The sequence below is a fragment of the Pelophylax lessonae genome, assembly GCF_965119305.1.
Source record: "Pelophylax lessonae genome assembly, chromosome: 3".
Taxonomy (NCBI): Eukaryota; Metazoa; Chordata; class Amphibia; order Anura; family Ranidae; genus Pelophylax; species Pelophylax lessonae.
Genome location: NC_138770.1, coordinates 515,876,848 through 516,021,026, shown reverse-complemented (window position 1 = coordinate 516,021,026; position 144,179 = coordinate 515,876,848). Strand labels below are relative to the sequence as shown.

Below are 144,179 nucleotides of genomic sequence, written 5' to 3'. Positions count from 1 at the left end.
ATATATTTTTTAAATTGCAGTTGCCTGGGTGCCAGTGACTGCTGTCAGGTCCACAGAGAGTGTACTGTGCCACTGCCCACCCACCACTGATATATAAAGTGGCACAGCAGCTTGCAAAGTAAAAAAAATATATATATATTTTTTAAATTGCAGTTGCCTGGGTGCCAGTGACTGCTGTCAGGTCCACAGAGAGTGTACTGTGCCACTGCCCACCCACCACTGATATATAAAGTGGCACAGCAGCTTGCAAAGTAAAAAAAATATATATATATTTTTTAAATTGCAGTTGCCTGGGTGCCAGTGACTGCTGTCAGGTCCACAGAGAGTGTACTGTGCCACTGCCCACCCACCACTGATATATATGCCTGCAAGAGAAAAAGCCAGCCGCAGAGAAGCCGTATTCCTGAAAATATAAGACAAATGCTGTTTTTTAGGGGTTCTGGACATGCTACAGAGCTGAAACTTGACGGGTACACTTTTTAGACCCCCCCAGACACTAAATACAAAAAATGACATGCCTGCCTAAAAAAATGCCCGCTAAATGCCTGCAAGAGAAAAAGCCAGCCGCAGAGAAGCCGTATTCCTGAAAATATAAGAAAAATGCTGTTTTTTAGGGGTTCTGGACATGCTACAGAGCTGAAACTTGACAGGTACACTTTTTAGACCCCCCAGACACTAAATACAAAAAATGACATGCCTGCCTAAAAAAATGCCCGCTAAATGCCTGCAAGAGAAAAAGCCAGCCGCAGAGAAGCCGTATTCCTGAAAATATAAGAAAAATGCTGTTTTTTAGGGGTTCTGGACATGCTACAGAGCTGAAACTTGACAGGTACACTTTTTAGACCCCCCAGACACTAAATACAAAAAATGACATGCCTGCCTAAAAAAATGCCCGCTAAATGCCTGCAAGAGAAAAAGCCAGCCGCAGAGAAGCCGTATTCCTGAAAATATAAGAAAAATGCTGTTTTTTAGGGGTTCTGGACATGCTACAGAGCTGAAACTTGACAGGTACACTTTTTAGACCCCCCAGACACTAAATACAAAAAATGACATGCCTGCCTAAAAAAATGCCCGCTAAATGCCTGCAAGAGAAAAAGCCAGCCGCAGAGAAGCCATATTCCTGAAAATATAAGAAAAATGCTGTTTTTTAGGGGTTCTGGACATGCTACAGAGCTGAAACTTGACAGGTACACTTTTTAGACCCCCCAGACACTAAATACAAAAAATGACATGCCTGCCTAAAAAAATGCCCGCTAAATGCCTGCAAGAGAAAAAGCCAGCCGCAGAGAAGCCATATTCCTGAAAATATAAGACAAATGCTGTTTTTTAGGGGTTCTGGACATGCTACAGAGCTGAAACTTCACAGGTACACTTTTTAGACCCCCCAGATGCTAAATCCAAAGAAATTTTTTATTTTTATTTTTTTTTAATTTTTCCAATAATTGGCTCTCTATCAAAAAATTATAATTTTTAAGAACTTTTTTTTGCGTGATCCCTCTCCGGCATGCCACAGTCCAGGTGTTAGTCCCCTTGAAACAACTTTTCCATCACTATTGTGGCCAGAAAGAGTCCCTGTGTGTTTTAAAATTCGCCTGCCTATTGAAGTCTATGGCGGTTCGCCCGGTTCGCCGGTTCGCAAACATTTGCCGATGTTCGCGTTCGCCGTTCGCGAACGGCGAATTTTAGGTTCGCGACATCACTAGGTAATGGCCGCCTGGCTGGAGAAGGTGCTGGAGGGATCACAATAACCCACGAGAAAAAAAATGCAAATTATCTATAAGGCGATATTTATTGGTACAACGAGAGAGAGAGAGAGAGAGAGAGAGAGAGAAGCACACAGAGGATGTACATGGCAGGTATTGGATGGCAGAGATACCGGATGTACATGACAGGTATAGGATGGCACACAGAGGATGCACATGACAGGTATAGAGGATGTACATATTAGATATAGGATGGCACAGTGAGATGACTTACAGGACATGTACAGGAGGGCACATGGCACAGAATGTACATGGGAGGTTGTAACGTTCATGCGTTTTTGTTAATGGATGGATTTACAGCTGCAGAATTATTACACTCAGTATCCTTGTAGAGATCTGTTGAACAACATATCCAACTCTAAGGACTTCATCATAGTGCACAGCCTGTATACAATTTACATATACTCAATCAGATGTATAGATGGAGGGATAGAATATATGAGAAGTATAGATGAGAGACAGGCAATTGTATAGTGGGCACTTAGGAGAGTTGCAGGTGGTAATAATAGGCAGATAGGTTCTGATGTCAAGTATAATGCAGATGGTAAGAGGACACAGATGGAGTATACTTCAGACAGAGTAACCTAGTGCAAGGATAGTGTAGGTAGTCCCAAGAGCTAACAGTCTTATGCAGATGATAGGAGATAGATAGATATAGATAGTCCTGGTAGTTGCAGTAGATGACAGTAGGAGTGCACTTAGTAAGGAATCCTCTGTGGGGTACTTATCACATAGATAGGTTAGTAAGGATAGAGTCCAATGGTGAGAGGTGATCCCGTAGCGAGGTACGGATCAGCAGCGAGGTTCCGGCTTCAGTTCAGCAAAGGGAAATGCCAGCAGCTCTGACTTCACAGGAGAAGGTGTGGTGAACATGTGGTTTGAACGAGCGATGAGTGAGAGAAAGCCGGCGATTGAAATAGCCGCTCATAGCGGCGCTCGGCAATGATGTCATCCGGCTTAAAGGTATATGCGTCTCTTGTGTAACAAGATGAGACGCAATTTAGAAAAGGAGAAATATATGGAACAAGGGTACCAGTGGTACCAGAACATTACAGTACCCCCCCCTTAAAGCCGGCTCCGGAAGGCCTCTAGAACTGGTTTTTCTGGATATTTCGAGTGGAAATTGTGAATCAGTCTAGGGGCATGTATATCTGAGGTATCCAGCCAGGTGTCATCTTGGGGCCCATAGTTCTTCCATCGTACAAGATACTGGAGTCTTCTTCTATGAAAACGGGAATCCAAAATTTCTTTTATCTCAAATTCTTCTCCACCTTCCACTTGTACGGGTGGTGGAGGTGAGATAGTAGGCCTTATTCCTTGGTTAGGAACATGGGGCTTCAGTAGGGACACATGGAAGATGGGGTGTATCTTAAGGTCTGTTGGTAATGTGAGTTGTACAGCCGCTTTTCCAATAAGCTTCTGTATTGGGAATGGTCCCAGAAATAGAGGCCCAAGTTTCTTACTAGGGATCTTTAATCTTAGATTTTTTGTAGAAAGCCAAACGAGATCCCCAATGGCATATTGGGGAGAGGGTTTCCTACGGAGGTCGTAGTACCTCTTTTGTTGGCTATGAGCATGTGATATGGTATTGTTGAGTAGTCCCAGAGAATCCTTTATCTGGGCAAGATAATCAGATGCCACTGGATTACTTGATGGCAAGATACGTGGTGGAAGGAGTGTGGGATGAAACCCATAATTTAAGTAGAATGGACTTTGTTTAGTAGTGTTATGAGTCGCGTTGTTATAGGCGAATTCTGCCAGCGGGAGGAGATCCGCCCAATCGTCCTGTAGGTACGAAGTATAGCAATGCAGGTACTGCTCAATGCACTGGTTAACTCTCTCTGTCTGTCCGTTGGTCTGAGGGTGGTAGGGAGAAGTAAGTTTACGCTCTATTCGTAGTATCTGACATAGAGCTAGCCAAAACTTTGAGATGAATTGTGAACCACGGTCAGACAGCAGTGTTTTTGGAATACCATGTAACTTAAAGACATGTTTCACGAGTAATTCCGCTGTTTGTTTAGATGAAGGTAGTTTTCGGATAGGAGTGAAATGTGCCATCTTGCTCAGATGGTCCACTGACACCAAGATGGTGTTGAATCCTTTGGAAGGTGGTAGTTCCACTATGAAGTCTAAGGATACCACTTCCCACGGGACCTGGGGTATCGGTAAACTACAAAGTAACCCCGATGGTTTCGTATTGTCAATTTTAGACCTTGCACATATATCACAAGATGAAACAAACTTTTTTACGGTTGTCTTCATGTCTGGCCACCAAAACTGCCTCGTAAGTAGATTGAAAGTTTTACTCATACCCATATGTCCTGCCAGAGGTACATCATGCGACAATTGCAAAATCTTGGTTCGCATAGTAGGGGGTATGTATAATTTATCATTGTAGTAGAGGAAGCCTTCTGCGTCAGTAGTTAGTTGTGGTGGAGGTGAATCCAGTCCTATGCTGTGCAAAATTTCCTCCTTCAGGGAACGAATGACACCGATAATACGCTCAAGTGGTATTATAGGAACTGAGGGAACCTCGGTGCAATCCCTTTCGGCTAGTCGTGAAAGCGCATCCGCTTTTTTATTTTTTTCTGCAGGCGTGTAAGTCACTAAGAAATTAAACCTCAGAAAGAATAACGACCACCGTACCTGCCGGTGGGAAAGAGTTCTATTAGTCTGAAGGTATTGAAGGTTTTTGTGATCGGTATATATCAAGATTGGCAATTGAGTACCCTCAAGTAGATGTCTCCAATTTTCTAACGCCAGTTTTATGGCTAGTAACTCCTTTTCACCTACTGGGTAGTTCACCTCGGGGCTGCTTAACGACTTCGAGAAGAAAGCAACTGGGTGAAGCGGTGAGGTGTTTGTTGGTCGTTGTGAGAGAACTGCTCCTACTGCCATATTTGACGCATCTACCTCCAAGATGTATTGAAGGGATGGGTCTGGATGGCATAGTATGGGGACAGTAGTGAAGCTTGATTTCAGCAGACAGAATGCTCCATTTGCTTCTTTTGACCAATTGAATGGTTTTTTCGTGCTTGTGAGTTGTGTGAGAGGTTTCACAATCGCAGAGAAATTTTTTATGAATTTCCTATAGTAGTTAGAGAATCCTAGGAACCTTTGTAATGCTTTGCGAGTTGTTGGCACAGGCCAATCCAGAATGCAGGATATCTTGCTCATGTCCATTTTGATTCCGTCTTTAGATATAATATATCCTAGAAATAGTACTTCCTCTTTATGAAATAAACATTTTTTTGATTTAACATATAGGTTATGTGCAAGTAGTCTTGACAACACAAGTCTCACATGTTTTATGTGCTCAGGTAAGGAATGAGAATAGATGAGTATATCGTCCAAATATACTACAACACAAACGTCAAGCAAATCTCTGAATATCTCATTTATAAAACGTTGGAAGGCTGCGGGAGCATTACATAGCCCGAAAGGCATCACAAGGTACTCAAACAGTCCGTATCTGGTTCTGAATGCCGTCTTCCATTCATCCCCCTTACGGATTCGAATTAAATTATATGCTCCCTTTAAGTCCAACTTTGTAAAGAAAGAAGCTCCACGCACCTGTTCGATAAGTTCAGGAATAAGAGGCAAAGGATAACGATCCTTTATAGTAATGGCATTTAATTGTCTGAAATCAATGATAGGCCTAAGACTCGAATCCTTATTGCGGACAAAAAAGAGTCCAGCAGCAGTGGAGGAAGTAGAAGGTCGAATGAATCCTTTTGCCAAGTTCACATCCAGGTACTCCTTTAGATGAGAGAGTTCATCCTGTGAAAGAGGATAAACATGACCAAAAGGCAGCTTGCTATTAGGGAGTAGGTCGATACAACAATCATAGTCCCTATGGGGAGGTAGTATTTGAGTGTTTTTTTCAAGGAAAACCTCCGATAAATCCTGATAACACTTGGGTATAATGTTATCCGGCACTACAGACAGGATCCTATCATATGTGGGGAGATTACATGTCGTTTCACAATAGGGAGAAGAGAAGGCTAGCGTTCTCGTTTTCCAATCGATGATTGGTTGATGTATGTGTAACCAGGGAAGTCCCAAAATGATTGGGAAATGTGGTGAAGTTAATACATCAAAGGTGGTGGTCTCCACATGAGACCCGTCAGCAGTTACAAGGAGTGCCTGTGTTTGACTGGTGATAGGACCAGAGGATAAAGGGGTACCGTTAATAAAACGGAAACAGGTTTGGGTTTTGAAACAATAGGTATTTTATTAAGGGAGACGAAACAAATGTCAATGTAGTTTCCACAAGATCCTGTGTCGATCATAGCCTTGGTGGTGATCCTAGTTTGGTCCCACTGCAATGTTAAATGAACAAAAAGATAAGGATTAGAAAAGGAAGTTGTAAGTCCCCCAAGTAAGACATTTGCACACTCACCCTCTTTTCTGCGGACAAGGGGACAGCCGCTTATCAAATGATCCGGGGATGCGCAGTACATGCAGAGATGTTCGGTTTTCCTCCTGGCACGTTCAGAAAAGGACAGAGGTGGGCGTATCATTCCTACTAGAGTGCCAGGTAAATCCGCTCGGGCGAGCTTGTCTTTTACGGCCTCAGATAGGCCGAGTCTGAACTGCGTTCGTAAAGATGTGTCGTTCCACCCTGAATCAGGGGACCATCTTTTAAAATTTGCCACGAAATCTTCAACAGGTCTCCTCCCTTGTTTTAAGGCCCTTAATTGGGTATCAGCAGTACTCAGCTTATTGGGGTCTTCATACAAAGTAGCAAGTTGTGCTAGGAACAAAGGGTAGGAATTGAGGAGTGGGTCATCCTTCTCAAAGAGAGCGTCTGCCCAGGCCCGGGGTTCACCCGTCAAATAGGAGATAGTGGTGCAAACCTTAATTTGGTCAGTGGTGTAGGTTAGAGGTTTTAATAGAAAAAGCAATCGGCATGCGTTTTTAAATTCACGTAATTTGCTCCGATCACCCGAAAACACTAAAGGAGGGTTTATCTTAGGTTCACGGGGCTAAGCAGTAGGAAGCTGTGCAAGACGGCCAACCTGCTGTCTCAAGGCCTGATTTTCGTTTTGTACCTCTGTAAGCGCAAGGATCAATGCATCTACTTGCTGTTTTAATTGTAATACATGAGTGGGTAATTCTGCTGAATCCATATTTTTTTTAAGGCTCGACCAATCTGTAACATTCATGCGTTTTTGTTAATGGATGGATTTACAGCTGCAGAATTATTACACTCAGTATCCTTGTAGAGATCTGTTGAACAACATATCCAACTCTCAGGACTTCATCATAGTGCACAGCCTGTATACAATTTACATATACTCAATCAGATGTATAGATGGAGGGATAGAATATATGAGAAGTATAGATGAGAGACAGGCAATTGTATAGTGGGCACTTAGGAGAGTTGCAGGTGGTAATAATAGGCAGATAGGTTCTGATGTCAAGTATAATGCAGATGGTAAGAGGACACAGATGGAGTATACTTCAGACAGAGTAACCTAGTGCAAGGATAGTGTAGGTAGTCCCAAGAGCTAACAGTCTTATGCAGATGATAGGAGATAGATAGATATAGATAGTCCTGGTAGTTGCAGTAGATGACAGTAGGAGTGCAGTTAGTAAGGAATCCCCTGTGGGGTACTTATCACATAGATAGGTTAGTAAGGATAGAGTCCAATGGTGAGAGGTGATCCCGTAGCGAGGTACGGATCAGCAGCGAGGTTCCGGCTTCAGTTCAGCAAAGGGAAATGCCAGCAGCTCTGACTTCACAGGAGAAGGTGCGGTGAACATGTGGTTTGAACGAGCGATGAGTGAGAGAAAGCCGGCGATTGAAATAGCCGCTCATAGCGGCGCTCGGCAATGATGTCATCCGGCTTAAAGGTATATGCGTCTCTTGTGTAACAAGATGAGACGCAATTTAGAAAAGGAGAAATATATGGAACAAGGGTACCAGTGGTACCAGAACATTACAGAGGTATAGGATGGCACACAAGAGGATGTACATGACAGGTATAGGATGGCACACAGAGGATGGCACACAGAGGATGTACAGGACAGATATAGGATAGCACACATAGGATGTACATGGCAGGTATGGGATGACACAGAGGAGGTACATGGCAGGTATGGGATGACACAGATGATGTACATGGCAGGTATGTGATGGCATAGACAGAGGATGTACATGGCAAGTATAGGATGGCACACAGAGGATGTACATGGCAAGTATAGGGTGGCACACAGAGGATGTACATGGTACACAGAGGATGGCACACACACACACAGGATGGCATGCAGAGGATGGCACACACAGAGGATGTACATGACACACAAAGGATGGCACACAGAGGATGGCACACACACAGATGATGGCACACACAGAGGATGGCACACACACAGAGGATGGCACATTAGGCATTACATTTGGCATGGATGAGGGTAAAAATTCTAATGGTGCTATAGTGGTGGCACTGCAATACCATGGCCAATATTTTCTCTTAGTTTTGCATATCTTATGTGCCTTAGTGGTTAGTACTTCTGCTCTGTGATACTGGGGTCCTTGGTTTGTATCCTTGCCAGGACACTATATGTGATATGTTTGTACAGATTTGTGCAACTGTATTGCATTAAAATACCAAAGTCTTGGTTAATGAATTGGGGGGGGTTACCAGCATACTGCCCAAACCTCACAGTGTATACAGCATTAGGCTAATGCTGTATACACTGTGAGGTTTGGGCAGTATGCTGGTAACCCCCCCCCCCCCCCCAATTCATTAACCAAGACTTTGGTATTTTAATGCAATGCAGTTGCACAAATCTCTGTGCGAACATATCACAACCAATCAATTTTCATAAATTCTTTCACAAGCATCAGGTACTATTGCACACACACGGCTCATGTGTTCACTTCTTGATGTTACCCAGGGACTGTGTTTTTCTAAGAGAAGAATACTTCTAACGAGAAACTGCAGGCAAAGTTCAATTTTTTACAAGTGCTTTGTTGAGTGATCACTGATCAGATATTAGAGACATGCTGTAGTGTCCATAAACAAAAAAAAAAAAAGAAAGAAGAAGAAGTTTGCACATGAATAGTAGCAGTCTGAGTGATTAGACTAGTTACACCTGAGCTGTAACCAGTGATCAATTGGCATAGCCCCAGTGAGTGAGGGCATTCTGCATGCATTTCACTGTGGAAAAGAAAACTGTTAAAATCTGAATATTTTTTTTTATCAGCTGTATTTTTATGTTGTGTTTATTTTAATAATAGCCTTCTATGTCTATCAAGTTTTTATGCAGGGTTCTCTATGTACATAGCTAGCACATAATAGCACAGGTAATGTTAATTTCCCTCAGCCTAAAGTAAACCTTTCTATTCCCCGAACATGTAAACGTAATGGTACCTTCATAATTTAATCCATAATCTGTTTCTTGTCCCAAAAATATGCTGATTACCGTAATCATATTTAATACTGCTGTTGCCAATATACAAATAATTAATTGTTTGCAAGCGTAAACATTTAATCCCTTATTTGCTTTCTAATAGGGATGAGCCATATGGGAGGGGTTCAGTTTTTAGGAGGTTCAGCCAACCCAGCATGAAGTCCCCAAACCCCAAAGTGAGTGATGAACGCTAATGGAGTCCATGGAAAGTGAAGCTAGCTATTTTTGTTGTCTTTTTCCAGGCTGCTTGACGATACATTGAAAAAGGGCATGAGGATCTGGGGGGCATGAGGGAAAAAGGGCATGAGGAAGGAATGAATCTGGGCAGTGCCATGGGGGAAATCAATGTATCAACACAAATAATTTTTAAAAAACACCATTCAGTGGGAAGAGGGTATTTTTATAGGGCTTAAAGGACAACATTGAAAATACACAAATCAAGCCTTAAAGCTGCACATCAGGTTACAGAACAGTACGCTCTAGTTACCTTCTTCCACAGCCTGCCGCACAGCACATGAGGGAGGAGGTGGGTGGAGCCAGTCTTCTTGGCGCGGAGGAGAGGAGGACGAGCCGAAGAGGAGGATCCTCCTCCACTGTGCATGATGGGTCCTGAACGTCACTGGTTGCTAGATGCCAATCGGGCTGGCCTTCCCTAGCAACCAGTGCAGCGGAGAGCCGGAGACAGTCGAGGCACACCAAAGCAGCGGGGATCAAGTCAGTGCAAGTCATAGGTCGCAAGTCAAAGTCAAGTCGCAAGTCATAGGTCGCAAGTCAAAGTCAAGTCAAGTCATTTAATGAATTCTGTCAAGCAAGTCGCAAGTCCTCAAAAAGGTGACTCGAGTCTGACTCGAGTCAAGTCATGTAGCTCGAGTCCCCCACCTCTGCCCTTTATTAACCAAATTAAATCAGCTGCAATCAAGAATATTGGAAATACTTTTGCTTACCTGCTTGTAATGCAGGAGAGGTATTACCCAAAGCAGCTACTACAGACTGCTTGCCTACATTCAGAAGCCTGATGTATCAAAGTGTAAGTAGTAAGCATTTTCGTCACAAACCCACTAACCATGGCGGTGCTCAGCTTGAAGTCCTCCTTCTTGGAAAAAAGTAAGAATGTGACAGCCAGAACTTCTTTCAAGATTTTTGGTATTAATGAACTATCCTTCATGCATAGAAGTAACAAACGCTGTAAGCAGTTACACAATATAAATCTGAACTTGTATTCCTCTTTTGGACCTCCCAACAACTATTTAGTGCAAAGGCCTTTCTGGTTAAATGCAAATTGAGCAGATAGTTTGGGGTGGTCCCTGTACATAGATTTGGTCAACCTAAAGTTGATTGTATGTGTATAGGGGCTTTATAAAAATGCATGGAGATGCAAAATTTTCACTGCAAGGTAGCTATACATGGACAGATTAATCACTAAGAATGGGTACATGGGGGCATGGAGGCATCTCTCCATCATTAAATACCAGTCAATGTTTATTTTCCTGAAGGTGACAATGGAACATTGTGTAGCAATATTTCCAGGCATTGGGCCTGATATGGTGCTGCCATTTTTACCGGTAACACTTCCAACACATTTAAGTTGAAAACCCGAATGTGAGAACTGAGACAATGACCATACTGGCATCTTTGGTTTGTTTTGTTTATTTTGTAACAGGGATGGGAGAAGGAATGAATGGGATACTCCTCTGGTTCAACTGGGACACTGTACAGAAAAATACCCGTTAGCGCTGTCTTGACATCAGCTGAACGCCGGCCAATGCTCCCTGGCGATTGAAGATACTGTTCTGCTGAATTGTGCTGAAATTTCGACTTTAATACTCAGATTAACTCAGAAGATCCAGGACTGTATGACATTTGACTCCTGACACTCTGTTTAGCTCAAAAGTCCGATGAACAGCTCCCTCCAGCCCTTCACAGACTGAGGTAGCTCCTTGTAACTGCTTGTGCTGCTGCAACTCTTAACACGGTACACTGCACAGTGTACACTTAACTCTTCAGGGCCCAACCGCTGGCGCCCCCTCTACACTTCAGGGTCCTCTCGCTAGGCACCCCCTCTAACACTTCAGGGTCCTCGCACTAGGCACCACCTTGACACTAGCTGGCTCCTGGATCCTTGGGACTTTCACCGGAGTGGTCCCCTCTACCCTTCAGGCAGACCCCCAGGGGCAATTCACAGAACTCACAAACTTGGCATGCTTTCTTGGAACTGAACCCCTCTATCTCCACTGGTCCTCGGCACACCGGATCTTCTCTGCAGCTCAGCTCAGCTCAGCTCTCTCTCTGGACTCTCAGGCAGCCACCCGATCCTTCTGACAGGAGGAGAGACAGCCGTACCCTCCCTCCTGGGACTGCTGCGTCATGCGTTCCCCTCAAACTTATATGCACTCCCAGAATCCTCTGCGGCAGAATCTGCCTTCTGGGGTAGATACAGGCCTGAATGAGCCACTGATTGGGTTTTCTCCACTGCCCAATGAGAATCCTGTCTTGGAGCCAGTGGGGAGACTCCCCTCTCAGCAGTTACACCTGGGAGACATGACAGCCCAGCTGAAAATCATGGCCCTGCTGTTAGGCAGCCAAGGCCCACTATGCTTTTATCTAGCACCTACCTTGTAGGGTGCTACAATTGCATGAGTTATATTTAGTCCTTTTCTCTTCATAGGTGAACGAGAATCTGAGTTAAAAAGTCATCTTTAGGTAAAACAAATGCAGTCTTGAGGTTACGTTGCTCCCACTGCAGGCAGTGTAATGTGCCATCTACAAAGGGGTACCACACAGAAAATAAAGAAAACTAACCTCTGTATTTCTCTATACACACTGCCCACTGCCTGTAAGATTCTGGTACCTTCGGTACCCTTCCAGCCCATTTCTTCTGCATATAGCTACCTGTACCTTTAATTCTTATGACGTCATCACTAGGCGCCGCTCTGAGCGGCTATTTCAATCGCCGGCTTTCACTCACAAGGTGTTCGTGCAAACCGCTTGTTACACGGCCTTGTCTGACGCTGCCAAAGCCTCCAGCTATTTCCTGTATCTCGCTACTGATCCTGTATCTCGCTACCTGATCCTATCTCATTACCGGACCCCTCATCTCTCTAAACCAACTAGTGATAAGTACCCCACAGGGGATTCCTTCCTATCAACTTACACTATCTACTCTTGCATACTAAAGACTGTTGCTATCTATGCATTACTATTTCTATCATCTGCACTGTTACATAGATTGCTAGCTCTTGAGTCTACTGTACTACCATCTATATCCTTGCACTAAGTTAGCAATTCCTGTACACTTCATCTGCTGTCCCCTACCACCTGTTATTTGTACATGATTGCTAACCTATCTGCATACTATCTATCACCATCTGCTAACACTCCTGAACATTACTATTGAGTGCCTATCATTTCTATCACTACTCACGCCTGTCCTTTCAGCACATCACCTCTATACTATAGTATACAACCTATCACTCCAGGAACATCTTATCTGAGTGCCTGTATATTTGCATGCTGAGGCAGGCTGGGCCACAATGATGAGTCTGGAGAGTTGGATATGGTGATACAACACATCTCTACATGACTACTGAGTGGTAATTCTGCAGCTGCAAATCCAGTTCACTAAACAAACGCCGGAGCGTTACAGATTGCACGAACCAGAAAAAAAAAATGGATTCAGCAGAATTAGCCACTCATGTGTTACAACTAACACAAAAGGTAGATGCATTAATCCTTTCCCTTGCCGAAGTAAAAAATGAAAATCAGACTTTGAGACAGCAGATAGCTCGTATTTCACAGCTCACTGCTGCTCAACCTCGTGAGCCCAAAATAAACCCTCCTCTAGTGTTTACAGGTGATCGGAAAAAATTTAGTGAATTTAAAAACGCATGTCAATTGCTTTTTAATTTAAAACCCGTACTTACACTACAGACCAAATTAAAGTCTGCACCACTATCTCATATTTGTCGCGTGATCCACGGGCTTGGCCAGACTCTCTCTTTGAGAAAAATGACCCTCTTCTTAACTCCTATCCTTTATTCTTAGCAGAACTCGCTAGCTTATATGAAGACCCAAATAGGCAGAGTACTGCTGACAGCCAATTGAGGGCTTTAAAACAAGGAAGGAGACCTGTTGAAGACTTCATAGCAGAGTTCAAAAGATGGACCCTTGATTCAGGGTGGAATGATGCATCTTTGCGAACCCAGTTCAGAATCGGGTTATCAGAAGCCGTTAAAGACGAGCTCGCCCGAGCGGATTTACCTGGCACTTTGGATGCCTTAATACAACTCAGCATCAATATTGACAGGCGACTGCGAGAAAGAAAGGCTGAGAAAATGGGAGTACCATTATCCAATCCTTCTCGGGTTTCGCCCGTTGACCCTACTCCTATGGAGGTAGGAACCATACGCCCACCATTATCGTCTACTGAACGAGCCAGGAGAAGATCTGAAAATCTCTGCATGTACTGCGCCTCCCTGGATCATTTGATAAGCGTCTGTCCCCTTGTCCGCAAAAAAGAGGGTGAGTGTTCACATGTAGGGTTGAGCGAACACCTAGATGTCCGTGTTCGACGGGTTCGGCCGAACTTTAAAAAAAAGTCCGGGTCCGTGTCCCGGACTTTTACCGAACTTTTCCCGGACACCGAACCCCATTGAAGTCAATGGGGACCCGAACTTTAAGGCACTAAAATGGCTCTAAAACACCAAAGGAACGGGCTAGAGTGCTGCAAATGGCAGCAAAACGTAATTAAGAGCATGGCAAGTGCTCTGCAAACAAATGTGGATAGGGAAATAACTTAAAACAACAAAAAAAAAACAGAAAAATAAAACAATGTTCTTCTTCATCTCTGAAGGACGAGGCCCATATGGAGTAGGAGGGAGGTTGAGGTGGTGGTGGATGTGGCGGTGACATAGGCGTGCGCACAGGGTGTGCTGGGTGTGCCTGGGCACACCCTAATCACCTAGGGCACATAGCATTGCCAGTGAGGAGATGGGAAAGATCTCCCTGGGACCTGCTCTGCTCTATTTCTCCTTGCCTACAGGTACATGGCCCCGATACATTACTCTCCCTGCTGGCAAACACATGCATGTGTATTTCAACTTTGGGGTGCACACCTTAATGCAATAGGCTGCGCACACCTATGGGCGGTGTAGGTGGAAGCGGCGGTGGAGGAGGACCAGGGCCGGATTAACAGCATCATGGGCTTGGTGCTGAGGATTTTGAAGGGCCTTAAGGGCCGTGCCTTGCCATGCACCCAGAGGAGGAAGGGTGCAGCCATGCATGCCTAATTCAACATGGGATGCTGTCTCTGAAGCCCATAAACACATCCATGCACCGCCAACTGTCCCTCCTTGTCCGGCCTTCACGCTGTGTGGGGAGGTTCTGAGGGTGCTGCCTGGGGAAGCGAGCATAGAAGCCAGACTTCTGTGTTTACAAGTGACAGAAGAGCGGTAACAGTGAATATGGCCAACCCGGGGCCTATATAAAAGGTAGGGGCCTGGAGCTGCAGCTCCAATAGCCCCTACATTAATCTGGCCCTGAGGAGGAGGACGAGGTAGCCAACACTGCTTCTTTTCAAAAATTTTAAATGAGGGTACACCCCAAAAGAGTGAGAAAGAGCAAAAATGGAACAATGGGTGGGTAAGGTCGGTATCCATTGCTATTCTGCATAAGGTACGGAAAAGTCCCGTGGGATCCATGCCTGGTTCATTTTAATGAACGTGAGCTTGTCCACATTGTCTCTGGACAGGCGGCTGCGCTTGTCTGTTATAACGCCCCCAGCCGTGCTAAATACCCGTTCAGATAATACACTGGCTGCAGGGCACGCCAGCACCTCCAAGGCGTAAAGGGCAAGCTCAGGCCATGTGCCCAATTTGGAGACCCAGAAGTTGAAGGGGGCAGACCCGTCATTCACTACATGTAGGCGTGTGCACACATACTGCTCCACCATGTTGGTAAAATGCTGCCTCCTGCTAAGACGTTCCATCTGAGCTGCTGGTGCTGCTGTTTGTTGTGGCGTGCTGACAAAGCTTTTCCACATTTCGGCCATGCTAACCCTGCCTTCTGAGGTGCTGGCGGTGCCCTGGTTGCGTTGGCGACCTCCTCCTCCTCCTCCTCTGCCTTGTGCTTCCACTGTGGCCCCGCTGTCAGATGGGAATGCCAGCAGCATGGCGTCTACCAGCGTGCGCTTGTACTCGCGCATCTTGCGATCGCGCTCCAGTGAGTGAATTAAGGACGGTACGTTGTCCTTGTAACGGGGATCCAGCAGCGTGGCCACCCAGTAATCAGCACAAGTTAGAATGTGGGCAACTCGGCGGTCGTTGTGGAGACACTGCAGCATGTAATCGCTCATGTGTGCCAGGCTGCCCAGAGGCGACGAAAGGCTGTCCTCTGTGGGAGGTGTATCGTCCGTGTCCTCTGTATCCCCCCAGCCACGCACCAGTGATGGCCATGAGCTGGCCTGGGTGCCACCCTGCTGTGAACATGGTTCCATCTCCTCCTCCAGCTCCTCCTCCTCCTCATCCTCCTCATCCTCCAGAACTGTGCCCCTGCTGGACAATTGCGTCCCTGGCGTTTGCGTGTGCAGGAACCCACCCTCGGAGCCCCTTGCGAATGACTGCCCTGAAAGCCTTGGAAATGTTACCTCTTCATCCTCCTCCTCCTCCTCATCCTGTGCCACATCCTCTTCCATCATCGCCCGAATTGTTTTTTCAAGGAGGCATAGAAGTGGGATAGTTAAGCTGAGAACGGCGTCATTGCCACTGGCCATGTTGGTGGAGTACTCAAAACAGCGCAACAAGGCACACAGGTCTCGCATGGAGGCCCAGTTATTGGTGGTGAAGTGGTGCTGTTCCGCAGAGCGACTCACGCGTGCGTGCTGCAGCTGAAACTCCACTATGGCCTGCTGCTGCTCGCACAGTCTTTCCAGCATGTGCAAGGTGGAGTTCCACCTTGTGGGCACGTCACATATGAGGCGGTGAGCGGGAAGGCCGAAGTTACGCTGCAGCGCTGCCAGGCGAGCAGCAGCAGGGTGAGAACGCCGAAAGTGCGCACAAACGGCCCGCACTTTCTGCAGCAGCTCTGACATATCGGGGTAGTTTTTAAGGAACCTCTGCACCACCAAATTCAGCACATGCGCCAGGCAAGGGATGTGCGTCAAACCGGCTAGGCCCAGAGCTGCTATGAGATTTCGCCCGTTATCACACACCACCAGGCCGGGCTTGAGGCTCGCTGGCAGCAACCACTCATTTGTCTGCTGTTCCATGCTCCTCCACAACTCCTGCGCGGTGTGTGGTTTGTCCCCCAAACAGGCAAGTTGTAAAACTGCCTGCTGTCGTTTACCCCTGGCCGTGCTGAAGTTGGTGGTGAAGGTGTTACGCTGTCCGGATGAGGAGGCGGTAGAGGATGAGGAAGCGGAGTAGGAGGAGTTACGAACAGGAGGCAAACTGAAGCGCCCTGCAATCCTCGGTGGTGGAAGGACATGCGCCAAATTGCTATCCGCCTCAGGCCCATCCGCCACTGCATTTACCCAGTGTGCCGTTAGGGAGATATAACGCCCCTGACCGTGCTTACTGGTCCACGTATCCGTAGTTAGGTGGACCTTGGCACAGATGGCGTTGCGCAGTGCACACCTGATATTTTCCCCCACTTGGTTGTGCAGGGAAGGGATGGCTTGCCTGGAAAAGTAGTGGCGGCTGGGCACGACGTACTGTGGGACAGCCACCGACATAAGGTTTTTAAAACTGTGCGTCTCCACCAGACGGAATGACAGCATTTCAAAGGCCAATAATTTTGAAATGCTGGCATTCAGGGCCAGGGATCGCGGGTGGGTAGGGGGGTACTTCCTCTTCCTCTCAAGTGTTTGGGAGATGGAAAGCTGAACGCTTCCACGGGACATTGTGGAGATGGTTGTTGGTGACCCAGGTGGTGGTGTTGCTGACAGATCGTCTGTTTGCGGGGTGGCAGGTGCCGGTATCACTACAGATGTGGCTGGAGCGGCCGAGACTGCAGCAGAAGAGGAAGCAGGATGAGCCAGAGACGTTTCTTGGTTTTGAAGGTGTGTACTCCACTGCAGCTCGTGCTTTGCACTTAGATGCCTGATCATGCAGGTTGTGCTCAGGTTGAGAAGGTTCATGCCTCGCTTCAAGCTCTGATTGCACAGGGTGCAAACCACTCGTGTCCTGTCATCAGCACATTTTCTAAAGAACTTCCACGCTAGAGAACTCCTTTGAGCTGACTTTGGTGCGCTCGTTCCCTTGCTGCGTTGGGCAGTAGCGGGCGTAGTGTCTAGGGCACGGCCGCTCCGCTTCTGCACCCTGCTCCCTCTTCTGCTGTGCTGGTGGCTCTGTGCGACCACCGCCTCTTCCTCCAAACTACTCAGGTCACCTGCATGACGTTCTTTCCATGTGGGGTCGAGGACCTCATCGTCCTCCACATCATCTTCCACCCAGTCTTCACCCCTGCCCTCCTTGTCGGTCTCCACAATGCTGAACGCCGCAGCAGTTGGCACCTGCGTTTCGTCATCATCGGAGACGTGCTGCGATGATCCTTGCATGTACTCATCTTGAGAAATAAGTGGTTGGGCATCGCTGCACTCAATCTCTTCCACTTCTGGGGCAGGGCTAGGTGGATGGCCCTGGGAAACCCTGCTGACAGAGTCCTCAAAAAGAATAAGAGACTGCTGTATGGCTTGGGGCTCAGACTGCTGGCCTGATTTGCAAGGGGGTGAGGTGAAAGACGGTTGGACATTGGCTGCAGGTGCCAACTCTGACCTTTCTGCAGTAGACTGGGTGGGAGACAATGTGAAGGAACTGGAGGCACTGTCAGCAGCAAACCAATCTACTATCGCCTCAACTTGTTCTGGCCTCATCACTTCTAGGGGCGTTTGATGCCCTACCAAATACTGATGCAGGTTCTGTCGCCTACTCACACTTGAGGAAGGTGTTTCACTTGTGCGTGTAGCTGGCACAGATCGACCATGTCCTCTCCTTGCAACAGGAGCTCTACCAGCAGCACCACGACCCAGGCCACGGCCCTTATTTGACGGTCTCCTCATATTTCTGTAATTTAAGATCTTGCCCTAGAAAGGTTTTTATTGAATAGCGGAATAGAAAATATGATCCAAAAAAAGTGTATGTATATCACACGTACACAACCACACTAGGCCCCAATTACTATTGTTTGTACCCCTAAAAGGCTAGATGAGGAGTAGGGGGAGTATGGAACAGGCAGCACCCTCAAACCTTCAGAAGTATGAGATGAACCCCAACAACTTGGAAAGGTGGATCTCTCTCACACGTACCGACACAGACTATCCCGCAATTCAATTGATCCTCAAAGGTTTTTATTGAATAGCGGAATAGAAAATATGATCCAAAAAAAGTGTATGTATATCACACGTACACAACCACACTAGGCCCCAATTACTATTGTTTGTACCCCTAAAAGGCTAGGAGTAGGGGGAGTATGGAACAGGCAGCACCCTCAAACCTTCAGAAGTATGAGATGAACCCCAACAACTTGGAAAGGTGGATCTCTCTCACACGTACCAACACAGACTATCCCCCAATTTAACTGATCCCCAAAGGTTTTTGATTAAATAGCGGAATAGAAAATATGATCCCAAAAAAGTGTATGTATATCACACGTACACAACCACACTAGGCCCCAATTACTATTGTTTGTACCCCTAAAAGGCTAGGAGTAGGGGGAGTATGGAACAGGCAGCACCCTCAAACCTTCAGAAGTATGAGATGAACCCCAACAACTTGGAAAGGTGGATCTCTCTCACACGTACCAACACAGACTATCCCCCAATTTAACTGATCCCCAAAGGTTTTTGATTAAATAGCGGAATAGAAAATATGATCCCAAAAAAGTGTATGTATATCACACGTACACAACCACACTAGGCCCCAATTACTATTGTTTGTACCCCTAAAAGGCTAGGAGTAGGGGGAGTATGGAACAGGCAGCACCCTCAAACCTTCAGAAGTATGAGATGAACCCCAACAACTTGGAAAGGTGGATCTCTCTCACACGTACCAACACAGACTATCCCCCAATTTAACTGATCCCCAAAGGTTTTTGATTAAATAGCGGAATAGAAAATATGATCCCAAAAAAGTGTATGTATATCACACGTACACAACCACACTAGGCCCCAATTACTATTGTTTGTACCCCTAAAAGGCTAGGAGTAGGGAGAGTATGGAACAGGCAGCACCCTCAAACCTTCAGAAGTATGAGATGAACCCCAACAACTTGGAAAGGTGGATCTCTCTCACACGTACCAACACAGACTATCCCCCAATTTAACTGATCCCCAAAGGTTTTTGATTAAATAGCGGAATAGAAAATATGATCCCAAAAAAGTGTATGTATATCACACGTACACAACCACACTAGGCCCCAATTACTATTGTTTGTACCCCTAAAAGGCTAGGAGTAGGGGGAGTATGGAACAGGCAGCACCCTCAAACCTTCAGAAGTATGAGATGAACCCCAACAACTTGGAAAGGTGGATCTCTCTCACACGTACCAACACAGACTATCCCCCAATTTAACTGATCCCCAAAGGTTTTTGATTAAATAGCGGAATAGAAAATATGATCCCAAAAAAGTGTATGTATATCACACGTACACAACCACACTAGGCCCCAATTACTATTGTTTGTACCCCTAAAAGGCTAGGAGTAGGGGGAGTATGGAACAGGCAGCACCCTCAAACCTTCAGAAGTATGAGATGAACCCCAACAACTTGGAAAGGTGGATCTCTCTCACACGTACCAACACAGACTATCCCCCAATTTAACTCATCCCCAAAGGTTTTTGATTAAATAGCGGAATAGAAAATATGATCCCAAAAAAGTGTATGTATATCACACGTACACAACCACACTAGGCCCCAATTACTATTGTTTGTACCCCTAAAAGGCTAGGAGTAGGGGGAGTATGGAACAGGCAGCACCCTCAAACCTTCAGAAGTATGAGATGAACCCCAACAACTTGGAAAGGTGGATCTCTCTCACACGTACCAACACAGACTATCCCCCAATTTAACTGATCCCCAAAGGTTTTTGATTAAATAGCGGAATAGAAAATATGATCCCAAAAAAGTGTATGTATATCACACGTACACAACCACACTAGGCCCCAATTACTATTGTTTGTACCCCTAAAAGGCTAGGAGTAGGGGGAGTATGGAACAGGCAGCACCCTCAAACCTTCAGAAGTATGAGATGAACCCCAACAACTTGGAAAGGTGGATCTCTCTCACACGTACCAACACAGACTATCCCCCAATTTAACTGATCCCCAAAGGTTTTTGATTAAATAGCGGAATAGAAAATATGATCCCAAAAAAGTGTATGTATATCACACGTACACAACCACACTAGGCCCCAATTACTATTGTTTGTACCCCTAAAAGGCTAGGAGTAGGGGGAGTATGGAACAGGCAGCACCCTCAAACCTTCAGAAGTATGAGATGAACCCCAACAACTTGGAAAGGTGGATCTCTCTCACACGTACCAACACAGACTATCCCCCAATTTAACTGATCCCCAAAGGTTTTTGATTAAATAGCGGAATAGAAAATATGATCCCAAAAAAGTGTATGTATATCACACGTACACAACCACACTAGGCCCCAATTACTATTGTTTGTACCCCTAAAAGGCTAGGAGTAGGGGGAGTATGGAACAGGCAGCACCCTCAAACCTTCAGAAGTATGAGATGAACCCCAACAACTTGGAAAGGTGGATCTCTCTCACACGTACCAACACAGACTATCCCCCAATTTAACTGATCCCCAAAGGTTTTTGATTAAATAGCGGAATAGAAAATATGATCCCAAAAAAGTGTATGTATATCACACGTACACAACCACACTAGGCCCCAATTACTATTGTTTGTACCCCTAAAAGGCTAGGAGTAGGGGGAGTATGGAACAGGCAGCACCCTCAAACCTTCAGAAGTATGAGATGAACCCCAACAACTTGGAAAGGTGGATCTCTCTCACACGTACCAACACAGACTATCCCCCAATTTAACTGATCCCCAAAGGTTTTTGATTAAATAGCGGAATAGAAAATATGATCCCAAAAAAGTGTATGTATATCACACGTACACAACCACACTAGGCCCCAATTACTATTGTTTGTACCCCTAAAAGGCTAGGAGTAGGGGGAGTATGGAACAGGCAGCACCCTCAAACCTTCACAAGTATGAGATGAACCCCAACAACTTGGAAAGGTGGATCTCTCTCACACGTACCAACACAGACTATCCCCCAATTTAACTGATCCCCAAAGGTTTTTGATTAAATAGCGGAATAGAAAATATGATCCCAAAAAAGTGTATGTATATCACACGTACACAACCACACTAGGCCCCAATTACTATTGTTTGTACCCCTAAAAGGCTAGGAGTAGGGGGAGTATGGAACAGGCAGCACCCTCAAACCTTCAGAAGTATGAGATGAACCCCAACAACTTGGAAAGGTGGATCTCTCTCACACGTACCAACACAGACTATCCCCCAATTTAACTGATCCCCAAAGGTTTTTGATTAAATAGCGGAATAGAAAATATGATCCCAAAAAAGTGTATGTATATCACACGTACACAACCACACTAGGCCCCAATTACTATTGTTTGTACCCCTAAAAGTCTAGGAGTAGGGGGAGTATGGAACAGGCAGCACCCTCAAACCTTCAGAAGTATGAGATGAACCCCAACAACTTGGAAAGGTGGATCTCTCTCACACGTACCAACACAGACTATCCCCCAATTTAACTGATCCCCAAAGGTTTTTGATTAAATAGCGGAATAGAAAATATGATCCCAAAAAAGTGTATGTATATCACACGTACACAACCACACTAGGCCCCAATTACTATTGTTTGTACCCCTAAAAGGCTAGGAGTAGGGGGAGTATGGAACAGGCAGCACCCTCAAACCTTCAGAAGTATGAGATGAACCCCAACAACTTGGAAAGGTGGATCTCTCTCACACGTACCAACACAGACTATCCCCCAATTTAACTGATCCCCAAAGGTTTTTGATTAAATAGCGGAATAGAAAATATGATCCCAAAAAAGTGTATGTATATCACACGTACACAACCACACTAGGCCCCAATTACTATTGTTTGTACCCCTAAAAGGCTAGGAGTAGGGGGAGTATGGAACAGGCAGCACCCTCAAACCTTCAGAAGTATGAGATGAACCCCAACAACTTGGAAAGGTGGATCTCTCTCACACGTACCAACACAGACTATCCCCCAATTTAACTGATCCCCAAAGGTTTTTGATTAAATAGCGGAATAGAAAATATGATCCCAAAAAAGTGTATGTATATCACACGTACACAACCACACTAGGCCCCAATTACTATTGTTTGTACCCCTAAAAGGCTAGGAGTAGGGGGAGTATGGAACAGGCAGCACCCTCAAACCTTCAGAAGTATGAGATGAACCCCAACAACTTGGAAAGGTGGATCTCTCTCACACGTACCAACACAGACTATCCCCCAATTTAACTGATCCCCAAAGGTTTTTGATTAAATAGCGGAATAGAAAATATGATCCCAAAAAAGTGTATGTATATCACACGTACACAACCACACTAGGCCCCAATTACTATTGTTTGTACCCCTAAAAGGCTAGGAGTAGGGGGAGTATGGAACAGGCAGCACCCTCAAACCTTCAGAAGTATGAGATGAACCCCAACAACTTGGAAAGGTGGATCTCTCTCACACGTACCAACACAGACTATCCCCCAATTTAACTGATCCCCAAAGGTTTTTGATTAAATAGCGGAATAGAAAATATGATCCCAAAAAAGTGTATGTATATCACACGTACACAACCACACTAGGCCCCAATTACTATTGTTTGTACCCCTAAAAAGCTAGGAGTAGGGGGAGTATGGAACAGGCAGCACCCTCAAACCTTCAGAAGTATGAGATGAACCCCAACAACTTGGAAAGGTGGATCTCTCTCACACGTACCAACACAGACTATCCCCCAATTTAACTGATCCCCAAAGGTTTTTGATTAAATAGCGGAATAGAAAATATGATCCCAAAAAAGTGTATGTATATCACACGTACACAACCACACTAGGCCCCAATTACTATTGTTTGTACCCCTAAAAGGCTAGATGAGGAGTAGGGGGAGTATGGAACAGGCAGCACCCTCAAACCTTCAGAAGTATGAGATTGTGTTCACTGTACCCCACAAAGATTGAGTTCACTGCACCCCACAATGATTGTGTTCACTGCACCCCACAAAGATTGTGTTCACTGCACCTCACAAAGATTGTGTTCACTGTACCCCCCAAAGATTGTGTTCACTGCACCCCACAAAGATTCTGTTCACTGTACCCCACAAAGATTGTGTTCACTGCACCCCAAAAAGATTGTGTTCACTGCACCCCAAAAAGGATGTTGTTCACTGCACCCCAAAAAGGATGTTGTTCACTCCACCCCAAAAAGATTGTGTTCACTGCACCCCACAAAGATTGTGTTCACTGCACCCCAAAAAGATTGTGTTCACTGCACCCCAAAAATGATTTTGTTCACTGCACCCCAAAAAGGATTTTGTTCACTGCACCCCAAAAAGGATGTTGTTCACTCCACCCCAAAAAGATTGTGTTCACTGCACCCCAAAAAGATTGTGTTCACTGCACCCCACAAAGGATTTTGTTCACTGCACCCCAAAAAGATTGTGTTCACTGCACCCCAAAAAGGATGTTGTTCACTGCACCCCAAAAAGGATTTTGTTCACTGCACCCCAAAAAGATTGTGTTCACTGCACCCCACAAAGGATTTTGTTCACTGCACCCCACAAAGATTGTGTTCACTGCACACCAAAAAGGATTGTGTTCACTGCACCCCAAAAAGATTTTGTTCACTGCACCCCAAAAAGATTGTGTTCACTGCAGCCCAAAAAGATTGTGTTCACTGCAGCCCAAAAAGATTGTGTTCACTGCAGCCCAAAAAGATTGTGTTCACTGCAGCCCAAAAAGATTGTGTTCACTGCAGCCCAAAAAGATTGTGTTCACTGCAGCTCACACACAGAAAAATGGATGTGGATCACTGACACCTGCCTATCTCCAATCCCACACCACACAGCAATATCGATTGTAGTTTGTAGAACACAGTTTCCCTAAAATTCAGCAGACTCTGTCCCTAACAGGATTGAGAAGAGATCGTAGATCAGGATTGAGTGCAGACCCCACCCCCCACACAGCAATATCGATTGTAGTTTGTAGAAGACACTGACCCTATAATTCAGCAGACTCTATCCCTAAAATGCCTACAACTCGCCCTGCCTAAACACTCCGACCTGTCCCTCAATTCTATCCGGACACAAATGGTTTTTTCCTGCCTATCTTTCCCTAATCAGCAGCCAGCACGTTGATGTGTGCTCTGTCCCTGAATCTAAGCAGCATAATGACGCCGCTGCGGCTGCCTCGAACTTATAAAGACTTGGTCACATGCTTCAGACGGCCAATCACAGCTACTGAGACATTTGCAGGCATGGCTGGGATGGCTTAAGGCACACCAGTTAAACGATTGTTGATTGGCTGTTGAAAGCCCGCCATGAAAAGAGCGCCAAAGCATGCAAAACCCGGAAATAAAACGACCGAACACGGATTTTTACCCGAACATACAGTAAAGTGTCCGTGTCCGTGTTCGGGTACAAAAAATCCAATTATTCGGTACGAACACGAATAATACAGTCCGTGTTCGCTCAACACTATTCACATGTCTTGCTGGGCGGATTAACGACTTATTTTTCTAATCCCTATCTTTTTATTCATTTGACCTTACAGTGGGACCACAATAGGATCACCACCAAGGCTATGATCGACACAGGATCTTGTGGGAACTACATTGACACTAGTTTTGTTGCTTTAAATAAAATACCTATTATTTCAAAATCTAAACCTGTCTCTGTTAGTTTTATTAACGGTATTCCGTTATCTTCTGGTCCAATTACCAATCAGACACAAGCACTCCTTGCTACTGCTAACGAGTCTCATGCTGAGACCACCACTTTTGATGTATTACCTTCACCACATTTTCCCATTATTTTGGGACTTCCCTGGTTACACATACATCAACCAATCATTGATTGGAAAACACGGACTTTAGCCTTCCCCTCTCACTACTGCGAGACCACGTGTAACCTTCAATCATATAAAAAAATCCTGTCCATGGTGTCAGATGAAATTTCACCACCACCATGTTATCAGGATCTATCAGAAGTCTTCCTTGAGAAAAATGCTCAAGTATTGCCTCCCCATAGGGACTACGATTGTTCTATTGATCTACTCCCTAATAGGGATGATCAAACGGTTCGGGTCCACCATCGGTTCGGCCCGAACATTGGGTGTTCGAGGTTTGGCCGAATTTAGAACTTTTTGCCCAAAAAGTTCGGAATTCGGCAACCAGAACCGCCCAAAATGCAATGCTTCAGGAAATGGGCTTTAAAAGCCCGTGATTGGACCAGAACCATTAGCAAAAGCCAATTGAGGGGGCAGGAGAATGCTAGGAATGTGATTGGAGTGACTAGGGGGTCCCTAGACCAATCATTAGTGAATACGCCCCCCAGTATATAAGATCGCCCCCGCCATATTCCCAGCATTGTTATACTGGACATGGAAGAGAGTGGAAGCAGTTCTGTTAATTTTACTTTAAAAGTGTCATTTAGCTATTTTTAGTGTGAGGAAAGGGATATCTAGTGTAGTTAGAGTGCTCCTTTACACTTAAGTTAGCTTCAAAAATTTAGTTTCTGTAGGGAAAGTGTTAAGTGTCAGGGGACCGTAGTGTAGTGTAGGGTTAACTGACAGTGACTGCTATGGCAGGGCGACAAAACCCTTCCATAGCAGGGTGACCGCTATAGAGAAATGATCATTTCTCTGTGTTGCTTCGGGACAGGCATGTGGCTTCTCACCAGCAAGCATTTTTTATGCTGCAGGGGCTGCCACTGCCAGTGCTTTTTTGAGGACATGTTTGATGTCAGACATGACATCTGAATATGTGTATAGGGGGAATATATAGACATATATGTCTGAATATATACCCCTAGACATATATAGGTGTGATAGTAGCAGAAATAAATGCTTGCGCTAATGAAATCATTTACAGTAATATATTTCTGCTACTATCACACCTATATATGTCTAGGGGTATATATTCAGACATATATGCCTATATATACCCCCTATACACATGTTCAGATGTTTTGCCTGCCTCAAAAGAACCCCAAAAAATGCCAAAAAAACGCTAGCGTCAAAAAAAAAAAAAGCCCAGGTGTGTTTTTGCTGGTATTTTTTGGAGGGTTTTGGAGGCAGGCAAAACATCAGAACTTGTGCACAGTACCACTATACACAAGTTCAGATGTTTTTCCTGACTGCAAAGAACCCAAAAAAATGCCTGCTATTAAACCGGCAAGGTGTTACAGCAGAGAAGCCATATTCCCGTGCTTAAAGTTTTCTAATACAAACAATCTTTTTTTTTCTGGTTCTGGACATGCTACAGACCTGAAACTTCACATGTACACTTTTTAGACCCCCCAGATACTAAAAATCAAAAAATCTCTTTTTTTTTTTTAATTTTTCAATAATTGGCTTTTTTATCAAAAATGACAATTTTTAAGAACTTTTTTTTGTGTGATTTTGTGTCTGGGGGGTCTAAAAGGTGTACCTGTGAAGTTTCAGCTCTGTAGCATGTCCAGAACCAGAAAAAAAGATCATATAGGTGTTAAAGGAGGGTCCCGACCCACATCCCTGTTCTACTGAAAAATTATCTTTTTTTTTTTTCATGGTTCTGGACATGCTACAGAGCTGAAACTTCACATGCACACCTTTTAGACCCCCCAGATACTAAATCCAAAGTAAAAATCAAAAAATCTCTTTTTTTTTTTTTTTTTTTTTTTTTAATTTTTCAATAATTGGCTTTTTTATCAAAAATGACAATTTTTAAGAACTTTTTTTTTGTGATTAATAGTTAATGGGGCATGACCCAGAACCCTAGGCACTTTTTAGGGGCATTTATTGGGTTTTAGGGCTTAAAAATGGTGTTTTTTGATTACAGAAGTTCGGGTCCCATTGATTTCAATGGGGTTCTGAAATCCGGGCCGAACTTTCGTGAAGTTCGGGTGTTCTGGTCGAACCGAACTTTTCAAAAGTTCGATCATCCCTACTCCCTAATAGTAAACTACCTTTCGGTCATGTTTATCCTCTTTCTCAGGATGAACTTTCTCATCTCAAGGAATACTTGGATGAGAATTTAGCGAAAGGGTTTATTAGACCCTCTACTTCTTCCACAGCTGCAGGACTTTTCTTTGTCCGCAATAAGGATTTAAGTCTCAGGCCTATTATTGACTATAGGCAATTAAATACCATTACGATAAAGGATCGCTATCCTTTACCTCTCATTCCTGAACTCATTGAACAAGTGCCCGGAGCTACCTACTTCTCAAAGTTGGACCTAAAAGGGGCATACAACCTCATCCGAATCCGTAATGGGGATGAGTGGAAGACGGCATTCAGAACCAGATACGGATTATTCGAATATCTAGTGATGCCTTTTGGGTTGTGTAATGCTCCCGCAGCATTTCAGCGATTCATAAATGACATCTTCAGAGACTTACTTGATGTTTGTGTTGTGGTATATCTGGATGATATACTCATTTATTCTCAGTCCTTGTCCGAACATGTAAGACATGTAAGACTTGTGCTATCCAGATTACTCGCACACAATTTATACGTAAAATTGAAAAAATGCCTATTTCACAAGGAAGAAGTACTATTCCTAGGATACATCATATCTAAGAACGGTATCAAGATGGATATGAGCAAGATATCGTGTATACTGGATTGGCCTGTACCAACAACTCGTAAGGCATTACAACGATTCCTTGGATTTTCAAACTTCTATAGGAAGTTCATCAAGAACTTCCCTTCTATTGTGAGACCACTCACACAACTTACAAGCATAAAGAAACCATTCAAATGGTCTGAAGAAGCAAATAAAGCTTTCAGCTTGTTAAAATCAAGCTTCACTTCTGCTCCCATACTACGCCATCCAGACCCATCCCTCCAATACATCCTGGAGGTAGATGCGTCAAATATGGCTGTAGGAGCAGTTCTTTCCCAACGACCAACGAATACTTCACCACTCCACCCAGTTGCTTTTTTCTCTAAATCACTAAGTAGCCCAGAGGTGAATTACCCAGTGGGTGAAAAAGAGTTGCTTGCCATAAAACTGGCACTAGAAAATTGGCGACATTTACTTGAAGGTACTCGATTGCCAATACTCATATATACAGATCATAAGAATCTCCAATACCTTCAGACCAACAAGACTCTTTCCCACCGGCAGGTACGTTGGTCATTATTCTTCCTAAGATTCAACTTCCTAGTGACCTACACGCCTGCAGACAAAAACAAAAAAGCGGATGCGCTATCACGGCTAACCGAAGATAACTGCGCCGAAATCCCTTCACTTCCTATAATACCCCATGACCGTATTATTGGTGTTGTTTGTTCCTTGAAGGAAGAGATTCTGCACAGTATAGGACTGGATTCACCACCACCACAACTAAGTGCTGATGCAGAAGGCTTCCTCTACTTTAACGACAAACTCTACATACCTCCTGGTATGCGTACCAAGATCTTGGAATTATCACATGACGTACCTATGGCAGGACATATGGGTATGACTAAAACATTCAATTTGCTCACCAGGCAATTTTGGTGGCCTGATATGAAGTCGTCTGTACAAAAATTTGTTTCCTCATGTGACATCTGTGCAAGGTCCAAAATTGACACTACAAAACCATCTGGTCTACTTTGCAGTCTACCAATACCCAAAGTTCCATGGGAAGTTGTGTCTTTAGACTTTATAGTAGAATTACCACCTTCCAAAGGATTTACTACCATTCTAGTGTCAGTGGACCATCTGACAAAGATGGCACATTTCATTTCTATTCGCAGACTACCTTCATCTAAGGAAACAGTGGAATTACTAGTGAAACATGTGTTCAAGCTACATGGAATTCCAAAGACTCTTTTATCTGACCGAGGTTCACAGTTCATCTCCAAGTTTTGGCAAGCTCTATGTCATATACTACGAATTGAGCGAAAACTTACTTCTCCCTACCACCCTCAGACCAATGGACAAACTGAAAGAGTCAACCAGTGCATTGAACAATATTTGCGTTGCTACACCTCATACCTACAGGATGATTGGGTGGACCTCCTCCCTCTGGCAGAATTTGCTTACAATAACGCAACCCACAGTACTACTAAGCAAAGTCCATTCTACCTAAACTATGGGTTTCATCCCACACTTCTTCCACCACGCATTCTGCCATCAAGTAACCCAGTAGCCTCTGACTATCTTACCCAAATAAAAGACTCTCTGGGTTTACTTAACACCACCATCTCACATGCTCATAGCCAACAAAAAAGGTACTACGACCTCCGTAGAAGACCTTCTCCTCAATATGCTATTGGGGATCTCGTTTGGCTATCTACGAAAAACTTAAGGTTAAAGATCCCCAGTAAAAAGCTTGGGCCTTTGTTTCTAGGACCTTTCCCAATTGAGAAGCTCATTGGGAGAGCTGCAGTTCAACTCACCTTACCGGCAGATCTTAAAATACACCCCATCTTTCACGTGTCGCTACTGAAACCACATGTTCCCAACCAAGGAATAAGACCTACCATCTCGCCTCCACCTCCAGTACAAGTTGAGGGCGGAGAAGAATTTGAGATTAAGGAGATTTTGGATTCTCGTATCCACAGAGGGAAACTCCAATATCTCATAAGATGGAAAAACTATGGACCCCAAGACGACACCTGGTTGGATACTTCTGACGTTCACGCTCCCAGGCTTATACGAAGGTTCCACTCCAAATACCCGGAGAGACCAGTGCTATAGGCCTTCCGGAGCCGGCCTTAAGGGGGGGTACTGTAAGATTCTGGTACCTTCGGTACCCTTCCAGCCCATTTCTTCCGCATATAGCTACCTGTACCTTTAATTCTTATGACGTCATCACTAGGCGCCGCTCTGAGCGGCTATTTCAATCGCCGGCTTTCACTCACAAGGTGTTCGTGCAAACCGCTTGTTACACGGCCTTGTCTGACGCTGCCGAAGCCTCCAGCTATTTCCTGTATCTCGCTACTGATCCTGTATCTCGCTACCTGATCCTATCTCATTACCGGACCCCTCATCTCTCTAAACCAACTAGTGATAAGTACCCCACAGGGGATTCCTTCCTATCAACTTACACTATCTACTCTTGCATACTAAAGACTGTTGCTATCTATGCATTACTATTTCTATCATCTGCACTGTTACATAGATTGCTAGCTCTTGAGTCTACTACCATCTATATCCTTGCACTGAGTTAGCAATTCCTGTACACTTCATCTGCTGTCCCCTACCACCTGTTATTTGTACATGATTGCTAACCTATCTGCATACTATCTATCACCATCTGCTAACACTCCTGAACATTACTATTGAGTGCCTATCATTGCTATCACTACTCACGCCTGTCCTTTCAGCACATCACCTCTATACTATAGTATACAACCTATCACTCCAGGAACATCTTATCTGAGTGCCTGTATATTTGCATGCTGAGGCAGGCTGGGCCACAATGATGAGTCTGGAGAGTTGGATATGGTGATTCAACACATCTCTACACGACTACTGAGTGGTAATTCTGCAGCTGCAAATCCAGTTCACTAAACAAACGCCGGAGCGTTACACTGCCATACACTCTGTACTCCTCTTATACACATACTATCCACTGTGCTCAGTACTCCACATACTGCCCCCTGTCATATCCACCCATTCTTCTCTGTCACAAACTGTCCCATGTCAGGCCTTCTGTATTCCTCTCCGGCACATACTGCCCCATGTCAGGCCCTCTGCACTCCTCTCCTGCATATATTGCCTAATATCATACCCTCCACACTCCTATTTTGAACATACTGCTCACTGTCACACCTTTAGAACTCCTATCCTACACATGCTATCCACTGCCATACCCTCCACACTCCTCTCCTTTACATACTGCCCATATCAGACCTACTGCACTGCTCACTGTCACACCATCAGAACTCCTATCCTACACATGCTATCCACTGCCATAAACTCCACGCTCCTCTCCTTTACATACTGCCCATATCAGACCTACTGCACTGCTCACTGTCACACCATCAGAACTCCTATCCTACACATGCTATCCACTGCCATACCCTCCACACTTCTCTCCTTTACATACTGCCCATGCTAGACCTTCTGCACTCCTCTCCTATGCATGTTGCTCATTGTCATAGTCTCTGCAACTCTCTCCTGCACAAATTGCCCCTCATCATACCCTATACCCTTCCCATTCTGCACACTGTTATACCATTCACATTTTTCTCCTGCACATACTGCCCCTCATTATTACCCTGCACACTCCTCTCCTTCACATATTGCCCACTGTCATACCCTCTGCACTTCTCTTGGTGCTCACAGTGGCATTGTGATAAGGAACCTCCTGTCAGCAGCACCGAGAATAACACAGAGAAGGATTAGCTTTACAGAGGGAGGGATACTGTGAATGACAGCCGGCTCTGTGCAATTCCAACTTGCTGCTGTCTCTTTCTCTCCCTCCCTCCTAGTAACAGATAGGGACCAATCGTAGCATCATGGGACATGTAGTCCCCAGGAACAGGCTGCCCATAGCAAACAGTGGATTATGGACTACAGCCCCCAGTCAGTCCTGTACAGTGAGGAGAAGAGAACAGGATTGAACCAGGCAGTTTGGTTTTCTGGACAGACTGACAAGAGAGAGAGCCAGGGACAGGCACCTACATGAAAGTGCGATCCCTAACAGAAAGACCAAGTCTATGGGAATCTTCTAGAGTTTTAGGAAAACCTGAGGGGACAGCGCTATGACACAAGAGCAGAGGAACAGAGCCACCACCAGGACACAGGATTTGCTACCTACCTAACAGAGTCGCCACATGCAACCCAGAGTGAGGAAGACATATACCAGTAGAGAACACTGCTGTTGTGCTACTGGGACTGGTGAGAAGAATTTGTGGTCAATACCTGTTACCACCATTAGTGACTGAGCTATTAGGAATTGCCTTCCAGTTACCCCATAGTTTTAATACAGCCCTTATTGACTGCCTTAGCGCACACCAATGGGCCCCAACGCTTAGCCGGCTGAAGAGTCAGGACTAAGAACTACCCCTAACAGTTGCTGGCCTAAAGCCTTATCTCCTCATAGATGCTATATCCCAGTCAATCCCTTATAGTGCATTCTAAACCAGAGTAGTAGTAGCATCAACTATATTATATTTAATATCCACTTACACCATTTAATGCTGGTCTGCTAACACCAGTATTGATTTCAGTTAGTGATATAAAAGCTGACCTTAGTAGTTCTAGCATAGTTATTACTCTGCTTAGCACTCACTACTTTATTAGGTACACCTTGCTAGTATTGGATTGGACCCCCTTTTGCCTTTGGAAATGTCTTAATTCTTCATGGCATAGATTCAACAAGTCGTTGGAAACATTCCTCAGGGATTTTAGTCCATATTGACATGATAGCATCACGCGGTTGCTTCAGATTTGTCAGCTGCATATCCATGATGTCAAGCTCTCATTCCACCACATCTCAAAGGTGATCTATTGGATTGAGATCTGGTGACTGTGGAGGCCAATGGAGTACAGTGCTTTGTGAAATGGTGCATTATCCTGCTGGAAGTAGCCATCAGAAGATGGGTACACTGTAGTCATAAAGGGATGGACATGGTCAGCAACAATACTCATATAGGCTGCGGTGTTCAAACAATGCTCAGTTGGTAGGGGCCCAAAGTGCACAAAGAAAATATCCCCCACACCATTACACCACAAGCCTGAACTGTTGATATAAGGAAGGATGGATTCATGCTTTTATCTTGTTTACACCGAATTCTGACCCTACCATCTAAATGTTGCAGCTGAAATCGAGACTCATCAGACCAGGCAATGTTTTTCCAATCTTCTATTGTGCAATTTTGGCGAGCCTGTGCGAATTGTAGCTTCAGTTTCCTGTTCTTAGCTGACAGGAGTGGCACCCGGTGCGGTTTTCTGCTGCGGTAACCCATCTGCTTCAAGGTTCAATGTGTTGTGCGTTCAGAGATGGTATTCTTCATACCTTAGTTGTACCGAGTTGCTATTTGAGTTACTGTCTCCATTCTATCATCTTGAACCAGTCTGTTCATTCTCCTCTAACCGCTGTCATCAACAAGGCATTTTCCTTCACACAACAGCCGCTCACTAGATATTTTCTCTTTTTCGGACCATTCTCTGTAAACCCTAGAGATGGTTGTGCAGAAAAATCCCGGTAGATCAGCAGATTTTAAAATACTCAGACCAGCTCTTCTGGCACCGACAGCCATGCCACGTTCAAAGTTACTTGAATCCCGTTTCTTCCCCATTCTGCTACTCGGTTTGAACTTTAGCAAGTCATCTTCACCACGTCTAGATGCCTAAATGTATTGAGTTGCTGCCATGTGATTGGCTGATTAGCAATTTGTGTTACCAAGCAATTGAACAGACGTACCTTAAAAAGTGGCCGGTGAATGTATGTTCTACTGCGGTTTATAGTAAGTGCCTGCCAATGTATTAACCACTTCAGCCCCGGAAGGTTTACCCCTCTTCATAACAAGGCCAGTTTTTGCAATACGGCACTGCGCTATTTTAAATGACAATTGCGCGTGCGACACTGTACCTAAATAAAATTGACGTTCTATTTTTCCCACAAATAGAGCTTTCTTTTGGTGGTTTTTGATCACCTCTGTGTTTTTTATTTTTTGCACTAGAAACAAAAAAGCGCCGACAATTTTGAAAAAAAAAAAAAGAAACAATATTTTTTACTTTATGCTATAGAACATACACAATAAAAAAAATGTAAAACATTTCTTCATCAATTTAGGCCAAAGTGTATGCCGCTACATATTGTTGGTAAAATAAAAAAATCCCAATAAGCAAATATTGATTGGTTTATCAATCTACAAACTATGGGATATATTTATTGAATTTTTATTTATTTATTTTTATACTAGTAAGGGCGGCAATCAGTGATTTGTAGCGGAACTGCGACATTGCAGCGGACAAATCTAGCACTAAGTAACACTTTTTGGGGACCAGTGACACTAATACAGTGATCAGTGCTAAAATAAAAAAAAAAGCACTGTCACTGTACTAATGACATTGGCAGGGTAGGGGTTAGCATCAGGGGTAATCAAAGGGTTAAATGTGCTCCTAGGGAGTGCTTTCTAACTGTGTGGGGGATGTGCTTTGACTGGGGGAAGACAGAGATCCGTGTTCCGTGCTTACCAGGAACACAAGATCTGCATCTTCTCCTCTCACAGAACAGCCAATCTGCCTCTCCTGAGAACGGTCGGCTTGTCTCGGCAGACATCGTGTCCACCGGACCCGCTGATTGGCTCCCATTGTGGCCAATTACAGCGAGTCGCAGGTTCGTTTACACAGGTCTCAATAATGGCAGGCAGCGGGGATACCATTTGCTAGTGGTGGGGGTTGCTGGCACACTTGATACTTACATGTCTCTCTGTTAAAGTGAATTAAGCTGCTGGGAACCAAAAGACAGCAAAACAAAGCATGAGTATTTCACACAATGCAAAGCTTCTTTTTAAAGTGGTATTAAAAACCAAAAAAGTAATATGTTGCAGCTTTCCAATCATTAGATGTGATGGCTGCATTAGATCTATATGACATTTTTTGTCTTTTTTCCCCTCTTTTTTTACCTGGTGATCTGGCCAGTAACACATCTCTTATATTAGAGTGCTCCCACTCTGGATGAATGAGCACAGGGGGCACCTTTGGACAGCAGCATGTCAGTTTGGGAGAGGGGAGGTAGTGTTAAATATACTGGCAGATTAAAATACAATCACCAATTGAAGCCAGACTACAGCTAATGCTTTATAATACTAGTTTTTTTTTTTTTTTTTAAATTAGGGATAAAGATTTTACAAGGTTTTATATAAATAAATAAATTAATTAATCACCTCTGCCAGTGGTTAATGGTTCGTCTGAACCCTCCAGCTGCTACATTTGCTGGAGAGTTTGTTCTTTTGAAAAACAACAGACTTACTGGCCATATCACCTGGTGACAATAAAAAAAAACACCTAAAAAAAAACAGCAAAAAACCCCTCAAAAAAACAAATGCAGCCATCACATCTAAGAATTGGTAAGCTGCAATATAATAAATGTTTGCTTTTTAGTTTAGTACTGCTTTAACCTTTTGCCGACCACCCACCGTAGTATTACTGCGGCAGGGCGACTCGGCTGCGCAAAATCACGTAGTACTACGTGATTTTGTGCACGAGGATTCGGCGGCACGTGCGCGCCGCCGGAGCCCCCCTCCCGCTGTTTAGACACAGCGGGAGGCATTTGCCGCCTTCCTCCTGCGATCGTCAGATAAACTGACAAAAGAGCCGCCTGCTAAGATAAACAAAGCAGGCGAGTCTTCTGTCAGACAGGCAGGGAGAGATCAGAAGTCTCAGCTAAGCTGAAACTTCGATCTCTCTGTGCCTGTCACAGAACCCTTCCCATACACAGTTAGTAAGCATATTTAGCTACACATTAACCCCTTTGATCACCCCCAGTGTTGACCCCTTCCCTGCCAGTGCCATTTATACAGTAACAGTGCATGTTATTTAGCACTAATTACTGTATTAATGTCACTGGTCCCCAAAAAGTGTCAAAAGTGTCAGTTAGGGGCCTGATCTGTCCGCCGCAAAGTCGCATTCCCGCTAAAAAACGCTGACATCCGCCATTACTAATTAAAACAAAAAAATAAATAAAAATTCCAAAAATCTATCCCATAGTTTGTAAATGCTATAACTTTTGCGCAAACCAATTAAAATACGCTTTTTGGGATTTTTTTTTTACCAAAAAAATGTAGCAGAATACAAATTGGCTAAACTGATCAAAAAAAGTAGATTTTTAAAATTTTTTTCATTGGGAATGTTTTATAGCAGAAAGTAAAAAATATGGCGTTTTTTTCAAAAGTGTTGCTCTTCTTTTGTTTATAGCGCAAAATCTAAAAACCGCAGAGGTGATCAAATACCACCAAAAGAAAGCTCTATTTGTGGGAAAAAAAGGATATCAATTGTGTTTGGGTACAGCTTCGCACCACCGCGCAATTTTTTTGTTAATGTAACGCAGTGCTGAATCGCAAAAAATGGCCTGGTCATTAACCACTTAAGCACTGGAAGATTTTACCCCCTTCCTGACCAGGGGGTATTTTGCGATTCGGAACTGCGTGACTTTAACGGACAATTGCGCGGACATGCGAGGCTGTATCTAAACGAATTTGGCGTCCTTTTTTTCCCACAAACAGAGCTTTCTTTTGGTGGTATTTGATCACCTGTGCGATTTTTTGATCACGCGCTATAAACAAAAAAAGAGCGTAAATTTTGCAAAAATAACAATATTTTTCACATTTTTTTATATGAAATTCCCCCCCAAAAAAATGTAAAAATCAAAATTTTTTAACATTTTCGGCCAATTTGTTTTATGCTACCTATGTTTGGTAAACAAAATCGCAAAAAGCGTATTTTGATTTGTTTGCGCAAAAGTTATTACGTTTACTAACAAAGGGAAAGATTTTTGTGATCTTTGTTGTTTTTTTTTAACGCGTAATGGCGGCGATCTGCGATTTTTTTTGCGGTACTGCGACATTGCGGCGGACAGATCGGACCCTTGACTGACATTTTTGCCACTTTTGGGGTTACCAGTGACATTTCTACAGTAATCAGTGCTATATATATGCACTGTTACTGTAAAAATACACTGGCAGTGAAGGGGTTAACTTTATTTGAAAGGGAGGGGCTATGTGTGTCCCTAGGGGCGTGCTTTCTACTGTGATTGGCTGTGGCTTCAGATGTATGAACAGTGATCAACGGTTCTACATAGTAGAACCGTATGATCATCCTTCATACACAGGGGAGAATGACAGGCAGCTTGTTTACACAAGCTGCCTGACTTTCTCCCTCTCCCCCGCCGATCGCAGAGTGACCGGCGGACATCGGGTCCGCCGGTCACACGCGCGGGGGGATCCGTGACCACGCGGGAGCGCGCCTCCGGTGGTGCGCGCTCGCTCCCTAGACCCTCACAAGCTAGTGACGTAGCCCTACGTCACTTTGCCTGTGAGGGGCTGACCGCCGACATAGATAGTCGTGCGGCGGTCGGCAAGTGGTTAAGGGGGCAAAACCTTCCGGAGCTGAAGTGGTTAAATCTAAAAACAATATTATTATTCACCTCTATAGACTCTTTGCAAGCTTTTTGGCATAACCTGGTACACTCTTGCTTTGTTTTGTTTCTTAGAAATTTACCTTTCCCCGGTATATGTTAAAAGAGCATCCAGGATAACTATGTGTAGAATTAGCTGTCTGGCATAATCATAAAGCTGAATCCATACAGGTGCTGTGTGACTTTAAAGTCATAAGCCAATTAGCTGGGACTATGTATAGATCACAAGCCTTCGGGCCCTTTCACACGGGCGCTCCGTATGTTCGCAAATCATCCTATTTTTTTGCGGATGATATAAAGCAAGTGTCATCCGCCCCGTGAAAAAAAAAAAAAAAAGGCCCGGAGCGGAGCCAAAAAACTGAACGGCTGTGTGAAAGAGCCCTAAAGCACTTTTAAAATATAACTGAAGGTAAAACTTTTTTTTTTTTTTCAAGGCTGGAGAGGGGTTAGACCACCTGTCAGGTATTTATCACTGTCTGTGCTCCTGTTGGTGCGAATCAATCGCCTATTTGTCTTGGTCACCGATATCACCGAATGTGAAAGAAAATCCGACATTTTGAGTGGTCAGCAGAACAGCAATTTTTGGAGAAATCTTCGTATGGGGCACTAGTTTTGGTGACCCCCCAGTGAAAAGGCATTTCCTTACTTTGAAAAGATTTCCTCATACTTCCTGTTTTTGTACTAAAACTCATTATGGTAAGTCACCATGCATTCATATTAACTGAGGACATCTAGTGGTGCAAATAATGTACTGCAATATTTCTAATAATTCCCCACTGTCTAAGCTCTGCAAGATACCCCTCTACCAGATATCCTCCAGTGAAAAGGCAATAAAATATTTTATAATGCCTTTAATTTATCATCATAAAATGACATTCCATTTGGAGTTTAACTTAAATGGGTGTTGTGTTTGAAGTTCAAAAATCCATTACACCTTTGTGAAGCATCTAGAATATGTTATCGTCTCAAATCTGTTATTTTGCCCTCTCCTCTTGCTGCAAGGTAAATAGATTACAGTCTAAACTACGTTGTTCCACAAAATGACAAGCTACACTGTTTTCCCTGTGTCTATCAATCACAAGGTCCAAAAGCCTTACCAGCATTGTGTATATTACATTTTTTATATGTACTTTTTAAAAATGTATTGAGTTTTGCAGTTTATTTGTTGTAAGCTTTCTTCAAAGTAGAAAAAAACTCCCTGGTCACCCTCAAGTGATCACAACAATAAGGTCTCAGGAAAGAAAAAGATATTAGGGGAGACTGCAAAAACTAAATTCCAACATAAATAAAATCCTTAAAGTGTAATTCCACTTTTGTTGAGAAAAAAATACCCCCCCCCCCCTTCATTGCAAGGATTTGAACAAACCTTGTTGCAGATTCCTACTTTTTGGTATTCTGAAGAAATCCCTGTGTGTGCTCAAGTGGGAAAGTGAGTCATATGGGAGTGGTTTCATAATTATCAATCAGCTGTGCACCTGCAGGTCACTAATGAGGAAAGCTTTTGGGCCTGCACCATTTTAGACATTATTTTCTGAAATTGAAATTACTGTTGCAGGGGATGCCGGAAATCTGACTTGCATCTTAATGCAGACTTCTGGGAAAATCAGTGAGCCAATCACACAAGCACCAAATTATGCTTCTGGAGGGCGTTCTGCATTGCATTTCAAATTATAGCAGCTGCAGATTGAAAAGGGAAGGTCATTTTTAATAACATTCAACCACAATATGACTTGTGTTGCAATTGTACATGCTATCTTATTTTTCCTTTATTTGCTATTCTTTTTCCCCACCAAAGTGGGGTTACTCTTTAAATACATTGAGGATGTAAGTAAGGTTCAGAAGGGCAGTATTTTTAGCATGAAGCCGAGATTACAAAATACTGGGGAATGATCTCTAATTAGCACAATGTAGTTAACAGAGTTAACTAAGGCTAATAAACCAAGTGTGGGGGGTAGGTTAGGGCACAGGGTACCCCCCAAAAATGCATACTCTGTATCTCTACTCATACTCTGAAACACAGTTTTTTTAGTAAAGATTACCTAACCCTTTAAACTTGAATTCCAGATATAGATTTTGTTGCATAGTTACATTGGTCAAGCTTGGATGTCACCCCTCTGCCTCTCCACCCTGTCCAATCAGAAAACACCTTGTATTAATTGGAAAAATGCAGGGCGTTCTATGAATGGCGCAAGAGAGTGACTGCCTGTGTTAACTTTGAAACAGGGCAGCACAGGTTCCAGAAAGCTGCAGTGATCACTGTAGTAGCAATGACTACTACTACAGCGATTCTTCATTTCTACAGCAGTCCCCCGGCAGTCCCGAGGGTACAAACATCTGACTTACAAACGACTCCTACTTACAAACGGAGAGAGACAACAGGAAGTGAGGAGAAATCTACCCATAGGAAGGGAAATTCACTCCTGTAAGAGTTCTCATGGGAAAAAGGTGTCTCCAATGGAGCTTTATCACCAATCCTTGTTTCCACAACAACCCAAAATTTTCAAAGCCAATTGTCATAGGGACAGAAAGTGAGGTGAAATCTTCTGAACAGGGGTACAGACAACAAAATAAATGGTACAGGGGTTTTAACCCTTCCCTATGCTATCCAAAAAACTTAAAAATTATTTTTTTTGGCTGGAGCTACACTTAAAAAATGTACCTGTTCTTATTTACAAACAAATTAAACTTAAGAACAAACCTACAGACCCTATCTTTTTTGTAACTCCGGGACCGCCTGTATGCATAAAGTGGACCAATGTAGCTATACAATGGAATATCCCCGAACCGCAAGTCTAAACAGGACCGTACAGCCTTGACCAAGATACATTTCTTGGACTGCTGCAGAAAAAAGGAAATGGTCAGAACCTTGTGTAATGTCTGATAGGGGTATCTAAATGATAAAACTAACTCAACAGGATTACATATTCTTTTGGCAGGTAAGACCCTTTAAATTATGAAGATAGATTTATAATGGTAGGTAGACAGCGATACAATGTGGAACAGAAACTGTTTATCAAAGGTTTTAATTTAAAGGAAAAGATAAATCATTTATGAAGCTTGGTTCACCTGAAATGCCCAATCATGTACAGAGGGATTTAAAAAAAATCTGAAATTCTATTGCACATGATTAGATGACTGAAGTGAACCTGTACCGGGGGTAAAATTCTACTCTATTCTGCACCACTTAAAAATGTAAGTGATTTGGTGAATGACTCAATTTCTATAAAATAAAATGCAAAAAAATGTTAATGTAATGCTAATGCAATAATACATTTTTTTTTGGAAATGTATGCAAGAATGTTTCACATGAATTGTCAGAAAACCTGCTGCCGATTCAAGATAAAAAATAGTGGAAACCCATTCATAGATAGCATCCAGTCAGTGGCATTTGCCACAAATAGGTGCTTGATTTAGGGTATGTGCACACAATGCTGTTTAATTTCTGTCCTGACATGTATACAATCCTGAGTAGCTGCATATCAGTGTTCAGATGGATGGTCAGGGGGCAGCAAAGCTGCAGCTTAACCACCGGGTTTTACTGCCCCTTGGCCTTACATGTGAAAGAAGCTTAGGATACAGAACTATGTGTTTAATATTGCAGCACTAAACTTGTAAAATAAAATGAGTCTCTTAGCTAGCTTAGGATGTTTCTTACAGTATGTCACGGTCAGGAGTCAGGCTTGGAGACCAGTAGCTATAGCAGTAGAGAGGCTCCCATCAACCAGGTGGATAAGTACAGAAGCAGGTCACCCGAGGTGCAGAGTCTGAGCACTAAGTCAATTCACAGGAGCTCTTGATGGTGAAGATCAGTTTTGCTGCATGTTAGTACCAGGTTGCGGTCCTCAGGATCACCCAGCCAGGAGGTGAGCAAGCTGAGGTCCAGTGGCAGATTTAGTAGGTGGGGAAAAAGCAGAAGTGTAGTCAGTAAATAAGCAAAAGGCCGATAACAAGTGGTCACAGGTTGGGATCAAGCAAAAGTGTAGTTGAGGAACAGGCAAAGGTTGGTAACTTGGTAACAAGTGGTAATGGAGATAGAGATGGCAGCAAGAGTAAGATATTGGCTGGAGAGAGCACAATATTCTGGTAAATAGGAAGTGCAAAGACATGGCTAACATAGGAAGTTCATGGGAGGAACAAAAGGTTCAAGGTTCAAGAGAAAAAAGGTTCAAGGCAAGATCATTCAAGGAATAGACCAGGGAGCTGTCCAGCATCTGAGGTGGCTCATCAAGAAGAGCCATTGCCATACACAGCAGAGATCGCAGGTTTAGACCTGGGTCCTGACACAGTAATATTCCATTCCACAAGTGTGTTATACTCCTTTATATTACATAAAAGCCAATTGTACCCTCATGGAGATTACCACTGAGAAGGTAAAACTATATCAACTTCCTTAAACATACAGTAAGTATACATTTATTATAAAAAAAAAAAATGTGATCCTAAAAACATTTAACAAATAAGTGGGTTAGTGCTTATCAAAATGATGTTGATGAGCAATATCTCATCACATGTATTTATTCTCTTATCAATAGTACATTATTTATGCTCACATTTTTTATATCAATGTATTAATGCATTATGCCTTTTGCTGTCAGAGCCATTTTTTGTCCATGTGTTAACATTTTGGATATTTCAGTAATTAATATGGCTTAAAACCCCAAAATATTACATATTTTCTGAAATCAGAGATCCTAACGAGGAATATGGTGGTAGTTACATTTTTTTATGTCAAAGGATGTTAGCACAAATGCTTATTAAGGTCATATTTCCGGAGGTGGATGTAAAATACATATGTAGAGCGCTGCATAATTTGACAGCGCTATATAAGTACCTGTAAGAAATTAAATAAATTCAATAAATTTTAGTAAATTCACAATTTCAGTAAAAAATAAACACAAGTTAATTTTAGTGCAAACACAATATATTACCCAAATTTTGGGCTAAAATATAAAATATGAGGTTGAATCGAGTAAATAGATACCAAACATATCAAACCTAAATATTGTGTGTGCCCATGAAACAGCGAAATACTATAGCACCTAAAATTTTCCATTTAGAGGTATAGAGAGTTAGAATTATTGCTGTCATTCCGGTGTATGTAATGCTCACCATACACTATACTATCTGATTGTACAGTCTCTTTTAGATCTACCATCAACTATGTAGTGCAAGGGCCTGCTTCACTGGTACAGGGACAATGCATAAATAATGTCACACCAACTAGAAATCAATCTTTCTCATGTGAAAAAATGGTATGTGTTCAAAATGTCTAATATAGTTATTGCAAAAGTATAAATAAAACAGTGAAAAAAAAGTATTTGGTGCTTTCTTTGTTGCATAATAAGTCTCCTAAGTCAACAATTTATCACCACATATGCTAGACCAAATATCTCTACCCACCACCCACCTATCCCACCACCCACCTATCCCACCACCTTTGTATGTATGCATTCATCTCTAGCTTTGGAACTGTGCACAATCAAGTCAAAATGCATTCCCTACCATGGGAATCAATCCAATCTCCTCTTCGAAGATGCTGGTGGTGGTATTCTTCCTTAAGGTCTTATCAATGATGATGTGTGGAACATTGGGAAAAATGGGTGTGTGGTCCCTTTAGGAATTCAGACATGTACCTCCTTGCACTCTGCAATCAAGCTCACAATACATAGTTGCCCTCTATGGTGTACTATGTAGTAATTGTGCTTTTATTATATTAAAATTCTCACTTCCAGTAAACATGTCACTCGGCTCCTTGTTCGCAAGACACTATTTTATGATATTTTCTTTCCAGTCCAAACGATTCCCATGTGATATAGGAGCAAATCATGGTTTAGTTTGAAGCGAATGTTTTTAATCATTACTAATGTAGCACTACCCCGGTCGGAGCTGCTGGTGGTATTGCGTCCTATGCTCTCACTCTGGCCCTAGGTTGAGCCTCCCTTCTGCATACACCACCAGAATTCCAGCAGTCACATACAGTAAAAATGGCTGTATCAAATGTGGGAACAACAAAATTTATAATGAAGGTATACTGGACAGCCACTGAAATATCTAGTGAATATTTAAAATGAACAGACACGCCAAGAGCAGTTTTGCTAAAAAGCATAAAACAAAACTTTACTGGACATCAAAATACATAAAGTTCCTTACACATAAAAGTTACCATAAACAATACACCAAACAACAAGACTTAAACATACACTCCTTATCCCAATATCCCAAAAAGTCCAATAATACTTCCAATATCCCAAAGAAAAGGTCAAATAATACTTAACTCTGGTAGTTGAATGTTAACAGCTTACACTGGATATCTGGATAAATGAGGTCCTGGTTGCATCTTTCTACAGCTCCAAACAGCGAACCTCCCTCCCCCATGCTAGTGACTCTCTTTTCAAATCCTCTATTCCAAAGACCACCCACAGGATGTGGTCATTCCTTTTGACCACTCACAGGTTGTCTTGTGAGCGATGTCAGCAAGACATGGTTGCACTTCCCCCCAAAACCACATGGTCAATTGTATATGCAGCAGCCATCTTTACACACAACGTCAAAGCTCACTAAACCACCTGTGGGTAAGGGATATTATTACACAAGTATAGGAACTTTTGTTATGAATCAGTTAAAAATACCCACAACTGATACAATCCACCTGTTGATCCCATACATAGGCAATAATTACCAACATTACAAACAGTTACATACATTTCTACTTCTCGTAGGGGCCTAGCTTTTCTCAATGCTTTTTCCCTATAGACATCACGCACATTACACAATTCATAGTTACAAAAAGATGTCTACAACATATACAAGCTATTTATCTTCAAATAAGCAGGTACAGTGTGTATGCAATAAATATTCCCCAAGGATGATTTAATAATTTTAAAACTATATTCTTTTAATTTTTTTACAGTTCGTGCTTTTATCTAAATATATACAGTTTTTGCCTTTTAATAAAATAAAATATTTCTTTAAGAGCCTAATTAAGAAGGTAAGATATGGCTACATCGCTTGCCTTCGCTTTGGAAAAGACACTCTGAACATCGCAAGACTGTAAAAGTTTGCTCTTTCCATATCCCGGTGTCACTGACAAGGTGTCTTGTTTACATCCGCTGCTATTGGCCAGGGAGGACACCGGAAGGACGTCATAACATTTCCGGGTCCTCGGGTTGATCCATTCTGATTGGTTGACCCCGTGACCGGAAGTACGTCATTACACTTCCGGGTCCCCGCCGCGGCCGCACCGGAAGTCTCCACCAGCCAAACTATTTACGAGAGATGTAGACAGCACGGCTACAGCTCCAGTCCCAGAAGCCGACTCATCAGTGGAAACGCGTCGGGGGGAGCTAGCCGTGTTGTCACCAGTCTCGGACCGTACTGCAGACGTCCGGGACTATCCTGTACACGCTGTTTTTTCATCTGGAAATTGTAAGTGTCATTTCACCTGCTTTTGCTAATAAACTGAAGGTAATGCACTATAGTCCCCTCTTCTTTTTTGGGCACGATCTTTTGGCACTACCCCCCTGCTTGGAAGCCTATAGATCCTCTCAATCTGGAAGCAGCTAGCTGATCTATTCTCCTGAGAATCGTATCATCTATTAGAGAAGTTTGGACCTCCGGATAAATACAGTATATACTCACATCTCTCCACATTGTGGTAAGAGTCCACTCCAATCACTGGGTGTTCACAGTGCATCTGAGATTACTTTTATTCACTTTGGATCACAGTCTGGGATTAGGCCCCACCCACCTCCCATCACTCCCTAACCTTCACTTTTTTTGGATTGAAAGACTTTATATATATTTTCTTATTTTACAAAGTCTTTTGGATACACAGGCTGTGCACTTACTGCTGACCAAGCAGATATTTCACATGAACATTTGTGTTCTTTTCATTTTGTTTAGCGCACTTTTGTAATTTATGTTTCATACATTACTACCCCTTCACAATCAATTTACCTTACAGTGCTGCTTTCACCTTTTTTCATCCTGCCACTAGGTTCGCGCACCTATTTTTCCTCATTTACAACAACCCTACACGCTCACAGGTAGCTGCGTTCCTTTCTGGGAATGGATATTTTTGAATACCACAGTTCCCGCAAACTAGCAGTGGACGATGTGTTCATTAGGACCAAACCAGAATCCACTGATCTCAGGGGAATATTCATGCGACTGAAAAATGTAATGGTGGCAGAGTTACATGCCGCATGGGATATAATCTTCCTTGAGAGATATATAGAAGAAAAAATGGTTCCCCGGAGCCTCAGGTGGAACATTAACCCCGACCAGGGGGATATGGAACTTCTAGAGTGGAGTCAGTTCTTCAATGGTGCAGGCATTAGCCTGCTAAGTTTCCTTGTTGATAGAAAGAGAAGGAAAACTCTTAGACTTAATAAGGAGATTTTAGAAATCAAGGAGAAACTGACACCATTCAAAGAAGAAGAGGCTTATAAGATGTATACACAAGAATTAAAAGAGATCCTCGCCATGGAGGAGGAGGAACAGAAAAGAAAGAAAAGAAAAAAGTACTTTCGAGATGTGGATGACTATAAGTCTACCCAGGTGTTTAAGTGGCAATTGAACACTGGGGAGACACTTAGTTTAGCCACTAGTGCTTTATCTAATGTTGAAGGTGATACTCCAAAATCTGGAGAAACACAGGAAAATTTACATTCCATCAGCCGGAAACTCCCCCCTGCGGGAGATCCGGTACCTTCTACGCCTGGAGTTCAACATTCCAAATTTAAACCTTTAAAGGAGAAACCCCTTTCCCAATCTACTAAAGCGAAAGGGAAAAGTGGTAAAGGGAACACCCGTCCTCAGACCAAAAATCTAAGATGGGAGGAGGAAGGTTCTAGATCTGCTTCTAGACAACGGACTTCACCCTCCCCTAAATCTAGAAAACTTTCTCTAGATTATGAAGGTAACTATCTTGGACCTTCTTATCAAGATCCAAGACATTTAGTGTCCAATAATAGATATGAATCTTTACAAGAGGACACAGATGAGAGTGAAGATGATGAATATGAACACCAATATAATCATCATAACAATACCCCCATCAGCCAAAAACCGAGGGGTTTTTTAGGGAAGGGCCAAAACAAAGGCAAAAGAAAAAAACAAGGGGGTGCAGGGGAGGTGACTCCAGGAAAAAGGAAAAGATGAAAGGGCAGGGCATCTTTAACCTGAGTGGAGTCACACTAACAGACTCAGAACAACGCACCCTGGATAAAGGCTTAAAATATGCACCAAAGAAAGGCATTAACAAATTTGACACATTTATAGATGTGCACAAATTTGTTAGAAAGTTAAATATAAAAAGGCACTTTTTGTCAAATGCCAAGGAAAGAAACTACACCAGTTACCAAGTTTCTCCATATACTCACACCACTTTAAAAAATGCCTCACTGTTTAATCCCCAAGGTGTGAAAAGTAGCAACATCACGGTGTTCAAAGATTTGGTTTTAAAAGACCTTGATGAAGCTAAATTTTCTCACCACCTCCAGAAAGATCTGATGACAGGAGTCAAGTCATTATGTGAGCGTAAAGATCTAATTATACGCCAAGCTGACAAGGGAGGTGGGGTTGTGCTACTTAAGAAAGATGACTACATAGAGGAGATGGACCGTCTGTTGTCTGATAGCGACACATATCGGATCCTTCCGAACGACCCAACCTATTCATACAAGAAAAAACTTGAACGTTTAGTCTTGAGAGGTTATGAAGAGGGCATTCTCAATGAAAAGGAGAAAGAACATCTAGTTCCCTTAGCCCCAAGAATTCCACTTATCTATTATTTACCCAAGGTCCACAAAAGTTTATTAAAACCCCCTGGACGACCAATAATAAGTGGTATAGATTCAGTCACCTCACGTATAGGGAAATACGTCGACCATTTCCTCCAACCCTTAGTGCAGCAAACCCCAGCGTTCCTCAAAGATACATCCCAGTGTATCCAGGAACTTACCAGCTTGGAGGTAGACGGTGACATATTGATGGTGACAGCGGACGTTTCATCCCTGTACACCATCATACCTCACCAGATGGGATACGAAGCTGTCAGCACCTTCCTTGACAACAACTATGATCTCCCAGTCAGAAAAAAAGTGTTCATTCTGGAATTATTACAATTCGGAATGGAACACAACTATTTCTACTATGGTGGGAACTTCTATCTGCAACAGACTGGCGTGGCGATGGGAGCCAAATTTGCTCCCAGCCTAGCCAATTTATTTATGGCACTATGGGAGGATTGCAACATCTATGAGAACAGAGAATCTAATATCTTCCTTTGGAGAAGATATCTAGATGATGTCTTACTGCTGTGGAAAGGTGACATCTCTTCCCTTAAACTTTTTATGGACCGACTGAACTGTAATGACTGGGGTATTCGCCTCACCTACCAGTTCAGTGAGGTTTCCATCAACTTCCTAGATCTCATCATCTATAGGATAGGATGTAAGTTCGGCACTAAGACATTCTTTAAACCCACCGATAAAAACGGGTTTATCCCCCTTGATAGCTGCCATCATCCCAATTGGCTAACCTCGGTTCCCACCAGTCAGTTTAGGAGGATCCGCCGTAATTGCACGGACCCCCATGACTTTGAGGTACAGAGCAATATACTGAAGGATAGATTCTTGGAAAAGGGATTTAAGAAAGAAACTTTGGAACAAAATATCCTTCAAGTTAAAGATCTACCACAAGGAGAACTGGTGGTTCCCAAACCCAAACAAAAAGGGGCCTTTTTCAAATTTGAATATGCCTTTATCACCTCCTTTTCTACTGGATATAGATGGGTTAATTGCACTTTCCAGAAGTATTGGCATATTCTCAGGGGAGACAAAATATTGGGACCCAATCTTCCCGAAAGACCTCCCATCATTTACAAGAGGGCCAGGAACCTAAAAGACCTGATTGCCCCTACTCCAGTCGAAAAGCCTGCTATCCCCAAAATGTTTTCTAATCTAAAAGGTTTTTTCCCTTGTAAGAAATGCCGTGTATGCAAAGAGTTAAAAACCCAAAGAACGAAAACCTTTTACTTGACTGTAACCAAGAAGGAATATGATATCCAAAACTTCATCACCTGCCACAGTAAAGGAGTTGTATATCTCCTAACATGTGGATGTGGTTTGCAATACGTTGGGAGAACCATCAGGACTCCAAGTATTAGAATCGGGGAGCACCTCACCAACATATCAACTGGTTTCCCTGGACATAGTCTCTCAGCTCATCACAACAAATGCCATCAACAAAGCTATTCACAATTGAAAGCTGTCGTGATTGAGGGTTACTCCCCCCATTGGAGGGGAAGTGACATGAAGAGAACCATCTCTAGGCGTGAAACGTTTTGGATACATGAATTAAAATGTTACCAGCCCTGGGGTATGAATGTGGAATGGGACATTAATGCCCACATCAACAATGACTAGTCCCCTTATATATATTGGGCATGATAACATTCTTATTCACTGTCTTTCTTCTGGTTACCTTTCTTTCCTTCCCCGTTCCCTTCTCCTTTAAGATAATTAAACCACAACTAGTGGCGTTTTTGTATATGTCTATAAATTGATGTTTGTGATTTTATCACTGGAATTCCAATGCTAGTGATATATACAATGGTTGGAGGGTGGAGATTTTCATTGCGACCCATTCCAACAAATTGCCCAAATTTTATGGCCTTTTATATATTTTTTTATAATTTTTAAATTTTTTAATTTCTAAAATTTTAATATTTGAATCATTGTTTCACATGGTGCCTATATATAACTTTGTGGCCATGTCATTAACCATTCCTTTGAGGTAATTCCCCAAGGATGATTTAATAATTTTAAAACTATATTCTTTTAATTTTTTTACAGTTCGTGCTTTTATCTAAATATATACAGTTTTTGCCTTTTAATAAAATAAAATATTTCTTTAAGAGCCTAATTAAGAAGGTAAGATATGGCTACATCGCTTGCCTTCGCTTTGGAAAAGACACTCTGAACATCGCAAGACTGTAAAAGTTTGCTCTTTCCATATCCCGGTGTCACTGACAAGGTGTCTTGTTTACATCCGCTGCTATTGGCCAGGGAGGACACCGGAAGGACGTCATAACATTTCCGGGTCCTCGGGTTGATCCATTCTGATGGGTTGACCCCGTGACCGGAAGTACGTCATTACACTTCCGGGTCCCCGCCGCGGCCGCACCGGAAGTCTCCACCAGCCAAACTATTTACGAGAGATGTAGACAGCACGGCTACAGCTCCAGTCCCAGAAGCCGACTCATCAGTGGAAACGCATCGGGGGGAGCTAGCCGTGTTGTCACCAGTCTCGGACCGTACTGCAGACGTCCGGGACTATCCTGTACACGCTGTTTTTTCATCTGGAAATTGTAAGTGTCATTTCACCTGCTTTTGCTAATAAACTGAAGGTAATGCACTATAGTCCCCTCTTCTTTTTTGGGCACGATCTTTTGGCACTACCCCCCTGCTTGGAAGCCTATAGATCCTCTCAATCTGGAAGCAGCTAGCTGATCTATTCTCCTGAGAATCGTATCATCTATTAGAGAAGTTTGGACCTCCGGATAAATACAGTATATACTCACATCTCTCCACATTGTGGTAAGAGTCCACTCCTATCACTGGGTGTTCACAGTGCATCTGAGATTACTTTTATTCACTTTGGATCACAGTCTGGGATGAGGCCCCACCCACCTCCCATCACTCCCTAACCTTCACTTTTTTTGGACTGAAAGACTTTATATATATTTTCTTATTTTACATAGTCTTTTGGATACACAGGCTGTGCACTTACTGCTGACCAAGCAGATATTTCACATGAACATTTGTGTTCTTTTCATTTTGTTTAGCGCACTTTTGTAATTTATGTTTCATACATTACTACCCCTTCACAATCAATTTACCTTACAGTTGTGCTTTCACCTTTTTTCATCCTGCCACTAGGTTCGCGCACCTATTTTTCCTCATTTACAACAATAAATATCCTAAACAGTTACTCAAAGATGGAATCTTCAAAATTTTTGCTCAGAGTCTAAACTGCTTTCCCCAAAGTTCTCAGTTCAAGTCTAAAGCAGACATGTTGTTCCCTTTTGTGTTCCAAAAACAAGTCTCCTTTGTCTGAACACATGCTTGTTTCAAAAGTCCTAAACACCTCCCCCACATACTTCTTGTTACATGTTTAGCTCCTAAACCAAGTGGACTGGTTTATTTGCATATCAATGGGGGGACCCTAGCTTCTTAACATAGAATCTAACAAATACATTTGCTATAAAATCATCAAATATCCATAGCAACACATTCCACCTTTTGATTTTTATAGAATTCTCAATAGCTCTTAAAGCCTTTCCCCAGGAAAGGGTGAAATAAAGCCCCTGTATTGTAAATGAGAGGAAAAAATTTCCTTTCGACTCCTGTATGTTCTGGGCAATCAGACAAAGTCCCTGGAAGCTGCAACATTACTTTAACCGCTTGCCGACTGCCAACAGTAATATTACTGCGGCAGTGCGGCTCCCCTGGGTCCAGCGACATAGACCTACGTCACTGGACTGCTAGTGATTCCGGCGGTGAGCCGCGCTCCCGCTGTGTTTAGACACAGCGGGAGTCCGGCCGTGGGAGGAGCGGCTCCGATTGCCGCTGCCCTCCCCCAACCGTCTGGGAAACGGTGAGAAGACCCGCCTGCTTATGTAAACAAAGCAGGTGGATCTTCTCAGTGACAGACAGGAAGAGATAAGCAGATTCAGCATAGCTGTAACTGCGATCTCTGTTTCTGTCACGGAACCCCCCCCCCACACACACACACACACACATCAGTAAGCATGAGGCATACATTTAACCCCTTGATCACCCACATTATTAACCCCTTCCCTGCCAGTGTCATTATTACAGTAACAGTGCATATTTTTAGCACTGAATACTGTAGTAGTGTCACTAGTCCCCCCAAAAGTGTCAAAAATGTCAGTTAGGGGTCCGTTCTGTCTGCCACAATGTCGCAGTCCCACAGAAAATCGCAGATCGCCACGATTACTAGTAAAAAAAAAACAATAAAAATTACATAAATCTTTCCTGTAGTTAGTAAACGCAATAACTTTTGTGCAAACGAATCAAAATACGCTTATTGCGATTTTTTTTAACAAAAATATGTAGCAGAAAACAAATTGGCCTAAAATGTTAAAAAATTTCGATTTTTACATTTTTTTTTGGGGAATGTCTTATGGCAGAATGTGAAAAATATAGCTTTTTTTCAAAATTGTCGCTCTTTTTTTGTTTATAGTGCAAAAAATAAAAATTGCACAGGTGATCAAATACCACCAAAAGAAAGCTCTATTTGGGAAAAAAGGACGTAAATTTTGTTTGGGTACAGCTTTGCACGACCTTGCAATTGTCCGTTAAAGTAATGCAGTGCCGAATCGCAAAATAAGGCCGGGTCAGAAAGGGGGCAAATCCTTCCAGAGCTAAAGTGGTTAAGCAGGCTTAGCAATGGCCTTGGTAGTCTCTGAAAAGAAAACCCCAAATGATGAAAGTCCCTAGTACTCCTCCTTCAGCCACCATCAGGAAATCATCCGCATCTTCCTCAGGCTTTCATCCGCTCTTCTGATCTGCCTTATCCCATCTGGCTTGGTCATCTGCTCTGCCTGCTCCATCTCTCGATTGCCAGTACCTTTAAAGAGTAAGAGACAAAGCAGATTATACAGTATGTTCCTTCCACCTGTTCCAAAAAACATAGCTCACTGCTCATATTTCTTAATCTGCGCATTTTTAACTGCAAAACTATTGTAGGGTACCCACTGTTGCCTTGAAATACTTTCACTGAAAGGCATTGACTTCCAACGCAAAGAATAAACCTGAATGACTCTCCGTCCCGTCCTGCGAACACTAGCCTGCTGTGGTCCAATCTTCACAGCATGGCAGTATCTAACAAAATGCCCCAATCAATCACAACAAAAACACTTAATGTGACTGAATCCACAATTCCTAACCACTTGCTTCCACCTCTTAATCAAAGCTGGTGTAGGAATCCCATCTATTTCCTCTCTAGGGACCCCCACCTTAAGTAAATCAGTCCACATGAGTCTCCAGGAGATCATAGGCCTTGACTTCCTTGTATCTGACTCAATTCGGCCATAGCTGATCAGATCCTCAGATTTCCGCTTATGGGAAGTTACAGTGCCACATGTCCTACTTTTGCGCACAGGCTTAGGGCCTTTGTCTTTTGTTAGGGCATCATTAGACATGTTTATAAGGGGTGCACACTGCTCATTCAAATCTTCAGCTCTGCCTACAGGGGTTTGAACAGACTTCAAAGCCACTGCAGGTTTAACTTTAAATACGCTATTTCCTAAATCATTTGCCTTGCTTGCAATGTCTTCCAAACACTTGGTCACCTCTGCAAGTTGTTCCTTGAGCTCTGTCTGGGTATACCCCTTTACCACTTCATTTAGTTCATCACAAGCACCATTCCGCAAACCATTCTCTCCACCATGCTCACAAGTTATTTTCCTTTTCTCTGCTCTGTTATTATTGGACGTGCCTGACACTCATCTAAATCATCACTGTCATCAGAATAGGACACATAATCTTCATCTGAAGACTGGAGCATGTCTTCAGGATTCCATGTGGGATCTGCAATCATCGTTCTCTCTTTACACTTCTCCTCTAGGGCAGCTACTCGACTTGCATTACTTTGCATACATTCTTTAGTCATAACCAGCATATCTTTCACTTCCTGCAACTTCTACTCAAGCTCTTCATCCTTCTGCACCTCGGGGGCAAAGGGCCTGCACAACTAACCACCCAGTAGTGGCAGTGGCTTTCCGCTCCTTCTTAGAATATATGCTCAAATCTAAACGCAAAACCTGTGTACCAAGGTCAGTACCAAGGTCTGAATAGATTGGAGCAGCATATTTAATGAATTCCTCTGCAATGGGTTTACAGTACCCAGAACAGACCCAGGTTGGTATTGCTCCATACTTAGAAGCTGTTTCCTTCCCTCTCGCTCTCTTGTTTTTTTTAAACAGAGTATTTATCTCTACTCTCAGGAACACAAATGCAAAAATAGCAATCACAATCTTTATGTATTATCCTGGCTCAAAGTGACTGTGCTTAGGGCTTATTCACTAAACTGCTGAATCAGTTTATCAGCAGTTCAATTAATAACCCTCATACACCCTCTAGAACACAATTTTTCATACAAATATTCAATATTTAGTGACCATGCAGTATCCTGCCGACTACGCCAGTTGTATCAAATGTGGGAACAACAAAGTTTATAATGAAGATATACTGGACAACCACTGAAATATCTAGTGAATATTTAAAATGAACAGACACACCAAGAAGTTTTGATAAAAAGCATAAAACAAAACTTTACCTGACATCACAATACATAAAGTTCCTTACACATAAAAGTTACCAAAAAATAATACACCAAATACCAAGACTTAAAAATACACTTCTAATCCCAAACAAAATGCCAAAAAGTCCAATAATACTTCCAATATTCCAAAGAAAAGGTCAAATAATAATTAGCTCTAGTCGTTGAATGTCAACAGCTTACACTGGATATCTGGATAAACTGTAACCGGACAATGAGGTCCTGGCTGCATCTTTCTACAGCTCCAAACAGCGAACCTCCCTTCCCCATGCTAGTGACTCTCTTTTCAAGTCCTCTATCCCAGAGACCACCCACAGGATGTGGTCATTCCTTTTGACCACTCACAGGTCATCTTGTGATTGATGTCAGCAAGACATGAGAACATTTGTCATGAATCAGTTAAAAATATCCACAACTGATACAATGGCACACCCTAACCTTTTAAGAAAAAAAGCAGACTGTATTGGCAGACTAAAGTTAAGAGGCAACAACAGGGATCATTAAGAGGGGGTAGGTACTGAGGTATTATGCAGAGAGGAGAGGTGCATGAAGAGCAAGTCAGCATTCTGGAGTACTAACAGCTTTGTCTCTGGCATTAATGACTGCATCTCTCAGGTGCAAGTAACAACAGGTAGTGGAGGGTAATGGCTCTCCTTTAAATTTGGGTTCAAGAAAGGGATAGCAATCAGTTAGAGATGTTGTGCCGGTCAGAGACCCTCTCACCAGATCCCTCTGCGGCAGTCCATATGCAACAGTGAGTCATCTTTTTAGTGGGGGTCCCCTTAAACAGCAGTGTAACAAAAGCAGCCGAGACAAAGGCAACTCAAACAGCGATTCTGGATGATGGGTGCGCACATTCCTGATTAACTACCCACAGCAGTCCGCCCTTTGGCTCTTGCATGGCTCTGTCTAATGCAAATCAGCCCAGGCCCAGTTCAGCACAGCACAGCTCTCCTTTTCTATGGCCAAGGTTGTCACTGTTTGCTTTATACCGTCAAGGACATCTGCTTAGTATGAGCCTCCATCACTTGCCCTATAGTCTTCCTGAGTCAAGGCATCTCCCAGGATTAGTGGTCCTGCCCCAGAAATTTCTTCACAATCTAGAGCTGTCTGTGAGACAAAGGTGAAGGCCCTCGGTATATACCCTTTGGGAGTCTCTGATATTCGGGTCTTGGTGGCAATTAGAGCCTCCTCATGGATAGTCTTCATCAGCTGGAGTATGTCATTGGTTAGCTTGGATTTCAAACCAGTGCTGTGGTACTATAGGAACTAGGGCTTGAGCCCCTTTTTGGATCTGAGACCAAAGAGCTTTGCTGGCATCTTCGACTTCCATGCCACCCTTCACGATCACCTGATGGAGAATTTTATTTAGCCTCCTGACATAATCTGATCAGGTAGATAGACAGACATTCAGAAGCAGTGCACCCCTGCTTGTCCTGTATCAAGGTCCAAATCATGTCCAAGGCCAGGGCCCGCACCCTCTCGATCACTCTTTGTCTCTTCATGGTATCAACTACCTCCTACTCCTCCACCACCTGGATGGCCTGGTCATTGATCCAGGTATTGAAGTAATTTTCCCCAGAGGGGAAAATAAGCAGACTGTATTGGCAGACCAAAATTAAGAGTCAATAACATGGATCAGTGGTTCTGTGTTAACACATAGAAACAGTACAATACAAAGACAGTACAATGTAATAAACCCAAATACATTTAAGGCCAGATTCAACATGTTCTGCAGTACTAAGTGCGTAAACAGTCCGACTGAGAGGTTATGCCCCAAGTGACTGTAGATGATTACTAAGAGATATAAAAAAGTTAAGTTACTAGAGGGCTGTCAGACAAGGGCTAGGCTTAGTCCTGTTTAGCACACTAACAGCAACCAAGTCCAAGACCCAGCAGTTCCTAAAGTAAGCTTCTGCCAGCAATTTTGCGTCCCTTTAAGATTGGCATGCAAACGTGCAAAAGAAGTGAAGATGTCTCGAGGGAGGAAGTTCAACAGCAAATAAATTTAGAATTAGAGATAAGGCAAGTTCCAAAAAGGGTAGCAGTGGGTTGTAGGTACTGATAATCAAAGTTAGCATTCTGGAGTACTAACAGCTTTGGACCCTGTCCCTGTTGTTGATGGCTGCTGCTCTCAGGTGCAAGTGGCAGCAAGTGTGACTAACTTCTAATGGCAATCACAATGGCACTTTCAATGGAGGGTAATGGCTCTTCATTAGGTTTGGGTTGAAGAAAGGGTTAACAATCAGTTAGAGATATTGTGTGGGTCAGAGACCCTCTCACCAGATCCCCCAGCAAATCGTGTATTCTGTGGGGGGGCCCCCTTAAACAGCGGTGTAGCGAAAGAGGCTGCCTGTTACCATTCTGTGTACCATTCGGCTCTCGCTGTGGCCGGAGACCGCAGCACTCTGTACTCTGCATCTCTAACACTGGAATTTTACGATGAGCTGGAAATGTGTTTTATCTCTGTAAGCAGGGCTGGCCCAAGACATTGTGCCTGGGTCCGAGAATGAAATGCTGCCCCCCACCCCAAAAAAAAAAAAAAATTCACGTTAATTGGAAGATGATCCTGATTTTAGCTCTTTTGACCTGCTGGTAATACAGGGGTCTATATATGAGGTGAGTGCATCTGAGTGCCTCTAGTGAAGGGAATGTCACTGTGAGTGAATTTCTTGCAGCACCCTGTGTGGACTATAGCTATCACCAACTGATCACTGATTAAGACGCTTGGGGCTCAACACCTATAAATGTACTCTTTTGTCTTATTTATTTATTTATTTACGATTTGCACTGCACTTTATGTTTGTATATATCTCCCAGACTGCCCCTGGCCATTGTATTTTGATCATCATGGTTAGGCAAATTGGTTGCAACTGCAATCTTGTGTATGAATAAAGTTCTTCAGTAACAGTGCCCAGTGTTACACTAAGAATTGTCACACAGGCAAACTTTTACAGGAAAGCCTTGTACAGGCGGTTCCCAGGTTACAAACATCTGACTTACAAATGGAAGGAGATAACAGGAAGTGAGCGGAAATCTACCCCTAGGAAGAGAAATTCCCACCTGTAAGAGTTATCCTGGGAAAAAGGTGTCTGCGCAGAAGCTTTATCACCAATCCTTGCTTCCACAACAACCCAAAATGTTCAAAATCCAATTTTTATAGGGACAGAAGGTGAGGGGAAATCTTCTCAACAGGGGCATAGACAGCAAAACAAACCTTACAGAGGTGTTAACCCTTCTCTATGCTATCCAAAAAAAAAAAAATATATATATATTGTTTTGGCTGGAGCTACACTTAAAAAATGTTCCTTTTTCGGACTTACAAAACAAAATCAACTTAAGAACAAAACCTCTAGACCCCATTTTGTTGATAACCCGGGGACTGCCTGTATCTATAATTGTAATTGTTTAAATAAATCTTTAATAAAGCTGGGCCTATGTTCTGTCATTAAAACCAACTAATTAGTCTTATTTGGGTTCTGCACATGTGAATTATTTAAAGGGTTAGTTCATCTTTATAAAAAAGCTGCCTATTCAGTAAGGGGTGCCCCAAGTACAGAGTTCCACACAGCGCAGTATAGACCTCTCCCCTAAACCTTTGCCCCCCAAGTATAGAGACACCACCCACAGCACAGTACAGAGCTCTTCTCCCCAATTAAAGAGCTTCCTCCACAGTGATGAGCTCTTCCCACACCCACTTTCCTCCACAGGTACAACAACTCTTCACAGCATAGCACAGAGCTCTCACACCAACCACCTAAAAGAACAAGGGAGAAGTCCTTGGTGAGGGCTGCAGGAAGACCAGTGATGCTGGTGCACGCTTGAACTGCTCGTAGAGGCCCAATGTCTATGATCTGAAACAGTTGGGGGTACAGTGCCTTGCGAAAGTATTCGGCCCCCTTGAACTTTGCGACCTTTTGCCACATTTTAGGCTTCAAACATAAAGATATAAAACTGTAATTTTTTGTGAAGAATCAACAACAAGTGGGACACAATCATGAAGTGGAACGAAATTTATTGGATATTTCAAACTTTTTTGACAAATAAAAAACTGAAAAATTGGGCGTGCAAAATTATTTAGCCCCCTTAAGTTAATACTTTGTAGCGCCACCTTTTGCTGCGATTACAGCTGTAAGTCGCTTGGGGTATGTCTCTATCAGTTTTGCACATCGAGAGACTGAAATTTTTGCCCATTCCTCCTTGCAAAACAGCTCAAACTCAGTGAGGTTGGATGGAGAGCGTTTGTGAACAGCAGTTTTCAGTTCTTTCCACAGATTCTCGATTGGATTCAGGTCTGGACTTTGACTTGGCCCTTCTAACACCTGGATATGTTTATTTGTGAACCATTCCATTGTAGATTTTGCTTTATGTTTTGGATCATTGTCTTGTTGGAAGACAAATCTCCGTCCCAGTCTCAGGTATTTTGCAGACTCCATCAGGTTTTCTTCCAGAATGGTCCTGTATTTGGCTCCATCCATCTTCCCATCAATTTTAACCATCTTCCCTGTCCCTGCTGAAGAAAAGCAGGCCCAAACCATGATGCTGCCACCACCATGTTTGACAGTGGGGATGGTGTGTTCAGGGTGATGAGCTGTGTTGCTTTTACGCCAAACATAACGTTTTGCATTGTTGCCAAAAAGTTTGATTTTGGTTTCATCTGACCAGAGCACCTTCTTCCACATGTTTGGTGTGTCTCCCAGGTGGCTTGTGGCAAACTTTAAACAACACTTTTTATGGATATCTTTAAGAAATGGCTTTCTTCTTGCCACTCTTCCATAAAGGCCAGATTTGTGCAGTATATGACTGATTGTTGTCCTATGGACAGAGTCTCCCACCTCAGCTGTAGATCTCTGCAGTTCATCCAGAGTGATCATGGGCCTCTTGGCTGCATCTCTGATCAGTCTTCTCCTTTTATGAGCTGAAAGTTTAGAGGGACAGCCAGGTCTTCGTAGATTTGCAGTGATCTGATACTCCTTCCATTTCAATATTATCGCTTGCGCAGTGCTCCTTGGGATGTTTAAAGCCTGGGAAATCTTTTGTATCCAAATCCGGCTTTAAACTTCTCCACAACAGTATCTCGGACCTGCCTGGTGTGTTCCTTGTTCTTCATGATGCTCTCTGCGCTTTAAACGGACCTCTGAGACTATCACAGGGTAGGTGCATTTATACGGAGACTTGATTACACACAGGTGGATTCTATTTATCATCATTAGTCATTTAGGTCAACATTGGATCATTCAGAGATCCTCACTGAACTTCTGGAGAGAGTTTGCTGCACTGAAAGTAAAGGGGCTGAATAATTTTGCACGCCCAATTTTTCAGTTTTTTATTTGTTAACAAAGTTTGAAATATCCAATAAATTTTGTTCCACTTCATGATTGTGTCCCATTTGTTGTTGATTCTTCACAAAAAAATTACAGTTTTATATCTTTATGTTTGAAGCCTGAAATGTGGCAAAAGGTCGAAAAGTTCAAGGGGGCCGAATACTTTTGCAAGGCACTGTATATACTGTAGCGGTGTGCCACCTTGCTCAGTAGCAGGCACAGGCTCCTTTAACTACGCTCACTAAAACCTATGAGCTCCCATTATCCCCTAGATTTATAGACATGCCTATGAGATCCTTGTCACCAACCACCTAAGCCACCAGCAACAGCCAACCTCCTTGATAAAGTACTTTACTAGTTATACCTCAGTAATTCTTCCTTACATACTGTTCTGATTATCTGTACTGTACTGCCACCTAGAGCCCTGAGTGGGAAACTGCTCCTAGGCAGCCCATTTATTGCAATAGCTAATGGGTGTCCAAACTATGGCCCTCCAGCTGTTTGGAAACTTCAATTCACATGAGGCATTGTAAATCTCTGACATTCACAGACATAATTAGGCATTATGGGAATTGTAGTTCCTTAACAGCTGGAGGGCCATATGGTCTGTTGAATATTGTTCTATGTTTATCACATATCCTTACCAGTCTACTATGCTGGCATTCTTATTTTATTCTGCATTCATCATCTAAACTTCAAGTTACTCATTGGCTGATATCTTAATATTACATGTGTAACAGTGAGAAGAGAACTATGTGATGGTACAACTGCATGATGCTGCAAAGCAATGCTGGGCCCCTCTTACTTTAAATTATTTTAAATTATATTCAAAGTATTACCAACCCTTTTTTGGGATTTATAGTTATGTTGAGGTGGTAAGAAGGTTGATGGTTATCTGCATTGGGTTTGTATTGGCATTAATATTTTATGAAACTGGCACGTTCTATATAAAGATGAAAGTCCAATTGCTACTAGAAATTAAAAGTGCTTTGTACAGGACAAAGTACACTTGGAAGCACTAAACATAATTTGTTGGACGTCTGCAAAATACCTTTCTGTTTTGATCATTTAATTCACAGGGCAAATAACAGTAATTGCTTTGACTGTACAAGAAAAACCCACATTGGAGGTCTCTTCCAGAGTAATAGAACAGGGACTATTTTAGTCGATGGTCTATTAATCCTTCTAGCCATTTACACTAGGCTAATAATGGCTTGTGTCCATTATACAGGACAAGAGCCATTATGTCTTAGTTTGCAGTAGAATTAAAAGCAAATCTTAAAATTGTGATACAAGTACTGTAGATTAGATGTACTTTTTGTTGCATTGCCAGCTAAACAGCAGCAGAAAATCATAAGATTTTATATCTTCTGTTAAAATCTCTACCTCCATAGCAAACATTTCCATGCCTAGACACAGGAGGTAATTACCCAGGTTTATTGTAACATTAATAGCCAGCATTAGGATTTTTTTTAACTGATGTATAAAAGCATCTGAAGTATAATGTGTGGGCCAGGTCCTGATTTTTAGGGATTATTACCATCCCGTAGCATCTCTTACATGTTCTTCCTGATGAAGCTATGATGGGGAAACATGTAGAAGACTGTGTAAAGGGATATTTTTTCCTATACCCCCACAACATTTATACAGTATTGCTAAAACAACCTTTTATTGTTTTTATTGATAATTGTAAATAAAATGTTTTTTTTTTAACAGTTTTAAGGTTCCATTGACTCATTGGCTGTGATTGACAGCAGTAAGAGCCAATGGCTGTGACTCCTGTGCACATCGCTGGATTGTAAAAAATCAGCAGGGGATCAAATGCTTTCCCCCCCTCACTGTATATATATATATATCTATATCTATATATATATATATATATATATATATATATATATATATAGTATCTCACAAAAGTGATTACACCCCTCACCCCTGTCATGTGACTCATTAGTGTTACAAGGTCTCAGGTGTGAATGGGGAGCAGGTGTGTTAAATTTGGTGTTATCGCTCTCACTCTCTCATACTGGTCACTGGGATTTCAACACGGCACCTCATGGCAAACAACTCTCTTGGGATCTGAAAAAAAAGGATTGTTGCTCTACATAAAGATGGCCTAGGCTATAAGAAGATTGCCAAGACCCTGAAACTGAGCTGCAGCACGGTGGCCAAGACCAAACAGCGGTTTAACAGGACAAGTTCCACTCAGAACAGGCCTTTCCATGGTCAACCAAAGAAGTTGAGTGCACATGCTCAGCATCATATCCGGAGGTTGTCTTTGGGAAATTGCTGCAGAGGTTGGAGGAGGGGGCAGTCTGTCAGTGCTCGGAATATACGCCGCACACTGCATCATTTTGGTCTGCATGGCTGTCATCCCAGAAGGAAGCCTCTTCTAAAGATAATGCACAAGAAAGCCCGCAAACAGTTTGCTGAACACAAGCAGACTAAGGACATGGATTGGAATAAATGGATAAATAACCGCGCTGATGGAAAGAAATAGCACACAGCAGCGACTTCAAGTGTGACCACACCCTTAAAAGAATCCGTATATTAAGTCGCGCTAATTGAAGAAATGGAAAATCAAGTCCATAATGTCCATAATTGGGATCACAATATTCAAAAAGGCTCCCTATGGATGTCCGCTTACCAGAGCAGATAAGACAAAAGGCAGGTTCTCTAGATTAATCACGTCCCCTTGATAGCAGACCAGAACCAATATTCTCCCGTTATTCGGCAGTATTGAATGGAAAAATAAAAAACGCAATAGCGTAAAACCCAACACAAATGGAACTAATTACACCACAGTGAGTAATAACTGATTGTGAATGTGTTCAATATTGACAAATTTTAGAAATGTAGTGAGATAGATATCTGCAAATAAGGACACCTGTAGGTACCCCTTACCAAATTTTGGTGATAGTAAGTGCAAATCAAATAACTGAAGTATAATCCTCAGCCAGCAGGTGTCACCTCTTACCAGAATGAGAAATTAGAAACGCCAAGTGAGTGCAGAATCCTATATAGATATCCTAATGTGTGTGAACCTCCACCAATGATGGCTCGCCTCTTACCAGAAGATGATAGGATCAAGCCAAATAGCTGAAAACCAAAAACACCAGACAAGGTGACATGCCAGCCTTCACCGGAGAGATTGGCCTCTTACCCAAAGGGAGTACACAGATCGCCTGTAGAAATAATGGACCTCAAGGGAACTGTGGCGGAATCTTGTCCAGTAACTCCAGCCAGGCCAAGGGGATAACCATCAAATAAAAAGAAAGGCTTCCATAGTGTAAAACCGCTAGTTTATTTAAAACAGAAATGGAATAGAACTTACAGTGTCAAAGGGAATGAGGAGCATGGATTGTAGGGCCGCCGGCCGGACTGTCTCTGCTCGTCCGCACTCCAAGGTCGCGATCAGATGACGTCAGTACGCCGTGTCCTAACGACGTTTTCGTCACAGATGACGTTTTCAAAGGTTTGAAAACGTCATCTGTGACGAAACGTCGTTAGGACACGGCGTACTGACGTCATCTGATCGCGACCTGGGAGTGCGGACGAGCGGAGACCGTCCGGCCGGCGGCCCTACAATCCATGCTCCTCATTCCCTTTGACACTGTAAGTTCTATTCCATTTCTGTTTTAAATAAACTAGCGGTTTTACACTATGGAAGCCTTTCTTTTTATTTGATGGTTATCCCCTTGGCCTGGCTGGAGTTACTGGACAAGATTCCGCCACAGTTCCCTTGAGGTCCATTATTGCTACAGGCGGTCTGTGTACTCCCTTTGGGTAAGAGGCCAATCTCTCCGGTGAAGGCTGGCATGTCACCTTGTCTGGTGTTTTTGGTTTTCAGCTATTTGGCTTGATCCTATCATCTTCTGGTAAGAGGCGAGCCATCATTGGTGGAGGTTCACACACATTAGGATATCTATATAGGATTCTGCACTCACTTGGTGTTTCTAATTTCTCATTCTGGTAAGAGGTGACACCTGCTGGCTGAGGATTATACTTCAGTTATTTGATTTGCACTTACTATCACCAAAATTTGGTAAGGGGTACCTACAGGTGTCCTTATTTGCAGATATCTATCTCACTACATTTCTAAAATTTGTCAATATTGAACACATTCACAATCAGTTATTACTCACTGTGGTGTGATTAGTTCCATTTGTGTTGGGTTTTACGCTATTGCGTTTTTTATTTTTCCATTCAATACTGCCGAATAACGGGAGAATATTGGTTCTGGTCTGCTATCAAGGGGACGTGATTAATCTAGAAAACCTGCCTTTTGTCTTATCAGCTCTGGTAAGCGGACATCCATAGGGAGCCTTTTTGAATATTGTGATCCCAATTATGGACATTATGGACTTGATTTTCCATTTCTTCAATTAGCGCGACTTAATATAAGGACATGGATTACTGTAGCCATGTCATGTGGTCTGATGAGACCAAGATAAACCTAAATGGTTCAGACGGTGTCAAGCGTGTGTGGCGGCAACCAGGTGAGGAGTACAAGTGTGTCTTGCCTACAGTCAAGCATGGTGGTGGGAGTGTGATGGTCTGGGGCTGCATGAGTTCTGCAGGCACTGGGAAGCTACAGTTCATTGAGGGAACCATAAATGCCAACATGCACTGTGACATACTGAAGCAGAGCATGATCCCCTCCCTTCAGAGACTGGGCCGCAGGGCAGTATTCCAACACGATACCGACCCCAAACACACCTCCAAGACGACCACTGCCTTGCTAAAGAAGCTGAGGGTAAAGGTGATAGCCTGGTCAAGCATGTCTCCAGACTTAAACCCTATTGAGCTTCTGTGCGGCATCCTCAAATGGAGGGTGGAGCAGCGCAAGGTCTTTAACATCCACCAGCTACATGATGTCATCAAGGAGGAGTAAAAGAGGACTCCAGTGGCAACCTGTGAAGCCCTGGTGAATTCCATGCCCAAGAGGGTTAAGGCAGTGCTGGAAAATATTTGTGGCCACACAAAATATTGACACTTTGGGCACAATTTGGACATTCTCATTTAGGGGTGTACTCATTTTTGTTGCCAGCGGTTTAGACATTAATGGCTGTGTGTTGAGTTTTTTTGAGGGCACAGAAAATTTGCACTGTTATAAAAGCTTTACACTCACTACTTTACATTGTAACGAAGTGTAATTTCTTCAGTGTTGTCACATGAAAAGATATAATAAAATATTTACAAAAATGTGAGGAGTGTACTCACTTTTGTGAGATACTATATGTATATGTGTATATATATATATATATATATATATATATATATATATATATATATATATATCAGGGCTCAAAATTTCAAGTCATGAGCTACTAGCCAGGCCTTAAGAGTTACTCGCCACTTGTTGCCCCACCCAAACCCCACCCTGCTCCGCCCCTAAACACGCCCTCTACATTGCAGAGCGCCCACAGCATGTCCCCATAAATTGCAGAGCGCCCACAGCATGTCCCCTTACATTGCAGAGCGCCCACAGCATGTCCCCTTACATTGCAGAGTGCCCACAGAATGTCCCCTTACATTGCAGAGCGCCCACAGCATGTCCCCTTAAATTGCAGAGCGCCCACAGCATGTCCCCTTAATTTGCAGAGCGCCCACAGCATGTCCCCTTAAATTGCAGAGCGCTCGCAGCATGTCCCCTAAATTGCAGAGCGCCTACAGCATGTCCCCTTACATTGCAGAGCGCCCACAGCATGTCCCCTTTCATTGCAGAGCGCCCACAGCCAGGGCCGGTACAAGGGGTGGGCGGAAGGGACGGGTGCCCTGGGCGGTACCATTTAATAGAGGAAGGGGGGTGCAGGTGAAGTGTCGGCAGAGTACACTGTCTGTGTGTATAACTGTACACACCATTGGCTTTATATCAGCAACAATGTGCCGAGTGTGCTCCTGCACTCGGCACAAGACTGGAACTGCAGAGCCCTTCCCTTCCCGTGGAGATACTCCCCCTGACAGGACCTTCTCAATTCACAGTGCCGGCTTTGTGTGACGTCATTGAGACGCCGGCCGGCGGAGGCGGGATGGCAGAGGATCGCTGCCAGGGCTGAAACCTAGAGGAGGAACCAAGTGTGTATCCCACACAGGGGCGGACTGACTATTAGGGCGCTCGGGCATTGCCCATGAGAGGCTCAGTCCGCCCTCCCTGACGGTGGTTTCTGCAGCGCTGGGAGAGGACTCTGGTGCTGGCAGGGATGAGCGAGCAGTGGTAGTTGCAGCAGTAGCCTCAGGCTCTCTGGGCACTTCTTCCCCCGGGGAATTCAGCTGAGGGGCGGGGCCACAATCCACATCCCCGCCATGTAGAGTGCACTGCAGAGTGGATCGGTCTCAGAGCTGGTAGCAACCTGTTTGCAGCACAGCAGCAGGTTAGTGTGTGATGGCCAGCCCTCTGCCCAGTAGTTTAGTATATCACTGCTTTAATCTATACCATCCAGGCTGAGTGTTGATTTCTGTATACACTGAGTGCACACTGATAACTGTATAGTGAGTGCCACTCAGTGTACAGATATCAATGTTATATATAGGGAATAGCACTCTGAGTACAGTCACAGGTATTAGCACTCTGTACAGAGATCAGTGTTATTGGAAATAGCACTTAGTGAGTGATATTCCCAATATATAGCACTGATATCTGTACTCTTAGTGCTATTCCTTATAAGTTTGCCATCTTCGCCCTGGGCACCAAATTACCTTGTCCCAGCACTGCCCACAGCATGTCCCCTTTCATTGCAGAGCGATCACAGCATGTCCCCTTAAATTGCAGAGCGATCACAGCATGTCCCCTTAAATTGCAGAGCGATCACAGCATGTCCCCTTTCATTGCAGAGCGATCACAGCATGTCCCCTTTCATTGCAGAGCGATCGCAGCATGTCCCCTTAAATTGCAGAGCGCCCACAGCATGTCCCCTTACATTGCAGAGTGCCCACAGCATGACCCCTTTCATTGCAGAGCGATCATCACAGCATGTCCCCTTTCATTGCACAGTGCCCACAGCATGACCCCTTTCATTGCAGAGCGCCCACAGCATGACCCCTTTCATTGCAGAGTGCCCACAGCATGTCCCCTTAATTGCAGAGCGATCATCACAGCATGTCTCCTTAATTGCAGAGCGATCATCACGCAGCATGTCCCCTTAATTGCAGAGCGATCATCACAGCATGTCCCCTTAATTGCAGAGCGATCATCACACAGCATGTCCCCTTAATTGCAGAGCGATCATCACACAGCATGTCCCCTTAATTGCAGAGCGATCATCACAGCGTGCACTTACCTGCAGCAGGCGGCTTCTCATCAATCCTGTGCGTCCTCCGTGTCTCCCGAGTCCTCCTCCTCGGCCAGTTACAATCGTTCGCCTTTTGGCCAATCAGGAAACACCTGCCTCCTGATTGGCCAGTAGGAGGATCAGGAGGAGGATCCCTGTGACAATAGCGAATACTCATTCGCTATTGTCACACAATGGGTGGGCTCAGGACGCAGTGCTCTGCTCTTAGAGCCCATCCTTTTCTAAAAAAGAAAGTGAAAGTAATCCCAGGCTGCTGTCAATGGCGGCGGCGGCGGCAGGCACAGCTCGCCATCCTCAAAATTCCACTCGAAAAATGTTAGTAGGCGAGTTGAAATTTTTGAGGGCTGATATATATATATATATATATATATATATATATAGTGATGTCGCGAACCTAAAATTTTCAGTTCGCGAATGGCGAACGCGAACATCGTGAACCGTTCGCGAACCGGGCGAACCGCCATAGACTTCAATAGACAGGCGAATTTTAAAACACACAGGGACTCTTTCTGGCCACAATAGTGATGGAAAAGTTGTTTCAAGGGGACTAACACCTGGACTGTGGCATGCCGGAGGGGGATCCATGGCAAAACTCCCATGGAAAATTACGTAGTTGACGCAGAGTCGAGTTTTGATCCATAAAGGGCATAAATCACCTAACATTCCTAAATTGTTTGGAATAACGTGCTTTAAAACATCCAGTGTGTGAATACGATCAGGTATGATGTTTTATCGGTCAAGTAGTGTAAGGGTTACGCCCGCTTCACAGTGACAGACCAAACTCTGACAGACCAAACTCCCCGTTTAACAGTCAGTCAGTCCATTTGCACAACCGCAAACTCCCCATTTGCACAAGGTTGGATACCAAGCTAGCCATGTCCCGTTCCTTGTCCTCACTGACATCATTGAAGGTCTCTTCCTCCACCCAGCCACGTACAACACCAAGGGTCCCCGAAAGGTGACAACAAGCCCCCTGGGACGCCTGCTGTGGCTGGTATTCCACCTCCTCAAAGCCACCTTCCTCCTCTGACTTCTCTTCTTCAGACTCCTCTCTCTGCGTTGCCACAGGTCCAGCAATTGACAACGACAAGGCTGCTTCTGGTGGTGATGGGGACCACAACTCTTCCTCTTCATGCTCATCTACAGCCTGATCCAGTACTCTTCGCAGGGCACGCTCCAGAAAAAACGCATATGGGATGAGGTCGATGATGTTGCCTTGGGTTCGACTGACCACCAGGGTTGTCACCTCCGCAAAAGGACGCATGGCATGAGCCTACAGCCATTGTTCATGAACATTCAGTAACGCGGCCAAAAAATACCCAGCTCCGCAGAAAGAATGAAAGAAAATGAATGTTTTTTCTATGAAAAATTATCCTGCGGATCGCTTTTGGTCTGTTCACAATGAAGCAACAACCTTATCATCTGGGGTGTGCCAACACACTCCTAGAGGTGATCGCTTCATTGGGATATGCAAGCCCCTTCACCACGACAAGGTAACGATCACGAAGGGGAATTGACACATGTATGTGCCTTTTTTTTTGTTTTTTTGCAGCCACAGTGTAGCACCAGAGGCCAGAAAAATTAGGCATGTACACATGCATGAAAAAGTAGGTATTGTTGCAGCCGCTGCTGTAGCAGCGGCCTGAAAAATTTAGGTTTTCAAGGCAGAAAGTGCACTAAAACATTGCGGCTTGAACCGTAGTTGGTGGCGGAGACGTCACGTAAGTCATCCGGCATGCAGAGAATGATTAAATACAGCAGCGTGTGGACCATTTTTAGCCCAAGGCATCTCAGTCATCACCAGGCCTTTTTTAGTCAAATGCATCCCCCACTGTCAGTCCCTTCGGGATCCATGCCTCATTCATCTTAATAAACGTGAGGTAATCAAGACTTTTTTGACCTAGGCGACTTCTCTTCTCAGTGACAATACCTCCTGCTGCGCTGAAGGTCCTTTCTGACAGCACACTTGAAGCGGGGCAGGCCAGAAGTTCAATGGCAAATTGGGATAGCTCAGGCCACAGGTCAAGCCTGCACACCCAGTAGTCAAGGGGTTCATCGCTCCTCAGAGTGTCGATATCTGCAGTTAAGGCAAGGTAGTCTGCTACCTGTCGGTCGAGTCGTTCTCTGGGGGTGGACCCCGAAGGGCTGTGGCGATACGTAAGACTAAAAAAGCTCCGCATGTCCTCCATCAACAAGACGTCTGTAAAGCGTCCTGTCCTTGCCGGCGTGGTTGTGGTGGTAGGAGGAGGATTACTTTCACCTCTTCCCCTGTTGGATTCCCGTTGTGCTGTGACATCACCCTTATATGCTGTGTAAAGCATACTTTTCAATTTATTTTGTAGCTGCTGCATCCTTTGCGACTGCCGGTAATTGGGTAACATATCAGAGACTTTCTGATTATACCGGGGGTCTAGTAGCGTGGCCACCCAGTACAGGTCGTTCTCCTTCAGCCTTTTTATACGAGGGTCCCTCAACAGGCATGACAGCATGAAAGACCCCATTTGCACAAGGTTGGATGCCGAGCTACTCATGTCCATTTCCTCGTCCTCACTGATGTCATTGAAGGTGTGTTCTTCCCCCCAGCCACGTACAACACCACGGGTACCAGATAGGTGACAACGAGCACCCTGGGATGCCTGCTGTGGTTGGTGTTCCTCCTCCTCAAAGCCACATTCCTCCTCTGACTCCTCTTCCTCACACTCCTCTTCCAGTGTTGCCGCAGGTCCAGCAAGCGATGGTAAGGCTGTTTCTGGTGGTGGTGATGGTGACCACAACTCTTCCTCTTCCTCTTCACGCTCATCTACGGCCTGATCCAGCACTCTTCGCAGGGCACGCTCCAGGAAAAAAACATATGGGATGATGTCGCTGATGGTGCCTTCGGTGCGACTCACTAGGTTTGTCACCTCCTCAAAAGGACGCATGAGCCTACAGGCATTGCACATGAGCGTCCAGTAACGTGGCAAAAAAATACCCAGCTCCGCAGAGGCTGTCCTAGCACCCCGGTCATACAAATACTCGTTGACCGCTTTTTCTTGTTGGAGCAGGCGGTCGAACATTAGCAGTGTTGAATTCCAACGTGTCGGGCTGTCGCAAATCAAGTGCCTCACTGGCATGTTGTTTCGCCGCTGAATATCTGCAAAGTGCGCCATGGCCGTGTAGGAACGCCTGAAATGGCCACACACCTTCCTGGCCTGCTTGAGGACGTCCTGTAAGCCTGGGTACTTCTGCACAAAGCGTTGCACAATCAGATTCAACACATGTGCCATGCACGGCACATGTGTCAACTTGCCCAAATTCAATGCCGCCAACAAATTGCTTCCGTTGTCACACACCACTTTGCCGATCTCCAGTTGGTGCGGGGTCAGCCACTGATCCACCTGTGCGTTCAGGGCGGACAGTAGTGCTGGTCCGGTGTGACTCTCTGCTTTCAGGCAAGTCAACCCCAAGACAGCGTGACACTGTCGTATCCGGCATGTGGAATAGCCCCTGGGGAGCTGGGGGAGTGCAGTTGGTGTGGAGCAAGACGCAACAGCAGAAGAGGACTCAGCCGAGGAGGTTAGCAAAGAGGATGGAGTAGGAGGAGTAGAGGAGGTGGCAGCAGGCCTGCCTGCAAGTCGTGGCGGTGTCACCAACTCCTCTGCAGCAGAGCCACGCATTCCATGCTTGGCAGCCGCCAGCAGGTTTACCCAATGCGCAGTGTAAGTGATATACCTGCCCTGACCGTGCTTTGCAGACCAGCTATCAGTGGTCAGATGGACCCTTGCCCCAACACTGTGTGCCAGACGTGACATGATTTCCTTTTCCACAATAGAGTACAGGTTGGGGATTGCCTTTTGTGAAAAATAATTTCGGCCGGGTACCTTCCACTGCGGTGTCCCAATAGCGACAAATTTTTTGAAGGCCTCAGACTCCACCAGCTTGTATGGTAAAAGCTGGCGGGCTAAGAGTTCCGACAAGCCAGCTGTCAGACGCCGGGCAAGGGGGTGACTCTGTGAGATTGGCTTCTTACGCTCAAACATTTCCTTGACAGACACCTGACTGTGGGCAGGTGAGCAGGAACTGCTGAAGGTGAGAGGCGGAGGAGCGGGTTGTTGATAGGGGGCATGGAGGACAGCAGTGGTTGACGTGGCTGAAGATGCTGGACCAGGAGGAGGATGGTGGCTTTCAGTTTGTGTGCTGCTTTTACTCATGTGTTGATCCCATAGGCGTTTGTGATGTGAGATCATGTGCCTTCTCAAAGCAGTTGTACCTAGGTGGGTGTTGGACTTCCCACGACTCAGTTTCTTTTGGCACAGGTTACAAATGGCATCACTGATATCAGAGGCAGACACACAAAAAAAATGCCACACTGCTGAGCTTTGCAAGGACGGCATTCTGGTGGTGGCAACAGCTTGCGTTGATTGGCGTGCTGTCTGGCTGACCCCGGGTGCCGAATCTACATGCTGTCTGACTGCGCCACTAGCTCCTTGCGATGACCTCCTCCCCCTGCTTCCAACTCGTCTCCTCCTCCTCTCTGTCTCCCCATCTGAACTTTCCCCCTCTTCTTCTGCTCTTCGAGCAGGCACCCAGGTGACATCCACAGACACATCGTCATCATCAGCCGCTTCACTTGACAACTCAGCAAAGGCAGCAGCAGCAGGTACAACATCATCATCATCATCATCACAATGTACGTCCATGTGTATAATGCTGCCTGACTGAGACATATCCCCGTTATCTACATCCTCTGGCACTAATGGTTGCTCATCACTTATTTCTTCCAACTGATGTGTAAATAACTCCTCTGACAGATCAAGTGAAGCGGCTGTGGTGCTAGTGTTGGTGGTGGTGCCGGCGGGCTGGCGAGTGGTAAATTGAGAGGTGCCCGAAGCTGAGCTGGAGGAGGATGGTGCATTAAGGTTCCGAGCGGAAGCTGTAGACGATTGGGTGTCCTGTGTAAGCCAGTCAACTATGTCCTCAGAATTTTTTGAGTTCAGGGTCTGTGGTGGCCTCTGAACACTGGGCATTATTCTAGGGCCTAAGGAAATCACAGCACCACGACCACGACGGCCCTTGCGGGGTGGCCTGCCTCTGCCTGTCATTTTTTTTTTTAATGTGTTGTACTATGAGTGCAAGGTGCTGTGCCACCCTATAGGAGTGTTGGGCAGTGGGTACAGTACACTCTGTGGACCTGACAGTCACTGGCACCCAGGCAACTGCAATTAAAAAAAATATATATATTTTTTTACTTTGCAAGCTGCTGTGCCACCTTATATATCAGTGGTGGGTGGGCAGTGGCACAGTACACTCTCTGTGGACCTGACAGTCACTGGCACCCAGGCAACTGCAATTATAAACAGAATATATATTTTTTTACTTGGCAAGCTGTTGTTCCACCTTATATATCAGTGGTGGGTGGGCAGTGGCAAAGTACACTCTCTGTGGACCTGACAGTCACTGGCACCCAGGCAACTGCAATTATAAACAGAATATATATTTTTTTACTTGGCAAGCTGCTGTGCCACCTTATATATCAGTGGTGGGTGGGCAGTGGCACAGTACACTCTCTGTGGACCTGACAGTCACTGGCACCCAGGCAACTGCAATTATAAACAGAATATATATTTTTTTACTTGGCAAGCTGCTGTGCCACCTTATATATCAGTGGTGGGTGGGCAGTGGCACAGTACACTCTCTGTGGACCTGACAGTCACTGGCACCCAGGCAACTGCAATTATAAAAAAATATATATTTTTTTACTTTGCAAGCTGCTGTGCCACCTTATATATCAGTGGTGGGTGGGCAGTGGCACAGTACACTCTCTGTGGACCTGACAGTCACTGGCACCTAGGCAACTGCAATTATAAAAAAAATATATATTTTTTTACTTTGCAAGCTGCTGTGCCACCTTATATATCAGTGGTGGGTGGGCACACAGTGGCACTGCAGTGGGCACAGTACACTCTCTGGACCTGACAGTCACTGGCAGCCCAGGCAACTGCAATAATAAAAAATATTCTTTTTTTCAATTTGCAACAAGATGCTGTGCCACCGTATATATATCAGTGGTGGGCAGTGCACTGCAGTGGGTACAGTGCACTCTGTGGACCTGACACAGCACTCACTGCAATTATGACAGAGGAAAAAAAAAATATTTTTTAAAATGCAAGGTACTGTGCCTGTGCCACCCGAAATGAGTGTGGTGTGCACACAGTACAATCTGTGGTAGGTCTGTGGCCTCTCACACACAGCGGGCAGGCAACTGCAGTGTACAATAGATATATATATATATATATATATAAAAAGAAAAAACTCTATTACCAGCCCTTAAAAGGGCTTTTGGGGACACTGGATATATATATATATATATATATATATATATATATATATGAAGAAAAAACTCAATTACCAGCCCTTAAAAGGGCTTTTGGGGACACTATATATATATATATATATATAAAAAATTACACAAATACCAGCCCTTAGAAGGGCTTTTTGGGGTGCTGTCAGGATGCTGTCCTTACAGCAGTAGTGGACCAAGAACACTGCAAGACCAGGAACACTGACTAACTGTCCCTAGCTTAACAGCAGCAGCAGCAGCAGCAGCTCTCCCTGCTCTCACTAACACACACTGCTTAAGAATAATCTAAGATGGATGCTGCCCTTGCTTATTTATAGGAGGTGGGAGGGTGTGGGAGGGAGGTATGCTGATTGGCTGGAAATGTGCCTGCTGACTGTAAAGTTCAGGGTCAAAGTTTGCCTCAATGATGTATTATGGGGGGCGGACCGAACATTGCATATGTTCGCCCGCAGCGGCGAACGCGAACATGCTAAGTTCGCCGGGAACTGTTGGCCGGCGAACAGTTCGGTACACCTCTATATATATATATATATATATATATATATATATATATATATATATATATCTCACAGGATGAATGTCGGTTTTCTGATGAAAGCAATCTTGCAAATCCATACAGCCACCTGATTACTTTTGACCCATCCCCTATGTGATATAAATAGTGTTTTAGTAAAAAAAAGTGTAGAGAATTAAAGTTACATCCAAGTAAAACCCCTCAAAAACGTTTTTGAACCCATTCTGCCTGCACGTAAATGTGCATACAGTATGCATGTAAACAAATGCACATGTTAGGCTAGCACATGTGGTTCTTCCAATAAAGTGGGGTCCTTTAATTAAGTGGAGAAGAACAAGGCGCCTCTAAGTGCAATATAGACCATTTATTAGAGCATAGAAAGGATTAAAACAGCTTACAAGAAGTTTAAATCAAAACAGCATGTCTCTTAGAAGCCGGAGGAACCGATTCTTAGTAATCCAGTGTCTGGGAGACTGCTTCGTGTGTCGATGTGCACATAGCGTGGTAGAGCTTCTGGTAACCACGCTGGAACGCACGCATCTGATAGTCAAAAATGGGTGGGCGGTAACATGTTTAGAAAGCGTGCATAGTTCCTTCATCAGACCTCAGCCCACTGAGGATCCATTGAATTAGAAAGAAATTTAAATGCATTATACGTGGACGATATGGTTCTTTTCCTACGCGATTCGGAGTCCTCTCTAACAGTAGTTTTGGATATTTTGAATTATTTTTCGAAATGGTTAGGATTAAAAGTAAATTGGAATAAATCTCAAATTCTCCCCCTAAGAACACCATCCCCGAGCTGCAGAGTGCCTGATACATGCCCACTTGAACAGGTAGATAAGGTCAAATATTTAGGCGTATATATATTTAACTCGGTTTCTGATTTTTTGAAATTAAATGTTATTCCACTATTGCAACAGCTTAAGATCGAAATACAATACTGGCAAAAGTTATCTTTGTCACTCATAGGTAGAAATAACCTAATTAAAATGAAATTTTTACTGTTATTCTTGTATATACATATTTAGAGATTCTCCTATATGGATTCCTAAATATATTTTTTTAAATCGATCGTGGCAGGGGCGAAAACCTAGGATTAAGCTACAAACGCTTAAACAGCCGTATAAAAGAAGAGGGCTGGCGGTTTCCGGATTTTTTCCGCTATTTTCTTGCTGGCCAGCTAGTTTTTGTTCATAGATGGCTGAATAGTCCAGAAGATGATGTGTCGATAGATTTAGAGGCAGCCATTGTTGGGTCTTATGAGGCGCTGGCATTGCTCGTGATGCAAGGACCTAGGGCATTATACAATCTTACTGATTGTAAGGCTACAATGAAGGCAACACTGAGCGCACGGACAGCAGTGGAAAATATGTCTGGGAAAGGAGTCAGAGTAATTTCACTGCACATGCCAATATGGAGGTACCCCCGTCTTCCAGATTTTTCCTCTCATCTTGATCCGTGTATCTGGACTCTATATAATATAAAGACGGTGGGTGATATTGTGGGGGAAGGGGGAATCCTCCAATTTGAGATACTAAAAGATAGATTTAACCTTCCCAATTCTCTTTTTTTTTATATTTACAACTTAGGCATGCTTGTCAGGCCCAATTTGATGCTACAGGGCTTCAGATCAAAATTGCAGAGATGGAATCTCTTCTTAGGAAATCTACCTTGGTTAAACCATTATCTAATATCTATAAAAATCTGTTTAAGGATGGTTTGGAATTCCTTGGTTAAACCACTATCTAATATCTATAAAAATCTGTTTAAGGATGGTTTGGAACATCTCGCTCGCTGCCGGGCACTGTGGGAGATATTGCTTCCACAATTAGATGGAGAGGACTGGGAGGAAGTATGGGATATTAATCTGTCCAGACTGGTCTCGTCTAGAGATCAGCTTATTCAATATAAATTTTTACATAGGGTCTATTATACACCCACTAAGCTGGTGAAATTATATCACAGTCAGCCCCCAGATTGTTGGTGGTGTTCTGCCACCTATGCAGATTTCGATCATATTTTTTGGAGATGCAATGAAATTCAGGTTTTCTGGAGGGGAGTAATGGATGGTATTGCAGAGGTGACAGATATTATAGTGCAACCACAAACAGAGATATGCCTTCTGGGATTAGTGGATGGTTTAGCCCATAAAAAAGCTACCCGCACGCTCTTGACACTTCTTCTGTACTATGCAAGGAAATTAATAATACTTTCATGGAAAAAAACAAAACCTCTAACAGTACATGGCTGGAAAGGAATTATAAATAGGACACTCCCGCTTTATAAAACTACGTACATAAATGTGGGCACATTGGAAAAGTTTAATGAGGATGGGAATGTTGGGTCGGTAGTGTATCTACAGTATCAGAAGAATTGGGAAATCCTTGAAGAGTAGTAGAGAGTGGGGGGCTATTGGCCTACATGGGCTGAAGGTATATAGATTTGGAAAATGTAAGGAAGAGAAGGAAAAGGGTAAAAATTATGCTTTAGTACCTAGAAGGGAAGAAAGGAAAAGGAAAGGGGAGATAAAAGTAAAATATATATTAAAAAATGTATACTTTATTTATCACTATAATTTTTTTTCTTTCTCTTTTTTTTTCTTTGGGGTTGGGTTATGAATAGGAATGATCGAATGGTTGGGGTCGACCATCGGTTCGACCCGAACATTGGGTGTTCGAAATTCCGAATTTTTTGCGGTAAAAGTTCGGAATTCGGCCACCAGAACCGCCCAAAATGCAATGGGACAGGAACTGGGCTTTAAAAGCCCGTGATTGGCCCAGAAACATCAGTAAAAGCCGATTGGAGTGACTAGGGGGTCCAGAGGCCAATCAGGAGTGAATACGCCCCCCATACGCCCCCCAGTATATAACATAGCCCCACCAAACCTCTAGCACTGTAATAGAGAGGCTGTGGAATAGAGTGGGAGTATTTCTGTTACTCCTGCTGCTCCAGTGTCATTTTGCAATTACTAGTGTGAGGAAAGGGATATGCAGTGTAGTTAGGGTACTAGATACCACTATAGTTAGATTCAATAATCTAGTTTTTGTAGGGATAGTTTTAAGTGTCAGGGTGACCGTAGTGTAGTTTAGGGTGAACTGACTCTGCTATGCCAGGGTGACCGAACTCTTCCATGTCAGGGTGACCGTAGTGTAGTATGTAGTTTAGGGTGAACTGACTCTGCTATGCCAGGGTGACCGAACTCTTCCATGTCAGGGTGACCGTAGTGTAGTTTAGGGTGAACTGACTCTGCTATGCCAGGGTGACCGAACTCTTCCATGTTAGGGTGACCGTAGTGTAGCATGTAGTTTAGGGTGAACTGACTCTGCTATGCCAGGGTGACCGAACTCTTCCATGTCAGGGTGACCATAGTGTAGTTTAGGGTGAACTGACACTGCTATGCCAGGGTGACCGAACTCTTCCATGTCAGGGTGACCGTAGTGTAGTATGCAGTTTAGGGTAAACTGACTCTGCTATGCCAGGGTGACCGAACTCCTCCATGTCAGGGTGACCGTAGTGTAGTATGTAGTTTAGGGTGAACTGACTCTGCTATGCCAGGGTGACCGAACTCCTCCATGTCAGGGTGACCGTAGTGTAGTATGTAGTTTAGGGTGAACTGACTCTGCTATGCCAGGGTGACTCCACTATGCAGATTCTGGGTTAGTGGTATATATATATATATATATATATATATATACACATATATATAAATACCCCTATACAGAAGTTCAGATGTCATGCCTGCCTCCAAAGATGCCCAAAAAACGCCCAATAAACGCCTGAAACAAAAATGCCCAGGTGTGAAAGGAGGGTAACACCATCCCTGCGCTACTGAAATTCTAAGAAAAATAATCATTTTTTTCTGGTCCTGGACATGCTACAGAGCTGAAACTTCACAGGTACACTTTTTAGACCCCCAGGCACTAAATCCAAAGAAATCTCATTTTTTTTTTTCAATAATTGGCTCTCTATCAAAAATGACAATTTTTAAGAACTTTTTTTTTGCCTGATTCATAGTCCCTGGGGCATGACCCAGAACCCTAGGCACTTTTTAGGGGCATTTATTGGGATTTAGGGCTTCAAAATTGTGTTTTTTGATTCCAGAAGTTCGGGTCCCATTGATTTCAATGGGGTTCTGGAATCCGAACCGAACTTTCGTGAAATTCGGGTGTTCTGGCAGAACCGAACTTTTCAAAAGTTCAATCATCCCTAGTTATGAATTGTTGAATGTATGTATTGGTTAGTTCCCTTGGGGAATTGTATGTTTGTATTGTTATTATCTGTATTGAAATTAATAAAAAACAAGTTTAAAAAAAAAAAAGAAATAGAAAGACAAATGGGCAGTCTCCCGGACACTTTGATTTCAACTTCCTGTAAGTTGTTTTAATTCTTCTATGCTCCAATAAATGGTCTATATTGCACTTAGAGGAGCCTTGTTCTTCTCCATATTTCTACAGAGCCGCTTCTCCTCTCAGGTGCTGCCCGAGTACCTGCAGATCTACATAACCCGTTGGATCCAGGGCTCTACCCCACGGAAGCGCCCACATATATACTTTGTTTCCTCCTTTAATTAAGTGGCAATTCCTCTCTTGCACTTCAGTGATTGCACGAAGCAAAAATCTACATCAAGCTACTTTGCAAAACACCAGACTGCAGATGACCTCACTTCCTCATTAAAGCAGAGTTCCGGGCACAAAATCGACCTAATCAATTTTGTGCCCATCCGCTGGATCTTCTTCACCTGAAAAGGAATTGGATAGTTAGGTATATATTTTTTTTTTTTTACTCACCTTGTAATTGTAGATAGAAAATACTCACCTATTCTCCACTTCCTTCCTCTGTGCCGCGGCTCTTTGCGATGATTCCTGGGAGCTGAACGTCATCGCTCCCAGGAATCAATGCGACGGCACCGGCCCCGCTCGTCACTTCCGGGGCGACGCCGCATTCCCTGCTAAACAGCTTCTGGGCATGCCCAGAAGCTGTGGAGGAATGCGGCGCCGCACCGGAAGTGACGAGAGGGGCTGGTGAAGGCGCTTTCTGGGAGAAGAAGACGCGGAAGAGGTTGCAGAAGAGGATCGCGCTGGCTTCAGCTGCCCACAACAGAGATGGCAACGCTGGAGAAGAAATTTTATAAGTGAGTATTTATGCAGGTAAGTGCGAACCGGGACAGATCAGAGGCTAGCCATTGTGGAATGTACTAGCCCTGACTGTCCCGGGGGTATGTTTATTGAAAAAACGTTTTCGTGCCCGCAACTCCGCTTTAAGCTCTCCTTCCTCTTTGTAACATGCGCTCTCTACCTCTCCTTTTCACAGATGAATCCTCTCTCCTTAAACTCTGTTTCCTTCACTCCTCTTCTCTGACCCACAATCTGAATAGCCCACCCTCATTTCTGTCCTCTCCTTATTACTGCACTCATCATCTCCTCCTAATCCCACATGCTAAAAAAAACCCCAGGATGCTGAGGTATGTCTTCTCATTTAAATCACACTCTCATATTACCTCTTTTACCCTTCTGCTTCTCCTAACCTCTGGAGATCAATTCCCCAAACTTTGGGCCTCCTTTATTTAACTGTAAGCAACGCACCCATCACCCTGTACCCTTGGCACCCTGGCAGCAGTCGCAATCCATAACATTTAGTTTCTATTCCTTTTCTCCCCAAAACCAGCCTCCCCTTCTTCTGTGCCCTAAGAAATTCCCACTCTGTCTGCAACAAACTCAACCCTGTTTATGACCTCTTTGTCACTAACTCCTTTAATCTACTTGCTGTCACCAAAATCTGGCTTCATGAATCTGACACTGCTTCTTTTGCTTCCTCTCCCATGATGGCCTTCTCTGGACTCACTTCCCTAGACCCAGTGGATGCAAGGGAGGTGGAGTGGGAATCCTCCTATCTCCACAGAGTACCTTTCAGATTCTTCACTCTCCTCCCTCTCTGTCCCTCTCATCATTTGATGAGATACACTGTATATGTCTATTTTCTCAAATTTCTTTAAGAATTGCTGTGTTCTACCGACCTCCTAGCACAGTATCAACTTTCCTTGATGACTTCCCTTGATGATACTTTACCTCTTCTGAAACCCCCACAATCATTTTAAGGACTTCAACATCCCTATTAATACTAACACTCCTGCTACTTGTGAAGTTCTTAGTCTAACCTCCTCATTTGAGCTGAAGCAATGGGTACATGCTTCTACTCATTCTGATGTCAACACTCTAAACTGTGTTGTTTCCTACGTATGCACTCCATGCAACCTCTCCAACAATCCTTTTCACCACCTTATTAGTTTTGCTCTCTCCCTGTCTTACACCACCTCTACCTCCAATCGACTAATTACCCGTAGAAACCTTCAATTCTTCTTTTCTCTACTCTGCTACTGGACATATTTTTGACAAAATCTCACCCCTGTTCTACCCTTAAACTAGCCACTTCTGTCTACAAAAGATCCCTGTCCTCTGCCCTAGATGAGCTCACCCTCCCCCCCCCCCCACTAAACACAAAATCAGGCACCAACCCCTACAACCCGAGCAAACAAATGATAACAGAAGTGTCAACGAATGTAGCCGCACTTTTGAGCGTCTGTGGCGTAAGAATAAGTCTCACAAAGACTTTAACCAATATAAATCTACCCTCCAAAAATACAATTCTTGCCTCCACACTGCCAAGCAGACCTATTTTATCACTCTCATTAACACCTTTTCATCCAGTCCCCATCAACTTCTCTCTACCTTTAACTCTCTACTTCGCCCACTAACTCACCCACTACCCAGGAGATCGCCAAACACTTAAAAAAGAGATTGATACGATTTGTGATGAAATCTTCACTCTACAGTTATCTCCCCACTTAAAAACCCATGTCCACAGGTACACTCAACACTTCCCTTACTCAACCCTGCTACTAAAGATAAGGTTGCTAAACTTATTTCCAAATGCCCACCTAACCACCTTTACCCTGGACCATGTTTATGGTTTAGTTCATGGAATGTAATATTGATCTGCACTTTATTGTTATGGTTTGTTTACATGCATCATGCACTTTATTTAATTATAAATTGCAGTGGATTTATAATTCAGTACATGTATGGTGCACATTTCATGTTTATTTTAATCACTGGTACACCTATTTATTCATATAGCAAGCGCTATGGGAAGTGTTTATAAGTCACACATATTATTTCACACACCTGTCCACAGCAGCTGCTCCCTACCACAATTTTACTTAATCTTACCTTAATTATTCATTGACGTGAGTGAAATACACTTTTTTCTAAAGATAAACAGGTACAACTTTTGTAGGAGGATTTGTTTCATCTCTGTGTATCACCTGAGGCCAGTCAATTCATTGGGTATATGTGAGGGTTTGCAACAACTTAAAGGGAAATCTTCCAGCTGTGGAAAACTCTTTGATGGGGACACAGATGGAAATAAAAACCTAATAAAAGTTTTAACCCATCTGGCTGTTTCTAAATCTAAATCAAAAGAAACTGTTTTGGCTGAAATAACACTCTTTTCTGCTTGACTTTGTGTCCTTTTCGAAAACTCAACAGAACACAAATCACTTAAGCTTTAATCAGTGTTCCATAAAGAGTTCAACGGCACAGACTCCACTAGACTCAGGATGTTGTGAAATCTAAGCTGCCCATTTACAGAGTAGAAACCTCCCCTTTACTGTGATCTTTGCCTTTTAAGCAAATCGGATAAGAATTGAGATTTATTTGTGTGGAAGTAATTTATGCCATGGCTATATTTTCATTTCTATCCCCCATTTTTATTGCGGTCATCTGTCTATTAATTGTAATCATTCTGCAAAATAAGCGAGGCAATGGGAAAGTGAAAAAAGGGAAAGAAATGATTGACAAAGAATCACGTCCATGGGTGGATGAAGACCTTCAAGACGGCACAGAACTTCCAGCAGAGGAGGATGGTAAGGAGCACACAAAGTTTACTAAGAATTTACTAAGACTGATCCAATCAGTGTCTAGTTTTCATCTCCAAAGCCTAACTGAACAAGCTGAAGTTAGTAGCTAATAGGTTACTATTTACCAGTTTTAGAAAATCCCCCTATATGTGTTTGTCTTAACCTTGCTGATGGTAAATATTTAACTTGTTCGGTTCACACACCTTTATACCCCTTAAGGGCCAAAGCAAAGCTTACATTTCTGCTATGGGTCTATTGATTCAGCATTATTTAAGATAAAGTAATGCTTACTATGTTTTCAGGTTAACAAAGCTTTCTTGTGTGATTATTATCTTGCTAAATATATTTCATGTTCTATTAAATAAAAAAGACAAAAAGCTCTAAAGAAAAATGGAAAAAAAACCCCCCCAAAAAAAAAAATTTTTCTAGCTTGGATAGTGTTAGTTAAAAAAAATTAAATAATATAAAAAAAATGGCACTGTAAAAAGAAGTGCATATTTTATTCTTTAATTTTATGACATTAAAATTACATTTTTAGTACAAAGCCTTTTTTTCCATTTGCCTTTTTTAAACAAAATACTAAAAAAAACTCAACTTGAATGAAAAAGTTTAAATATAAATGAAAAAAATTTAAACAAAAATAAAAACAAGTCAACAGAAAAATATTAGCTACTAAGAGAAGGGGAGGAAGGAGTTTGAGTTAAAGCTGAACTCCAGGGAAATTATAAAACTACCCTTGTAGTGGGACTATTCTGACAGCTAGAATTCTTGCATGGTTACTTTTCCCACTGCCCACACACACCTCCATCCCCCCCAGACACACGATTTAATGTTACTTGCCACCACCTTAAGTTTGTCAGCTGGTTGGTCTGCTCTAGGCAAGCACACACACACACACACAATAGTCGCTGGTTCAAATCCGAACCACGACACTACCTGCCTAGAGTTTGCATGTTCTCCCTGTGCATGCAAGGGTTTCCTCTGGGTACTCTGGTTTCCTCCCACGCTCCAAAGACATGCTGGTAGGTTAATTGACACCTGCCTAAACTGGCCCTAGTATGTATGAATGTGAGTTAGGGACCTTAGATTGTAAGCTCCTTGAGAGCAGGGACTGGTGTGAATGTACAATATATATGTGAAGCACTGTGTAAATTGACAGTGCTATATACTGTAAGTACCTGTAATCAACAAATATGATAGCTCCCACACGTGGATACTAATCTGCATTCGATCGGCAGCCACACAATGCACTTTTATACAGATTAGCAGGGAATTTACAATCAAGCGTACAGGTACTAGCAATATAATGCAACACTATATCGAGGAGTTTGAATTCTTAGCTTAGTACACAGTGGCCCACTTATCAATTTTTATAATGTAATATCCCTGGGTGGGGTGCACATGGAAATACAGTATGTACATAGGCAAAAATGACAAAAAAAGATAAGAAAGAAAATTACATAAATATTGGCTATTTGCTATCAATTAAAAAGGGAGACAAACAAAAATGCATTTTGGCAGTAGTTTTATGGTGTTGGTAGGAGAACATTTGAAATTGGAAATCCCTGTGATTTTAAATACACTTTCCAGACCAATGCAATGTTAATTTTTCTCATGCTACTCAATTTATACAGGAAAGATGGGGGATGGACTCATATCCTTTGGTATATCACCTTTGGAGATCTGATCTGACCTACTGTGACAGTTATTACGTTCGGAAATGACCGTAGGTTTTATGGACAAGCTGGTTGTGATGGCTGGCTCCGAGTTAGGATTTCCAACACCAGTACATCATCACAATAGTGGTGAGTCCAAACACAACATGACTGTCATGAGCATGGTCCATTTAACCAGTTTGTCAGTCTCTAAGTGGTTCTGTGAGGGCAGGACATACCATTTTCCATCTGCATGTAGCTCATAATGGGTACTATCAGAAGGAATACTTATCACCTCCCTTTGGCTTTTTTTTTAAGAGATTAAACATATTCATTCTAATCTTATAAAAACAAGGGGAGCAGGCAGAGAGAGTTTGGTGCCTCCAGTGTGGGATGACCTTGCCCCCATGCTAGTTTTGCAGTTGTCAGATCTGACAGACTCTTCTTTTGGCTTTTCCCACAAAGCTGGGAGCATGACATTGTCCAAAATGTCTTGATATGCTGATGCCTTAAGAGTTCCTTTCACTGGAACTAAAGGACCAAGCTAAACTTCTGAAAAACAACCCACACCATAATCCCCCCTCCACTAAATTATTTGGAACAGTGCACAAAGCAAGATCCATAAAGACATGGGTTAGTGAGTTTGGGGTGGTGGAACTTGACTGGCCTGCACAGTCATGACCTCAACTCGATAGAACATCTTTGGAATGAATTAAAGCAGAGACTGCGAGCCAGGCCTTCTCTCCAACATCAGTGCCTGACCTCACAAATGCATTTCTGGAGGAATGCTCAAACACTCCCATAGACACACTCCTAAACCTTGTGGACAGCCTTCCCAGAAGAGTTGAAGCTGTTATAGGTGCGAAAGGTGGGCCAACTCAATATTGAACCCTACGGACTAAGACTGGGATGCCATTAAAATCCATCTGCGTGTAAGGCAGGTGTCCCAATACTTTTGGTAATATAGTATATATGTATAATATATATATATATATATATATATATATATATATATATATATATATATATATATATACATACATACACACATATATATATGTTGCAATGTTCGGGGGAATCAGCTGGATCGCAAGACACAGGCGTTGCAATCAAAGGAACGTTTATTACCTTAAACAACTGCACAGCAGCAAAAAAAAAAAAACACTACAAAGAATAACAGTCTCACCGACTTGAAGAGTTCAGAACTGCTGTTGCAATTAAACAATCCAAGACTTTTGGAGAGGGTAACTTCCCCTGACAACAGGTTTTCAGGCAGGATACTGACAGGCACCCTCACGACTGTGCAAAAATCCACCATCCATTATTACCAGTACTCCTCTGTACTACTCCACACCACACCTCCAACTTTCTGTCTTTTTTTAAACCCACTTCCTCTGACCAGTGAGTTAACCCTTTTATTCCCTTAAAGGGACCACAGTCCAAACAGAGGGGAAATATAGCGTCCTTCCAGGACCCAGCCTCAGTGTCCAGTACATATCCCCCCTCTGCCCCAATGCCAAGGAGGTGGAGGCAACAGTGGAGCTAAGACAATGGGCTCGGGAGAGGGCATCTGGATTTTGATGCTGTCTCCCAGGCCTGTGCTCCACTACAAACCTAAATTCCTGTAGTGCCAGGAACCAACAGGTAATCCTGGCATTATTCCCTTTACCTTGTCTCATCCATGTTAAAGGAGAATGGTGTGAAATCAGTCTAAATTTCCTCCCCAAGAGATAATAGCTGAGGGATTCTAAAACCCACTTAATGGCTAGACACTCTCACTCAACTATAGCAAAATTTTTCTCCGCTGGCGTCAACTTCCTACTGAGAAAGACGACCTGGTGCTCCTTACCATGAACAACCTGTGACAGGACTACTCTTAACTCCACATCTGAAGCATTAATCTGGACAATGAATTATTTTGAAAAGTTTAGTGCTATCAGGATAGGGTGGTGGCACAGTGCCGACTTGAGCTCCAAAAAAAAAAAAGAAGCCTTTTCAGCGTCTGCATTCCACTCAACCATGACCGACTTCAGAATCTTAGTCAGATCAGTCAATGGAGCCAACAATGTGGCAAAGTTGGGTACAAACCCCCTGTAGCATCCCACCAGTGGCGGCTGGTGCTCAAAATTTGTGGGGGGGGGGGCGCAAACAGAAAAATGTAATAGGCATTGCTTTGCGGCAAAAAACGCTGTAAAAAATTGTGTGGCTTTGAGGTCCCAAAAGTGTGAAAGGGGCCTTCAGTAATCAAGGTATAGTGTGCCCCCTTCAGTACAGAGAGACCAGTGTGCCCCCTTCAATGCAGAGATTATCGTGCCCCCTTCAATGCAGAGATCGTCGTGCCCCCTTTCAATGCAGAGATGCCAGCGTGCCCCCTTTCAATGCAGAGATGCCAGTGTGCCCCCTTTCAATGCACAGAGACCAGCGTGCCCCCTTTCAATGCACAGAGACCAGCGTGCTCCCTTTCAATGCAGTAACCAGCGTGCCCCCTTTCAATGCACAGAGACCAGTGTGCCCCCTTTCATCCAGCAGAAAATACCACAAACTTGCCTTTTGTCCCCCAATTTCCACAGTTCTTGGCTTGGCATGGCTTGAATGAAACTCCTACAATAAGATGCTAGAACTTCAAAACCCCCTCCCACACAGCCAGGTGATCACAAGAAAAAAAACTGTATAATAATGCATCCAGCGCTGTAAGCTGGTAACACACAGACTGGCAGAGCAGTAGCAATCTTCGCAGGGCACTTGGTGTACTCAGAGAAGGTATAAATTATATGCTGTGTACAGTACCTGTGTCTAGGCAGGTCCTCAGAGCTTTGCACTCTTGTCCTTACCTGGCTGATGTCAGGAGGCTCCACACATCCTGGATCAGGTAACAAGCAGCGGCGGCTTGCGGCTTCTCCGGCGTGCCGGTCTCCTCGAGTCCTCAGTCCTCCCGGCTCCCGCCTCCTCCCCAGCCAATGGCATGGGGTTTGCCTTTCGGCCAATCAGGAAGCACGTATCGGACCCACTTCCTGATTGGCCAGGAGGAGGATCCGTGTGACAATAGCGAATTTTCATTCGCTATTGTCACACAATGGGTGGACCCGGGGCGCACTGCTCTGCGCCCCAGGTCCACCCTTTGCTGAAGCCTATTAGAGCCTCTGGCTGTAATCAGGTGATGCAAGAAAAAAAAAAGCTTATTGAACTCCATGCGTCCGGCGCCCCGCATGTAGATTAGGGGGCCAGACGCATGGATAGGGGTGGCGGCACCCCTGCGCCCCAACACACCAGCCGCCACTGTATCCCACCATGCCCAGGAATGCACGTACCTGCCTAATTGTGAGGGGGGCGGGGACAGTTTTCTGTATGTCCTCTACCTTGCTTACCTGAGGTTTTACTAGCCCTCTACCTTTGGTATACCCCAGGCATTTCAGCTCCTTCATTCCCAAAGCACATTTTTTCGGGTTCACTGTAAACCCCTCCTTCCAAAGGAAGTCCAGCACTGCCTGGATTTGGGCAAGTGTCTGCTAAAAATGTCCCAGTCTCTGCTAAAAATGTCGATGTCATCCAAATATACGGAGGCATACTACCGGTGAGGTCGTAAAATCTTTTACATTGCTCGCTGGAACATGGCTAGAGCAGTTTTGTAGTACAAAAAGGCATTCTTTTGTACTGAAAACTCCCCTCTGGAATAGAAAAAGCAGTTTTCTCTCTAGCAGCCTTAGTCGGGGGGATTTGCCAATACTTCTTTGTAAGGTCTAATCTAGTGATATACCTGGCTGGACCTAGTCTCTCAATAAGCTTATCTACCCAGGGCATGGGGTAGGCATCAAACCTTGAAATTTCATTAGGTTTCTGAAAATCATTGCAGAATCGCAGAGTCCCGTTGGGCTTTGGTATCAACATAACTGGGCTTGACCACTCACTCTGTGATTCTTCAATAATCTCCGGGTCTAACATCTTCTTCACTCCCTCTGAAACGGCCTTCCTCTGAGCCTCTGGGATATGGTAAGGTCGGACACAAACTTTGACTCCTGGTTCCGGGATAATATCAAGCTCGATGACATTAGTAAGACCTGGCAAGTCTGAAAATTGTTCTTTATTTCTCTGCAAGAACTCCTTTGCTTGATGACTTTGGATTTTAGACAGAGTATTTGCTACTTAGACACTCTCCACCCCAACCTGAGGCTCAAGTCATGCACCAGCCAGGGAGGGCATGGGTTCCCTGTACGTCAAGGCATTTAACAAGTTTACGTGATATACCTGATGCAGCTTCCTCTTGCCTGTTTGGTGGACTTTATAATTTACCTCAACCATTTTTTCCACAATTTCAAAGGGACATTGCCATCTGGCCAAGAACTTACTTTCCACAGTGGGAATTAGTACCGCCACTCGATTCCCCACTTGGAAGTGCATTATTTTAGCGTACCTAAAAATCTCCTCCTGGGCTTTTTGCAAATGTTCCTTGACCAGTGGCATCACGCTTATGATCTTTTCCTGCATTTGTGAGACATATTCAAGAACACTCTTATGCGGAAAAGGTTCACTTTTCCATTCATTTTTAACAAAGTCAAGCAATCCATGAGGTCTTCGCCCATACACCAACTCAAAGAGTGAAAACCCAGTGGAGGCCTTGGGAACTTCCTGAATAGGAAAGCCAGTAACAGGCAGTCCTAGTCTTTCCCATCCCTTTGTACCACTCTCTTGAGCATGGATTTAAGAGTCCTATAAAAGTGTTCTACCAAGCTGTCCGTTTGGGGATGGTAGACTGATGTGCGCAGCTGTTTAATCTGGAACAGCTTGCACACATCAGCCATAACCCTCAACATAAACGGAGTGCCCTGGTCCGTGAGTATTTCTTTAGGAAAACCTGTCCATGTAAACAACTGGAATAACTCCCGGGCAATAGTCTTAGAGGAGGTATTCCGCAGGGGTAGCGCCTCAGGATATCGGGTGACATAATCAAGGATCACCAGTATGTAGGAGTGATCTCAAGCAGGCTTTACCAAGTGACCCACTATATCCATTGCTGTCTTTTCGAATGGGACCTCAATTTTGGGCAGAGGGACCAAAGAACTATGGAAGTGAGTCACCAGAGCGGTTAACTGACAGGTGGGACAAGAGGCACAGTATCTTTCTTTATCTCTGCTTTTAGACCTGGCCAGTAAAACTGCTTAGTGATCCGTGCCTCTGTCTTCTCATTTTCCAGGTGTCCCCCTAAAACATCGTTATGGGCCAGGTCAAAAACCTTTCCTTTATACTGTTGGGGTACCAACAATTGTTCTACCACATTTTCTCTTACTTTGTTAAGCCGATAAAGCAATTTATTATATACTGCAAAGTGTGGCAATTGCTCATTCACACCTGGCTCTTGGGGAACCCCATTTACCACCACAACCTGTTCCCACGCCTGGGCCAAAGTGGGGTCCTGCATCTGGACTGTACCAAATGCCCCCTGGAGAACACCCAAATCCAGTAGTGCATGGGTAGAGGCCACCTCCTCATCCTCTTCCCTCAGCATTACCTGAAGTGGAGAAGCTTCCCCCCCCCCCCCCCAGCGTTCAAGTCGGTCTGTGGACGACGTATTTTAGCATCCTCAACAGTATAAGTATTACTTTTATTATCATCAACCAGGTCGTTAGCATTTTCATTATTTATATCAACCTCAACAACATTTGGCAGTTCAGGGTTACTCTCCTCAACAGCAGGAACAGGGGGACTAGTTTCTCCCCAGTCTCTGGGCGGGCTTCTCCTATAGTTCTCCTTGTTTGCACAGTTTTGCAAATAACGGACAGTCTTGTCCTATGCACATCATGCACTAAGTTCTTCACCAGTCTCACTATTGAGTACCAGTGCTACATGCTGGACACTGAGATGAGAGGGTACTCTCTAGTGTCCCCGTAAATGCACACAACACGTAAAGTTTTGCTTACTGGGTCGATCCTTCCAATTACTCTGGGATGAGCCAGGGTCACCATGCTTCCTGAGTCCAACAAAGCCCTGGCAGGGAGGTGGTTCACTTTTACTTCACACTCAAACTTCCCCTCACCAAGGTCAAGATGTGTTGTGCATGCTTTATGGGCAAGAAAAGACCCCCTCTGGAGAACCCCGCATTCCATGGGCTCCTCTTGCAGTGGGCTGTGTATGGCCCCAGGAATGACACTGCCAACATAGTACATCCCCCACTTTCCAAGCAGGTACAGACCTCTGAGGAGGTACGGGAAGTGACCCTTGGCGTTACGGGATTGTTGTTTCAGGGTTCCGTGGGATTTCCTTCCGGGGGACTGCAGTTTACCGCATAGGCCGTGACAGACTGGGCCATTTGTGCTTGGTAGGGCCGAGCAGATCCTCCACTACTTTATATCTTTCCACCATCTCAACAAGGTGGTTTACTGTTTTGGGGTCTCCATGGCTGACCCACCCTTGAAGGTCATCTGGCAGGGACCTCAGGTATCAGTCCAACAGGACTCATTCCACGATTTGGAGGCGAGACAACATCTCGGGCTGCAGCCCTTTTTTTTAACAGTTGCAGCAGGTCATGCATTTGGGACCTGGGTGGCCAGTCTGGACGATACTTTCATTGGTGCACTCGTTTGGCCAGAACGGCCGTAGTCACCCCAAGACGAGCCAGAATTTCTGCCTTTAGCCATTCATAGTCTTTAGCTTCATTAGGCTGCAGATCAAAGTAGGACTTTTGACAATCTCTGGAGAGGAACGGAGCACTGAGCCCAGCCCACTGGTTCTGGGGCCACCCATCTCTTTCTGCTGTTCTCTCAAAGGTACCAAATAATGCCTCTACATCATCACTCAGGGACAACTTCTGCAGAAAATGGCTTGCCCTCACAGTCACCTGGTTGCCAGGGGCAACAGCTACTTGTTCACAACCCTGAGAAAGATGCTGTACGGCCTCTTGCAAGGCAGTAACCTGAGTGTGTATAGCCCCTTGCTGGGCTGCCAGGTGGGTCACCAGCAGGTGAGTACTTCCTTGCTGCAGAGTCAGAGCCTCTTTGAGGTAAGCTTGTTGTACCGCCAACTAAGCACTGATTAGCTTCCTCATGGTGAGTCTGCACTTGCATATTAGCCAGGGATAATTGTTTAATTAGCTCCTCTATTGTTTCAGCTTCCAGGGTTTGTGCAGCTTTAACCCAGGATATAAATCAAATGTACTGTCCCTTTAAATGTCAATTTAAAGTCCAATGCAAAATAAATACCTGTTACTCTGTCCTGACCCTCATTCTGCACCAGTTGCAATGTTCGGGGAATCAGCTGTGTCACAGGACACAGGCGTTGAAATCAAAGGAACGTTTATTAACTTAAAAAGCTTCACAGCAGCAAAAAAACACAACAAAGCATAACAGTCTCACCGACTTGAAGAGTTCAGAACTGCTGTTGCAATTAATTAGTCCCCGACTTTTGGAGAGGGTAACTTCCCCTGCCAACAGGTTTTTAGGCAGGATACTGACAGGCATCTTCATGGCTGTACAAAAATCCAGTTAATCCAGAGTTAACCCTTTTGTTCCCTTAAAGGAACCACAGTCCAAACAGAGGGGAAATATAGCGTTCTTCCAGGACCCTGCCTCGGTGTCCTGTTCAATATATAATAATTACATGTTATTTATCAATAAAGCCTAAAAACACTGTTTAAAAGCCTAATTGCACACAGGAGTGACCACATTTGGTTCTTATAGATAATATTGACTACGTCTGGGAAAAGGAGTGTATGCTTCTGGCCCTCAAGTAGTTGAAGTCAATCTAAACACTAACAGGATGACATTTAAATTGCTAAAGCACTATGTATCAGAGCAATGCCAATTTTTTCCTTTTATAAAATATCTTTTTTTGCTTTATTTATAGCATTTCAGTGCTGCTGATTTCCTCCCTCCGCTTTTGAGCTACTTCTTATCTACCTCCACTCTGTCCAGTGGTGACTCTATATCATTGCTCAGGGTTAGATTCCCGATGGTGACAGTGGCCGAAAATGTCTGTGTTGGGAGCATTGTCATGGCCACTTATAGTCCACTGGAAGTGCATGTGATAGGGTGACAGTGCAGCAGACCAATTTGCAGACAGTTAAGGAACATTGTCATTTTCTAACAGAAAAAGTCAGAACCAGGACCTTAAGAATTGCTAGGTGTTATTTTAATGAGAGCTGTAAATATAAAAACACATGCTGTATAATACTTTGATATTACTATGTTAAGGATTCCTTATATGGGGGTGCCAACCTTTTAACTAAATGGCATTCAGTTAGGTTTTACATATACTTTAACACAGCAGTCCCCAACCTTTTTGACATCAGGGTCTGGTTTCATAGCAGCCAATTTTTCCAGGGACCGGGGGGTGGAGTCTGTCCTCAGCCCCCCCTTCACGTCACAACCCCCTTTAACAGCACAGGATCCCCCTCTTCATCAATGTCCACAATCCCCCTTTACATCACAGTTGCCCCTTTAAAGCAGTCCCATGGTGTCCTCAGTTCCCCTTCATATCACAGCCATTTTTATATTACAGTGCCTTTTACGGTGCAGACCCCTTTACATTGCAGTGCCCCTAGCAATAACAGCGCCCCCCCCCCCCCGTCACAGTGCCCATTGCATTCCTGCCTCCCCCTTTTCTCTCTTACACCACTGCCCCACTTTCAATCTTTGCCACCCCTGCAAAGTCCTACCTTTGGCCGGGCAGAGGCATTTATCAGCCTGATTGTGCTTTCCCTGGTCTCTCTGGCTGCAGATCTGGACGGTGGGGAAGGAGCTGCCCAAATTATCATGTTAACAAGAGCATGATTACCTGCTTGTTAATGTGAAAAGACTCTCACTCTCTGTTCAGATCTACAGGAAACCAGGGAGAGGACACACAGGCTGCTAAGTGGCATGGCTGTAGTCTGGACAGGGCTGTAACTCAGTCCAGGTCCAGACTGCGGTCTGCCATTTAAAGATCCCTGTATGAGTTCATTGTGCCCTGGGGTGTCAGAAGGAGGAGGGACACATATCTTGTAGCCAAAGAGTAGCCCCCGCTGATCTGACAGGAGGCGGAGCTTCACTCATCACCTGCTGCTCACCTCTTGCTGTGCAGTCTTGTTACTAACAGGCCACGGACCAGTACCAGTTTTCGTCCCGGGGGTTGTGGATCTCTGCTTTAACATGTGGGAAAATCATGGTGATGGTGTCCAGAATCTCCTAAATGAAATAGTATTACAGCAATCTTAAGCTGGCCATAGACACGACAATTTAGTCACCAAATGCAGGTGTTTTTAGCCAGACTGTGCAACTGCCTCCTGTGTATGGCAGCAACATGTTCTTGGGAGGATCAATCTATTAAACAGGTTTAAAAACCCTCCTACTGGCTATAAATACCCTCCATTCTCCCCATAATACACAATGCTAGGGTTGCTCCTTCTGTTTACACAGCATGATAGGGTGACCATAGAGAGCCTGAATTTTGCAAGCAATTCAAGTGGATCAGGTCTCACATCTAATTATAAATAAGGATGCAACTATAAAAATTTCTCTGTGCATGGGCACTGATTGATACAATGTGTGTGTTGGATTTTCATGTTATCTAAATTAGGGGGGAAGACTGCAACAGGTCATATAGAATGGCACAGCAGTCCCCAAAGGGCTCATTAACTATGGTTTGTGGCAGACCATCTACTCATCTAGGGTAATCCATAAATCCATAGTGTCCGTTTAAATCAAAGTAAGCTCAATAGTCAATAAATATCAGAACAATGAAAAGAAAAAAGGAAAAATACAAAGTATCTACCAAGATGCATTTTTCTAGAACAAAGGGTCATGACATGAAGCTGGTACACAAAATATATCTAGGTTTTCTTTTCTGTAACTAAGTACAATACAAAGCCCAGTGGAACAGATGCTTTGTCCTGCAGTATCAGTCTGTTTCCACATCATGTTGTTAAGATTGGATTCTATCTCCCCTGAAACTGATCTGTATTCTGTCTGTTCTGTATAAATTGGATTCAATAAACCTTAGTAATGAAGATATCTTTAAGCACGGTTGTTTAGGGAATGTGAAAACATAATGGAGGCATTTATACGACTCTTCCAGGCAATGCAATGTGAATATTTCTGCAGTTTACAAAACATATTCCATTTTAATAATACATCTGATTGAGAAAGATGTGTGTAATTATGTGATCTATATAATAAATAGTATACTTTTGAGAAAATGTACCCACATCTTAAAAAATATATACAATCTAGAAATTCCCTGGGTCCAGCTTCTTTAAGTTTCATAATATTCTGCAAATTATAAATTGAGTATATTATCTAAGACCTTTTGTATACTATGATGTAGATTACTGAGCATAAAAGCTGGATGTAAACCAGACAATAGAAAGGAAATACTCACATCTCTCCACATTGTAACTTCATAATACACAGCAACTACTTTTCTGCTTTAATAATGGCTTGGAACCAAGCTGAGTTATATATTCTGCTTTAATAATTGCATGGCAAAACCCTTCTGAATTATTGTACTATAGCAGTGACTATGTACAGATTATTGCTTTGCATGAAGAGAAATAGGGAACAAATTCACAGGCTAATGACAACTGAAGCAATTTTTAGTGACTCCCTTTCCATTTTACTGGCTCATGCATTAAAAGATTGTTTTTGGAACTTTTTAAACCCTGAAATTGTGAAGAGTGAGAGAGATCAATCTCCAAGGACCAAGATGAACCAAGAGTGTTGTTTTATGAGGATCCTAAATTATGCCAGTCCATTCTCTGGTTCATTTACAGTTTTTCTGAGGATTGGAGACAGCTGCAAGGAAGTGGATGTTTTTTCTACTACACTATGTTGAAGAAAGAGACTCTGTGCCAATAATGAAAATGTTAGCAGACAAAGGGGTTGATTAATTAAAACTGGAGAGGGCAAAATCTGGTTCATCTGTGTGTAGCACCCTCCTAGGTAGGTGCTAGGAAAAAGCATCTATTGGCTCCTTCTGTTTATCAGGGGAGACTGATCTGTCAGGTTGCCTGTTGCATGTCTACAGGTGTCATTCACTGGGTCTGAGGGAGTGTCCCCACTGCATCCAATGAGAGAGCTTGCTGGACAGTGGAGGAAACCCAGCCAGTGACACAACAGGTTTTATGGCAGTCCCAGTGGGCAGGCACAACCGCAGTGCATCCTGGGATTGACCAAAAATACTGAGGGGACATGTGACAGGGAGGAGTTGAACTGCCTTTGCAACCTCTATAAGGTTCAGGTATCGCCTCATGCTACCAGTAGTGACACTGACCCTATCCAAATGCAAAACTAGTGAAAAAAAAAAAAGAAAAGAAAAAAATGAGTAGGAGAAGCAATTTCAGTGGCCTCCACCTGTAAAACCATTCCTGTTTTGGGGGTTGTCTCATTGTTGCCCACCTAGCACACCTGTTGTTTATTTCATTAACACCAAAGCATCTGAAACTGATTAACAACCCCCTCTGCTACTTAACTTACAGTCCATGCCTCTTCCCAACTCTCTCTTCCTCCAAACTGACACCTCTTTGCTCTGGTCCTCTTTGCAATTGGAAGTAGCACTGATGTCATTGCTTTTATTAAAGTTCAGCAGCTACAGGATTTGTAGCTGTGGACTTTTTTTTCCCCCAGACTGAACAACTGCTTAAATGTGAAGTTATGCCTTCTCAAAGGTTCTGAAAGGTCACAACAAAGCCTCTAGAGTTGGTTTTAGTCCTGTCCTAACACTAACCCAAGTAAACACAAAATGTAGTTTTTAAATGATGATTTAATTTATTAAGGGAAAAAATCTGAATCATTTAAGTGTGAAAAATATGCAAAAAAAGAAAAAATCAGTAAGGGGGCAAATACTTTTTCACAGCACTGTATATGCAGTTAATGCTATTTTAAAAGCTGCAGCAAGTGATTACAATGGCAGCGTTATTGTCACCTTTTAGAACTGAATTTTTCCATTTACCAGCCTACATCAAGCAAAGGGCATCCGCCCTACACATAAGTCACAAGGTCTGCAGCTATTGATTCCTGCTCTGGCACTGTTTCAGACATGTGTAGCACCCTCCTAGGTAGAGAGTATAGTTTGGCTCTGTCTGCCTATCAGAGGAGCAGCAGGTAAAATCTATATGGCTCTTTGCTTAACAGGGAGCAGGATCTATGAGATAGGTCTGCTCATGGTGCTCAGTGTGTAATTCATCTGGTCTGGGTAGTGTCCTCACTGGTCCAATTGGGAGGCATGTTGGACAGTGGAGGAAACCTGACCAATAGGTACACAGGCTTTGATACAGCCCCAGTTATTGGCACAGACTGGTCGTCTCAGTGCATTCTGGGGTGTGGTATAAAAGCCAGGAGCACATGTGCTTGGGGTCTTTGGCTGGTGAGCAGAGTCCTGGAAGGAGGGTGGTGGCTGCCTCCTCTTCTGCAGCAGTTGGTTTATGGTCACAGGCAGTTGGCTTGGTGAGTCAGAAGGAGGAAGCTGAATCCAGAGGTCCAGGAGAGCTGACTAGAGGGGTTGGGACACTGGAGAACCTCGAAAAACAGTATCGTGAGTACAGGGAATAGTGTCTAAGGGCCTGACCAGGAAGGGGGCCACCCCAGAGTACAGTAGTCATTGGACGGGTGTCAGCTGATGGAGTGAAAGGGGGTGCTAGGTGAGCACCCTGAAGATAGTGTGCAATCAAGTCTTTTGTTCAGAGACTCAGTATCTACAATTCATCTAATGGCAAGATGAAATTCGCAGCCTGGCTGCATCTTCAGATAGAAGTCCTCAGAATTGTGAATAGTTCAAGTTCCGGAGTATCCCACTCTTCCCTTCTCCCTTCCCTATTTAAAATAAAACAACAAAAACTATCCCTAGACTGTTTGTTGACTGAGCCGGAAAGGAAAGTGTTACGTTTTTGTATGCAGTTGCTAACGGTAACCCAGAGGGACCCGAAAAGGTGAGGAATTCATCAGCTCTCAAGGCTGCAGTGCTACATTTGGGGGCATCTTCCGGGATTCGCCTCTGGGTTACCGCAACGGTTGCTGATGGCAATAGTGCTACACATGGAAAAGTGTCAGTTGAAATTTAATGCCAGAATTTCCTTTCTGACCTTTCTGAAACATATCTTTGTAAGACTTTGATGATTTGGTACTTATTATGAGACCTATATGGCTTTAGTAGATTATATGCACTATTTTAGCTATCCTTTAGTTTGTGTACATTTTTCATGAATGTGTATTCTGTAGTACACAGTATATGTGGTTATTTTTTCTTTGTGTAGCACTGTTGGTAAAAACTCCTAGATGTTTCTCGTTTCAGACTACTAAAACACAATGCACCTGCATAGCAAACTGTGGGCTGTCTCTCTGGCAGTGCCTCCACTCATTTTGTCCTTGTCTAGTATAAGTGGGGACACTAAATATGATGACCTTTGTCCCTAGACATAATTCTCATTCACTTGTACTTCTTATAGCAATGGCAGTCCACCAGTCCATGGATTTCTTTAAGAGTTTTTTTGCACAAAAACAGAAGAACAGGGGTGGGAGGCATGCCTGAACCTGGAGCATGTCTTATTCAGGCTGATGTCTTCTGAATGCAGTTGAGATTCTTGTGTTTTATCTGTAGCCAGGTAGTGACTACAGACCAGTGGAGGTTTAAAGTGATAACTAACATAAGCTTATTGAAATGACTAGCCTCAGGTGATACACAGTGATGAAGAAGATCCTTCCACACAGGCTGTACCTGTTTATCTGCAGCACTCTCTCCTCCAGAGGCCCCTACGTTACATAGATCAGATAGTATTTCCTAGATTCCAGAAGTCAGTGGGAGGGTATCAGAAATTTCACACACTGCACAACAGAGAGCTGAGTGTAATCTGACACCTGAGTAGAGGGAATGAACACACCTGCCTTTGCACAGCCTCACTGGGAAACATGCACATCTGAGGCTGTAAATCACCAAAGGCACTATTGATTATTGCAAGTAAACTTTATATAAGGAGTAAACTTTATATAAGGATATGCTTTGTTAATTTTTTTTTAATGGTTTACACCCAATTTAAGTGTGCCTTCATAGCCCCATGGTATGTCTTCAGCTGCTAGATACTGACGTGTGCAGAACAGAGAAATGTGTTTTGTTTTATTTCAGATAAATGTTACTAATCTAAGTTCGCTGATTCGTTTTGGAATTCGTTTTGTTGTGTTTCCTTAAATTTTGTTTAGTTTATTAATTTTCCAACGAATTGCAAATTTTCCTAATGATTCAAATGCAGATCAATGGAAAAATTATTTACCGATTCCAGTTTTCTGTGAAGAATAGCTGGTTGTTAATCACTTCCATACAGTGCAGTTACACCCCCTTCCTGCCCAGACCAGTTTTCAGCTTTCAGTGCTCTCACACTTTGAATGATAATTACTCAGTCATGCAACGCTGTACCCAATCAAATTTTTTATCATTTTTTTCACACAAATAGAGATTTATTTTGGTAGTATTTAATGGACACTGGGGTTTTTTTTTTTTGCGATATAAGTGAAAAAAGAGCGAAAATTTTGAAAAAAAAAACATTTTGTTTTAGTTTCTGTTATAAAATTTTGCAAATAAATAATTTTTTTTCATACATTTAGGCCAATTTATACTACTACATATCTTTGGTAAAAATAAACCAAATTAGTGGTTATTATTAAGTCTGTGTGAAAGTTATAGAGTCTACAAGCTATGCTGCCAATCATTGAAAATTGATCAGGACAGTACAAATACCCCCCAAATGACCCCTTTTTGGAAAGTAGACAGTTCAGGATATTTAGTAAGAGGCATGGTGAGTTTTTTGAAGTTGTAATTTTTTCCCACAAGTCTTGGGAAAATTAAGAAATAATTTTTATTTTTTACACCAAATTGTCATAATAACAAGTTATTTCTCACACACAGTATGTGCATACTTGCAATTACACCCCAAATAACATTCTGCTACTCCTCCTGAGTATGGCAATACCACATGTGTGAGACTTTTACACAGCCTGACCACATACAGAGGCCCAACATGCAAGGAGCACCGCCAGGTGTTCTAGGAGCATAAATTACACATATAATTCCCTGACGACCTATCACACTTTTGAAGGCCCTGGAGCACAAGGACAATTGAATTACCCACAAAATGTCCCTATTTTAGAAAGCAAACACCCAACGTATAATTTATGAGGCATAATGAGTCTTTTGAACATGTCATTTATTTCCACAAGTTTTTGGAATATGTTGAAAGATATATATACATTACACATATAATTTCATTACAACCAATCACACTTTTGAAGGCCCTGGAGCACTAGGACAATGGAAACCCCCACAAAATTACCCCATTTTGGAAAGCAAACACTCCAACACATAATCTAGGATGCATGGGCTGCAGATAGGTACTCAGGTACTCTAATGGGCTGCAGACAGGTACTCAGGTACACTGATCGGCTTCGGAAATGTACTCGGGTACTCTGATGGGCCTCAGAGAGGTACTCGGGTACTCTGGGCTGGAGACAGGTACTCAGGTACTCTGGGCTGGAGACAGGTACTTGGGTACTCTGGGCTGGAGACAGGTACTCGGGTATTCTGATGGGCTACAGAGAGGTACTCGGGTACTATGATGGGCTACAGAGAGGTACTCGGGTACTATGATGGGCTGGAGACAGGTACTCAGGTACTCTATTGGGTTGCAGATAGGTATTCAGGTACCCTGATGGGCTGGAGACAGGTACTCAGGTTATCTGATGGGCTGGAGACAGGTACTCGGGTACTCTGGGCTGGAGACAGGTACTCAGGTACTCTGGGCTGGTGACAGGTACTTGGGTACTCTGGGCTGGAGACAGGTACTCGGGTACTCTGATGGGCTACAGAGAGGTACTCGGGTACTATGATGTTCTGCAGAAGGGTATTCGGGTACTATGATGGGCTGGAGACAGGTACCTGGATACTTTGATGGGCAGGAGACAGGTACTCAGGTACTCTATTGGGCTGCAGATAGGTACTCAGCTACCCTGATGGGCTGGAGACAAGTACTCAGGAATTCTGATGGGCTGCAGATAGGTACTCTGATGGGTGGGAGACAGGTACTCGGGTACTCTGATGACAGGTACTTGGATACTCTGATGGGCCTGTGACAGGTTTTTTGATGGGCTAATGACAGGTACTTTAATGGGTTAGTGACAGGTACTCTTTATTGGGGGTGGGCAATCAGTGTGTTTTAGGGTGCACTGTAATCTGTAACTAGCTGTTACCGCAATCTACTCCTCACACAGGATCAGTGTGTTGAGGAGGAGAACACGGTAACAGCTAGTTACCGTGTTCTCTGTTGACATTCTGTGACCGGCTGTGATTGGACACAGCCGGTCACGTGGTAAAAAGCCAATTTAATTGGCTCTTTACCCTGATCAGTGATGGACTGTGTCAGAGTGACACTCTCCATCCCCGATCGCCGCTCTGTGCGGCCCTGGGGGCGCGCAGGAGTGGCATGCACTAGGAAAGTGCATGTGGCTGGCTGTGATTGGACACAGCCGGTCACATGGTAAAGAGCCATTTTTTTAATGGCTCTTTACACCGATCTGGGATGGGCTGTGTCCCGACGGACACGCCGCATCCCCGATCGCCGCGCTGCTATATGACGGCCGCCCGGATCAAGGAAATGTTCCTGCCGGCGTCATATTACTATGACCCGGTATGGAACTGGTTAAGGAGCGGGCTGGGAAGGCGGTTGCTGTCTCTTTAACAACCAATGGCTCATCAGCTGTCAGCAGGCTTCCCCACTGACTGCTGAATGTAAACAAGAGAATGCCGGCAATTAAAAATTCTGAAAAATAACAGCAAGGGACCCCCCAAATCCACACCAGGCCATTCTGCAGACCAAGAAATGGGGGGGGGGGGGGAACAAGGGAATGCCCTTCCCCCTCCTGAACCATACCAGGCCACATGGGGGGGGAGGCACCCAAACCATCTGTAGCGGGCATCCTCACATTTACAATTGTTCATTAGTAGACTGTATAACATTTTGAAGGAACTCGGCTCCATCTAGTGGCCAAACTGCCACACTGCAGCTTGGTGGTTTTCATCAGAAGTTTCTAGTGGCCAAACTGCCACACTGCAGCTTGGTGATGTTCATCAGATACTACGATACCCACAATTCAGTGGGAACACCAGGGTGCATTGCTTCACCGCACAGCCTTTTGGGGGAAGCTTTATAAAGGAAGGGAGGAGCCAGGCTCTCTCTCTTGTCTCCTGACACAACAGCTAGAAGGAAGCAAGTGCTGTGGGCTGATGCTGCGGACTAGGCCTGAAGCCTGAGCCTGAAGTGAAGGAGTGGAAGCATTTCATCTGCAGTAAAGGAGCCTTCCCAGAGAACCCATTGATGCTCTGCAGAGACTGGTGTTGCCCACATCTAACCACAAGCGCGGCTGGTGACAGAAATCGGAGGTGGAGAGCTCGGGAAGAAAGAGGCCGTTTGGTGAGCAGGGCACATGCCCAAATCTGTTTCTCGCTTGGAAGAAAGTAACTTTAGCCGGTGCTAACTACACTTCAGATAGTACGCAGTACACTCAGCGGCCTAGTGCACCTTCCAGGAGACTAAGCATTTAAACACAAGTACATAAGGTGTCAGGGGCCTATATATGCACCACTAAGAAGATTAATACGCCCAATTACGCAGTAACATTGCGGGTGATTGTAACCTTTTTTTTTTTCTCACCCCTTTTGACTATATATCCTTACTTTTGGATTACAAATAGCTTGTGCACCAACGATTGCTAGCGAAGATTCCAAACCAAAAGGAAGGAACTGTGTATGGGATTCAAATAGGTTCTGCCTACCTGATACAAGAGACTAGACGTGTGTAAAGTATAGCCTGAATTGGGTAAAAGAAAGCCTATGAGTTATCTTTTAGTTGCATAAGTATACAAAAATAGCTATCTTAATCATATTGTTTATTATTGTGTCAATAACTTTATCTTTCTTAGTTGACTCTTGTGATGTCTTTTGGAGTCAACTTGTACTTTAACTCTCAGTAAAGCTACTTTGGTTAAGCAAAAGTCTGTGTGTTGCACCTTGTGTCACCCAGAGGGACTGCGGCTGGAGAAAGGTAACAAGTTATTATTACTTATTGGGGTGATATATCCTGAACTGTGTTCTCCTGTAGCCATTTGGTATTATAGTCCCATTTCATGTCAGTTGTGCCTAGGGAGGGTTCGAGCCAATTTCAGGGGTTGGAAGGCAGGACGTAGACCCAATAATCTAATCAGCAGCTCCTGCGGGGGTGGTGCTACACGTGGGGGCTCGTCCGGGATTATCTACGGTCCTGCAACAGTTCCCTCTCAGTGATAAAATCGCTGTTCGCACAGAAATGGACCCTGCCGCTGCAGCCCGGTGGTGCAGAGAAGAAAATGTCCTTATCGGCCATGGTCTGGTGATTGGAATCAAGGGAGAGAACTGGACAGAGGAACAACTACTCTCAGTTCTGAGAACATATTCCAAGGACAGGAAACTTTGGGTGATGGACATGAGGACAGATACCACCAATCAACACACCTACGCATTGTGTGAATGGAAGAAGGGGGTCCCAGATCACTTCAAGGGCACCAGCATAAAAACTATAGATCAAGTAGAGTTATTCCTGATACATCCAGAAGGTGAAGAGGAAGACCCTATACCCACTACTACAGGGGGACTGAGCACAGAAGAAAGTGCCAAAAAGGAGGGATTCAGTGCACCACCTTTGACTACCCTTAGCTCAGAACTATGCGCTGTCCTGGGGGAAATAGTAGCCAAATGTAACAAGGATCCTCCAAACTATCTGATGGCTGGATACAGGAAGCTCAGGACTTTTTCTGGGAAGCAACCTGTACCCTCAGTGGAAGATGGATTCGAGGAGTGGCTAGATAACGCTACTCAGGCCTTGGAGGAGTGGGAGATACCAGAACAGCATAAGAAGCAGCGAATCACAGAGAGTTTGAAGGGGCCTGCATTGGAGGCCGTACGCAACCTCAAGCTAAGCAAGAAGGATTGTACTGCACAAGACTATCTGGATATTCTACAAGATGTGTTTGGCCGGACAGAAAAGGTTACTGAACTTCTTTACCAACTGGAGCACTGTTACCAGAAGGAAGGAGAAAAACTGTCTGAATTCATCGGGCGTTTGGATAGGATCATACATCAGATTCTGTTAAAAAAAGGGTTGGATCCCCGGAAGGTGGATGAGACTCGAGCACAACAGGTGCTGAGGGGAGCTCAACCTCTAGACCCTATTGCTATACTGTTGCGAACTCGCCAGGACGGTGGCATCCTGGAGTACCCTGATCTGATCAGGATGGTCCGGGAAGAAGAGGTCATGTTGGATAACAAAAGGAAGAGCCAAGAACGGGAAACAACCGCCCGAGTTAGAGTGATAAGTGCGGAAGAAGGCGACTCACAAGTTGAGCTCTTAAAGACTCAGGTGTCACAGCTAATAGAAATGGTATCCATCCTGAACAGTCAGGCATCTGCTCTATCTAATAGAAACACAGAAGAGAAGCCTGCTAAACACCCTAGTTCCAGTGTTGAACCAGAACAGAAACCTAGGAGGCCGATAACCTGTTTCAATTGTGGAGGGGTAGGGCATGTCAGAGGAGTATGTCCCAGTCCAGAGGAGGCTGCCTTCAAACACCGCAAGCCGGCGGAAAACTTCAGAGGGCTCCGGTGAAGGAGTCAACCGGGCGCCCAACAGTTTTAATGGACTCCAAGAGATCCCTTAAATTTAAGAGCCACAGTCAGGGAGTAAGGCCCTCTTTAAATGCCTCTCATTCCACGACTTGGGCCGATAAGAGGTGGGAAATCAATGCACACCAGGCCCAGGAGGAGATGAGGCCCGGTAGAAACTCAAAAAGGAAAGGAGTACGGGTGCAGGTAGCTGAGCCCGGCAGAAGGGCTACTCCAAAAGAATTTCCTGTCAAGCTAGTGGGGCCTTCCCCTGTAGTCTCAATCCAAGTGGAAGGAATTTATACAAAGGCTTTACTGGACACAGGAGCCCAGGTGACTCTCCTGTATAGGGATTTCTACGATAGACACCTCAAACATCTGCCCCTGCAGAGGCTGGAAGACCTGGAGATATGGGGTATTGGAACACAAAGTTTTCCCTATGACGGGTATTTGCCAATCAAATTAACTTTTGACCCCTCCTTGGCCGGCAAAGCTGAAACCTTCGATACTTTAGCAGTGGTATGCCCTCGCCCACCAGGGGCCAATAAGAGTTCCCTCATTATAGGGACCAACACTGACCTAGTCAGGCGATTGCTGACACAACTAGTCCAGGGACAGGATGCCCCAACTCTGAAAGTTCATCCCATGTTAAGGCAGGCCTATCAACGTCTAGGTCTGGAACAGAAGGCCCCTGCCGAAGGAGTTGGAAAGATCTGGAAGCTGGATAAAACAGAGAAGGTGTTGCAGCCGGGAGAGGTGACCTGCTTGAGGGCTTCTGTCAAGCTCACTTGGAAGCAGCCAGGCCCTTTCATGGTTCTTGAATCAGGCCCATCAGAGGCACAGAAAGGGATAGAAGTGATCCCCGAAGTGATCCCATTGAAGGCATTACAGAAAAGTCATGGGAAGGTTTTGGTGAGTGTCAGAAATACTGCTACTACTCCGGTGAAGGTGCCGGCCAGGGTGCTGTTGGGCCAGGTGAACCCGGCCACCCCAGTTGCCCCATCAGATTTGAAGAGGGAAGACGGGGGCGAAATCACCATAGAGGAGCTCTGCTCTGGAAATACGGCCCTCCCACCGGAATGGAAGAAGAGAGCCAGGGCCCAACTGATTCGATGGAAAGAAATATTCTCTAGAGATGAATTCGATGTGGGGTGTGCAAAGAGTGCCACCCATAATATCCGCCTACATGAAGATAAACCCTTTCGGGAGAGAGTCCGACGGGTTCCCTTGGGTGACTTAGAAGATCTACGGGAGCAGTTGGGGGAACTCAAGAGAACAGGGATTATTCGAGAATCCAGGAGCCCGTACGCTTCTCCAATAGTGGTAGTCCGGAAGAAAACTGGGTCCCTGAGGCTCTGTATCGACTACCGAACACTGAACAGAAGGACTATTCCAGACCAGTATACCACCCCCCGGATTGAAGACGCTTTACAAAGTTTGTCAGGGGCCAAGTGGTTCAGTGTGATGGACTTGAAGAGCGGATACTACCAGATCCCCATGAACCCTGAGGATAGGGAGAAGACAGCCTTCATCACCCCCGTGGGGTTCTTTGAGTTTAACCGCATGCCTCAAGGGTTGTCAGGAGCCCCAGCCACCTTCCAAAGACTGATGGAGAGAACTGTTGGAGATATGAACCTGATAGAGGTACTGGTATACTTGGATGATATTATTGTGTTCGGCAGAACCCTAGAAGAGCATGAAGAGAGGTTGGAAAAGGTCCTAAAGAGGTTATATGAAGAAGGCCTGAAACTTTCTCCGGAGAAGTGCCAGTTTTACCAGTCCTCGGTCCATTACCTGGGTCACATTGTGTCTGCAGAAGGAGTGTCCACCGACCCAGAGAAGCTGGATGCTGTTACTTCCTGGCCGAGGCCCACAAATGTGACTGAGCTCCGATCATTCCTGGGTTTCTGCTCCTATTACAGGAGATTTGTGGAAGGGTTTGCCAAAATTGCCCGACCCCTCAATGAATTACTCAGAACCGAAGGGGAAGATGATGTTCCAGAACTAGTCAAACCAGTGAAACCCGCCATGGGGCCTAGAAAGCCCAAGGAATCTATTCAGGATCAGTGGACCTCGAAATGTGAGGAAGCCTTCATTCAGTTGAAGAAGAGCCTGACCACTGCCCCTGTGTTGGCCTACGCAGACCCCTCAAAACCCTACGAACTACATGTCGATGCCAGCAGAGATGGGCTAGGTGGGGTGTTGTACCAGGAGCATGACGGTCACCTGCGGCCCGTTGCTTATGTGAGCAGAAGTCTGATACCTTCCGAGAGGAATTACCCCACACACAAGCTGGAATTCCTGGCCTTGAAGTGGGCTGTAGTAGACAAACTGAAAGATTACTTATATGGAGCAGAATTCATAGTCAAAACGGATAATAATCCACTTACCTACCTGCTGACCACTGCCAAACTGGATGCTACAGGACATAGGTGGTTAGCCGCTCTCTCTAGCTTTATGTTCAGTTTAAAATACCGACCAGGTGTTGGGAATAGGGATGCAGACGCCCTCTCCAGAAGGTCTCATGCCCCCAACGATCCTACTGAAGAATGGGCTCACTTGACCTCAGAGGGAGTGCGTGCCCTATGTCAGGGAACGGAATTTCGATCCAGTGGAGGAGCAAGAGCCGAAGAGATTGGGGTCTCAGCTGCTGGAGTACCCAGGTGTTATTGCAGGGTGACCCAGGTTGAAGAAGGTTTGCCTAGGCTATCGAAAGGGGACTTGAGGAAGGAGCAGTTAAAAGACCCTTTGGGGAAACTTTTGCTGAAGGCCATAGAGACTCAGCGCCCTGAGCTGCTTCTAACAGACTCCCCTCGGGAAGCCCGATTGTTGCATAAAGAATGGGACCGGCTACAGATACGCCAAGGGGTGGTCTACCGAAGGGGCCCCTCTGATGATCTGGAAGAGAAGTGGCAACTGTTCCTACCAGCTAAATTCAGGGATGGAGTCTTGGCTGCTCTCCATGACAATCATGGTCATCTGGGGCCTGAAAGGACTTTCCAACTTGTGAGAGACAGGTTTTACTGGCCCTGTATGCGGGGTGAAGTTGAAGGATACTGTCGTTCTTGTGCTCGCTGCATCCAGAGGAAAACGTTGCCACGTCAAGCAGCCCCAATGGGCCATCTGCAAAGTCAGGGGCCTATGGAACTGGTGTGCATTGATTTCCTTTGCCTGGAGCCTGACTTGAGTGGTCAAGGGAATGTCCTTGTGGTAACAGATCATTTCACCAGATACGCCCAGGCGTTTCCAACAAAAGACCAGAAAGCCACAACAGTGGCCAAAGTATTAGTGGAAAAGTTCTTTGTGCACTATGGTTTACCGCAACGCCTCCATTCAGATCAGGGAAGAGACTTTGAAAGCCGGCTGATTAAGAAGTTGCTAGACTTGTTAGGCATCCAAAAGACTAGGACTACTCCCTACCACCCACAAGGGGATGCTCAGCCTGAACGGTTTAACCGGACTCTTTTGAACATGTTGGGGACCCTGAGCTCGGAAAAGAAACAGCACTGGAGTAAACATGTAGCTGCCATCGTACATGCCTACAATAGTACTGTCAGTGATGTTACAGGATACTCCCCATACCGATTAATGTTCGGGCGGGAGGCTCGGCTGCCAGTGGACTTGGCTTTCGGCATATCACCTGATCACACCTCAGCAGCATCTCACAAGGGGTATGTGGACCGGTTGAGGAAGAGCCTAAAAACGGCCTACGAAAAAGCCCAAGTCTCATCTGATCAACGGGGGCTGAGAAATAAAAGAAACTTTGACCTGAAAGTTAGGATCCAGGATTTGCAGCCAGGGGATAAAGTGTTGTTGAGGAACTTGGGTATCCCTGGGAAACACAAGTTGGCTGACCGTTGGAAATCCCAGCCCTATGTCATCTGTAAGCAGCTGCCAAACCTTCCTGTGTATCAGATTAGGCCGGAAGGGAGAGTGGGCCCACTGAAGACTTGGCATAGGAACCACCTATTACCTCTCTCAGAAGCAGTTCGCCTACCTCCTGACCCAGTCTCACATGAAGTCCCTTCAACGTCTCAAGGGCACAGGCCAGTTACCAGATCTCAAACAGCATTTCCAGATGTGAGGGATGGAGATTCTCCAATTGAAGATCTGGAAGATGAAGAGGAGGTACCTGATTGGATGTGGTCATCTCAGTTACCAGAACCCACGACTGCGTACCTGTCTTCATCCGAACTGGTTGAAAGAGGAACCCTTCGGGCAGAAGCTCCTGAATTTGTGCCTTTCCACATGCTTACAGAAGAAGTAGCTGATGGTAAAGATCCTGAGGAGGAGGTTGCACCTTTCTCTGAAGAAGAATTAACTGCTTCTGAAACCCCAGAGTCCAATGCGTTGGGACTAGAGGAGGAAGCTCTTGAAGAATCCCCAAGAGCGGCTGGTTCCAGCACTTCTAAGATTGTGACTCCCAAAGAACAGAGGGAAAGAAGAGTCATTCACCCACCCAAAAGACTAACTTACGACCAATTGGGGAAATGCTCGGAAGAAGCTGTCCTTACTTCTAAGAGAACTCTTGATCAGCCTAGTTCTTCCACTGCAGATTTAGTGGAGGACAACCCTAGCTCACCCCCAGGCACATCTGTACAAGCCACTCAAGTGTCGGGGGTTTGTGAACAGAACCACCTTCTCTCCCCCAACAATTGGTGGGAGGTTCCGCTGTCGGCCCTGTGTTTTAATGTGCAGTTGTTGGGTTTGAACTCTGCTTCTGATAAGGGACATGGTTTACCGTTGTGCATGAGTTAATTGTTTTTTTTTTCAACGTATGTGACGGGATACATGCTGTCGTTAACTTTGGGGACCAAAGTTTCTAAAGTGGGGGGAGTGTGTAGCGGGCATCCTCACATTTACAATTGTTCATTAGTAGACTGTATAACATTTTGAAGGAACTCGGCTCCATCTAGTGGCCAAACTGCCACACTGCAGCTTGGTGGTTTTCATCAGAAGTTTCTAGTGGCCAAACTGCCACACTGCAGCTTGGTGATGTTCATCAGATACTACGATACCCACAATTCAGTGGGAACACCAGGGTGCATTGCTTCACCGCACAGCCTTTTGGGGGAAGCTTTATAAAGGAAGGGAGGAGCCAGGCTCTCTCTCTTGTCTCCTGACACAACAGCTAGAAGGAAGCAAGTGCTGTGGGCTGATGCTGCGGACTAGGCCTGAAGCCTGAGCCTGAAGTGAAGGAGTGGAAGCATTTCATCTGCAGTAAAGGAGCCTTCCCAGAGAACCCATTGATGCTCTGCAGAGACTGGTGTTGCCCACATCTAACCACAAGCGCGGCTGGTGACAGAAATCGGAGGTGGAGAGCTCGGGAAGAAAGAGGCCGTTTGGTGAGCAGGGCACATGCCCAAATCTGTTTCTCGCTTGGAAGAAAGTAACTTTAGCCGGTGCTAACTACACTTCAGATAGTACGCAGTACACTCAGCGGCCTAGTGCACCTTCCAGGAGACTAAGCATTTAAACACAAGTACATAAGGTGTCAGGGGCCTATATATGCACCACTAAGAAGATTAATACGCCCAATTACGCAGTAACATTGCGGGTGATTGTAACCTTTTTTTTTTCTCACCCCTTTTGACTATATATCCTTACTTTTGGATTACAAATAGCTTGTGCACCAACGATTGCTAGCGAAGATTCCAAACCAAAAGGAAGGAACTGTGTATGGGATTCAAATAGGTTCTGCCTACCTGATACAAGAGACTAGACGTGTGTAAAGTATAGCCTGAATTGGGTAAAAGAAAGCCTATGAGTTATCTTTTAATTGCATAAGTATACAAAAATAGCTATCTTAATCATATTGTTTATTATTGTGTCAATAACTTTATCTTTCTTAGTTGACTCTTGTGATGTCTTTTGGAGTCAACTTGTACTTTAACTCTCAGTAAAGCTACTTTGGTTAAGCAAAAGTCTGTGTGTTGCACCTTGTGTCACCCAGAGGGACTGCGGCTGGAGAAAGGTAACAAGTTATTATTACTTATTGGGGTGATATATCCTGAACTGTGTTCTCCTGTAGCCATTTGGTATTATAGTCCCATTTCATGTCAGTTGTGCCTAGGGAGGGTTCGAGCCAATTTCAGGGGTTGGAAGGCAGGACGTAGACCCAATAATCTAATCAGCAGCTCCTGCGGGGGTGGTGCTACACATCTTTTCCCCATGTTGATGGAGACGAGGGCATCTTCCACACAACCCAGGCCTCTTCCCCACAACCTAAAAAGTGTAAAAAGTGATGGGGACAAGGGCCTCTTCCCTACAACCTAAAAAGTGTAAAAAGTGAGTAAAGACACAACACGGGTTTTTGACAAGTTCTTTATTAAAATATAAAAAGGAAGACAGAGGCGCAGGCAGACGGCGAGATCCTTCAACGATACTTGATGTGTTATCTTTCTTTTGGGTTTGGCAGTTCAGCGGACGTCGTGATTGACAACGTATCTACCCCGGGGGACATTGTTTTGATTTTTTTAATAAAGCACTTGGAAAAAACTTGTGTTGTGTTTACTCATTTTTTGCACTTTTTTGGTGAATGGGTAGGGGTACTATGTATGTTTGTATTCACATGGGGGGGGGGGGTTGGGATCTGGGGGCCCCCTTGTTATAGGGGGCTTCCAGATTCTGATAAGCCCCCCGTCCACAGACCCCAACACCCACCAGCCAGGGTTGTTAGGAAGGGGCCCTCATCCCCCATTAACCTGGGTACAAGATGCTTTTTGGCGGGGTGGCAGAGCACCCCCCATGTTGAAGACATGTGGCCTGGTATGGTTCGGGGGGGGGGGGGGCTCGCTCGCATCCCCCTTTCCTGGCCTGCCTGGCTGCATGCTCAGATAGGGGTCTGGTATGGATTTTGAGGGGAACCCCACAATGTTTTTTTTTTGCCATGGGAATGGAGGGAGGCCCTACATTCTTTTTTTTGGGAATTTTTTATTGCCGGCATTCTTTAGTTTAAATTTCAGCTGTAAGCGGGTAAGCCTGCTGACAGCTGATGAGTCATCGGTTGTTAAGGACGCGGGGGGCCAGCTTCCCGGCCCGCTCCATAACAACCAGCTATTCTTCCCACAGAATTGGAATTGGTCGATCATTTGTCGACAGATCTGAATTCAAATTGTTCAAATTCAGATCATCCAAATTTATAATCAGACCTAAACGAATTGCACTTCAACTACTAGATTAATATGAGCGAGTCCCAGACCCGTTGAGGTTCATGTGTGGCTCCAGTGTCCCCTCTAGCTACAAAATCAGCATAGGTAAGGTTCTTTATTCAGGTACCAAATGGTGTCTCTAGAGGCTCCAGCCCAGGATTTGGCAAGCCTATAGGCAAAAAGCAACTCTTCTAGAAGTCTGCTCAGGATGTTTGTTAAAACTAGGCTGAGCCCATCAACAAAAAGATCACCAGTGATTGGTCAGCTAACCAACACGCAAGGCCAGCTCATGTTGCATCACTGATTCCGCCCTCTTCCTGGATCTGGCAAATAACTACTGTAGTGTTGAGCTAAGGTTAGGGCTGAACTACTTTACTCAAGAACAGACACTCTTGAATGTGCACTAAGCTTGTTTCTCTGGCAGTGATGTGACAAAAAAGATCTAAATCTAAATAAACTGACAAAACGAAAAGCCCATTGAAGCTCTAATTGCATAAAGTGGTTTTAAAGGCTTTTTTTTTACCTTAATGCATTCTCTGAATTTGGGTAAAAAACCTATTGTGTCCAGGATCCCCCCTCCAGCCCCCCTTATACTTACCTGAGCCTGATCTCTATCCAGTTCAATATCCGCTCTCACCCTCCTCAGTGGACAAACTGGCTCCTGCTGCTGTCAATCAATTTCTGTGACGAGGGAGCATGGGCATGGTAGAGCCGTGTTGTCTGTGTCTATAGATGCAGGAAGGGAGGTTCGGGATCAAGCCCACACGAATGCTCCCATAAGAAGGGCATTTGCCAAAGTGGCGGAGCCAGAAGTGGATAGGGACTGCTCTGTGTTGAAATTATGAGCTGAACACAGAGTTTAGGTGTATACATTTAGGGCCATATTTTTATTTTTTTTGCTAGAAGACCTAGGGAGGTACCAAAGGCCCAGCAGATGAAGGCGACCCATTTATGGATAGATCAAACATGTGTACGTGTGCTTTTGAGATTCTAAGGTCCATTGCAGACAGGAATCACCCCTGCATGTGACTCCAGGACACCGGAGGCCGCTCTTGGTGACCTTTTTAGGCTGCCCGCTACTTTTTATCCTTTTAATTCTACTGTTTGGGTAAAGTGGGCAACACTGCCTTTGTGCTTCTCAGTTCCGTTCTCTTGTTAGATAACAAATGTTTATAAACAGTAAAAGAGTCTTAAAATTTTCTTTTACAAATCAGGTTTTGAAACACCTATACAACATATGAATCTAACAAATAGGCATTGTTCTCTGTTTCTTGGGCCCCTCTGTTTATAGGAAGTTTTCATTATTATTATTATTATACAGGATTTATATAGTGCCGACGGTTTATGCAGCGCTTTACAACTTGGGGGTAGACAGTACAACTACAATACAATATACTATAGTAGGAATCAGAGGGCCCTGCTCGTTAGAGCTTACAATCTAAGAGGGAGGGTCAAGGCAATCAAGAGATAATAAATGTGAGGGATGTGCTGATGGAGAGAATAAAAGTACAGTTGCTAGGTGGGGGCCAAATAGGCTTCTCTAAAGAGATGAGTTTTCATGGATTGTCTGCAAGAGGACAAAGTAGGAGATATTTGGACAGAATGGGGGAGAGAATTCCAGAGGATGGAAGAGGCTCAGGAGAAGTCCTGGAAGAGAGCATGAAATGAGGTGACAAGGCTGCTAGAGAGCAGGAGGTCTTGGGAGGAGCAAAGAGAACGATTTGGTTGATATTTTGAGACCAGAGTAGTGAGGTAACTGGGGGGCAGATTGTGAATGGCTTTGTAAGTTATTGTTAGTATTCTGAATTTAATTAATTGGTTGAGTGGCAGCCAATGGGGAGACTGGCAGAGAGGGCTAGGAGACGATGAGCGGTTTTAAATATTACCCTGTTCAATGTAAAGATTCTAATGTTTTGGGTTTTTTTCCTACAAGGGAAAGATGAAAACGTTGATGAAGAAGACATCTCACATATTCCCTTTAGACCGCTGCGTTATGATGAACAGGATATGGTGAAGAGGTCAAAAGAATTTTATGAGACGCTCAATCAAAGAAGATCTGTGAGGTTTATCAGCAATGAATCTGTTCCAAGAGAAGTCATTGATAACATCATCAGAGCAGCAGGTTGTTTTACTGTCATTTTCCTAAGCACACTTTGTAGGCCTCATTCACACTGGTACTGCTGTGTTTATCTTTTCTAAATACAGGAGAAGTGATCTGGGAAGTATAAAAGCAACCATGCGTCCAGGAGCCAATTGCAAACTCAATGCTCCTAAATTAATGTAAATGTTTGGCTACACCTGCTTTAAAGCAGGGATATCTATTTGCAGGAAAAAAAAAATAATAATTCTTGGGTGTGAATGATACCCAGCGACTGATAGATGTTAAAGTGATATTAAACCTTGATTTTTTTTTTCTAAAACTAAAATAACAAATATGTTATACTTACCTGCTCTTTCAAATGGTTTTGCTCAGAGCAGCCCCAATCCTCCCTTTCTGAAATTGCCTGCTTGTGTTTAAGGTCCCTCCTCTTTGCCGATTGCCCCCAGGAAAAGCCACTTTCCCTGGGGGCACCCATGCATGCTCGTTTCTGAGCATCCCAGTCTGCGTTTATTGACACAGACCAGGCCCTGCTCCCCACTCCCTCACCACATCATTTTATTGACAACAGAGAGAGCCAATGGTTGCCACTGCTATCATTCTGCCCAATGAAGAGGGAGACAGCAGCGAGAGCAACTGCTCTGGTACACCACTGGATCGGATCGGGCTCAGGTAAGTATAAGGAAAGGGGGCCCTGGAGGCTCCTGCAGGCTTTAGAGCGACTTTAACCACTTGCCGACCGCCGCACGACTATCTACGTCGGCGGTCAGCCCCTCACAGGCAAACTAACGTAGGGCTACGTTGCTTGCTTGTGAGGGTCTAGGGAGCGAGCGCGCGCCCCCGGAGGCGCGCTCCCGCGTGGTCACGGACCCCCCCGCGCGTGTGACCAGCGGACCCGATGTCCGCCGGCCACTCGGCGATCGGCGGGGGAGAGGGAGAATGTCAGGCAGCTTGTGTAAACAAGCTGCCTGTCATTCTCCTCGCTGCAAAGACACTGATCACATGGATCTACTATGTAGATCCGTTGATCAGTGTCCTTACAGCTGAAGCCACAGCCAATCACAGTAGAAAGCACGCCCCTAGGGACACACACAGCCCCTCCCTCCCAAATAAAGTTAACCCCTTCACTACCAGTGTATTTTTACAGTAACAGTGCATATATATAGCACTGATTACTGTAGAAATGTCACTGGTAACCCCAAAAGTGTCAAAAATGTCAGTCAAGGGTCCGATCTGTCCGCCGCAATGTCGCAGTACCGCAAAAAAAATCGCAGATCGCCGCCATTAAGCGTTAAAAAAAAAAACAACAAAAATGACAAAAATCTTTCCCTTTGTTAGTAAACGCGATAACTTTTGCGCAAACCAATCAAAATACGCTTTTTGCGATTTTTTTTACCAAACATATGTAGCATAAAACAAATTGGCCGAAAATGTTAAAAAATTTTGATTTTTACATTTTTTTTGGGGGAATTTCATATAAAAAAATGTGAAAAATATTGTTATTTTTGCAAAATTGACGCTCTTTTTTTGTTTATAGCGCGTGATAAAAAAAATCGCACAGGTGATCAAATACCACCAAAAGAAAGCTCTGTTTGTGGGAAAAAAAGGACGCCAAATTCGTTTAGGTACAGCGTCGCACGACCGCGCAATTGTCCGTTAAAGTCACGCAGTGCCGAATCGCAAAATACCCCCTGGTCGGAATGGGGGTAAAATCTACCGGGGCTTAAGTGGTTAATGCACTTTGACATTTCCATCCTGTTCTCTAACAAATACATGAAATAACTCCTCTCCCTATGTACTATATCATTTCCAGGGACGTCTCCAAGTGGAGCTCACACTGAACCCTGGACATTTGTTGTTGTCCAAGATCCAGAGGTAAAGCATAGAATTCGAGAAATAATTGAAGAAGAGGAAGAGGTAAACTACAGAAAAAGAATGGGAGACAAATGGGTTAATGATCTGAAAAGATTAAGGTAAACATTGTAAAGAACTGATAAACATATTTTCATGTATGGTACATATACGCTAACATCCTGAAATTAAACTAAAAGAGCAGTATACATTTGGTTTTAAAGATAAAAATCATCATGTAGTATCTTGAATTGATTGCCCTAATATATTACAAATACACACATATGCATACATTTAGATGGAGGTCATACCTACTTCAGCTCTCAAACTTAAAGCAGAGCTCCACACAAAAGGGGAAGCTCCACTTATCTGCCTACCCCCCCCCCCCCTCCGCTGCCACATTTGGTATCTTGGGGGGAAGCGGGTACCTGGTTTTGACACCGTGGCAAACTCAACTGGAAGTTCGGCCCCTCTCCTCCTTCCCCCACAGCCAGCACAAATAGAGAGCACAGCATGCGCAGTAGGGAACGCCGAACGGCTTCACTGTTAGTTTCCCTTAGAGGAGATGGTGGCGACAGCACCTGATAGCCAATTGAAAAATCGACTTTTGGTGAAAACACCTGTAGCACCACCCCCGCAGGAGCTGCTGATTAGATTATTGGGTCTACGTCCTGCCTAACAACCCACAGAATTGGCTCGAACCCTCCCTAGGCACAACTGACCCAGAATAGGACTGGAATACCAAATGGCTACACAGATTGGAATATAACACTTCAATAAATAATAATGACCTGTTACCTCTCTCCAGCTGCAGTCCTTCTGGGTAATACAAGGTGACCACACACAAGCTTGCTTTTAAACAGGAAAGTTATTTACTGTGAATCAAATAAACAGTTTCGATACAGTAAAATATGACTTTGTAAAAGGATATACTAATTAATTAATCAAAGATAAAATAAATACTGTGATATCACTCCTCAAGGGCACATTAATTGTTTCAGGAAATGTCTCAGAGCCTATAGGACCGCCATCTTAATCACTATTATACTTTTGGAGATAAGGCTCAGCATTCAGTTAGACACAGTATCAGAATGTCAGACCTATCTGAGTCCGCTGTTTCTTCTCTATATCTTCGCTAGCAACGTTGGTGCACTCGCAATTTGTAATCCACATTGAGGATGGGTGATCAATAGAGAGAATGGCAGCAAACAGTTAGTAATCACCGCGGGGTGTCTGTGCAGGATTGCCGGTAAAACTTCTGTGAGAGATGTACTGGGCCACCTGGTATATTGCCTTCTACTACTCTAAGGCTAATCCTGACTAAAGTTACTTCTTTGATAGATAGAGTCAGTTTTTGGGCAGGTGCCCTCTCACCAACAGGACTGTCTCCCAGGAAGCCTCCGCTGCTGTCTCAGTCTCCGGCCTCTGTCACCAGCCGCGCTAGGTATTTGGGGTGGATGAGTCTGGTCTCTGTAGAACATCGATGGGACCTCCAGGAGGGATCCTCTACTGGAGATGAAACACTGCAACTTAGTCACTTAAGGCCCAGGAGTTTCGGCCTAGCATACAGCATCAGCCCACAGCACTGGCATCCTGCTTGTCTCACTGTGTCTTTTCCCAAGAGAGTGAGCCTGGCTCCTCCCTTCCTTTATAAAGCTTCCCCCAGAAGGCTGTGCGGTGCAGCAGTGCACCCTGGTATTCTCAAAGCACTATGGGCGATGAAGACTGCTCAACTTCCTGAAAGGAAAATAACATCAAAAGACATTCCATAGCCGCTGCAATGTGTCCTTTTGGCCACTAGATGGAGCCGAGTTCCTCTCAAATGTCAAGCAGCAGTCTTTTAGAACTTGTATAATGGAAGACCCCGCTACACACTCCCCCCACTTGAGAAACTTTGGTCCCCAAAGAGGACAACAGCATGTACTCCAGTGCATATGTTGGCAGTACACAAAAAAAAACATTAACATATGCATAACAGGGAATCATCTTCCTTTTCATAAGCAGAGTTCAAACTTAACAACTGCATATTACAACACAGGTTCGACATAGGAACCTCCCACCAATTGTCAGGGGAGGGAAGGTAATTCTGTTCACAGACCCCTGACACTTGAGTGGCTTGTACAGATGTGCCTGGGGGTGAGCTAGGGTTGTCCTCCACCAAATCTGCGGTGGAAGAACTAGGCTGATCAAGAGTTCGTTTGGAAGTAAAGATAGCCTCTTCTGAGCATTCACCCAATTGGTCATAGGTCAGTCTTTTGGGCGGGTGAATGACTCTTCTTTCCCTCTGTTCTTTGGGATGCACGATCTCAGAGGTACTAGGACCAGCCACTTCTGGGGATTCTTCAATGTCCTCCTCCTCATGTTCCAACACACAGGAATCTGATGCTTCAAGAGCGGTCAGTTCTTCTTCAGAGGAAGGTGCAACCTCCTCCTCAGGATCTTCATCATCAACTACTTCTTCTGGAAGCATGTGGAAAGGTATGAATTCGGGGGCTTCCGCCCGAAGGGTTCCTCTGTCAGCCAATTCGGATGAAGACAGGGAGGCAGGTGTGGGTTCTGGTAACTGAGACGACCACATCCAGTCAGGTACCTCCTCTTCATCTTCCAGATCTTCAGATGGAGAATTTCCCTCCCTCACATCTGGGAGTGTCGACTGAGATCTGGTGACTGGTCTGGACAGGCGAGAGGTCGAAGGGGTCTCTGGCGAATCTACGACAGGAGGCATGCGAACTGCTTCAGAGAGAGGCAGTAAATGGTTCCTATGCCAAGTCTTCAATGGACCCACACTTCCTTCAGGCCGAATTTGATACACAGGGAGGTTTGGTAGTTGCTTGCAGATAACATAAGGTTGGGACTTCCAGCGGTCTGCCAACTTGTGTTTTCCCGGGACACCCAAGTTCCTCAACAATACCCTGTCCCCTGGTTGCAAGTCTTGGATCCGAACTTTTAAGTCGAAATTCCTTTTATTCCTCAGTCCACGTTGATCAGATGTGGCCTGAGCTTTATCATAGGCCGATTTCAGACTCTTCCGCAGTCGGTCCACATATCCCTTGTGCGATGCTGAAGAGGTGTGATCGGGCGAGATGCCAAAGGCCAAATCCACTGGCAATCGAGCCTCTCGTCCAAACATTAGACGATAAGGGGAATATCCAGTAGCATCACTGACAGTACTGTTGTAGGCATGCACAATGGCAGCTACATGTTTGCCCCAATGCTGTTTCTTCTCTGAGCTTAAAGTCCCCAACATGTCCAAAAGAGTCCTGTTAAATCTTTCCGGCTGGGCATCCCCTTGTGGATGGTAGGGAGTAGTTCTAGTCTTTTGGATGCCTAACAGATCTAACAGTCTCTTGATCAGTCTGCTTTCAAAGTCTCTTCCCTGATCTGAATGGAGGCGTTGTGGTAACCCATAGTGTACAAAGAACTTTTCTACAAGAACTTTGGCTACTGTAGAGGCCTTCTGATCCCTTGTTGGGAATGCTTGGGCGTATCTGGTAAAATGGTCTGTTACCACAAGGACATTCCCTTGGCCACTCAGATCAGGCTCTAGGCAAAGGAAATCAATGCACACCAGTTCCATGGGTCCCTGGCTTTGCAGATGGCCCATTGGGGCTGCTTGACGTGGCAGAGTCTTCCTTTGTATACATCGGACACAAGAATGACAGTATCCTTCAACTTCGGCCCTCATACAGGGCCAGTAGAACCTGTCTCTGACAAGCTGAAAAGTTCTTTCAGGTCCCAGATGGCCATGATTATCATGAAGAGCAGCCAGAACTCTCTCCCTGTATTTAGCTGGTAAGAACAGTTGCCACTTCTCCTCCAGATCTTCAGATGGGCCTCTTCGGTAGGCCACCCCTTCTCGGATCTGTAACCGGGTCCACTCTCTATGCAACAGACGGGCCCCCTGAGGAGAGTCGGTGAGAAGCAACTCAGGGCGCTGGATCTCCAAGGCTTCCAAAAGAAGTTTTCCCAGAGGGTCTTCCAGCTGCTCCTTCCTCAAGTCCCTTTTGGACAGCCGGGGTAAATCTTCCCCTTCAACCTGGGTCACCCTGCAATAGTATTTGGGTACTCCGACAGCCGAAACCCCAATCTCTTCGGCTCTTGATCCTCCTCTGGATCGAAGTTCAGTTCCCTGATATAGGGCACGCACCCCTTCTGGAGCCAAATGGGTCCATTCTTCATCAGGTTCGTGTGGTGCATGCAACCTTCTGGATAGGGCATCTGCATCCCTGTTCCCGATTCCTGGCCGATACTTCAGGCTGAAGTTGAAGCTAGAGAGGGCAGCCAACCATCTGTGTCCTGTTGCATCCAGCTTAGCTGTAGTCAACAGATAGGTAAGGGGATTATTATCCGTCTTGACAATGAATTCAGCTCCGTACAGGTAATCTTTCAGTTTGTCGACCACTGCCCACTTTAAGGCCAGGAATTCAAGTTTGTGGGTAGGATAATTCCTTTCAGCAGGTAGTAGACTCCTGCTCACGTAGGCTACGGGTCGCAGGTGGCCCCCATGTTCCTGGTAGAGTACCCCACCCAGCCCATCTCGGCTGGCATCGACATGTAGTTCATATGGTTTCGTGGGATCTGCGTAGGCCAACACAGGGGCAGTGGTTAGATTCTTTTTCAACTGAATGAAAGCCCCTTCACATTCTGGGGTCCACTGATCCTGGATGGACTCCTTGGCCTTCCGGGGTCCCATGGTGGACTTCATTGGCTTGACCAGTTCAGGAACGTCATCTTCTTCGTTCTTTAGTAACTCATTGAGGGGTCGGGCAATCTTGGCGAACCCCTCTACAAACCTCCTGTAATAGGAGCAAAAACCCAGGAACGACCGAAGTTCGGTCACATTTGTAGGTCTCGGCCAGGAGGCGACAGCATCCAGCTTGTCCGGGTCGGTGGCCACCCCTTCTTCAGACACGATGTGGCCCAGGTAATGGACCGAGGACTGATAGAATTGGCACTTCTCAGGAGAAAGTTTCAGGCCTTCTTCATGTAGCCTCTTCAGGACCTTTTCCAACCTCTCCTCGTGTTCTTCCAAAGTTCTGCCAAACACGATAACATCATCCAAGTATACCAGTACCTCTATCAAATTCATATCTCCAACGGTCCTTTCCATCAGCCTTTGGAAGGTAGCAGGGGCCCCTGACAATCCCTGAGGCATGCGATTGAACTCAAAGAACCCCACAGGGGTGATGAAGGCTGTCTTCTCCCGATCTTCAGGGTGCATGGGGATCTGATAATACCCACTCTTTAAGTCCATCACACTGAACCACTTCGCCCCTGACAGGCTCTGTAGGGCGTCTTCGATTCGAGGAGTGGTATACTGGTCTGGGATGGTTCTTCTGTTCAGTGTTCGGTAGTCGATACAAAGCCTCAGAGATCCGTTTTTCTTCCGGACTACCACTATCGGAGAAGCATATGGGCTCCTGGATTCTCGAATAACCCCAGTCTTCTTGAGTTCCGCCAGCTGCTGACGTAGATCTTCTAAGTCACCTAAGGGAACTCGCCGGACTCTTTCTCGGAAAGGTTTGTCCTCACTCAGGCGGATCTTATGAGTGGCACTCCTGGCGCATCCCACGTCGAACTCAGCCCTAGAAAATATTCCTCGCCATCCAGCAAGTTGTGCCTTGGCCCTCTTCACCCATTCTGGTGGGAGGGCAGCGTTTCCAGAGCAGAGCTCTTCTATAACATCTTCACCCCTTCCCTCCTCTTTAAGATCAGATGGGACAACTGGGGTAGCCGGGTTAACTTGGCCCAACAGCACTCTGGCCGGTACCTTCACCGGTGTAGTAGAGGTGTTTCTGACACTCACTAAAACCCTTCCATGGTTTTTCTGTAACACCTTCAAAGGGATCACTTCAGGGATTACTTCTATCCCTCTCTCCTCTTCCTGTGGACCTGATTCAAAGATGATAAAAGGGCCCGGCTGTTTCCATGTGAGTTTAACGGAAGCTTTCAGACAAGCCACCTCTCCTGGCTGCAAGACCTTTTCCGTTCTGTCCAACTTCCAGAGTCTTCCAACTCCTTCTGCAGGAGTCTCTTGCTCCAATACTAATCGTTGATAGGCCTGCCGTAGCATGGGGTGAATCCTTGGCGCTGGAGCATCCTGTCCCTGGACCAGTTGTGTCAGGAGGCGCCTTACTAGGTCAGTGTTGGTCCCTACGATGAGAGAGCTTTTGTTGGCCCCTGGCGGACGAGGACAGACCACCGCTAGGGTGTCGAAGGTTTCAGCTTCACCAGCCACTGATGGGTCAAAGGTCAACTTGATTGGCAGATACCCGTCATAGGGAAAACTTTGAGTCCCGATACCCCATATCTCCAGATCTTCCAACTTCTGCAGAGGTAGATGGGTAAGGTGTTTATCATAGAAGTCTCTATACAGAAGAGTCACTTGGGCCCCAGTGTCAAGGAGGGCTCTTGTGTAAATTCCTTCTACCTGGACAGAGACTACAGGGGAAGGCCCGACCAAGTTAGTTGGGAATTCTCTTGAAGTGGCCTTGTTGTCTGATTCAGTTCTCTGCACCCAGGCTCTTTTCTTTTTTTTTCTTCTGGACTTCAGTCCCCTCTGGGCCCGGTGTGCATTGATTTTCCTTCTCTCAGTAGCCTGGAGTATAGAACTAGGGGCGTTGTACCTGGATCTGACTCCCTGACTCAGATTCCCTGAATCATTGAGTCTCTTGGATTCCCTTGAAACTGGCGGGCACCCGGTCGACTCCTTCACGGGTGCCCTCTGAAGTTTTTCCGCTGGCTTGCGAGGTTCTGAGGCGACATTTCCTGGGCTGGGACATACTCCTCTAACATGTCCTACTCCCCCACAGTTGAAACAAGTTAGCGATCTCCTAGGTCTCGGTTCCGGGTCTACTCTAAGGTTAGAAGGTTTATCCGGCTTCTCTGACACGTTCCCATCAGGTAGAGTAGATGCCTGACTAGTCAGGATGGACACCATTTCTATCAACTGGGACACCTGGGTCTTTAGGAGTTCAACTTGCGAGTCACTTTCTTTTGCACTTATCACTCTGACACGAGCAGTTGAGTCAAACTGCCGACTCTTCCTTTTGTTGTCTAACATGACCTCTTCTTCTCTGACCATTCGGATCAGGTCAGGGTATTCCAGAATGCCACCATCTTGGCGAGTTCGCAACAGTATGGCAATGGGATCTAAGGGTTGAGCCCCTCTCAGCACCTGCCGTGCACGAGTCTCATCTACCTTCCGGGGGTCTATCCCTTTCTTTATCAAGATCTGGTGGATGATCTTATCTAGGCGTCTAATAAATTCGGACAACTTCTCTTCCTCTTCTTGGTAACAGTGGTCTAACTGGTAAAGAAGTTCAGCCACGTTCTCCGTCCGACCAAATACATCTTGTAGAATGTCTAGATAATCCTGTGCAGTACAGTTCTTTTTGCTTAGCTTGAGATTACGTACGGCCTCTAGTGCAGGTCCCTTTAAACTTTCTGTGATTCTCTGTTTCTTGTGCTGTTCTGGTACCTCCCACTCTTCCAAAGCCTGAGTGGCGGTATCTAACCACTCTTCAAACCCATCTTCTGTCGAAGGCACAGGCTGTTTCCCAGAGAATGTCCTGAGCTTCCTATATTCAGTCATCAGATAGTTTGGGGAGTCCTTACTACATTTTGCTACGATTTCCCCGAGAACAGCACACAGTTCTGAGCTAAAGGTAGACAAAGGTGGTGACTCTGGACTCCCTTCTTGGACACCTTTTTCTTTGCTGGATCCCCCAGGAGTGGTGGATGAGGGACCTTCAGTAAGGACTTCTGGATGTATTAAGAAAAGTTCTGTTTGGTCAGTAGTCTTTACACTGGTTCCCTTAAAGTAATCAGGGACCCCCTTCCTCCACTCACACAATGCATACGTGTGTGGAACGGTGGTGTCTGTCTTTATGTCAGTCACCCAGAATTTCCTGTCTGTGGACAGTGCCCTTAAAACTGGGAGGAGTTTTTCCTCAGTCCAGACCTCTCCCTTGATTTCAACCACCAGGCCATTTTCCACTACGACATTCTCTTCCCTGCACCACTCGGCTGCAGCGGTAGGATCCATTTCTGCGTTGAGGGGGATTCTGTGGCTGAGAGGGTTGTGTTGCAGGACTGTAGATTTCCCGGACGAGCCCCCACGTGTAGCACCACCCCCGCAGGAGCTGCTGATTAGATTATTGGGTCTACGTCCTGCCTAACAACCCACAGAATTGGCTCGAACCCTCCCTAGGCACAACTGACCCAGAATAGGACTGGAATACCAAATGGCTACACAGATTGGAATATAACACTTCAATAAATAATAATGACCTGTTACCTCTCTCCAGCTGCAGTCCTTCTGGGTAATACAAGGTGACCACACACAAGCTTGCTTTTAAACAGGAAAGTTATTTACTGTGAATCAAATAAACAGTTTCGATACAGTAAAATATGACTTTGTAAAAGGATATACTAATTAATTAATCAAAGATAAAATAAATACTGTGATATCACTCCTCAAGGGCACATTAATTGTTTCAGGAAATGTCTCAGAGCCTATAGGACCGCCATCTTAATCACTATTATACTTTTGGAGATAAGGCTCAGCATTCAGTTAGACACAGTATCAGAATGTCAGACCTATCTGAGTCCGCTGTTTCTTCTCTATATCTTCGCTAGCAACGTTGGTGCACTCGCAATTTGTAATCCACATTGAGGATGGGTGATCAATAGAGAGAATGGCAGCAAACAGTTAGTAATCACCGCGGGGTGTCTGTGCAGGATTGCCGGTAAAACTTCTGTGAGAGATGTACTGGGCCACCTGGTATATTGCCTTCTACTACTCTAAGGCTAATCCTGACTAAAGTTACTTCTTTGATAGATAGAGTCAGTTTTTGGGCAGGTGCCCTCTCACCAACAGGACTGTCTCCCAGGAAGCCTCCGCTGCTGTCTCAGTCTCCGGCCTCTGTCACCAGCCGCGCTAGGTATTTGGGGTGGATGAGTCTGGTCTCTGTAGAACATCGATGGGACCTCCAGGAGGGATCCTCTACTGGAGATGAAACACTGCAACTTAGTCACTTAAGGCCCAGGAGTTTCGGCCTAGCATACAGCATCAGCCCACAGCACTGGCATCCTGCTTGTCTCACTGTGTCTTTTCCCAAGAGAGTGAGCCTGGCTCCTCCCTTCCTTTATAAAGCTTCCCCCAGAAGGCTGTGCGGTGCAGCAGTGCACCCTGGTATTCTCAAAGCACTATGGGCGATGAAGACTGCTCAACTTCCTGAAAGGAAAATAACATCAAAAGACATTCCATAGCCGCTGCAATGTGTCCTTTTGGCCACTAGATGGAGCCGAGTTCCTCTCAAATGTCAAGCAGCAGTCTTTTAGAACTTGTATAATGGAAGACCCCGCTACACACCGTTGGATTCCTGGACAGATAATTGTCCTAATATTAAAAGTCAGCAGCTACAGTATTTGTAGCTGCTGACTTTTATTTTTTCTGCAGAAGCCTGGAGCTCTTCTTTAAGAACTTAAAGTGTCATTAACCGTTTCCCAACCGGCCACCGCCTATTTACTGCGACAATGGGGCTCTCCTGCGCAAACTGATGTCGGGCTTTGTCAGTCGCGAGCAGGGAGCTAGGGGGCGAGCTTGTGCCGCCGCCGCCGCGCTCTGGCCCCCATTCTGCAGGGGGACACCCGTGATCTCTCCCCATTGAGAGAGAAGGACGGTCGGCTGTTGTAAACACAGCTGACCGTTCTTCTCCCTGGAATGATCATAGAGCCCCTGTGATCCTTCCATATAGGATCACAGGTCTCTATGGTCATTTCAGAAGCCACACCCCCCCCACAGTTAGAATCACTCCCCTAGGCTCACATTTAACCCCTTGATCACCCACAATGTTAACCCCTTCCCTGCCAGTGTCATTATTACAGTAACAGAGCATATTTTTTGCACTGATTACTGGAGTAATATCACTGGTGTGTCAGAAATGTCAGTTAGGGGTCCGATCTGTCCACCACAATGTCACAGTTGCGCTAAAAAACGCAGATCGCTGCCATTACTAGTAAAAAAAACCAAAAAACAATAAAAATGACAAATCTTTCCCGTAATTAGTAGACGCAATAACTTTTGCGCAAACCAATCAAAATACGCTTATTGAGATTTTTTTTACCAAAAATATGTAGCAGAAAACAAATTGGCCTAAAATGTTAAAAAAAAATAGATTTTTATGTAGCCCTGCTCCCAGGGGAGTGGCTTAATGCAGGTATATCCTCTTCCCTTCGGTTGCCCTGAACCTGCTCCAACCCAACTGACACTATTAGTTCGGCCATGTTAAATGATTAAGACCACAAGGATTGCAACAAAAGATCAAGTTTACTGCTCTTTGATTTTAAGTTAGAGAATGTACAAACAGAATCAATGGTAATGCAAGAATGTCAATAGTAATGTAGATCCTGAATCTCCAACCAATAACTTGAGTAGGGTTCAGCACTCAGGATCTGGAATACAAGCCACACATATATAATGTATATACATATATATATATATGCTAGAGGATTGTATTCAGAAACAATATAAACACACTGAATGTTTAAGTTGATGGAGAGTGACCACAAATTAAAGTTAACCGTACTTAGAGAATAACTGTAAAATCGAGGCAAGAGAGCGAAAGTTGATCCCGCCTCCCTTTATAAAGACACTCCCAGCAGGCTCCGCGAGTCAAATGGGAGAAGAGTCCGTTCGCATAGCAGTCTATGGTCCTGGCTCCTCACGGAACAAAATCTCCCATAATCTCCCATAATTCAAGGGTTACTGTCTTTGAAGAACTTTAATAACAAACAACAGTCTTAACAATACTAGCCGTGCGACCAGGCTAAATTTAATTTTTTTTTGAGATTGTTATACAGCAGAATATGAAAAATATTGTTTTTTTTTTTCAGAATTGTCACTCTTATTTTTCTTATAGCACAAAAAATAAAAATTGCACAGGTGATAAAATACCACCAAAAGAAAGCTCTGTTTGTGGGAGAAAAAGGATATCAATTTTATTTGGGTACAGGGGTACAGCATCGCACGACCGCGCAATTGTCCGTTAAATTAATGCAGTGCCGAATCGCAAAATATGCCCTGGTCATTATGGGGGAAAATCTTCCAGTCCAGAAGTGGTTAAACCCAGACTATGAAAAACTCAAATTCCATGCTATAGAACTGAGTGTGCACTAAATGGCACTATAGTTTTGTTTTGCATAGAATAAAATATACCTAGTTTATCCTGCCTTTAGCTGTCTCATCTTCTCTGTGTCCCCACTGCAGCCTCAGATTGTGTAGAACAGCTGGTTTCCTCTATGGAGCATGCTCAATTTCAGTTCCTTTCTAAGCTTTTCATTTCTTTTTTCTTATCTGTGCAGCCCTCATGACTATAGAGTCACACATGTGAGCATATACAGTGCATCAGGAAAGTATTCACAGAACTCTTTCCAAAATTGATTAATTTCATTATTTTACTCAAAATTCTATAAACAATACCCCATAATGACAACGTGAAAGAAGTTTGTTTGAAATATTTGCAAATTTATTAAAAATAAAAAAAATAAAAAATCACATGTTCATAAGTATTCACAGCCTTTGCTCAAATCTTTGTTGAAGCACCTTTGGCACCAATTACAGCCTCAAGATTTTTGAGTATGATGCTACAAGCTTGGCACACCTATTTTTGAGCAGTTTCTCCCATTCTTCTTTGCAGGACCTCTAAAGCTCAGTCAGGTTGGATGGGGAGCGTCGGTGCACAGCCATTTTCAGATCTCTCCAGAGATGTTCAATCCGGTTCAAGTCTGGGCTCTGGCTGGGCCACTCAAGGACATTCAGAAAGTTGTCCCATAGCCACTCCTTTGTTATTTTGGCTGTGTTCTTAGGGTTGTTGTCCTGTTGGAAGATGAACCTTCGTCCCCATCTGAGGTCCAGAGCGCTCTGCAGCAGGTTTTTATCAAGGATGTCTCTGTACATTGCTGCATTCATCTTTCCTTCAATCCTGACTAGTTTCCCAGGTGCTGCCGCTAAAAAACATCCCCACAGCATGATGCTGCCACCACCATGCGTTACTGTAGAGATGGTATTGGCCAGGTGATGAGCAGTGCTTGGTTACCTCCAGACATGATGCTTGCCATTCATACCAAAGAATTCAACCCTTGTTTCATCAGAACAGAGAATTTTGTTTCTCATGGTCTGAGAGTCCTTCAGGTGCCTTTTGACAAACTCCAGGTGAGCTGCCATGTGCCTTTTACTGAGGAGTGGCTTCCATCTGGACACTCTACCATACAGGCCTGATTGGCGGCATGCTGCAGAGATGGTTGTTCTTCTGGAAGGTTTTCTCTCTCCACAGTGAAGCGCTGCAGCTCTGTCAGAGTGACCATCGACTTCTTGGTCACCTCCCTGACTATGGCCCTTCTCCTCTGATCACTCAGTATGGCCGAGCGGCCCGCTCTAGAAAGAATCCTTGTGGTTCCAAACTTCTTCCATTTATGGATGATAGAGGCCACTGTGCTCATTGGGACCTTCAATGCTGCAGAATTTATTCTGCACCCTTCCCCACATCTGTGCCTCCATACAATCCTGTCTCGGAGGTCTACAGACAATTATTTAGACTTCATGACTTGGTTTGTGCTCTGACATTCACTGGTAACTGTGGGACATTATAGAGACAAGTGTGTGGCTTTCCAAAACATGTCCAATCAACTGAATTTACCACAGATGGACTCCGATCAAGTTGTAGAAACATCTCAAGGATGATCAGTGGAAGCAGGATGCAGCTGAGCTCAATTTTGAGTGTCACTGCAAAGGTTGTGAATACTTATGTATATGTGATTTTTTATTTTTTTATTTTTAGTAAATTTGCAAAGATATTAAACAAACTTCTTTCACATTGTCATTATGGAGTATTGTTTGTAGAATTTTGAGGAAAATAATGAATTTAATAAATTTTGGAATACGGCTGCAACATAACAAAATGTGGAAAAAGTGAAGCGCTGTGAATATTTTCCAGATGCACTGTATACAGTGGTAAATAACACTCCCCTCCCCCCTTCGTCCATGTCTTCCTTTTGCTAAACACTGTGGGAGCAGGACATAGTATGCTGATTGATTACATTCACTAAGAAACTCACAAAAAGCTTAGTATTAATACGAATCAGTAATAATATATATAATGTAATTGCTAATACCTGTAAAGTAAAAAAAAGAGCCTTGGATTAAGATGCCATCTGAACAAAATGAAAGCTAGCGTTCATTATCTTTGACTCTGCCTACACTGTGCTAACGCACAAAAAATACACATTTGATGTTCACTAAAGATTTTTTGGGAGCTGTAAAACAGTTATTTGATATTTATAATCTAATTTGAATTGCTCTTCCGAAAAATGTTTTTTTTAGTCATGTGACTGGCACAGCACCAATCAGGACTGGCCAGACACAGACTCACACTGTTGAGTGCATACATCAGCTGACTAATAGAAGGCCCTCCTAAAGATCTTTCCCTGCAGATGCCAAAGAACAGGGAACAATCATGTGACCACATAACAGCATTGCAGGAATAGGGTACTTAGAATAAATACAGTGGCATGATTTACAAGTGCATCTCCAAAAATTTGAATATCATCAAAAAGTTAATTTATTTCAGTAATTCAATTCCAAAAGTGAAACTCATATATAGATGTGTTACACACAGAGTGATATATTTCAAGCATTTCTTTCTTTTAATTTTGATGATTATGACTTACAGCTAGTGAAAACCCAAACTGCAGTATCTCAGAAAACTAGAATATTACATAAGACCAATTAAAAAAAAGGATTTTTAATACAGAAATGCTGGCTTACTGAAAAATATTTCAATGTATAGTATAGTATGCACTCAATACTTGGTCGGGGTTCCTTTTGCATGAATTGCGGCGTGGCATGGAGGCGATCAATCTGTGACACTACTGAGGTGTTATAGAAGCCCAGGTTGCTTTGATTGCAGCATTCAGCTCATCTGTATTGTTGGGTCTGGTGTCTCTCATCTTCCTCTTGACAATACCCCACAGATTCTCTATGGGGTTTAGGTCAGGTGAGTTTACTGGCCAATCAAGCAAAGTGATACCATGATCATTAAACCAGGTATTGGTACTTTTGGCAGTGTGGGCAGGTGCCAAAGTCCTGCTGTTAAATGAAATCAGCATCTCCATAAAGCTGGTCAGCAGAGGGAAGCATGAAGTGCTCTAGAATTTCCTGGTAGAGGGCTGCGCTGACTTTGGGCTTGATAAAACACAGTGGACCAACACCATCAGATGACATGGCTCCCCAAATCATCAGTGACTGTGGAAACTTCACACTGGACCTCATGCAACTTGAATTCTGTGCCTCTCCACTCTTTCTTCAGACTCTGGGACCTTGATTTTCAAATGAAATGTACTTTCATCCTAAAAGAAGAATTTGGACCACTGAGCAACAGTTCAGTACTTTTTCTCCTTAGCCCAGGTAATATGCTTCTGACATTGTCTCTGGTTCAGGAGTGATTTAACACAAGGGATGCGACAGTTGTAGCCATGTCCTGGAACTGTCTGTGTGTGGTGGCTCTTAAAGCACCGACACCAGCCATAGTCCACTACTTGTGAATCTCCCCCCAAATTCTTAAATGGCCTTTGCTTCACATTCCCCTGAAGGCTGTAGTACACCTTTTTCTACCACACTTTTTCCTTCCACTCAACTTTCCATTATTATGCTTGGATACATCACTCTGTTTACAGCCAGCCACCTTTAGCAATGACCTTTTGTGACTTACCCTCCTTGTTGAGGGTGTCAATGACTGTCTTCTGGACAACTGTCAAGTCAGCAGTCTTCTCCATGATTGTGTAACCTACTGAACCAGACAGAGTGACGATTTAAAGGCTCAGGAAACATTTACAGGTGTTTTGAGTTAATTAGCTGATTAGAGTGTGACACCATGAGTCTACAATATTGAACTTTTTCACAATATTCTAATTTTCTGAGATACTGACTTTTGGGTTTTCACTAGCTGTAAGCCTTAATCATCAAAATTTAAAGAAAGAAATGCTTGAAATATATTACTCTGCGTGTAACGCATCTATATACCATATAAGAGTTTAATTTTTAACTGAATTATTGAAAAAAACTAACTTTTTGATGATATTCTAATTATTTTTTAAATTGCACCTGTATATGATTTATATGAATGAATAATGTAAATTAGCCCTTCTCTGTTCAGTCTCACTTTAAGAAAACAAAGTAAAACATATTTTTTTTAAGACTAACAAGGCTTTTGCTTAGTGATACTATCTTGCAAAAATTGTTGTTTTTTATGCCATCCATAAACAAAAAACATAAAAAAATTTACACACTTTTTACTACTTTAATCACTGTTAATTAAAAAAAAAAATCTACTGTTGATAAAAAGTATAAATCTCATTGTATATTTTGTCCTGTTTAATGTTGATGTAAACACGGTAGACCGCTGTTCTGTCAGTGATGAACACATGGATCCTGTGTTTCTCCTATTTAGGGACACAGGTCTCTATGTTTATCCAGTGAATACAACCCCCCACACAGGTAGAAAGCATCCCCTAGGCACACAGGTAACCCTTTGATCTCCCCTGGTGTTAGCCCCTCCCTTGCCGGTGTCATTAATACAGTAACAGTGCATATTTGTAGCACTGATTACTGTATTACTGTATTACTGTAGTAATGTCACTGGTCCCCCCAAAAGCATCAAAAGTGTCAGTTAGGTGTCCGATCTGTCACAGTTCTGCTAAAAATTGCTGATCGCTGCCATTACTAGTAAAAATAATATAACATCACATAAATCTTTCCCCTAGTTTGTAGATGCGATAACTTTTACGAGAACCAATCAATATACACTTATTGGGATTTTTTTTACCAAAATATGTAGCAGAATAAATATTGGCCTAAAATGATGAAAACAATTAGATTTTTTAATTTATTTTTTATCAGGAATGTTTTATAGCAGAAAGTAAAAATTATTGTTTTCTTTTTCAGAATTGTCACTCTTTTTTTGTTTATAGCGCACAAAATAAAAATCACAGAGGTGATCAAATACCACCAAAAGAAAGATCTATTTATGGGAAAAAATTACATCAATTTTATTTTGGTGCAGCATCGCAGGACTGCACAATTGTCAGTTAAAATAAGGCAGTGCCATATTACAAAAAATGGCCTGGTCATTAAGGGGCTAAAACTTTCCGGTCCTTATGTAGTTAAAGGAGTTGTAAAGTCAGAAGGTTTTATTTTTTATCTTATTGCATTATATGAATTAAGGTAAAAAGCCTTCTGTGTGCAGCAGCCACCCCAGCACCCCTTAAAACTAACCTGAGCCCCATCTCTATCCAGCGATGTCCACGAGTGCCTCAGCCGTCCGGGACTCTCTCTCCTGATTGGCTGTGACACAGCAGCAGCGCCATTGGCTCCCACTGCTGTCAATAAAACTCAGTTAGCTAATCAGGAGAGAGAGGGGGCAGGGCTGAATGGCAGCTCCGTGTCTGAATGGATACACGGAGCTACAGCTCGGCTCGGGTGCCCCCATAGCAAGCTACTTACTGTGGGGGCACTCAACAGGAGGGAGGGGCCAGGAGCTCAAGCCAGGGACCCGAGAAGAGGAGGATCCAGGCTGCCCTGTGCAAAACCACTGCACGGAGCAGGTAAGTATATCATGTTTGTTATTAAAAAAAAAAAAAACACGAGTCTTTACAATCACTTTAACATTACAGTTAAAGTGGAAGAAAAGCCTAACACTATTATTAAAAAAATGTTCCCTCCCCTTCCTCTGGCATTCCCTGTTTGAAAAAGATGTGTGCAGTTAACTTTTTTAATCCGGTCTGGTCATGTAATCCTGCAGCTTCGGCTCTCCTGTGTAAGGGAGTGCTCAACAATGACTGTGAGTGAACCAGCTGCTCACATGACCATGCCGTAGTGGTTTAAAAAGAGGTAAGTACACAGATCTTTTTTATAGAGAGTATGCTAGACAGGTAGGAGGAAGGTGGAATGAATGCTTAAAAAAATAGTTAGTGTTTGGGTCCTTCTTCCACTGTAACATTGAGTACTAATCTAAAGTAAACATATTGAAGAGTTATACTCTGGTACTTCTACATACCCTTTTGCTCCTCTTCAATGTCGATCCCATCCCAGCTGCTTCCCATGAGATGCCATCAGTTGATGATAATACCCACCACTATGAGAAATAGCACACTCTATGACACTTCCCTGGACTCAGTGGGATGGATTTACTAAATGCAAATAGGCTGTTCACTTTGGACTTTGAAAGCAGCAAACCGAGTATAAAAGTCAAAAAAGTTTATTAGGTACAAAACCATGAAAAGTTGATAAACGTCCCAGTATAATTAGGAACAATGAGTAGGTCATACAGTATATAATCCTAAATGACATCCACTATAGTCGAAACCCGACTGTATCTCAAATTGGAGATAGGGTAGATGGGTAGTCGGGTTCACAACAAATTACAAAATGTTTCGGAATAAAACATTCCTTCTTCACTGGGGAGTAGGATGAAGACACTATTTTAATCTATAAATAACGATAGGTGTGTTAATATACATAATATTATAATAACAGCTTAAAATCCACAGGTATATTCATTAAATCATGAAAAGCAGATACTCACATTGTATGCTATTACTCAATAACACAAGATGACAAAAACACGAGTAGCACGTGCCCCTTCACATTAAAAACTTCCCAGGGCCATCCAAAGATAGGGGCAGGAGGTAAATATGGGAAGTGAGTGGTAGCTGTGGGTATGGTACTCATTGAGTAATAACATACAATGTGAGTAGATGCTTTTTATGATTATAGGAATATACCTGTGCATTTTATTCTGTTATTATAATATTATGTATATTAACACACCTATTGTTATTTATAGATTAAAATAGTGTCTTCATCCTACTCCCCAGTGAAGAAGGAATGTTTTATTCCGAAACATGTTGGGATTTGTTGTGAACCCTACTACCCTGTAGGTCTCTCCAATTAGAGATACAGTCAGGTACTGACTATAGTGGATGTCATTTAGCACTAAATACTGTATGACCTACTCATTGTTCTTAATTATACTGTGATGTTTATCACTTTTTTTATGGTTTTGTACCTAATAAACCTTTTTGACTTTTATACTCCGCTGCTTTCAAAGTCCCATGGGGAAGTTCCTCTCTTTGCTTCTACATTTTTTAGGGATTTGGCAGTGAGTCTTTGACTCTTTTCTTCACACTGAACTTGGAGCTTTTTTCTTGTTTCTAACTTTACAAGGGTAGTTTGCCCCAGAGCTCAGTTTGACAATTTACTGCTTAAACACCATGTGCTGTATTATCGGTTGAGGTTTTCTTCCATACACAAAAAGACCAGAATTTTTATTGTGATGAAGGAGTGCAGCTAAAGGCAAATATATTCACCCAAAAATATCTAGCTTAGCATGGGTTTGGAATATTTTTTTTTAATAACAGGTTTGCTCTAATCAATTAAGCATACAAGCTAATGTATATATATTGCCGTATTAATGGGTTTTTTTTTCTATTTTTAGAACAAACTGGATAAAAGAATATCTAGACACAGCTCCCTATTTGATCTTGATCTTTAAACAAATATATGGAATACTTTCTAGTGACAGAAAGAAGACCCATTATTACAATGAGATCAGTGTGTCAATTGCTTGTGGAATACTCCTGGCAGCCATTCAGGTAGAGTATATTACACCATATAACTTAAAGTGTTACTAAACCCAGGACCCTGCATTCACTATGTCTGGTCTCCCACAGTACACAGAACATGGAAATGCAATTATTTTAGTAAATATAAACTGCTAAATACCTTTTATCATCAGCAGTTATAGCAGTCTCGTGACTTATACCAGTGTCTGGCCGAGCACTGGTTAAAGCTTGTAGAAGGAGTTTTCATTCTCCAGACTGTCCAATGAGGATGCAGGACCCCTGAACCTCTGTCTGGACAGTGCTGATTGGCCCTGTGCTGATCACATGCACCCTCCCCCCCAAAAAAACAACTACCTACTGTAGCAATATACATCAAACTGGGCATGTGCAGAGTGCTTCCTAGTGCTCTATACTCTCAGCAGATGGATTGGGGACTGTGGAAGAAGGGGAGGATCACAGAATACAGGATAAAACAGCCTTTTTACACAGTGCAGAGGAGTAATCTCTTGGCAATTGGCTGCATAGACAGCCCAAAATCAAGGTATTCCTATGGGCATAGTTCATATCATTGTAGTGCTGATCTGTACAGTTAAAAAAAAAAAATAGAGCATGCTGCATTTTTCCACACTGTAAATACAGGAATCCCGCTATAAATGGTCTACAAATGCACTACAAACGTGCTTCAAATGTCCCGCATCATACCCCTGTAAGCCAAGAAAGCCAAGCCCAAAAATGTATAGAAAAATGCACTGCGAACAGAGTGTTAAATGCAGCACAAAATGCATTCAAGCGTGCGCCAAGCGCGCTTCAAACACAGTTTGACTGTTTGTAAACATGCAGTCAAAAACGTGCAGTTATGTGCAGTTTCTGGTGTGAATGGGCAATAAGTGTGAAATAGCTATATTGCAAGTTGTGGTGTACATTACATATTGAATAGCATGAAGACAATTTAATCTGGCCCTCTACAAATAAGACTGTCAAGAAGATGCAAATTATCATCTGGTAATCCCAACTGTATTAACTAACTAGCAAATATGTGTCCTTTCCAGAGCAGGCAAGGGTGAGGAAATTATAATGTTAAAGAACTCTTTTAGTGGTAAGATGTGTAGAGGATTGGAGAAAGTATGACAGCAGGTGGTATATGTAGGCAAGAGGTTTGACAGTGGGTGTTATGCACAGGAGAGGAGTGCAGAGGGTATGATGGCAGTCAGTTTGTGCAGAAGAGGAGTGTATAGGGTACGACAGTGGGTAAAATGTGCAGCAGTGGAGAGAGTGTAGGGTATGACAGTGGGGAATATGTGCAGCAGTGGAGAGTGTAGGGTGTGACAGTGGGGAGTATGTGCAGGAGAGGAGTGTATAGGGTACGACAGTGGGCAATATGTGCAAGCGTGGAGAGTGTAGGATATGACAGTGGACAATATATGCAGGAGAGGGGTGTATAGGGTACGACAGTGGGCAATATGTGCAAGCGTGGAGAGTGTAGGATATGACAGTGGACAATATATGCAGGAGAGGGGTGTATAGGGTACGACAGTGGGCAATATGTGCAAGCGTGGAGAGTGTAGGGTATGACAGTGGACAATATATGCAGGAGAGGGGTGTATAGGGTACGACAGTGGGCAATATGTGCAAGCGTGGAGAGTGTAGGGTATGACAGTGGGGAATATGTGCAGCAGTGGAGAGTGTAGGGTGTGACAGTGGGGAGTATGTGCAGGAGAGGAGTGTATAGGGTACGACAGTGGGCAATATGTGCAAGCGTGGAGAGTGTAGGATATGACAGTGGACAATATATGCAGGAGAGGGGTGTATAGGGTACGACAGTGGGCAATATGTGCAAGCGTGGAGAGTGTAGGGTATGACAGTGGACAATATATGCAGGAGAGGGGTGTATAGGGTACGACAGTGGGCAGTATGTGAAGGAGACGAGTGTATAGGGTACGACTGTGGGCAGTATGTGCAGGAGTGGAGAGTGTAGGGTATGACAGTGGGCAGTATGTGCAAGAAATAAATAAAGGGGGTATGAGGGTGGGCAGTGTGTGTGAAGGAAAATTCCTTTTTTATTGCTCATGTGATCCAAGTTCTATGAGACGGTGGTTTCATTCATTCTCTATGGTCCCGTGGTCCCACTGTAGGAATGTAGCCTTCCTCATTTGCTCACTCTCAAGATGGACTAGGAACTATGGAATCTGTGCATAGAGCAGGGCACATGACCACAACTATATGAAAAGAGAGGTTTATGAATATGAAAAGGAGAGGTTCAGGAGTTCATGGAGGATTTTACAAGGAGGCGTAAAAACAAAATAAATGATTTCATGAAAAATAAATCACAGGGCCATGAAGTAGTGAATATGTATTGATAGTTTTTGGAGAATAAGGATAAAGTTTTGTGTCGCTTTTTTTGTCTTTGAATCAAAATGATCTTATTGAACATAAGAAAGAATACTCCAGAGATTAAACAGCATGTCATACAATCCACAGCTTGAACATCGGACAGTAAAATACAATACAATGTTACCCTCCCCCTATGCACATTCCTCAGTCAAAACCCGGCCATAGACAGCAAAAATCATATCCCTGAGCAGAATAGTAAAGTTGTGTCACTTTAAATGTCACAGTGGTGGTTAGGTTGGACACATGACAGCTTTCACAGCCAAAACACAACAGCTGAGCTGTCCTCTATCTGTGTTGTCCAGGCTGGCTGTCCCTGTTGTAGCTGGAGGAAGGGGAGAAAGCATAATCTGCCCTTCACTCCTCCCTTATCCTTCAACCTTTTAGTCCTCTTTCACTGAAGTTTTATGTCCTGTGCAAACTGAGAGCAGTAACATTGCCATCTCTGCTCTCAGTCGGCTAATAGAAAGCAAGAAGTTTAGAGCTGGTGGAGCGCAGAGGCGATCACTATGCCGTAAGAGGCTGACTAAGGCAGCATGGGAGAGGGGAAGGAGATGGTGGATGTGTAAGAGGAAAGCACTTTGGTTCAGAGGCAATGTGGACAGTGCAAAATACTAACTGTGCAAAAAATTGCAACCAAAAATGATTTACAGATATTAACAAAGTGCTCAATCTATGAAAGTGCAACAAATGTCCTTTGCATATAAATTCCAGTGAGGTGGTCTTTAAACAGGATATTTTCACCACAATGTGAATATACTACACAATGGGCCTATTTCATTTGCTTTGTCTATGAGAGAGTGGAGGAGTGAAGGAGGGGAGGACTAGAAAATACACCTGTTCATTTGTTTTTGGTGCTTAGAGCAGCCTGGTGAGTTTGCATTGCACTCATTTGGTGGTGTTGGGAAATACACCAGAAGATTTGGCTTGCTGATTCAGCCTAGAATACTCTGGGCTCGGAATGCAGTGGAAAAAAATTATTGTTTAAAGAGCACCTCAATGATCCCGAGGCTAGGAACGCGGTTGGGACGCACGCTGATCCCAGGCGAGCACCGCGAACGAGGTAGTTGCGGACCCTATGCCATACGGATGCGCTGCATGTTGATTTTATGTGATTACATGTCTTTTTTGGAATCTAAATAAAAGTTTTAAAGGCAATCCTGCACTATCGGAGGCTTCTGTTTTTCCCCTTTTTCATATACCCGGGAATTGTACTGGAGCTCTCTCCCTGATGCTTTAACCCCTATGTGTACACAAAAATACCGTGTAGTATAGGCCCTTACCCCTGTGAGAGATTAACAAAACAATAGGGATAGAAAAAGATGGGGCTTTGCGGGCCAGTGGGAGTAGAAGGATCAGACAAGGAACCGGTTGTAAAACCAAAATTACATTTTATTTGTATAAAGAACAATAAAACCAAGCATGGACTGCCATGCATATGTGATAACAGAGGACTGACATGACATACAGTAATAAAATCAAACAACTAACGTCACTCGTAGTATAGAAACATGTCCCCAAAAGGGATTATAACCAAAAAGCAGAGCCTGTATAAGGTGGAAAAATGGGTCTCAAGCTGGATTCGGTCACGGTAGGTCCCCAGCAAGCCGACGCGTTTCGCTCAAGGCTTCCTCAGGGCCTGAGAGACCATAACAGACCGATGTTTTCCTTCTTGATAGTGACTTGTACTAGGCGACAAAGCTGTAGCGATACTGATGCTGCTTGGAACAATATTGCTTCCATATTCATCATATAAAAACTATACAGACATCAGGAATATATTTCTTGCATAGGATCCAATGTATTAAGTCCCAGACTGTGTCACCAGGGGCAGGGCTTCTGTGGCTATCCCCACTGTAGGCTTTTGGGGTGGGTCCCGACCCAAAAGGTGAAGGTCCTCTCCCTGATATATTCGCCCTTATATATATTCGCTCCTAGATATAATAAATCTAGTATTGTATTACATAGCTTGAATAGGACGGGCAGCACCTTTCTTTATGTGGTTCAGATATAGGGTGTATTTCCCCAGCCTAAGGGTCCTTGGTGGCGACACAACTGACCTCTCCTCAGTCTAAGGCAAACTCCAGGCAGGCTACTAGTGAACCAGACATAGAGGGCTTATACAGCCCAGGACTGTATTGTCCATATAATTGAAATACATGTATGTTTCCCTTTCCTGCCTGGAGTTTGCCTTAGACTGAGGAGAGGTCAGTTGTGTCGCCACCAAGGACCCTTAGGCTGGGGAAATACACCCTATATGTTTCTATACTACGAGTGACGTTAATTGTTTGATTTTATTACTGTATGTCATGTCAGTCCTCTGTTATCACATATGCATGGCAGTCCATGCTTGGTTTTATTGTTCTTTATACAAATAAAATGTAATTTTGGTTTTACAACCGGTTCGTTGTCTGATCCTTCTACTCCCACTGGCCCGCAAAGCCCCATCTTTTTCTATCCCTATTGTTTTGTTAACCCCTATGTGTACCGGAGCAAGGAGTGGATACGAGTGGTAATAGGAAGGATAGGACGGAACCAGATTGCCGGTGTATGGGAGCGATCCCTGTTATCGACCCGCCATTTACCCCTGTAGGGGTACGGACATCCGGTAAGCACAGGACCCCAGGAGAGGGGGAGCACCCTATCTTCCGACCACTCACTGCACTCCCGGCTTCATAGAAAAAAAGAGCACCTTACTCCATCCTTATATGGACTATAGAACTTTATGATTTCTGTACCAGCTCTGATTGCACTATTTTTGGACAATTTTAAAATACACAGAACCTGCTTTTTGAGCCTTTGAATTTATATGGTTCTCACTTTCACAATTTATATAGTTATTTGCACGGCTGCACTTATTTATTTACTAGTGTTTATATTGTCACCAGTGTGGGATGCACATAGTTCACCCACTTATTTATTTTCATTGCTTATGAGTATGCAGTTGCACTTTATTGAATAGATGGTTATGACTATTCGGAATGCACCTTATTTAGTTTGATTAGTGCACTATATTTATTTTTTAGCACCTTTGCACACTAACTCTCTATATCACCATAATTTATTAATACTATCTTTATATGCTTTTATATTTTTATACCTACATTTACATATATTTGCATATTTATGTTGAGTCTCAATAAGCAGTTTAGGTATTGAACACATTTATTTATTTATTGATTTGGTATCAGCACATAGTGTTAATTTTACACACATATTACACACCCATTGTGTTTTTATATCCTATTACTTATATAGTTCTCATTCCCACATACATTCTATGTGCATTTGCATGTGTTGAACTTGGTCTTGAACTATAGGAGCCTAACCCAGATTTCCCATTAACCTACTTTCCTGGCAGCGCCAATCATAATGTCTGCAGTCTCTGACCATCTCTTCTATTATGTTTACAGCCTATGACTACCACTTGTATTATGTCTACAGTCTATAACCACCTCTTACCATCACTTTTATTATGTCTACAGTCTATAACCACCTCATGTAATATATATAAGGTATTCTTCGCACTAAAATCTAAAAGGAATATATAATAAGATTGCTGCACCTTGATTAATTTCTGAATACTGAAAACAAGCAAATGATATAAAACAATAAAAACGTGCGCTATCTAACACCTAAATTATACTTGGTGACAAATCAATACGTGATAAAGTGAAAAGAAACAAACTATTTATTCAACACGTATCAAATATAAACAAAGTCAATGATCTTATGTTGTTCCAAATATACGTGATGATAAAACACACTGCTCCCAGTGATAAATAATAATTTCCAGTGCGCCACCCGTGTATAGAGATGTGCCTCTTACCAGAATCCACCGCTTAGATGGATGGACCGCATGCTTTATGATATGCAGCTCTGCCTTCACACCCGGCTTTTCCTCTCACTCAGACCATGTATGGTATGTGAACAAGCAAAGAGGAGAGACTCATGCAGTCCAGTTCTGGGCACCGGTCCTCAGGAAGGATGTGCTGGACCTTGAAAGAGTCCAGAGAAGGACAACAAGCTAATAAAGGTAATGGAGGACTTCAGCTATGAGGAAAGACTACAAGCATTAGACGTATTCTCTCTGGAGAAGAGACGCTTGAGAGGGGATATGATATCAATGTACAAATACCATACTGGCGACCCTAGCATAGGGACTCAATTTTTTGGCAAAAGGGAATATAAAAGGACACGCTGCCATTTACTAAAAGAGAAGTGGTTTAATCTCAAACTGCTACAGTCAGAGCAGTAAGGATGTTGAATTCTCTTCCAGAAGCAGTGGTATCAGCAGGGAGCATCGATAGTTTAAAAAAACTATTGGATGGGCACCTTAATGACCACAACATACAGAGGTATACAATATACTATTGACAGCAAACACACACACACTCATCATAGGTTGAAATGGATGGACTGGTGTCTTTTTTCAACCTCACTAACTATGTAACTATGTAGTGTGACGGTGTTCACCGTCAGTGGAATTTAAGGACAGATGGGTGATGGTTTGAATTGCTTCATATTTGTCAGCAAGGTCTCTGACCAGGAAGTAAAACTCCTAATATGGTCATTCCAGGAAGTTCAATGTGGAGACAGACTGTCTAACAATGTTGCTTTTGTCTGAGGTGGCTTTCCATTCACCTATTGTCGGGTGTGCTAATGAACTCACCTGCTGTCTGCTAAGGGATGTATTGACACTCAGATTAATGTGTATTGGGGGCTCGTTAGGGAACCATTGTTCTGTGTCTGGCTATTGTGTAGATTGATTGCCCCCTGGGGCTTCTGTCTCATTACACATAACAGTCCTTCTACTCAAGTTATCTGACCAATCCCTGCTGACTCATTTTCAAGTCCTCATTTGCATGGCGAAAGGAGGACCTGAAGGGGAACTGCAGGTACCTTGCAATTGACCAATAGGAGGGCGGTTGTTGGGGGCAGGATGTTCCAAATTCTGTATAAAAGTGTGCTATGTTCTTCCAATAAATTGTCTTCCTGTTTTAACTTACATACAGCCTGCTTGGTGTTTGTTCTAATGGATTCCGAATGGCACATAGCTGTAGTTCGGATCCCGGATCCTTGGTTGACCGAACCATCAGACGTTGCGATCTGCAAGCTGACTCACTAGAAACAGAGGAGTGTCGGGAGAGCGGAAGCGAGCGAGCAAGGGTCTTGTCACATGTAGTATGTACGCTTTAAAATTTATTAAAACAGCTATTGCACTTACATTCAAATAAAAGCAGCCAGGCTGTATAGAGGATAGTCAGACAGTGGATTGCCCCAGCAGGTCGGAATCGCAGTAACTTCTCAACTCCTGTCTCCTTTTGACGCGTTTCCCCGTAAAAGGCTACGCCTGGGAATAGAGGATCCTCCTCCATTCCTATCATAAAGCATGAGATGCATGTATCTGAGCCGTGTCTGCGCCTGTCTCTAAGGAGCTGCATGCAACATTTGGCATCTAGAGTTGATTATGATCTCCTAATATTTGAAAAAACATAAGGACATTGATTTTGTTTATATATGATTAAAAAAAATTAAAAACATTTTCTTCACTTATTGAATATATAGTTTCTGTTTTTTTTTTCACTTTATCTCTTATTGTTTTGTCAGCAAGTGTAATTTATGTGTTAGATAGTGCACGTTGTTATTGTTTTATATTACCTCTTGTATTATGTCTGTAGTCTCTGACTATTACTTGTATTATGTCTACAGTCTCTGATCATCTCTTGTATCATGTCTGCAGTCACTGACCATCTCCTGCATCATGTCTGCAGTCTCTGACCTGTATCACGCCCATTGTCTTTTACTATATCCTGTTGTGTGTCTGCTGTCCCTGACTCTGAATATGCATTGCATTTTATGTGCAGTCCTTTGTTAATGTCAGGGGTCGCAGTTGAGGCCCTCCATATGAAGAAAGTTGACCAACACCAGTGCAGACAGTGGGAGAGGGAGCAAAGGACAGACGGGGCAAAATAAATAAATAAATAAATAGTTCAAAGATGTAGAATCCATTCACGTGACCCTATGCTTTCCTACAGAAAGAATCCTTAATAAATGTGGATGGTATTGGAGAGAGTGAGCACAGCAGGATAGAATGGGTTTGGGGAATAGAGAGGAAAAGGTGAGGGTGTCAGGAAGTCGAATAGACAGGAAGAAGGAGAAGAAATCACTACTGTTGACAAAATTGTCCACTAGCAAAACAAAATGCTGATTTAGGCATCATCTCAGAGGGAAAATAAAACTATACTGGCAAACGACAACTCTATGGTGAACACAGTTCTCATACCCATAGGGAACTGAAAAGATCTTCAACAAACACAAAGGTCTTCAGCATCCATTAACTCTGTTCACTGCAGAGATTGGCATTACTTTCTTTCTTGTGAGGTGCAAGCCTAAATTTGCCTTTAGCTTGTTTGACATAACTAATCACAGAGTGAAAGTGAAGTAACGATACATCTTAAAACTGCAATGTGGAGTTAACCCAGGGAAGTAGAATAAGCTTTTCAGAAAATATGATTTCTTAGTGGCTGCTTACAGTGGTAATAAACTCCACTTTTTGACTTATACCTACCGGTAAGTTTATAATAAGGCTTACCTGTAGTTATAGTGAATGTCTCCTAAATTTGCAGTGTTTAGGAGATATTCATGCTTGAAGCAGCCACACTGCGCTCTGATGGCTGTGCCAACCATTCAGAGTGACATAATCACTGCCTGGCCATTCAAAATGTCTGGAAAGCGCAAACTTGGAAGAAAGAGTGTGCAGATGGAAGTGCTGACAGTGGTGACAGCGCGTCGGTGGAGGGCTTCATTTTAAGGTAAGTCTGCCTTAAAGCGATAGAATGTGGTGCATAGTAGCACTATATGTCTTAAACTGCCCGAGGGCCTACATTTTGATTTTTAGTTCAAGAGTTTACTTCCACCTAGACACCTGCAATCTGATTTACATTGCTTAGCGTGGTTTCTTGCATAGTGAGTTGTAAACACCCCTCAGGCCTGGAGAACTGTGACCCCAATAAATGTACAGAATTACATGACCATGGTTCTGTACCCAAAGATGACTGGTGGTGTTGGACGGAGGAGAAAACCAGGGATAATGCTAGAATGTGGACAGGGTAAGTATAACTTGGCAATCCTTTTTTTAAATTTTTTTCTTAAACATGGGGGGAGGGTGAACACATCTTGAGAGTGCTCTTAACCTCTTAAGTTCTCATGTTTGTGAAGTTCCTGTTCCAGGTTCAGAGCACCCTTGTGCTCACTGAAATGTACAATGTGAAAATGTGTAATATAAATGTTGTTAGAGATTCCTATTGTTTATTCATGAGTCACTAAAGGTTCAACGTAATGTGAACCTTGTCCAAAGCTTCACTATGCATCTTCTGTAGGCCAAGAACTTTTGCAGAACATGCACTGCAAGGTAAAGTGCAATGCCCCATTATATTTTAGATTACAGCAGATATATTACACAGTTATTATTTCTTGAGTGCTAGTGGCATTTTCTTTAAATCCCTCTCTTAGATTAATGAGCAGTTTGAAAGTAAAGTTATTGGAGACAACTATAAGGGCTCTTTCACACGGTCCGCTCCGTAGGCGGATCCGTGTTGCTCAGCGGGGATCCATCCGCGATCCCCGCTGAGCCGGGCGGATGACAGCTCCGTCTCCGCTTGCAGAGCGGAGAGGGAGGTGTCTCAGCCCCCGCTGCCCTCTATGGGGGATCGGATGAGAGCGGACCACTTGTCCGCTCTCATCAGATCTGATCCGCTCCGATTACTGAACGGATGGAAAAATAGGGTTTCCATCCGTCCAGATTTCAAGCACAGGATCCGATGCGGATGGCAGCGGGTGTCAGCGGAGGTGTCTCCGCTGACACTCGCTGCCCCATAGAGCTGCATGGAGGATCCGATCAGATCTGCCTAAAAAACTGACAGGCGGATCTGATCGGATCGCCCGTGTGAAAGAGCCTTAAGAATTAACACAGTGGATTGTCTAACTATTACAACAACTATCTTTTGTTTTTTTATTGGTTGAGCCAGATGGACTTGTGTCTTTTTCAACCTGACTAACTATGTAACTATGTAGCTATGTAACATAAGGAATGTATTCACAATGCATAAAAGCCCAGTAAAAGCTGACTGAATCAGCCATTAAAGTTCAAAATTTATGCTCCTGCTAGAAAAGAAGTTAGAAATATATCACAATCAGTCTACAGTACTTTATTTCTGCACCCTATATTATTATATAACTACAAAGTATCTGCATTATCAGAATTTTTTTATATAGCTTTCTAGTTCTAGAGAAAGCAGTAACATGAGTTATTCTCTTACTACAATCCCATGGATTTGGCCTTATTCTTGTATGTTCCTAATTAGAGGAATTCCCTGTACATGTGTCAAAAGTATAAATCCGCTTTTGGTGTTTGATCAGAATACATTATTCTAGGCGTGGAAATCTTTGTTCACAAAAAGATGATTACATTTTTAATTGTATTTTCTTCAGCAACGCTCCACATTGTATCGTTAAACATCTATTCTTTTTGGAGCCAAGCTATATCTAATTGCATAGATTTTAATAAGCCACTCAAAATTTTTATTACCTTCTTTGTTTCAGTATGCAGGTTTAGTGACTGTAACCACTACTCCGTTGAATTGTGGTCCTCGACTCAGGGTACTACTTGAACGTCCGGTAAATGAGAAACTCCTCATGCTTCTACCTGTTGGCTATCCAAGCAAGGATGCCACTGTGCCCGATTTAAAGCGGAAGCCTTTGGAAGATATTATGGCGGTTGTTTAGATAATGAACAGATGCCATAAAGGCATGAAGTCCAGATTCTTTGTAAAATAAACAAATAAATAAATAAATGCATCATTCAAAGTCCAGACTAATGTTTATAGAAATGTTTTCAAGGTCTAATCAGTTATAAATGTCATATATTTATGCCTGGGAATGTTTTTTTTCTTGCAAAGACTCTAGCTGTAAGGCTGATGTTACACCAGCAATCCTGACGCAGGCAACAAATTAATCCTAGGGGGACCGGGGAAAAAAAAAAAAAAAAAAAACACCACGGTGGAAAAAATCAATGATTTTTAAAAAAAACTTTTTTTTTTTTTTTTTATTGAAAATTTGATTTTTTTGATTTTTATCAAATTTATTTTAATAAAATGCTTATGGCGTAAAAATCTATCTATCTAAAGATAGTTTTCTATTTAAGATACATTAATAATTTCGTTTATTCAGCATGGAATGGAGTTTAGTTATGTACTATGAGGCTGTATATTCTGCAATAATTACATTTTTGGTAAACTCATTCAATACATCCAAGCTCTGCAAGCTAAGATAACATGCACGGTATTGATGCATTAACACAATGTCACAGTAACCATGAGATAAAACAATGTTCAGGAATATTTATTTATCCCATTGCTTTGCAAATTATGT

General features: G+C 43.8%; 1 protein-coding gene across 1 annotated transcript; it reads left to right on the top strand.

Annotated features, from left to right (window-relative positions):
- Window positions 1–81,024: 81,024 nt before the first annotated feature.
- IYD (iodotyrosine deiodinase) lies at window positions 81,025–143,620 on the top strand. Its single transcript, XM_082252296.1, has 5 exons — window positions 81,025–81,294; window positions 111,663–111,851; window positions 113,641–113,800; window positions 132,233–132,389; window positions 143,352–143,620. Exons 1-5 carry the CDS (start codon window positions 81,108–81,110, stop codon window positions 143,532–143,534), a joined length of 876 nt encoding a protein of 291 aa, XP_082108422.1. The 5' UTR covers window positions 81,025–81,107; the 3' UTR covers window positions 143,535–143,620.
- Window positions 143,621–144,179: the final 559 nt, after the last annotated feature.

What these genes read in the sequence shown, in the direction of transcription:
- IYD (XM_082252296.1), top strand. Translation starts at nt 81,108, where the DNA reads ATGGCTATATTTTCATTTCTATCCCCCATTTTTATTGCGGTCATCTGT. An exon ending in TAACATCATCAGAGCAGCAG is followed by an intron (nt 111,852 to 113,640) that starts GTTGTTTTACTG and finishes TATCATTTCCAG; the next exon opens with GGACGTCTCCAAGTGGAGCT. An exon ending in AATGATCTGAAAAGATTAAG is followed by an intron (nt 113,801 to 132,232) that starts GTAAACATTGTA and finishes TTCTATTTTTAG; the next exon opens with AACAAACTGGATAAAAGAAT.